At 38.3% G+C, this 141,127-nt stretch overlaps 8 protein-coding genes across 18 annotated transcripts; 2 read left to right on the top strand and 6 right to left on the bottom strand.

Moving 5' to 3' along the window:
- The first annotated feature begins 5,607 nt into the window (after positions 1–5,607).
- On the top strand, positions 5,608–23,711 carry LOC137962459 (gamma carbonic anhydrase-like 1, mitochondrial). Its single transcript, XM_068809332.1, has 2 exons — positions 5,608–6,096; positions 23,156–23,711. The coding sequence occupies exons 1-2, from the start codon at positions 5,703–5,705 to the stop codon at positions 23,530–23,532; spliced, it is 771 nt and encodes a 256-aa protein (XP_068665433.1). The 5' UTR covers positions 5,608–5,702; the 3' UTR covers positions 23,533–23,711.
- A 2,790-nt stretch (positions 23,712–26,501) lies between these two features.
- LOC137962745 (F-box/LRR-repeat protein At5g63520) lies at positions 26,502–49,679 on the bottom strand. 2 transcript variants are annotated; one of them, XM_068809786.1, is made up of 10 exons: positions 49,405–49,679; positions 49,201–49,308; positions 49,004–49,096; positions 48,792–48,932; positions 48,553–48,657; positions 48,398–48,437; positions 47,867–48,028; positions 46,534–46,721; positions 33,989–34,107; positions 26,502–27,128 (listed from the first exon to the last, which is right to left on the bottom strand). In XM_068809786.1, exons 1-10 carry the CDS (start codon positions 49,612–49,614, stop codon positions 26,675–26,677), a joined length of 1,620 nt encoding a protein of 539 aa, XP_068665887.1. In that variant the 5' UTR covers positions 49,615–49,679; the 3' UTR covers positions 26,502–26,674. The 2 variants fall into 2 exon arrangements, with proteins under 2 accessions (XP_068665887.1, XP_068665888.1); XM_068809787.1 differs by having other exon boundaries at positions 26,503–27,128; positions 33,989–34,104.
- Positions 49,680–53,841: 4,162 nt separating this feature from the next.
- On the bottom strand, positions 53,842–58,820 carry LOC137962886 (squamosa promoter-binding-like protein 16). Of its 2 annotated transcripts, XM_068810008.1 has the most exons (5): positions 58,664–58,820; positions 58,499–58,560; positions 57,091–57,656; positions 55,078–55,214; positions 53,842–54,748 (listed from the first exon to the last, which is right to left on the bottom strand). In XM_068810008.1, the coding sequence occupies exons 3-5, from the start codon at positions 57,495–57,497 to the stop codon at positions 54,144–54,146; spliced, it is 1,149 nt and encodes a 382-aa protein (XP_068666109.1). In that variant the 5' UTR covers positions 57,498–57,656; positions 58,499–58,560; positions 58,664–58,820; the 3' UTR covers positions 53,842–54,143. The 2 variants fall into 2 exon arrangements, with proteins under 2 accessions (XP_068666109.1, XP_068666110.1); XM_068810009.1 differs by lacking the exon at positions 58,664–58,820 and having other exon boundaries at positions 58,525–58,651.
- A 4,531-nt stretch (positions 58,821–63,351) lies between these two features.
- On the bottom strand, positions 63,352–89,707 carry LOC137962374 (probable DNA primase large subunit). Of its 3 annotated transcripts, XR_011115122.1 has the most exons (21): positions 89,535–89,707; positions 89,312–89,373; positions 89,111–89,214; positions 88,674–88,755; positions 88,531–88,590; positions 86,846–86,903; positions 82,971–82,990; positions 82,766–82,849; positions 82,278–82,342; positions 73,266–73,314; positions 73,130–73,177; positions 72,960–73,052; positions 72,808–72,867; positions 72,090–72,149; positions 65,246–65,320; positions 65,087–65,172; positions 64,432–64,525; positions 64,236–64,343; positions 64,085–64,149; positions 63,526–63,928; positions 63,352–63,400 (listed from the first exon to the last, which is right to left on the bottom strand). XR_011115122.1 is itself a non-coding variant. In XM_068809199.1 (20 exons), exons 1-19 carry the CDS (start codon positions 89,665–89,667, stop codon positions 64,132–64,134), a joined length of 1,359 nt encoding a protein of 452 aa, XP_068665300.1. In that variant the 5' UTR covers positions 89,668–89,707; the 3' UTR covers positions 63,407–63,928; positions 64,085–64,131. The 3 variants fall into 3 exon arrangements, 2 of the variants coding, with proteins under 2 accessions (XP_068665300.1, XP_068665301.1); XM_068809199.1 differs by lacking the exon at positions 63,352–63,400 and having other exon boundaries at positions 63,407–63,928; XM_068809200.1 differs by lacking the exon at positions 63,352–63,400 and having other exon boundaries at positions 63,407–63,928; positions 72,960–73,049.
- Positions 89,708–90,774: 1,067 nt separating this feature from the next.
- On the top strand, positions 90,775–96,646 carry LOC137963881 (cysteine--tRNA ligase, chloroplastic/mitochondrial-like). Of its 3 annotated transcripts, none has more exons than XM_068811104.1 (10): positions 90,775–91,323; positions 91,701–92,098; positions 92,878–92,941; positions 93,255–93,416; positions 93,645–93,815; positions 93,924–94,205; positions 94,390–94,515; positions 95,224–95,427; positions 95,572–95,679; positions 95,953–96,646. In XM_068811104.1, the coding sequence occupies exons 2-10, from the start codon at positions 91,929–91,931 to the stop codon at positions 96,250–96,252; spliced, it is 1,587 nt and encodes a 528-aa protein (XP_068667205.1). In that variant the 5' UTR covers positions 90,775–91,323; positions 91,701–91,928; the 3' UTR covers positions 96,253–96,646. The 3 variants fall into 3 exon arrangements, with proteins under 3 accessions (XP_068667205.1, XP_068667206.1, XP_068667207.1); XM_068811105.1 differs by having other exon boundaries at positions 90,776–91,323; positions 93,738–93,815; XM_068811106.1 differs by lacking the exons at positions 90,775–91,323; positions 92,878–92,941 and having other exon boundaries at positions 92,012–92,098.
- Positions 96,647–102,016: 5,370 nt separating this feature from the next.
- LOC137963879 (cysteine--tRNA ligase CPS1 homolog, chloroplastic/mitochondrial-like) lies at positions 102,017–107,483 on the bottom strand. 5 transcript variants are annotated; one of them, XM_068811099.1, is made up of 11 exons: positions 107,244–107,483; positions 107,026–107,113; positions 105,874–106,250; positions 105,022–105,085; positions 104,565–104,726; positions 104,155–104,325; positions 103,754–104,035; positions 103,451–103,576; positions 102,898–103,101; positions 102,618–102,725; positions 102,017–102,441 (listed from the first exon to the last, which is right to left on the bottom strand). In XM_068811099.1, the coding sequence occupies exons 3-11, from the start codon at positions 106,041–106,043 to the stop codon at positions 102,133–102,135; spliced, it is 1,596 nt and encodes a 531-aa protein (XP_068667200.1). In that variant the 5' UTR covers positions 106,044–106,250; positions 107,026–107,113; positions 107,244–107,483; the 3' UTR covers positions 102,017–102,132. The 5 variants fall into 5 exon arrangements, with proteins under 5 accessions (XP_068667200.1, XP_068667203.1, XP_068667204.1 ...); XM_068811102.1 differs by having other exon boundaries at positions 105,874–106,234; XM_068811103.1 differs by having other exon boundaries at positions 105,874–106,199.
- Positions 107,484–111,982: 4,499 nt separating this feature from the next.
- On the bottom strand, positions 111,983–121,981 carry LOC137963560 (uncharacterized). The gene is made up of 13 exons (XM_068810686.1): positions 121,746–121,981; positions 120,473–120,546; positions 120,120–120,194; positions 119,752–119,827; positions 118,064–118,137; positions 114,874–114,975; positions 114,071–114,160; positions 113,920–113,994; positions 113,689–113,721; positions 113,489–113,569; positions 113,109–113,171; positions 112,379–112,450; positions 111,983–112,304 (listed from the first exon to the last, which is right to left on the bottom strand). Exons 1-13 carry the CDS (start codon positions 121,786–121,788, stop codon positions 112,137–112,139), a joined length of 1,026 nt encoding a protein of 341 aa, XP_068666787.1. The 5' UTR covers positions 121,789–121,981; the 3' UTR covers positions 111,983–112,136.
- A 445-nt stretch (positions 121,982–122,426) lies between these two features.
- On the bottom strand, positions 122,427–130,965 carry LOC137962445 (cyclin-L1-1). The gene is made up of 9 exons (XM_068809312.1): positions 130,753–130,965; positions 126,525–126,711; positions 126,339–126,420; positions 126,002–126,142; positions 125,400–125,569; positions 123,718–123,985; positions 123,218–123,620; positions 123,087–123,122; positions 122,427–122,963 (listed from the first exon to the last, which is right to left on the bottom strand). The coding sequence occupies exons 2-9, from the start codon at positions 126,674–126,676 to the stop codon at positions 122,881–122,883; spliced, it is 1,335 nt and encodes a 444-aa protein (XP_068665413.1). The 5' UTR covers positions 126,677–126,711; positions 130,753–130,965; the 3' UTR covers positions 122,427–122,880.
- Positions 130,966–141,127: the final 10,162 nt, after the last annotated feature.

Genomic DNA, 141,127 nt, shown 5'->3' with positions numbered 1-141,127 from the left:
TGTCAAGCATTAAAGTGTCTTATTGGGAGAAAAAAACGAAAATTGGTAATTTTAGGGGGGACCTAACAGAGTTTACATATGTGCACTATATTTTGAAATCAAGTCATAAAGGCAAATTGAGTTGCTTCTCACATTGATTAGGCACATAGGACTGGGTGTATTTTCATTTGTGTTTTTATTGTAAAATTGACTTTCTTAAGATCCTTTATATGTGAGCCCAATTATGAGCAAGTAACCATTGCATTGTAATCGGCCAAGCCTTATATATGCAAAACAAAACCCTGAAGTAACATACATTGGGTGGCCTATGTGGCTAGGGATTAAGTTGCTAAAAATCCATTTGAGGGTCTAGTCTTATGTAACCTACTTAGATGTTGTAAAATCCCTTTGTGGATCTAGGTTGGTGTAACCTAGTTAAAACTATTGTAAGTCCCATTGTAATTGACTTTTGTAGCCTTTAATTGTAAGTATTGGTGCACTTTTGTTTTAGTGGATTCAATTCCTAAGTGTGGAGATAATGTGAGAGTGGATGTAGCAACCTGACTTTAGATTGTGGACCATTGTAAATTATGGTGTCTTAGTGTATTTTACATGTTTGCATTGAATTTTAGTTTTATATCAATTAGCAAACAAAATTATATATAGAGAAGGATCACACAAGCCTAAATTATAAATAATTGGCACTAGAGTATACAAACATATTCACCTTCCCTGCCCCACCATCTCTCTAGGTGTTTGCATTACAGGGCCTAACACTAGTCAATTCCAAAAGTACCTCCTAGAAATACCCACTCACTCATATATCGATGCCTAGGTTTACAATCATATATGGGACTTAGTTCCACCTCTGTCGATTTAGTGGATATTAAATGGGTTTTTGAATCAAATACAATCCTAATGGTTTGTTATACAACACCAAGATCAACTTGTTTCTCGTGATAATAAAAAAATTCACATTGATTTTGACCCAACCTTTAGTCTTGTAGTTAAACCTCATGCAACATTATTGCCATTTCACATGCTCTATCCTCAAGATGGCTTTTACATCAATTTGATTTGAACAATGCCTTCTTCAATGGTAATTATAACAAACACATATCCACTTACCCAACCATGTCTATGAAAACTATTAAAAACCATCTATGGCCTCAAACAAGCTCCACAAACTTCGCTTGACTATTTTAGTTCCTAGCATATGGCTTTCATCAAAATAAGGCCGATCCATCTCTATTCTCTTTTTTTTTCTTCCCAAAGTATGCTTTATTTACTGTTATATGTAGATGATATGCTTAGTCACATATTCTAACTCTACTTTATTTAGTTTCTTTACCAACACATTTGAATTAACTCAATTTTCTATTAAAACTTTGGCTTTTAAGACTACTTTCTTGCCATCTAAGTTCATGAGTCTTCTACTTCCATCCAAGAAATTGTAAACATTGTAATTCTCTTGGAACGTTGGAGAAGCTTTCCATAATTCAAATTGATGTTCCCTGTCACAGGGAACATTCGAGTTCATAAAAAATAAAAATAAAATCATGCCCAGAATATGCAAATTTCAACTTGCAACACAAGATACTTTCCTGCCTACGTTCATGGCAAAAGGAAGTCATGGGTCCCTCTCCCTTCATATTCCTCACACTTTATTCACAGATACTTTATTAACAGATCTTCATCATAGAAGAATAAAAACCTTTTAGAACCTCATAATCGCACTTTCACATGAATGTGGAATCAGGAAAAAGACAGAAAAAGAAAAAAGAGGACTCGTAAGTTTCAGAATATGTTTCCTTGCTACAGGGAACAAGATAAAGCACGGTTTCTAATGAATACCCCTTGCAGATATTATAAGATTCTGTAAGATAATATGATAAAGCTTGATCTTAAACTATTCTGATAATTAGTCATCGTCTCCTAAAGCTAAAAAAAGCTCAACCGAGAATCACCTGAGAGATCATATCAGGAAGAAAGAAACTCTTATTGATCAAAACAGCAGTTTACAAGTGGAAAATAGATAAATCTACCTCCGGATTTATACAAACCTACACGATAGATTTACACCTCACCCGTCTTTTCTTAACAAAATGAAACTAGTCTTCAAGGGCTTGGCATTCATGGAAGAAACTGGATATTTGAGGCTAGATTTTGCTTTGTTAATAAACAGACCTTGCTTGGATCTCTTCCAACTTGCTCCTATCAGAATTGACCCTTTCAAGCTTAAACCTCTCTTGAACATAAGAAATGTAGCTCGCTGCCTTCTTGTCAACACTGTCATCGCCATTTTCTGGAACGACAGTAGCCCCACGAACTTGGCCAACTGTGTCTCCACTTCCATCCATTTTCATGAACGCTGACTTCTGCTTCACCGGAGGAAAGGAGTACTCAACAGACGGCATCGGTGACGACCGGCTGGGATTGACCTTGCTACTGTATTGCATGGGGATGGAAGCCTTAGTCCCCCTGTGGAAGAACAGTGGCAGCTTGGACTTGAAGAACCCTCTTGGCTTGCGGTTTGCTTCCATTTTTGCTTCAATCAGGTTTCTTGCTGTTTGAATGGTGCTTGCAGTTGCAGTGCTTCTGTAACACTAGCAAGGTGGCTATTTATAGAATCTGAAACTGTTTATAATGCTGAACAGCCCAGATGAGATAAACACAAGAGTGGGCCATGACTCCTGAGCTTCATACTATTGATTACAGAACTTCTTTTCAGGGGAGACGTGCAAGTAATCCTGAGACAGCCAGATATATTCTAAGATACCCATTTAATAGGAGCTTGAAAAGATATGAAAGATTTGGATAATACAATGGGATACTTCACATGAAAAAGAAAAGATCTAGCTTTTAGTTATCCATAACTTAGCTTCTAGCCTTCGATTTACATATACAACATAGGGAGGGTTATTCCTGTTAAGCTTTTCCACAAAATTATGCAAATGAAGCTTCTTAAGTTCATTTCACAGATGAATATCTTAAAGATTGATAGGAATGAGTAGATAAGCACAAAGTCCCTTTCAAATCCTTACCAGCTTGTCAAGAATAACAAAAGAGACCACCTTATCTTCCCATTCAAATGGTTTCAATGACCGCAACATTGTGAACTGGGATCAACTCATGCAAATCTGTCTCTTGTTCCTCTGATGCCTGCCCCTGGTGTTCTGAAACGCAGTGTCTCTATTACTGCTGCAACTTGCCTGTGCTGCTTTACGGAGACATTTACCTGACACAAGGACAGATTGCTATTCCTGACGAAATTTGTTCACAGATAAGACTATTCTTTCTCATCAAAAAATGACTTGACGCATGGACAAGTGGGACTTTTGATTCTTTGAGGATTTCACGAAGCCACCTGATGATGGACTAGGAAGCATTTTAAAAGGATCTCTCCCTCCTTCATTGGATAAAAAGGTTGCATCTGCTTTCCTTTGGCAAACTTCTGGCTTCTGGGCTTGTGAGGTTGTGCCCTAATGATTTGATTAGCATCTGGTAATCTCATTTTATAATCACAACTTTTCTTTTTTTATTCTCTTTAAAGACCAATTATGGCCAACACCAAATGTTTAGCTCTGGTAATGTCTTTCTTACCATGAGATGTTCCTTGAGAGCTTCTTTCACCCTCACCCACAGGAAAAATCAAGAGTTTGTTATCGTTAGAAACTTAGGATATAATCAGAGCAGTTTGTGTGGGAACCAGAGAAAGGTTTCCATTGGATCAAAGGATTTGAAAAGCTAAAAGGGCTCCTATTTTGCTTCTTTATTTTTCTCATTTGCCTCATCCCAAACAAAGCTAATGTGTTCCAATGGTTCCATGAACCCCTCCCAAACCTATCCTATATCTTACAAAATATTTCAGACTAATTTTTAGATATAATCTCTCTTAGATTTCATATATTCTCGATATGATTATAGTCACATTGAAAGTAGAATAGATAGTCAATAAGCTTTTACGAAACCATTATTAAAAATAAAAAAATGTATAACACCTTTTTTGTTGAGAAACAAGATGGGAGCTCTTATCGGTCTTCCTCCCTGCTCTTTAGGAAGAAAGGGCACTCCGAGTTAGGAGGAAAGAAGAAGAGAAGAGAAGGCAACCTCCTCGTTGTCATGAATAAGAAGACAATGTCATCCTCCTCCATGAGGAAAGAGATATCTAAAGATGAAAAGAGAGGAGGGGAAAGTTTTTCCGACGACCAATGTCGCTCCACTTTATGTAGAAAGAGATGGGATGGTCCCCTCAAATAAGTTCAACTTATTGCCACCTCTATTCTTCTAATAAGATCATGTTTGTCTGCTAGATTCTAATTATTTGATTGTATTTTAAAATACGCTCTCTAAGTAGCAATATCTTCTAAGAGGATCAAACTTGAAAATTACCATTATTTTGTATATCCATATTATGGTACTAGCTAAAATATACGATCTGTTTGAGGTTCTTACGAAATTCCCTTGAACATTTAGGCTATAGATATTAAAATAGTTTTACAAGTTAATATATACTATAATGTTGCTTAATAACCTCCATGTGTTAGTACAAATTTTTTTTCTATGTTTCTTCATGATTTTCTTGTCTACAAGATTCATAATTTATTATTATTATTATAATTTTTATTTAAAATAATAGGTAAAAGTTTCCAAAAATAAAAATAAAAAGGTGGTAACAATTTAAGAAATTAAATTTCTAGATGCATTTTAAATCTAATCAAACTGCACAAAAAATTGTGGGAACTCAAAAAGGTTCCTTGGTATAGATATTGGTATGTGACAGTCGATGTTATCTTATTAGAAAATGAAATCAGGGTTATCCATTCATGTAGGTCTACATGAGAAGACAACCTAGGCAACTTTGATTCCTTCTCTTGTTTGAAACTCAGCTATGGAGGTATCAAAGATTACGTGGTTGGTGTATGTGAAATAGAATATGTTTTGTATAGTAATGGGCATATGGTAATACCAATAGAATAGGAAGGAGGCAAGAACCTATGGAGGTTAGTCTTTCCCTCTTCTAATAGACTTATTTATTTATTTTCTATTTTTTATTCTTTTGAAAGAATATTAATTTTGTCACATTTTCTTTTCTTATTTATTTATCTCTTAAATTGATTTTATTTATGAGGCCCGATCCAATACGAAATCGATTTCGTGCAAAAAAGAAGAAATCGGGTTTTTGGCCAACGGTGGAGCATCCTCCTCTTCGCCCTTTTTCTTTCTCCTGCCCGATCGAGATCCAAAGCCATGCTCCTTGAGAGTCGAGCAAGAGAGTGATAATATCGAATGGCCAAAACCCAATTTTGTATTTTTCGCATGAAATCGGGTTCGTATTGGATCAGGCCTCTTTATTTATTTATACTTAATATATTAATTATAGAATATGTGATATAATTATGTTATTATTTTTTACAAAAAATATTTAATTTTATTAATTATATTTTACTTACAATTGTTCTTTAAAATTTTATTATATACTAATTTATATATTTTAAAATTTTAAAATTTAATTTAATGTTATATACTTATTTTATTTTTGTTTTGTATAGTTAGGCCCAGATGGCAGCCCACTTTTCAATCACACGGATGCATGTACCCTCTTTTGTTCTGTTTTAGTGAGACGCAGAACGTCAGAGCTCTCGCTCAGACCCAGGTTCGATTTCTTGCTTCATTTTCATTTTACTTTCTCCCCCGAGGCAACCAAGCAAAAAAACTCAGAAATGGCAACTCTTGCTCGTTTGACCAGAAAAACCCTAGCTGTTCATCGAATGCTAAAGCCCTCTATTCCCTCTTCATCTGCCCTCCTCTCGCGCAACTACTCTGCCGAACCGGCAAAAGCAACAACTTCCCCACCCCCGACGACATCTGACCGTGTAAAATGGGACTACAGAGGGCAGAGGAGGATAATACCGCTTGGCCAGTGGGTCCCGAAAATCGCAGTCGATGCGTATGTGGCGCCCAATGTCGTCCTCGCCGGGCAGGTGAGGGTTTACGACAGGGCCTCCGTTTGGAATGGAGCTGTGCTTCGTGGAGATCTCAATAAGATTACAGTTGGATTCTGCTCCAGTGTGCAGGAGCGTTGTGTAATACACGCTGCCTGGTCTTCACCTACAGGTTAGAATTGTGTTCCTATGAAAATCTTGTTGATTTGGGGGCTATTGTGATCCGATAAATGATCTACTTGGAAAGAGAAAATAAAAACACATCGAAGGGATCTTAGCATCCTAAACGCATAGAACTTTAGGAACTTTTTGCATGTCCTCTACTTATAAATTACATATATACAAACACTAAAAGAGTAGTAGCTAAATCACTGGCAGTTAGCTTACACGTCCCGGTTAGTTGTAAAGAAATGGGAGTGCTGAATCAGAAGAAAGGAAATTAAAACTACTATAATAACCAAGAGGAGGCAATGTTGTATGAACCTCCCCTGCAATTGTGACAGGTTTCCTGTTTTAGACATGACGTCTCTGTGTAACTTCTAGTCAGCACATCCAAGACTACTTCTGAGTATGAAGGACACTTTCCACTTAAATCTCAGTGAAGTTTCTACCTCTGTTCAATGCAGAGTGTCTGGCAAAAGTTGCTTCTGGTTCAACATGTAGACATCCTTCTTCAGTAACCTGTCCCAACTTTTGCATTTAACAGGATGCCTGAAAGACAAGATGCCTATTAGCATCTGAAGGTAGTCCTGATTTGCAAGCTACTTTACCAACCTGATGCAGGATTCTGAGTGGACTGAAATAATGAGAGCTTTAAATGTTTTCAAGCTGCAATGCAGAGTTGACAGTAGGGGCATAATTTTAGGTAAACTCAATCACCTTCGTAAAATTCTTTATCCCTTCATTTTCAGTCTGAAAAGTCATCGGTGCAGGTTTGGCAACAATGAGATGTTCATTTAAAAGACAAAAAAATCATCTGTTGATCTTAAATAGCTGCAACTTTGGATGTTCCTTTCACTTAGGTGATAATGAAGGAGTAAATCTATGGTTTGCTTCAAAAGGTTACCTTTTAGTGATAACCTGTACTGTAAGATGTGGGTTTTCAGATCCTTTTTTTAGGGTAATTTCCAGGTAATCATCTCAACTAGTTTCTGCTGATCTCAAGATCAGTTTGATGATGTGCAAGTGAAATAACTCTTGCCAAAAACTACTAGAGAGATCTCAATCAAGGAAGTTCTCAAACATGATTGAGAAAATTTCTGCAACCTTTTATAGGTCTATGGGGATGAGATAGTGCAAGAAATGGGCATATTTTGTAAAGCTCTTCACATTAACTAGAATAACATCTTCCCTGTTGGAAATAGGAAGTCCTTTCGTAAAATCTGTAGCAGTTTCTGACCTGTGAAATTCATTTATTGGAAGAGGCTGTAGAAGACTAGTAGGATACTCATTCAGGGGTTTGACACAAAGTTAGTGTCTTTGCATTGTTCTAGCCTTCATGGTTCCCTATTGTACTCTTATGATTAACTTGCAGAACCTGGAAACATAGATGATAGTTGGGTGATTGGAAGGGTTGGTCATTGTGTAGTTTGTGACTAACACAATCTCTTGTTCCTGCTTGTAAGGTGTGGAATAGATCTTGATATTCTTAATCTTTCTTTGCCCTTGACATAAGGAACTAAACCATGCTGGACTATAAGAAGAAGTTGTCCGCAGACCAGGAGTTTCATCTTGACAAGATGAGGCATCTGCTGCCTCATTTTGTGCACCTTCATGTGCATTGTAAAATCATAACCAAGCAACTTTGAAGCTGTTTCTCCTGTGATGGACCAGTATCCCTTTGATAGAGTATTTCCATCTTTGTTGACTGGTCTTTGTTGGTCCCCAAGTCAACTCAAAGAGGGGGCATATTTTTTTTTTCATTTTTGTGAAAGGACAGAAATTTTATCAAAGAAAAGGAGAAACAGAGCTGAGGCTAGGCGTCAACAAGGCCATAAAAAAAAGGAATCAGGACGTGACAAACTGGTAACAATCTGTAAATCTGAAAGGTTATAACTGATTTAGCTAATCGATCACCTAGATCATTTGCTTCTCTTGGCACACGAGACCACATGACTCTGCAATCAAGAATTTCTTCAAATTGAAGACCTTGCAAATGATCTAGCTGAGTGTGACAAGGAACATAAGCAGGTAAAAGAAGGGCGAAGAAGGCAAGGATGCTGACGGAGGAAATGAAAGAGATGCAACCACAAGAAAACAAAAAGAGCAAGAAGGAAGACAACAACCTAGTCATTCCCAAGATGCAACCTTGAAGACCCCTCATCACCAAGACGAAGGACAAGGTTGGCAAGTTGTCCAACCAAAGCAGGCAGACAACGACACCGCATCAACAAACGAGATGAATCCCTCAATGGCTCCCTCTTTTTAGCTGGAAACACAACCTTCTCCAAACCTTCTCCATCCACAAAGCAACTGACAGTTCCAACCAACTAATCCAACTAAAAGCTAAAATCGCAGAGAAACGATCTTTCATCTCCATTCTTGCGGTAGCATGCTCAACTTTCGTCCAACAATTTGAGAAAGCTACATTTGGATGCAACATTGGAAGACGAACAAGAGAACTATGGACTGGAAGACTCGTCTTCTATCTCACCATTTTCCAATACAACCTCCTTACCAAATGCAAGATAACACAATGTCGAGAAGGCTCGATCATGTTGCGCATCTATATCCCGAAGCACCCCAACTCTGGCTTTGGATGGAATGCGGTCATTGATAGCATCTGCAAGCTCACCCCAACTGAACCTCTTGAGAAGTAGGCAACCCCAGTAAGGATAACAAGTTGTCCAACCAAAGCAGGCAGACAACGACACCGCATCAACAAACGAGATGAATCCCCCAGTGGCTCCCTCTTTCTAGCTGGAAACACAACCTTCTCCATCCACAAAGCAACTGACAGTTCCAACCAACTAATCCAACTAATAGCTAAAATTGGAGAGAAACGATCTTTCATCTCCATTTTTGCGGTAGCATGCTCAACTTTCGTCCAATAACTTGAGAAGCTACATTTGGATGCAACATTGGAAGAGGAACAAGAGAACTATGGACTGGAAGACTCGTCTTCTACCTCACCATTTTCCAAATACAACCTCCTTACCAAATGCAAGATAACACAATGTCGAGAAGGCTCGATATGTTGCGCATCTATATCCCGAAGCACCCCAACTCTGGCTTTGGATGGAATGCGGTCATTGATAGCATCTGCAAGCTCACCCCAACTGAACCTCTTGAGAAGTAGGCAACCCCAGTAAGGATAAGAAGTTGTCCAACCAAAGCAGGCAGGCAATGACACCGCATCAACAAACGAGATGAACCCCCCAGTGGCTCCCTCTTTCTAGTTGGAAACACAATCTTCTCCATCCACAAAGCAACTGACAGTTCCAGTCAACTAATCCAACTATTAGCTAAAATTGCAGAGAAACGATCTTTCATCTCCATTCTTGCGGTAGCATGCTCAACTTTCGTCCAACAACTTGAGAAAGCTACATTTGGATGCAACATTGGAAGACGAACAAGAAAACTATGGACTGGAAGACTTGTCTTCTACCTCATCATTTTCCAATACAACCTCATTACCAAATGCAAGATAACACAATGTCGAGAAGGCTCGATCATGTTGCACATCTATATCCCGAAGCACCCCAACTTTGGCTTTGGATGGAATGCGGTCATTGATAGCATCTGCAAGCTCACCCCAACTGAACCTCTTGAGAAGTAGGCAACCCCAGTAAGGATGACAAGTTGTCCAACCAAAGCAGGCAGACAACGACACCGCATCAACAAACGAGATGAATCCTCTAGTGGCTCCCTCTTTCTAGTTGGAAACACAACCTTCTCCATCCACAAAGCAACTGACAGTTCCAGCCAACTAATCCAACAAATAGCTAAAATCGGAAAGAAATGATCTTTCATCTCCATTCTAGCGGTAGCATGCTCAACTTTTGTCCAACAACTTGAGAAAGCTACATATGGATGCAACATTGGAAGACAAACAAGAGAACTATGGACTGGAAGACACGTCTTCTACCTCACCATGTTCCAATACAACCTCATTACCAAATGCAAGATAACACAATGTCGAGAAGGCTCGATCATGTTGCGCATCTATATCCCGAAGTGCCCCAACTCTGGCTTTGGATGGAATGCGGTCATTGATAGCATATGCAAACTCACCCCAACTGAACCTCTTGAGAAGTAGGCAACCCCAGTAAGGATGACAAGTTATCCAACCAAAGCAGGCAGACAACGACACCGCATTAACAAACGAGATGAATCCCCCAGTTGCTCCCACTTTCTAGTTGGAAACACAACCTTCTCCATCCACAAAGCAACTGACAGTTCCAACCAACTAATCCAACTAATAGCTAAAATTGGAGAGAAACGATCTTTCATCTCCATTCTTGCGGTAGCATGCTCAATTTTATTCCAACAACTTGAGAAAGCAACATTTGGTTGCAACATTGGAAGAGGAACAAGAGAACTATGGACTGGAAGACTCGTCTTCAACCTCACCATTTTCCAATACAACCTCATTACCAAATGCAGGATAACACAATGTCGAGAAGGCTCGATCATGTTGCGCATCTATATCTCGAAGCACCCCAACTCTGGCTTTGGATGGAATGCGGTCATTGATAGCATTTGCAAGCTCACCCCAACTGAACCTCTTGAGAAGTAGGCAACCCCAGTAAGGATGACAAGTTGTCGAACCAAAGTAGGCAGACAACGACACCGCATCAACAAATGAGATGAATCCCTCAGTGGCTCCCTCTTTCTAGTTGGAAACACAACCTTCTCCATCCACAAAGCAATTGACAGTTCCAGCCAACTAATCCAACTAATAGTTAAAATTGGAGAGAAACGATCTTTCATCTCCATTCTTGCGGTAGCATGCTCAACTTTCGTCCAACAACTTGAGAAGCTACATTTGGATGCAACATTGGAAGACGAACAAGAGAACTATGGACTGGAAGACTCGTCTTCTACCTCACCATTTTCCAATACAACCTCATTACCAAATGCAAGATAACACAATGTCGAGAAGGCTCGATATGTTGCGCATCTATATCCCGAAGCACCCCAACTCTGGCTTTGGATGGAATGCGGTCATTGATAGCATCTGCAAGCTCACCCCATCTGAACCTCTTGAGAAGTAGGCAACCCCAGTAAGGATAAGAAGTTGTCCAAACAAAGCAGGCAGACAACGACACCGCATCAACAAACGAGATGAATCCCCCAGTGGCTCCCTCTTTCTAGTTGGAAACACAACCTTCTCCATCCACAAAGCAACTGACAGTTCCAGTCAACTAATCCAACTAATAGCTAAAATTGCAGAGAAACGATCTTTCATCTCCATTCTTGCGGTAGCATGCTCAACTTTCGTCTAACAACTTGAGAAAGCTACATTTGGATGCAACATTGGAAGACGAACAAGAGAACTATGGACTAGAAGACTTGTCTTCTACCTCATCATTTTCCAATACTACCTCATTACCAAATGCAAGATAACACAATGTCGAGACGACTCGATCATGTTGCACATCTATATCCCGAAGCACCCCAACTTTGGCTTTGGATGGAATGCGGTCATTGATAGCATCTGCAAGCTCACACCAACTGAACCTCTTGAGAAGTAGGCAACCCCAGTAAGGATGACAAGCTGTCCAACCAAAGCAGGCAGACAACGACACCGCATCAACAAACGAGATGAATCCGCCAGTGGCTTCCTCTTTCTAGTTGGAAACACAACCTTCTCCATCCACAAAGCAACTGACAGTTCCAGCCAACTAATCCAACAAATAGCTAAAATTGGAGAGAAACGATCTTTCATCTCCATTCTAGCGGTAGCATGCTCAACTTTTGTCCAACAACTTGAGAAAGCTACATATGGATGCAACATTGGAAGACAAACAAGAGAACTATGGACTGGAAGACTCGTCTTCTACTTCACCATTTTCCAATACAACCTCATTACCAAATGCAAGGTAACACAATGTCGAGAAGGCTTGATCATGTTGCGCATCTATATCCCGAAGTGCCCCAACTCTGGCTTTGGATGGAATGCGGTCATTGATAGCATCTGCAAACTCACCCCAACTGAACCTCTTGAGAAGTAGGCAACCCTAGTAAGGATGACAAGTTGTCCAACCAAAGCAGGCAGACAACGACACCGCATCAACAAACGAGATGAATCCCCCAGTTGCTCCCTCTTTCTAGTTGGAAACACAACCTTCTCCATCCACAAAGCAACTGACAGTTCCAACCAACTAATCCCACTAATAGCTAAAATTGGAGAGAAACGATCCTTCATCTCCATTCTTGCGGTAGCATGCTCAATTTTATTCCAACAACTTGAGAAAGCTACATTTGGATGCAACATTAGAAGACGAACAAGAGAACTATGGAATGGAAGACTCGTCTTCTACCTCACCATTTTCCAATACAACCTCATTACCAAATGCAAGATAACACAATGTCGAGAAGGCTCGATCATGTTGCGCATCTATATCCCGAAGCACCCCAACTCTGGCTTTGGATGGAATGCGGTCATTGATAGCATTTGCAAGCTCACCCCAACTGAACCTTTTGAGAAGTAGGCAATCCCAGTAAGGATGACAAGTTGTCGAACTAAAGCAGGCAGACAACGACACCGCATCAACAAACGAGATGAATCCCTCAGTGGCTCCCTCTTTCTAGTTGGAAACACAACCTTCTCCATCCACAAAGCAACTGACAGTTCCAGCCAACTAATCCAACTAATAGTTAAAATTGGAGAGAAACGATCTTTCATCTCTATTCTTGCGGTAGCATGCTCAACTTTCTTCCAACAACTTGAGAAAGCCACATTTGGATGCAACATTGGAAGATGAACAAGAGAACTATGGACTGGAAGACTCGTCTTCTACCTCACCATTTTCCAATACAACCTTATTACCAAATGCAAGATAACACAATGTCGAGAAGGCTCGATCATGTTGCGCATCTATATCCCGAAGCACCCCTACTTTGGCTTTGGATGGAATGCGGTCATTGATAGCATTTGCGAGCTCACCCCAACTGAACTTCTTGAGAAGTAGGCAACCCCAGTAAGGATGACAAGTTGTCGAACCAAAGCAGGCAGACAATGACACCGTATCAACAAACGAGATGAATCCCCCAGTGGCTCCCTCTTTCTAGTTGGAAACACAACCTTCTCCATCCACAAAGCAACTGACAGTTCCAGCCAACTAATCCAACTAATAGTTAAAATTGGAGAGAAACGATCTTTCATCTCCATTCTTGCGGTAGCATGCTCAACTTTCTTCCAACAACTTGAGAAAGCCACATTTGGATGCAACATTGGAAGATGAAGAAGAGAACTATGGACTGGAAGACTCGTCTTCTACCTCACCATTTTCCAATACAACCTCATTACCAAATGCGAGATAACACAATGTCGAGAAGGCTCGATCATGTTGCGCATCTATATCCCGAAGCACCCCTACTTTGGCTTTGGATGGAATGCGGTCATTGATAGCATTTGCGAGCTCACCCCAATTGAACTTCTTGAGAAGTAGGCAACCCCAGTAAGGATGACAAGTTGTCGAACCAAAGCAGGCAGACAATGACACCGCATCAACAAACGAGATGAATCCCCCAGTTGCTCCCACTTTCTAGTTGGAAACACAATCTTCTCCATCCACAAAGCAACTGATAGTTCCAGCTAACTATTCCAACTAATAGCCAAAATTGGAGAGAAACGATCTTTCATCTCCATTCTTGCGGTAGCATGCTCAACTTTCGTCCAACAACTTGAGAAAGCTACATTTGGATGCAACATTGGAAGACGAACAAGAGAACTATGGACTGGAAGACTCGTCTTCTACCTCACCATTTTCCAATACAACCTCATTACCAAATGCGAGATAACACAATTTCGAGAAGGCTCGATCATGTTGCGCATCTATATCCCGAAGCACCCCAACTTTGGCTTTGGATGGAATGCGGTCATTGATAGCATCCGCAAGCTCACACCAACTGAACCTCTTGAGAAGTAGGCAATCCCAGTAAGGATGACAAGTTGTCCAACCAAAGCAGGTAGACAACGACACCGCATCAACAAACGAGATGAATCCCCCAGTGGCTCCCTCTTTCTAGTTGGAAACACAACCTTCTCAATCCACAAAGCAACTGATAGTTCCAGCCAACTAATCCAACTAATAGCTAAAATTAGAGAGAAACGATCTTTCATCTCCATTCTTGCGGTAGCATGCTCAACTTTCGTCCAACAACTTGAGAAAGCTACATTTGGATGCAACATTGGAAGACGAACAAGAGAACTATGTACTGGAAGACTCGTCTTCTACCTCACCATTTTCCAATACAACCTCATTACCAAATGCAAGATAACACAATGTCGAGAAGGCTCAATCATGTTGCGCATCTATATCCCGAAGCACCCCAACTTTGGCTTTGGATGGAATGCGGTCATTGATAGCATCTGCAAGCTCACCCCAACTGAACCTCTTGAGAAGTAGGCAACCCCAGTAAGGATGACAAGTTGTCCAACCAAAGCAGGCAGACAACGACACTGCATCAACAAACGAGATGAATCCCCCAGTGGCTCCCTCTTTCTTGTTGGAAACACAACCTTCTCCATCCACAAAGCAACTGATAGTTCCAGCCAACTAATCCAACTAATAGCTAAAATTGGAGAGAAACGATCTTCCATCTCCATTCTTGCAGTAGCATGCTCAACTTTCATCCAACAACTTGAGAAAGCTACATTTGGATGCAACATTGGGAGACGAACATGAGAACTATGGACTGGAAGACTCTGTCTTCTACCTCACCATTTTCCAATACAACCTCATTACCAAATGCAAGATAGCACAATGTCGAGAAGGCTCGATCATGTTGTGCATCTATATCCTGAAGCACCCCAACTCTGGCATTGGATGGAATGTGATCGTTGATAGCATCTGCATGCTCGCCCCAACTGAACCTCTTGAGAAGTAGGCAACCCCAGTAAGGATGGCAAGTTGTCCAACCAAAGCATGCAGACAAGGTTGGCAAGTTGTCCAACCAAAGCAAGCAGACAAGATAGGCAAGTTGTCCAACCAAAGCAAGCAGACAACGACATCGCATCAACAAATGAGATGAATCCCCCAGTGGCTCCCTCTTTCTCGTTGGAAACACAATCTTCTCTATCCACAAAGCAACTGACAGTTCCAGCCAACTAATCCAACTAATAGCTAAAATTGGAGAGAAACGATCTTTCATCTCCATTCTTGCGGTAGCATGCTCAGCTTTCGTCCAACAACTTGAGAAAGCTACATTTGGATGCAACATTGGAAGACTAACAACAGAACTATGGACTGGAAGACTCGTCTTCTACCCACCATTTTCCAATACAACCTTATTATCAAATGCAAGACAGCACAATGTCGAGAAGGCTCGATCATGTTGCGCATCTATATCCCGAAGCACCCCAACTCTGGCTTTGGATGGAATGCGGTCATTGATAGCATTTGCAAGCTCACCCCAACTGAACCTCTTGAGAAGTAGGCAACCCCAGTAACCACCCCCCATTTTCCCCCTCTGCCAATCTCAAGTCATGCCAACAAACCCACTCAAACAACCCCAATACCCCCCTTAGCCTCTCCTGCCTGAACCAATGATACCACAACTGATCCCATGCATCTTACCAACAACTTACCTGCCAAATTCTTAATTGAGGGAAGAGAAAACTATCTCTCTTCCTAATTATCACGGTTGACAACAACCTGGATGATGTTTCTTGCATTTCCACTTGGCTCTCTGAAGCTCTTTAGCTTGATCACAATCCCTTCCACTTCGATTTGGGCTCCCATTATTGGCTCTTCTACTTCCACATGATAAAAGAAAAAGAGGCCTCTGCCAAATTACCAGACTCAACAAGATTAAAGAAGTGACATCCATTGGCCCCAACCATCCCTTTGGTCAATGGCTAAACATACGGGGACTGCCTGCTGAGCTTTGGCATGACCAAACCTTCGTTCAAATCACCAAGACTTTTGGTAAACTGGAATGCCTTGATGAAATCACTGTGCAAAGAACCCGACGATTTTAATATTCATCATCCCGCGCAAACATTGACAAGGATCTACTGCTCTCAATATCACTGTTGGGGACACTTCTTCTACATCAAAATCATCTTCGAAGAGCTATTCTTCGAACAAAAGCAGTCCACCATTCATTTGGGAAGACAAAACTGAGTGCACTAGTCCTTTAGCGCTTTTCCTTGGTGCGAAGGGGTTGACTCAAACCACACTAATACCAACATACACATGGAGTGGCTCATCCACATCTCTCCTGCGTCCCAATCCATTTCAAATTCAAACTTCCACTTTTCAAATCTTCCACTACCCCTCCTGCCACCCTACCATAATTGGAGTGGTCTATAAACGCAAGCTCCCAGAAGTTAACGACGATTTGGGAGTACCAAAAGCAAAGAAGAAATGGTTTTGCTCTCATGGAACATTCAAGGAATTGGGTCTCAATGAAAAGGAGATGCCATGCAACATCTCCTGGCCTCCACTAATGCCTTCGTCATCATTATTCAAGACACCAAGACCCAATGCATGGATGACCTGATTGCCCATGACCTGTGGAATTGCTCAACCCTTGCCTAGGTAGCAGTCAATGCGATAGGCCATTCGGTAGGGATTCTTATTCTTTGGAACACAAACCATATTGATGTGCATGATGAACATATTGGCTCATACTCTATTGGCCTGAAAATTTGGGACTAAAGCACTGGTAACACATGAAGCTTAGCTGACATCTATGGACCAACACACTATAGGGGCTGGAGCAAATTTTGGGAGGATCTATCCAACCTATCCCAACAGTGGCAACTACCTTGGCTTTTGGCAAGTGATTTCAATGCAATTCGCTTCTACAGCGAGAAATCTCCTCCTTGCCGTTGTATCCCCTCTTCAATGCGGGAATTTACTGACTTCATCAAGGGATGTGAATTTGAGGAAATTGGCCTCTCTGGCAAGGCATGCACATGGTTTAGTGGGTAGCAGCATCAACCCATCCTCTCCAAGTTGGATCGCTTTCTTGCAAATAGCAACTAGCTCAACCTCTACCACCCAACAACTGGAAGAGTACTCAATCGTGCTAGCTCTGACCATTGGCCTATTCTCTTGGACACCAAAATTGGGCAATGGGGTCCTCAACCATTCCGATTTGAAAACTCATGGCTCCTTGAGAACCTCAACACCACTGACATTGTGGGATGGCGTTTTCCGCAAGGTTCAAGCTCATAAAAAAGGCCACCTCAAGTCATGGGCATTCAAGTGCTGAGCGTTTCCATTGTTGAGTAAGCTTCCCTCCTTGCTCAGATTGATGTTGTTGATGAGTTGGAAGAACAAGGACCACTTTCCCTTACTGAATTCCATGACCGAATCTCCCTTCAGAACAAATTCCAGACAATTACTCATAGTGAAAGATTTCATTGGAAATCGAGAGCTCGATTCAAGTGGTTAGCGGAAGGAGACGACAACACCAAGTTCCTTCACACGGTGGCTTGGGCTAGATGGAGGACTAATCAAATTATTTCGTTATGCATCAATAACGAAGTAACGTAGAATAAGACTTCTATTAAGTACGCTCTTCTCAGTTTTTTCACAGGTTTATACACGGAGGAATGTTCTGCCTGTCCTAAATTGCAGCATGTTCGTCTCTCAAGAACCCTGAACACTATTGCCTCCTTGCTTGAGTTGCTCTTCTCCATCAAAGAAATTGAGGCAGCTACCCTTGGTATGACCAATGACCGGGCACCTGGCCCCGATGATTTCAATGGCAAATTCTACAAGAGATGTTGGCTTACCATAAGGAGGATATCCTATCTATGTTCCACTCCTATCACTGTGGCATAACTTTCAAAAGCATTGGCACTTCCTTCATTGCTCTCATACCCAAGAATGAGATGGCAGAGAATCCTTGGGACTTTCGGCCCATAAGTCTCGTCTGGAGCCCTTACAAAGTCATTGCACGTCTACTTGCCCACAGACTCAAAGCCACAATGCCTATGATTATTCACAATGGTCAAGGTGCCTTCATTAAGGGCCGAACCATACATGACTTTGCCATGGCTGCCCATAAGATTCTTGATCATTTCAAGAGATCCGAGCGACAACATTTTGCTCTACAGCTTCTTGACCTTTTTTTTATGGAATGTGTGAATATTATAAAAAGAGGAAGAAATACAACCTATCTCTAAAGCTTGACCTTGGAAAAGGATTTTGATCGTGTCAACTGGAGCTCCTTGATGATCTTCTTGGGCAGATAGGATTTGGCAATCGTTGGAGATTCTAGATTAGGGGCTGCATATCATCAACATCCTACTCTCTCTTGCTCAATGGCACCGTGTGTGGGTGAAGCTACTACCCCTAATACATTAGCTACAACATCTGATTCTATTGATACATCCAAGGGACACACAGGGACTAGTAGAGGCAAAGGTAGAGATAATTCTGATATAGGACGAAGCCGAAGAGATGGTAAATCTGAGCTCAAGTGTGTTCACTGTGGACGCACCAGTCATTACTCAGATAGATGTTGGGTAAACTTTGGGAAGCCTACGTTGACAAATGCTATTACACATGAAGGTACAACATCAGGGTCTGAAACTACAATCCCATTTGGTGCTCCAGATGAATTACAGAAATTGATTCAACAACAACAACAAATCTCACTCCAGCAACAACAAATTTCTCAACGTATAGCACAATTGTCTATTCCCTCTGCATCCTTGGCACATATGGCTCTTCCTGCATGTATGTCTGCACTCTCAGTGTCTCATTCCTTATCTTGGGCTCTTGATTCCTGGTGCTCCCTTTAGATATCTCAAGATTCTTTGTGTAGCCTCTAGGTGAATCTTACATGGATGCTTCATGAAATAGCTCAGTGGAAATATGTTACTGAAATTTTTCAAGAATACAGTCTTCTGGGGGCTAAATCTGTGGAGGTAGCACTTGATCTTTATGATGATTAAAGTTCTGAAGTAAAAGATAAAACAATGTATTGAAGGCTAGTAGGCAAACTCATCTATGCTACAGTTCATTTGCAGTGAGTGTAGTGAGGCAATTCATGGAGCACCCACATAAGATTCACCTAGAGTTTGCACAAAGAATCTAGAGATATCTAAAGGGAGCACTGGGAAAAGGTCTCCTTTTCAAACCTAATAATCACTTGATTGAGACTTGCTCTATTGTTGACTATGCAGGCTCCAAGCTTGATAGAAAATCAACCACTGGATATTGTGTATTTCTGGGAGGAAATTTAGTCAGTTGGTAAAGTAAAACATAGAATGTTGTTGCTCAGTTTAGTGCAGAAGCTGAATATAGAGCAATGGCCCACACTGTCAATGAGCTAATGTGGATAAAATCTGTTGTCTAGGAATTTGGCCTCAATCAGAAGGATCCTATGACTACGTATTGTGATGACCCAGGCGGCAATCTTCATTGCTAATAATCCAATCTTTCATGAAAGAACAAAACATATAGAGGTAGATTGTCACTTCATCCGAGATGCAATAATGAGGAAAGTAGTAACTACTCCATATGTTCGGTCTGGTGATCAACTCGGTGATATCCTAACTAAAGCACTAGGAGAGCGTGAATTCCTGAACTTCTGTGGCAAGCATGGATTGTTCAACATATACTCTCCAACTCGAGGGAGAGTGTTGAAATACAAGAAAAGGGGTATTTTGGTCATTTTACATTGTCGTTATTTATATTTCTTGATGTAATCTTGTTCTACATGTCAAACCATGTCTATGGACCAAATTTCATGTAAAGGGGACACATAGAATAGGAGATATAGAGAATTAGGGTTTTTCATTTAAAGTAGGGGTAATATTGTAAGTTTTACTCAACCCACTCAACCCTAAGCTATAAATAAAAGCTTGGAGCGCCATTGCCTAGATGGGAGCCCTGTCGAAGTCTCCAATGATGCAGGAATGGCAGCTCCCTCGACAATCCTGGCTTGGCCGGATATGGCGTCTTTCATGATTCAGATGGTAATCAACTTTTGTCCTATTCTGCTCCTATGGGCATTTCTTACTCCATTGCTGCTGAGCTTCAAGCCCTCTTTAGAGGCTTCATCATCTTTCGTGAGCATTTCTCCGGGCCACTCCACATCGAGGGAGACTCTGCGGTGATTGTTGGATGGTTCTCCTCTCCCTGTTCCCCGCCATGGCGCCATTGGGATTTTATTACTCCATTATGGACATTCTTCCCCATATTACCTGTATTTGGTCTCGTGTTCCCAGATCTGCAAATTCTGTTGCAGATGGTTGTGCCAAGCAAGTGGCCTCTCTCCTTGCCCCTCTTGTAAAGGGGAGGCCTGCCTAATCTTTTTGCTTTGTTTCTGGTTTAATGAATTCATCACTTTCTATAAAAAAATAAAAAAATAAAAAATAGAAGTTGGGGGACGTGCAGGCCCCCCCATCTCAGTTTCTTTCTCAATCTTCAATCTTCTTTCCTCTTACTTTTTACAGAAGTCATTTGCAGAATCACCAGTTCCATTGCTGCTTGGTTGGGCACCCACAGAGAATTTGATAATTTTGTCGCCTCCTCTCTTTGTGACAATTGGTGCCTTGCCCAAATGTCTGCATGCAGACCTACAACCATGGTTGAATGGTCCCTTCACTTCCCAGGGTCATCAAGCAAAATTTTAATGGAAGTGCCTTGGGATGTCTTGGTGGTGGTGTGTTAGAAACCATGAGGGGGTTGTCCTTGCTTCCTACTCTGGCCCCACTGGACATGCTGATTCGACTACTGTTGAACTGATGGCACTTAAGCAAGATCTCCTCCTCTTTATTGAGAAACTTGGGTGGACAGCTTTGAGTCGAGGATGATTCCAAGGTGAGATTGAATGGTGCTCAACTCTATCTGACCCTGTGGAGGCATTAACAGACTTTTTATGAGATCCTTGATCTCTCCACTTCTGTCAATATTTCTTGGTTTCATGTTCCTTGTTCGGCCAACTATGTAGCTGACTATTATGCTAGGCACAGGGTCACCCTGCAATACCTCATTGTTTCAGGCTCTCACTTGCATAGGTTGTAATCTGTTTTGTTTGCTTGGTCTTTGCCTTTAATTAAATCTCACCTCTCTCTCTCTCTCAAAAAAAAAAAAAAAAAGAAAAAGAAAAAAAGATAAACAGTTAGCATAGATTTTCCTGTAAGTTGCCTGAAATGGACTAAAAAGAAAAACATTACAACATAAACTAAGAGTTGGCCATGTTCCATGAACTTCTTCTATGACCATAACACATAGTTTGAAGTGAACTTCAATTTGTTTGTTTCTGTTAATTTCTACTGTTTTCCTTTCCTGGCATTTATCTTACATGAGCAATCTATTAGTGCAATATGTCCTGTTCTTATCTGGTTAAAATTCTTAACATCACGTGTTTTTTCATTTTTTGCCAGAATAGGAGTTGTAGATTTAGGCCCCCTTTGTACCTTAGCGACGTGCCCAACTAACATTCATAATCGACTGAAAATGTATTAGTGCACATAGGAAGTTTGGGTTGGTGGAATTCACTTCACCTACATAATTCACATTACTGAACTCCAGCTTAAATGAGACAAAGTGAACTGACACATAGGTGGAGTTTTTTCTTTTCTTTGGATTAATGAGAATTTTAAGTCAACTTGAGATCACAACCTTAGATTTTATTTTAAAGATTTGTGGATCCTTATGTCTTTACCCCTAACTTAAGTACTTCTCATGAGATGTACACCACTCTGGAACTGAGATAATTTTCCCATTCCCTTGTTGATTTTTGTCTTGATACGGTAACGGCACCTTGGATTTAATCGCAAAAACTGTTTTTGAGTGGAATGCTCTGCAGTTTTCATTATGTTCTTCAGCAAATCTGGCTGCATTACTTATATGTTTTAGGCTTCTAAGTATTCTGGATCTTATTTCTGGTATAGCTGCACTTAGTTTTATGTTTCGACTTTTTCTCGTTTTTTGAACTTTGAAGCTGCACTTAGTTTTATGTTTCGACTTTTTCTCTTTTTTTGAACTATTAAGTACATCCTTTTTTGGTACCATGGAGGACATAGTTAAGAACAACCTGTACTTGTTAAACTTTTCACCCGGCATATTGAATAAGTGAGTGGTTGAGGGAAGTTTTTGCTCAGTTTTCTAGCTTTTTCATTTATAAATTGCCGATTTTCAAAGAGGAATTATGTTGATCACGTTTTGTGTGCAGAGTTGAAAATTTCTTACTTTCTAGTTTTGAACCATTTCAGTGAGGTCGGATATAAATTATATTTTAAACTTTTGCTGTATGAAATTTGCAGCTTGTGGATTTCTGAAATTCAGATGTTTCTCAATATGAAGTAGATTGGGGCGCTTAAAATTTATCAATTGAAGGTCTATGACGAGCATTCTTAGATATCTGCTCTAGAAAAAATTACAGATTGCCTACCTAATAAATAAATAACTTATAGAGTTTTCTTCTTTCTTTTTTAGGAATTAGTCAAATAGCATATATTCTTTTAATAAAATTACCTGCTTGAAGCTTCTGCATCATCTTCGAGAAGTTGCTTTCTGCTAACAGCGGGTTTGAATTTCTTATTGGAAGTCTGACCTAGACCAAGCCTCAATGTCAAGTACAATGGATTGAAAACTTTTTGTTCCTGGTAGCATTTTCTTTGATTTTGTGCTCAGTGCTTCAGTTGTTTTCTTCTTACCCTTTACTATTTTACAAATAAGAAAACTGTATTTATAGTTGTTGCTTCTTTAAAGGATATGCCCTTGATGTTAAACTATGGGCATTTAATGAGCTCTTTCTAGATGTAATATGGCTAGTATTTTTTTCTTTTTTCTTTTTTATTTTTCATGGAAGAACTTTTGTGTGAATTGTTAGTGGCACCTTTGCTGTCTCTAGAATGACGAGAGCAGTATGTACATAAGGAGAGAATTATCACCTTCATGGTTGCAGTGTTTTATCATATAACTGCTCTTGTTAACTTTGTAAAGTATCTGTATAATATATTGCCTTTTTCTGCGAATTCATTTTGGGGTGGATTCCATGAATTTTATCTAATGATGAATATTTTTAATCACTTGGTGGGAAGCAGGCAAAATTTGAATTAATGAATCGTGTTCTATTATATATGCCAGGACTGCCGGCTGAGACATCAATCGAGAGGTATGTGACTATTGGAGCTTACTCTCTATTGAGATCTTGCACGATTGAACCTGAGTGCATCATTGGACAGCACTCCATTCTTATGGAAGGTTCACTTGTGGAGACCCAGTCAATCCTTGAAGCAGGTTCTGTTGTCCCTCCTGGTAGGCGGATTCCAACCGGAGAGCTGTGGGCAGGAAACCCTGCGAGGTTTATCCGGACTCTAACCTATTCTGAGATCAAGGATATTCCGAAACTCGCCCTCGCAATAAATGACTTGAGTGGAAGCCATTTCTCAGAATTCCTGCCTTACTCCACGGTCTACCTGGAGGTAGAGAAATTGAAAAAGTCTATGGGAATACCTCTTTGAAGACCATTCTTCTGCTTTTCTTTTCTTTTCTTTTCATTTCCTTTTTTCTCCTGTATTAGTAGTGTCCCTGAAGATGGAAATAAAGACAAATCACACTTGCAAGTCAGTTGAATGAACTTGAGAACATAGCTGGTGTCTTTTCTTTTGTCAATGAGAGCAAGAGTTACCATTTACTTGAATTCTAATGCAGCATGTTCTATGTTTGGTGTGTTTAGAATTATGTTGTTGCCGTCTGTCTTTTGATGAAGATTGAAGAGGATATGTCAACAAATGCCTTTCCCTTCTATATTGAATCAGGTATAGATTTACCTTTCCTTTATTCAAATCTATTCAATTTAAACAGGTAAAAACTCTGATCTATATCCATTTTTGCCATCCTAATTATAAGATTATTCTTCAAGAAAATGCAGAAGATCTCCACTTGGCAGATCCACCCCTCTCCTCTCTTGTTGCTAAGGGAGACAAGGGGTGATAATTAAGAGCATTGAGAATGAAGCCCCATCTTTCCTCTCTTAAATTTTAAGTAGGTTACAAAGAGTGAAGCTCCCACAAAGTTCAAAATCTATGGTATATTACTTAAATTCACAACTATCCTCCCACTTTTGCAAGCTTATTAGACTCTCTAAGTAATTAAAAAAATATCCTAATGTCTCCAATGAGCTCTGAAAATCCAATGTGAGATGGAACCATCGTCTCCTATTCATATTTTATACGCAAACCTTTCATTCGACTCCTCAAGGCATGTGGTATCAACTGGAGTGCTTCTGGTAAAGCCGGAGTCTCGCTTGATAAAATTAGTGATGATAACAAATAATGAACACAATCACTAAGGCTACATTAGTGCCTCTGGTTGAAAATTTATGGCCCAAGAAAAACTAGAAATTTTTCCCCAGGATATACATTTTCAAGAAACCATTAGATAAAATCTTAGGAGAACAAGATGTGACAAAAAAACACGATGAATGAAAACAAGGCAATCAAAATTTTTTTTTCAAGCAACATAAGATTAAAATTTCTTGACCAAGGTTATTTGAAAAGTGGAGTTACAAACACCAACTTGAGAGAGAGTGTTAAAAGATACCCATGTATGTAGGGGTGGCATGACTAGTAAATAAGGAGAACTTTTATAGAGATGAAATAAAATTATAATTATACAAGTTGGTATATGTCCTCTTATGTCCTTTTTTTTTAAGCTTGTAGCCCTAAAGACATTGTAGTCATTGTAAATACCTTCTTACAACTAAAATACAACCTCAAGGCATAGGGTAGAATATTCAAGTTTCTTCCTCTTTGCTCAAATTCGTCCTTACACCTCTCTTTTCCTCTTTTTTCTTCTCCCTTGGTTTCTTCTCTCCTTTGACATCTTTTATGTTTATGTGTTGGCTCTAGAAATTAACACTTAACTAAAACTATCATGAACTGAGATTAAATGAGGAAAGGTCCAGATGTCTAAGTCTCACGTCTGCTCACCAAGACATGCATGCATGTAATGCTGTTCTGCTCCTCCTTCATAAGAATAAGTTGAAAGTTTCTGGATTCTATCGTTCCTACCATCCAGAACCTCTCGTCGATAAGACCTTGATTCAAGTTGAAGGATTTGTTTGAGAGGAGCTGGTGATCAGATAAAAGGATCACCTGTTTATAGAAATCGACAACAACAAAAACTGCAATTTGTCACCGTTGATGATTTCTGCTAGAGCAACGAGAATCTATTGCTCTGATCAGGCTATTTGCTCATCTGAAAGTTTTTCAGAAGCTCCCCTTCAATGAAGATGCAATTACATTCTGAAGCTCAGAACGTGGAAAATCCCAATCAGACTCAATCGGTAAGAGTTTGAATCTTTATCGCACTCATTCCTCCAGCGGGTTTCTTTACCTGATTCAGTAACAGGATTCAAGGTTGATTAAGAGCTAAGTAGGCACTCTTGTCTTGCTCTTACCTAGTTTCACAAAGGGACTTTTCAGTAACACTTGCCCACACAAGGACACGCAATTAGCAGTAACTAAGTAGACTTACCTAGACTCACAAAGGGACTTTCAAGCAACCCTAACATGAATTTACAGCTCACAATGACAAATAAGGTTTTCTAGCCTATACCGTCAGAGGAATTTCAGTAGCAAACTAAGTAACACAGCTTAGACTCACCAGGTTTTTATCAACAACTAATCTGATCTACCACAAACGCTTCTTTCGACAATTGGCAGAAAAGATGATTTTGCCTGCTCAAGGCTTGAAAGCAAGTGACCGTACATAGCCATCCATCCAAACTATTCTCAAATAAAAACCGAAGAAAAACTCACGAATGTACATGTTAAAAAAATAGAGTTAATTGGAATAAATAGTCAAAAGATTTTGAGTTTATTAGTTAAACAACAAGTTTCTGACTTTACTAGTTATTTTGAGATGAGCCTTAGACAACTTTTAAACTCTCCCTTCCCTCCTCTCTTTCTTTCTGGATCTTCCTCATTTCCTATTCCTCTCTTCCTCTTCCCCTCTCCTCTCCCTTTTTTTCTCTCGCCTTATTCCCCTTCCCTCTCTCCCTCCCTCTCGGGCATCCCCCAATTCCTCTCTCCTCTCTCTCTCTTCTCTCCTTTCTCTATTTCATCTACTCCTCTCCCATCATCCCCTCCTTTCCCCTCTTAGCCATCTCTCCTCCCCCTACCTCCTCCCGCCATTCCCTTCTCTCCCTTCTCTCCCTCTTTCTTCTTTCTTTCCCTCTCCCTCCCTCTCCCCTTGTTCATCTTGGAAAGAGATTTTCCAACTTTGCTAGTCATTTAGAACAAAATATTAAACATCCGCGTGCCACCTACGTATTAACCACACTAATTTCAGCAAGGCAACTATGTTAATTCAAACTTCTGTAGATTGAAATCACCCTTTTGGTTGGTAACGGCTAGTTGCTGAAACAGTTTTCTGGGTAGTGAACGATGCACCACGAGGGTGAATACGTTTTGATCAGCGACCACCTTTGAGACTCGCATTGCATTAGCGCAGAAAAATCTCAAGCTTGCCTGCCTAGGTTAATAGTACTATAATGAACAAGATTTGACATCAATACAATTCCACAAGCAGAAAGCAGCAAATTCCTGAACATGGACAAGCGAGAAAATAGCGTATAATAGCCAACAGACACCATATAATCTAATAATCCACTTCTTTGGGGGAATATGACATCAAGACATAAACAGCACTATAGACATGTAAAAAGATATTACCGGGATTTGATTCCAGACAATCTTCCGGTTTGGTTGAAGGCCCGCAACCAATCTCACCCGCACAGAATACTCCTGCCATTGGAGTATTGGGAAAATTCTCTAAAAAGACGGAGCTATCGACATTTTGTTTCCCATAAAAGGATTCTCCTCGCCCATAACACGTGAACATTAGCCCTCCAAACACTTGCTCCATCCTGTTAGCATTTTGAGGACCGCTAGCATCACCTGTGCTTTGTGCTCCACTTGTCTTCAGATGCTTGAGCTCTTCAAAAACAGTGTCACGAGACAATAATGCAGTTTCAACATTTGGAACATAGCAACGAAAGCGATCTCCTGTTCTGATTCCATCACCTTCAACAAAAAGATACTCCTCGTCCCCACTGTTTACAAACAAGAAAAACTAATGATAAAAACATAAAAGATTGATGCTTGACTAAAAGCTATGTCCCTAAAAAACTTTTCAAGATACATTTGAAACTATTACTGAGTTCAATTGAGAATTATATTGCACATGCACTTAATATCGAAAGTAAGAAAAAATGTTAGCGACATCATTTTCAAATTCTTTCTCACCACCTTAAAAGACAACCATTTTCATTCATAAGAAATTGGGGCCAACACCATCCAGTTGGCCCTTGGGTACTGGATCCCTGTCACTAAATACCATACAATGGATATCAGTAGACAAACATTTCCAGAGGAAATTCCTCAAAAAAATGTAGAAAATTGAAATAAGCCCTCATTTTGGTCAGCAGCAAGACTATGCCATTGAAGCTCATCTGTCTTCAATCTCGTCAATTGCCCTCAAAGGTAAACAAAGAGGGGCAGGATTCCTCCAGGCTCACGCAACTATTGTCTTCACATACCATTTGCTCAAGAGCAAGTAGCTAAAGCAAACCAAAGAAGTTCAATGATTTTTTCTTATGTCGAAACCTCAAATAGCCTGGTAAGACTTGAACCTTCGAGCTGGCATATTAAGAAACAAAATTTGTAACTTGTCAACCAAAACTCTATATGCACTTACAACAACCGCAGATCTACCATAACACTAAAATGCTAGCTCAATGCAAGGGGATGTAAGCTTAATTTCTAACCTCCACTTGAATAGAAACATTTGGGCACTGTAGCCAACCTTGTCTAGCTTCAAAGCTGGCATATTAAGTAACAAAATTTGTAACTTGCCAACCAAAACTCTATATGCACTTACAACAACCACAGATCTACGATAACACTAAAATGCTAGCTCAATGCAAGGGGATGTAAGCTTAATTTCTAACCTCCACTTGAATAGAAACATTTGGGCACAGTAGCCAACCTTGTCTAGCTTCAAAGCTGGCATATTAAGAAACAAAATTTGTAACTAGCTCTGAGATGAATCCAATATATTAAACACAACAAAGATGAAATCATGGAGGTTGATCAGCATTTGAGTAGATAAAGTTAACCATATCAGCAAACTCGATCACCATTACCCTTTCACATTTGGCACACTTGAACACTCGACAGTGTCAGTCCAGGTCATGAGCTCAATTTATTGTTTCTTACCCTATGCTAATGCTGAAAACTAGAGGCCTCTCTGGTTTCTCACTTTCACGCATTCATGCAGTCCTTAAGGATTCTGGAAGTAAACTCAAGAAACATCAACAACACTAAAGGATGTTCGTCAATCCTTTGACTTAGCTTATTCTATTCTGGCAGCAGTATACAAGGAGCAGAGGGCTCCCTATTTGAGGACTAAAAAAATCACAGTTTTACACATCTGGAGAAGACTGTTCTTTGGTTTAAAAGATAAGTTCTGATTCCTTTAGGCTCTCAAGCATACCTCCAAAAAATTGTTCCAAAATTCGATCCAACTTCGGGTGCTGATATAAGTGCATTTGAGGATTGATCACTCAAAATCACCTTCACTCAAAAACAGCTATTGCAAAGTGAAGCCCCTTCCCACAGCAAAGCGAGGAGAAAGAAAGAGTAACAAAGTGATAATTGATGGGCGTCTGCCCTTAATGATGCAAGGATAATAATCAACAGGTTGCAAACTGTTGCTAGCTTCCAAAGAAGCCAGCCAATATTCATGAAGAGATTAAGGATCATATAAGACCTTGCAAATCTAACAGAATCAGGCTTTCAGTGAGGCTACAATCTTTTTCCACAGACTAAATCAATGGAGTAGAAATTGTGAACCATCTACCTCACTAAGGTCCCCTTGAAGTAGCTCTTCACAGACAGTAAGCTTTTCTCATTATTCTGAAAAAGATGGAGACTTAATCTTTTTCTTTTTTGAAATAGTATGGTTTGAGATTAGAGGAAGAATGTACAAAGGCAAGCTTCCCACAGAAGAGGAGTGCAAGAAACATAGAAAATAAAAGAAACATTACAAATGGAGGTGGTCAATACAATGTCATCCCTTATGGCAAAGGGAAATGAAAGAATTAGATACAGGGGCTGTAAAAAGGAAGAAATTGAGGAAGAAAGAATGGAGAAAGAGAGAACACAGAGATGAGGGGAGAGAGTGCAAGTGACGCACTCCTTGGAGGCTCAAAAAGTCGACCTCCTCTTTCTGTTATTTCATTCAAGTCATTGTAAAGAGTAAAATTACAGCAATGACCCTCATAGTTTCTATACATATAACTTTATGTATTCACATCAGAATTTAACCAAAACTGAACCATAGGCTCCCATCCCTTGTGGCACAAGGAAAAGGAAAGGATTAGATATAGGGCTTGTAAAAAGGAAAAAAATTGAGGAAGAAAGAAGGGAGAAAAGAGAGATGAGGAAAGAGAGTGCATGTGACGCACTCTTACAGGCTCAAAAAGTCGACCTCCTCTTTCTCTTATTCACTTAAGTCATTTCAAGAGTAAAATTACAGCAATGCTTCTCAGAGCTTTTATACATAAAACTTCATTTATAAAGATCAGAATTTAACCAAAACTGAACCATAGGCCCTTCAATATATATATTTAATACTTTCCATCAAGCTGGAGCGTATATATCAAGAAGGATGTATATATTAACAGAGAAAATTACAAAGGGAAAGGGAGAAAATCCCTAAAAACAAGAGATTGAAGCTTTGCTCTCTGCTTGGCAAGCACATTTGTTGCTGAATTTGCAGATCTCGGAATATGAGACCAAGTACAAGAGAAGAGTGAGGCAATTTCTAGAATCTCTCAAAAAATGTCCCAATGGCGCTACGGGGAGAGGATGCACAATTGCACCAACCAATAACCACTTTCGAGACCCCTTCAATGTGAAGCGGGTCATTGCAATTGTCTCTGAAAAAGCAAAGCCCATTGAGGAGGCCATGGAGCTCAGCCGACGTTGAGTCAAAAATGCCTAATGGGCCAGCATACGAGAAACACTGATTACCAAAAGAATCCGAGATCTCTCCCAAAGCCAACAATCTCGAGATTACCAAGAGAAGAACCATCGCAATTCAACTTTTGGGAACCAGGCTCTAGAGGAGTCCATTCTTGCATGACTTGGACCTTGGTTCCAATCCGCATTTTAGCCATGATGCTCCAATTATCTCGGATAGAGGAACCCACGAAGGAGAAGAAGGGCTTCTTAGTAAGATGCCAAGTGGAGATTTGGCCCGACACACAATCAACGACTTTTACCGTGGATTCATATTAAGCATCAAAACGCTTACGGTTGTGTTCATTCCATAGTCCCATAGATCATCAGCTTTCCAAACTCAGGAAGGGGAGTACCAATGAGCGACTTGCTGAAATTGATCAAATTAGCCGACATACAGAATTGCAGCCCTGTCTTACAAAGGATGGAAGTCCACACATTCCACGAGAAACAACACTCTAGCAGCATGTGACTGGTGGTTTCGACCTCTGAATTGCAGAACGGGCAAAGGGGGATGGATGGCCTCTTCGTTTAAGCACATCTGCCGTGAGAATTTTTCTTTGGCAGGCACTCCACATGAATTTTTTTATCTTTGGAGGTGCACGGAGACGCCATGCAAAGTATATCTCATGCTCCCTTTGATTTAAATGTCAGTCATTGATGTATCTGTAAGCAAAGGACAAAGAGAAGATACCGCTTTTGTCAGGCCACCAAATGAGCTTGTCCACCGCTGAAGGTCTCAGTCTGAAAGAGTTCAAAGATTCCATCAACTTGCTTGCCTCCAAAGCCTCAGTATCGAAGAGACCCCTTTTGGGGTGTAGGCTCAAACAATCCCCCTCAAAAGCATCGGCTATGGATATCTCCCTTCGTGAAGAAAGGAGAAAAAGATTCTTGAACGAGGTTTGTAAAGTTTCATATCCCGCCCACCAATCCTCCCAGAATTTTAAGGATCTTCTGTTTCCAACATAAAATCTGCTGGCCAAGGAGAATTTAGGGAGAAGTAGATATAGTGATCTCCAAATTGGGGATAGACATATCTGGTTACTTCCTGAAGTCCACTATGGAGCAAGACAACCAAGCTTAACAAGAACCATTTCCTTCCAAAGATTGGAAGAAATGGTGTTGAACTTCTAGATCCATTTTAAGAGCAGAGCTTGGTTCATTTCCTTTGATTTCCGAATCCCCAAACCTCCCATCCGCTTTGGCAAACAATCTTCCTCCCATATGACCAAATGATATTTAAAAGTATCGCTCGATGCCCTCCAGAAAAATTTTCTTTTAACTTATCCATGATTTTGTATATGAAGGTGGGACAAGGCATAAAGGACAATGCATAGTTCGGGATGCCCACAATAAAAGACTTTAGGAGGATGAACCTTCCTGATTTGTTGAGAAAACGACCCTTCCAGGTTGCAAGTCGGGTCTCAATCTTTTCCACCACAGGATTCCATAGACTTTGGTTGATGCGACCGTTGAAGAGGGGGAGTCCAAAGTAAGTGGTCGGGATGTTAGTTGTTGTATAGCCAAAGAGATTTGCCATCTCAGCTAGGAGCTCAAGGCTGATGTAAAAACCCATGTTTTTGCCCTGAGGCTAATTCAAGGAGCCCCAAGACCGATTTGATCTTTCTAGCTTCTTATATTTCTAATCCCAAAAATGATAGTATCATCCGCATACTGGAGGATGGGGACATTAAAAGCCTGCTGGAGACTAGTAGGGGGAAGCCATCCAAGATTATCAATCGAGCAAAAAATAGAGGAGAGGAATTCCACTACAATGTTGAACAGAAACGGAGAGAGTGGGTCACCCTGTCTGATCCCCCTAGTCCCTTTGAAATACCCGCAAACCGAGCCATTGAGAATGAGTGAGTAGGAAGCCGAGCCCACGTAGCTTCTAATCCAAAATCTCCATTTTTTTAAGGGGAATAGGAGGCCGAGCCCACGCAGAGTCCCAACAATCAAAAGATGTTGCTACTTCTCTTCATCTAGAAGGGGGAAACTCGCACACCAAAGAAGCCGGTGACTACTTCTTGTGTAGGATGAATAAGCAATTTGATCTTTTGTTGGGTGCACACATCTACAAAAGTGTGGAGCCATAGGACAATGGATGACAAAAAAGCACCACCACTCACAATTGAACCTCGAGAACGAAGTTCTTGAAGGGGAATAGGAACTTAGGGGTAAAATAGTCTTTATCATTGTATTTAATGACTTTGGGATATTTTAATGTAAAACAAAAAAGTAATTAGTAATTAGGAGAGAAAGTAGGGCTTGACTTGGATGTGGGGTCGTCCTAATCTATGTAAGAGTTATATAGTAGTCAAAATTAGAGTTTGAATGAAAGTAGAAGTTAGAATTACAGTCAAGTAGGACTTAGAGCTAAGAGCAAGATTGCTCAAAGTGGAATCTTTGTTACATAAAACTTTGAATTTATAAATTGAAGAAATCACAAGGGGAGGAATGTGCTTAACCCTAAACCTGCTAAGAGCAAGATTGCTCAAAGTGGAATCTTTGTTACATAAAACTTTGAATTTATAAATTGAAGAAATCACAAGGGGAGCCCTAAAGCTGTTTTGTTCTATTTTTTCTATGTGCATCTCTCACTTTTTTCCACTCAAGGACAGGTTCCTAACATCCTCAATGGGCAATCTCTTTATGTAAAATATTACTCAATCCAGGTGATTTGTAGGCGAAGATTTCAAGATAATAATATCATGGGCCAAAGATGACTCCATCCCAGTGGCGGTATGAACATCGATCCCCATGCATTATGGACATCTCAAGCTATCTCTCAATCTCATGGTCTCATGTGCTCCCATCAGCAAATTTCGTTGCCAATTAACTGGCTAAGGATATTTGTTCATGTCAGCGTATTGTTGTAAGTAGCTGAGCTGCCTATTAGAAAACTTCTCTTGTATTGCCTTGCTTTTCTGAATCAAGTTTTACCATCATTCAAAGAATAAAATAAAAATAACTTTTCAATAAAGAGAGTAAAGTGTATGTCTTTTGATGTCATACAGCTAATATTGCTACTTAACCATAGTGTATTTTTTTTTTTTTGAAAAATGATAACCACTCTGTTTCCATACTGAGAATTGCTTCCCCTTGATTGGTCAGCAAGCCTAGAACTAAGCTAAAAAATTGATACCATTGCTAGTAAATTATAACAGATAAAAAACTAAGTCGTTCCCTTAGTCATGTGCAAACCATCATATATTACCAGTATGATTGTGAATTCTTTTCTCATGAAATTATAAAACCCACTTCACCAAATTTAACTACCAATTTAAATCCAGAGGCATAAAATCATTAAGAACTGTAAACGAATCCAGAGGATCAAAATTACTTCAAAATAAAGAGAGAGCTCATTCTGTCTTTAGTAAGTGATGAGAATTTTAAGAACGGCACTAAATGTTTTCAGATTTTTGTGTTGAAAGAAGAATCTTTTTAAAACCGATTACATAAAGAGATATATAGCAATATAGACTACAGAACTTATTTCAACAAAATATGTTATGTAAATTTCTTCAAATTTATAAAAACTGTAAACTACCCAAATGATGAGATTCTATCTGCAGGAATAGACAGACATCTGTCTAATGAATTAATAATGTACACTACAAAACTTGTTTTCAAAAAGTTGAGATCAAACCAGTGAGAACCTTTCTATGTCAATTTTAATTATTGGAAAAACTACCTAGAAGAAATTGTGTCAAACTCCATAGATCGTTCTATCAATTCCTCCCTTTTTTTCTTTAAATGGTACAGTTCCTTTTTACATAATAATAAAGATGATATATAAAAGGGAACCCCCCGTTTAATGCAAAATGAAGCATAAAGTAGAAAATAGAAAAGACTGAGAGTAGAAGAGAGTAAAGTGTTCATTACTTACCCATTAACTGCATGAAACGCAAAGGCTGAACAAAAACTTTTTCTCCTTGATGTCGCACTGCACTTTCTCCGCTTCAGCACTCCAATGTAAACATCCGCCCCATCACCATTTGCCATCTGCTAAGAATTATTTTGTACAAAGGAAAAAATAAACACAAATAAAATTGTAACTACAGAGTTGACTCAAACACATTTTCCGTTCTTGTCATAGGCAAAAGAGTGATTGAAAAATTAAGAGAAACAATGAATGGCAGGAGGGCAAATGAGACCAAGAGAGAGAGGGAGAAACAGGACGGCGAGAGGGAGAATTAGGAGAGCAGGTAGCCGCCAGCGAGAGTTGGAGAGATGGCGAGAGCAATGGCAGAGACAGCATTTCGAGGCGAACCAAGACCAGGGAAGACACCAGAAAAATGAACTCCAGAAGTTTGCCTCAAGACCTGACGATGAGCATCAATGGGAGCATGATGGTGTCACTGATACCATCTTCCATCAGCAGAAAGGAAAGGAAGTCATCTCCTCTGATTCCGTAGATGACATCCATGCAGCAGGGAGTTCTAATGCTCATATTTCAGTAACCAACTTTTGTTAAATTGGGTCCAAGGCCTTATCCCAAAATGACTAGTCAACTTAGGAAACCTCTTTCCCAACTAATAAACTCAAGATCTTTGTACTTACTAATCCATGTGGGACTATTCTTTAACACTCCCCCTCATGTGTAGACCATCTTTTGTGACTCTACAAGTGGATAATTTAGGAGTAGGTAGTTTAGGTATAGGCCCTCTTTTGTGGCTCTACAAATGGATAATTTTAGGTGTAGGCCCTCTTTTGTGGCTCTACAAGTAGATAGTTTTTAGGTGTAGGCCCACATATGAGTACCTGCTCTGATACCATGTTAAATTGGGTCCAAGGCCCTATCCCAATATGACTAGTTAACTTAGGAAACCTCTTTCCCAACTAATAAACTCAAGATCTTTGTACTCACTAATCCATGTGGGACTATTCCTTAACAACTTTCCTTTAAAGGACAGTCTCGTTGTTGCCAGACGGAGCTTCTGCAGTGAACCTTGGGAGGCCCACTTCCCTTTGCCTGCCTTATTCCCTTCCCCCTTCTGATGTAGACATGTCAGATTGAATGACACCTTGTTCTCAAGGTGGAAAGAAGGGAATCGGGACATGATAGTAGCATAGGGCTCCCATGTTGCTTCAAAGTTGGGGGAGCTCTTTCCATTGGATTAACACATCATAGGCGCCATCTTGCAGTTGCCAGGTATGGAGGATGTTGGCTGGCTGGAAATGTGACGGTGAGTTGGTTTTTTTAGTTGACTGATATGGAAAACGGGGTGGATGCGGGAATATGGGGGTAGGTTGAGCCGATAGGCCACTTCACCAATCTTGACCAAAACCTTGAAGGTCCGTAGAAACAGGGGCTGAATTTTTCATTGAGTTTGCGAGCCAAGGACCAGAGTTGATAGGGCTGTAATTTCGAGATCACTTACTTGGAAGTGCAATTCCTTGCATTTGCCATCAGCATAGGCCTTCACCCAGGCTTGAGCTTTGTCTAGATTGGGCTTGAGTTCTTCCAGAATAGCATTATGGTCCTAAAATTGCTGATTGACTTCGTCTACTGGAGGCACCAATGGAGTACCGAAAGAGTGACGGTGGATCCCTCCCATAAAGAGCCCGCAAGGGAGTCATGGCAGCAACACGATGCTAGGTGGTGTTGTACCAGAATTCAACACAAGCTGTCCAATTGGGCCAGTGGCGAGGGTGGCTGCTCACAAAACAACATAGATAGGTGATCAAGCATATGTTGACTACTTCAGCCTGTCCATCAGTCTGTGGGTGATAGGCTGAGCTCATGCGGAGTTCGAGTACCCGATTGCTTAAAGAGCTCCTTCCAAAAAGTGTTAATGAAGATCAGGTCTCGATCGGACACTATGGAACGAGGAAACCCATGCAAGCGGATGATCTCATGATGAACGTGGATGCAACCAGAGTGGTAGTATAGGGGTGAATGAGGAGGAAATGGCTATACTTGGTCAACCTGTAATGACCACCAAAATTGTGTTGAACCCTTGGGCCCTGTGGAGACCTCCGAGGAAATCAAGGGAGATATCCTCCCATACCTGATTGGGGATGGGAGTGGTTGGAGCAGTCCTACTGGTGTAAGGGCATTATATTTGTTCTACTGGCAGACCTCGCAGGTTGCTACAAAGCGTTGCACGTCTCATTTGAGGCTTGTCCAATACATCGTGTTGGCAATGCACCTGTAGGAGCGATAGTACCTTGAATGTCCTCTGGAAGGGGTAGAGTGGAATTTCTTGAGGAGGCGGGGAATACAAGCAGCAATAGATGAAAGCAATAAGCGGTTTTTGTACATCAAACAGCTTTTGACAATGTGGTAGTGAGGGTGGCTTGTGCTGTCTACCAGCAACTCTTGCTGAATTTTGTAAAGGCCGTCGTCCTTGTGGATCTCTTGCTCAAGTTCTTCGAGATCGGAAAAACATACAAAGGAGAGAGCTGATATGTCCACGAATTCTTCCTTGTGCGATAGTGCATCGACAACCTTGTGTTATGGTTCTGGATTAAGTAGCTATGTCTTCCGCTCCTAACAGGCCGGTATTTTGGGTAGTATTGGCTACGTGTTTAACATTTGGTATCAGAGCAGGGTAGCCCGGCGGAGAGAAGCACCAATGAATACTTTGAATTGCTTGAAAGAAAATTTGATACAATCCTAGAGAGGTTCTCCAAAATTGATATCGATATGGAGACCTTGAAGGGAAGGATGGATAGCATGGAGACTGGTCTGACTACTGGCAAGAAATTTGCTGCATTGGAGGAGAAGTTCACTCTTAGTTTGGAAAGCTTGAAAGGAAGGATGGATAGCATGAAGATTGATCTGAGCACTGGCAAGAACCCAATTCTGGGGGACCATTCGCAGATCAGAGGGGGAGATGAGTTTACTAGACACAAGAGTTTCTCGGGTCAGTAAGGACCCTTCATTCCGGGGGGGACACCTCAACCAGGGGGGAGGTAGTGTACCTCTCATTCCAGATCAAAGAGGAGGGGACCATCCGTATAATAGAGGGGAAGATGAATTTCCTAGGCGCACGAGTTTCTTGGGACAGCAAGGACCCCTCATTCCAGGGGGACACTTCTACCAGGGGGAGGCATTGTTCCGAGGTATACTAAAATGGAATTCCATACTTATAATGGGTCAGAAGACCCTTTGATATGGTTGTATCGATGCAAAAAAAATTTTAGCCATCAGCGAATCCCAGCCTATGACCGAGTCAACGTGGTTGTTTTCCACTTACTAGGGGAAGCACAACTTTGGTACTAGCTAGTTGAGGTTGATAGCGACGTGGTAGATTGGGATGAATTTAAGCGACTGTGCTTTCTCTGTTTTGTTCTTCCGACTTACAACAACCCTTTGGGAGATTTGGTTTTGTTACGCCAAACTGGGGCCGTGGAGCAATATCAAAAACTGTTCTAGGAAAAATTAGAACGAGCTAGCAGTATGGTACCAGTGGATCAGCAAGTTGTGCTATTTACAGCAGGACTGACTGAGGCGTTAAAGCTTAAGGTGGAGCTCTATGCACCTGTTAATTTATCCAGCACTATGAATATAGCTCGTGCTTTAGAACTGGGACAGAAGGCACAACACAAACTACCTCCATGGTCAGGGGAGCGGAGCGCTCCATCCACGGGGCAAGGGGAGCGCATTCCTCCAAGAAACAACCCAGGTATTACTTTGACAGGCGATCCGAGATCTAGTCATCCTACACCTCCTTATATAAAAAAATTGATAAGTGCTGAAATGCGGAACGGCGGGCTAAGAATCTGTGTTACAACTATGATGAACCATATCGGGTTGGGCATCAGTGCAAAAGATTGTTTTTGATCGATAAGGTTGAAGATGAGGATATCGAGGTGACAAAGGATATGATAGAGGAAGAACCACCGAACATCTCCCTGCATGCCATTACTGGGCAGCAATCGGCCACAACTACGCAGCATGGGAGCAGCTCGACAACTTCCACCAGGTCTACCCAGCTTCCGAGTTTGAGGACAAGCTCGATCTCCAAGGGGGGGGGGGGAAATGTTATGGACTCAATAACACTGAGTCATCTACTTTACTTTTATTATTTATGTTGCTTTTAATTTCGAATTTTATTGATTTGTAATAAGACTTAAAAGGTAGGGGTAGAATTGGGTTTTATAACCCTAACTTATGTTGATGTTAATGACCCTATTTAAGGGGTAAGGATGGAGAAATAAAGCAAGTTCGGAATTAGCACAAACTAGGGTCATTTAGGTTCTTGCTAGGCTCCCTATTCTAGGGTTCTTGGCGTGAACTCTCTTGGTGGTTTGCTGCATCCATTGGGGAGTCTTTGAGGAGATCTTGGAAGGAAAAGGAAGAGGAATCACCCTTCTCTTCCAAGCTGCAAGAGCAATCTACCTCTGCCACGAACCAGCAGCAAGAGGGGGAGGTTTGTGTGAGCCTTTTCATCAAAGGAAGAGGCTTTTGAGTTGCTGGTTGGAGGAGATCTTCAAGAGGTATTTTTGATTACCTTTTCCGTGTTTGGGAAGGTCTTCTCTGGTCTCTTTTACGTTTAAGAAGTAGATGCATGGTTTTAGGGATTTATACCTGTTGATGTGAGTTATAAAATAGGGGTTTCATATATGAGTGGTTAAACATTCCTTTAACTTGCTGGTTGCATCTATAATTGAGAAAAGGAAACTCCTTTTCAATCCTAACGTAAGCGGAGAAGTAGAAGAGAGTTTTTTTCACAAAAACATGTTAAGAAACCCTCAAACAGTATTGGATCCTTATTCAACTCGCCGAGTTACTAGATCCATGGCTAGGGACCATAACACCTTGTTATCTGCACCTGGTTTGTAATGGATCACAAAATCAAACCCGTGAGTTTTGTAACCCATTTTTGTTGTTCCTCTCCTATCAAACGTTGATCCATAAGGAAACATAAACTCTTTTGATTAGTGCGCATGATAAAGTGTCAGCCAAGAAGATAGTACCACCACTTTTGGGCAACGAAGATGACGGCCATAAGTTCACGCTCTTAGACGAAATTCAAGCAGGCCCTGGGTGACAGGGCTTGACTTAAGTATGCCAAAGGGCGCCCTTCTTACATGAATACAACTCTAATACATGTGCCGGAGGCATCGGTCTCCAAGATGAATTGTTTAGAGAAGTCCAACATGGCAAGCACCAACACTGTATTAGAAGGCATGTTGGGTGGTGTTTAGAAGGCATCTTTTTTTAGCAATTGGGTGAGGGGTTCTGCAATTTTACCATAGCCTTCTACAAACTCGACGATACTATAGAGTAAGGCCCAGGAAGCTGCGGAGGCCCTTGACATCTGGTGGGGAGTTTCCATTGCAGCATGGCCATGATTTTGGAAGGGTCAACCGAGCCATCTTCTGTCGAGATCAAATGATCCAGGTAATTCAATTGGTGCTTGCCAAAGGAGCATTTCTTGGAAGTCACAACTAGGTGATTGTCTCCTAATAGTTGGAGAATGATCCTTAAAAGGGGACAAGTGTGCAACATGGTCAGGACTGCAAATCAAAATATCGTCAAATAAGACCAATATGAACTTAAGGAGGTGTCGTTGGAAGATCTGATTCATCAAGGCTTGAAAAGTGGAGGGTGCATTTGTGAGACCGAATGACATCACAAAAAACTCGTAGTGCCCCTCATGAGTGCGGAATGCTGTTTTGGGGTATCCTCATCCTTCTCTCAAATCTGGTGACATCCTGATTTTAGGTCCAGCTTTGTAAAGATTTGTGCTACTCCCAATTCAATGCAGGAGTTCCTCAATGGTTGGGACAGGGAATTTGTCTAGTAAGGTAATTTTGTTGAAGGCTCTGTAATCAACACAATATCGCCATCCCTCGTCTTTTTTTCACCAAAAACACTGGACTAGAAAAAGGGTTGTTGCTAGGGTGATAATCCCTTTAGCTTACATTTCTTGTACAATCCTCTCAATCTCAGTCTTCTGATAGAAGAGGTACAGTAGAGTCGGATGTTTGGTAGTGTTTCTCCTACCCTCAATGGAATGGAGTGGTCGAAGAGTCATGGTGGTGGCTAATCCAACTATGGATTCACACACCTATGGGAATTCAGTGAGAAGCCTAGCGATCTCAGGTGAAACCTCCTCTGATAGGCCTTCGTGCCCCCCGAATGACCCATGAAATTCTAGGAGGCATCCCTGCACTTCAGTCTCCAAAATTCTGGTCATCACCTTCCATAACACTTCAACATTAGCTAATGTCGGTTCCCCTTGAAACCACACCTTCCTCCCCTAGAATTCAAATCTCATGGAACGGTTTCTCTACTTCAAGCAAACATCGCCTACTAGTCGGAGTCAGGCCACCCCGAGGACCACGTCAGCTACTTCCATGGCAAAGAGATGGAAATGTCACTTGATCTGGACGCATACCTTCGCCTTTGATACAGTAACAATCAACGACTGTAACACCGAAGGGTTGACTGCGCACTACTAGGAGAAGCAGCTTGTGGACGAGGTCTATATTGATGAAGTTAGGTGAGGTGCCGCTATCAATGACGACAATGTCGCGCTAACTAATGGAGCCCTATAATTTGAGAGTGTTCCTCGAGGTGACCCCTCCACAAAGAGGGTTCAAAGACATAATGATGAGGTCGTGCATGAGGGGCTCCATTTCTAAGGTTGAGGCATTGTTGTTGTCTTGCGGCGCATCCTCTTTGTCGAAGAAGAACATGACGTGCATCTGGTGCAGCCGGCAGTGATGCCCGCGGAAAAATTTCTCGTCGCGGCAGAAGCACAACCCCTTTTCCCGTTTCACCTGACCTTCTGCTTCGGAGAGGCAATTGTACACAAAATTGCGTCTCACCGTCATTGCTAATGGTTGGTTCAGTGGTGGTCGATGTCACAGAGGTTTCGGTGGGGGGAACAGGAGAAGGAAGTCTGATTTCTGTGTTGGGTGTGATCCATGATGAAGACCTCTCTTTCGGTCCTGCGGTCCACCTCGACCCCACCATTTTGGATCCATGCCACTTAAAACCACGTGTGTGGCCTAGGACCAAGTTACACTCATTGATTTGGTGAATAGCTTCCATGAGGACAAGTGACTCCGGCAGGTCGACTCACAGCTCAACTCAGACATCATCTCAAACGCCATTATTAAAATCCTCCATCAGCAGCTCGTTTGAGGCGGGTCGACTAGCGGTGCTAAGAGGAGCTCAAACTACTATTGGTATGCAATGATGATGTCATCTTGCTAGAGTGCGAGGAGGACCTCGTATAGACCTTCCGTCTAAGAGGGATTGAACCACCGGAGGAGCACCCCCCGGAAGTGCGAGCAGGTACGCATCAGAGCTCTCTACTCCACCATATGGAACCAATTTAGAGCCTTCCCTTTTAAACAAACCACCGCTAGCAGAACTTTGTCCTCCTCGACTCTGTTCACAGTGAAGTAAAGATCGGCATGGTATAGCCACTTGTATGGGTCTTCTCAAGAGAAAACCAGTATATCCAATCTCCTCCCCCTCTGTTCATGCTTTGTTCCCCAGTTTGCGCTACCCCATAACATCTTCCGGTTTGAGTTGCCGACATTTCTTCGATCGACGATTTTCCTTAAATTCCAGTGTGCATCTCTTCTCGGACCTCTATTAGAAGCTCTCAAATCTATATCATGTCGGATTTGAGTTCTACCCCGTTCTTCAATCCCGAAATTTCCTTCTCCACTGAGTCCATTATGACTTCCATTTTCAATTTCACCATATGCAGTCTGAACTACTCTGATACCAAAATGATGGAAACCGGATGGTTGAAGAGCTCGTACTTGTTATAGTAGACAAACCAAGACCAGAACTCATAATTGCTATTGTGCCCAAATCCTCCTCCAGACTTCTAGGGTCTAGAACCTCTAGCTATCTTCTTCATTCCTGCCTTTTCCCTCCCTACTATCCCCTTTTATTCATATTTCAGAAACTATCCTTTAAAGGACAGTCTCATTGTTGCCAGGTGGAGCTTCTGTAGTGGGCCTTTGGTTGCCCCACTTCCCTTTGTTTGCCTTATTCCCCTTCCCCCTTTTGCTATAGACATTTCGGATTAGGGGTCTATCAACCTCCAACCAGGAGACTGCTCCAGGGTGAATCTAATAATCCAACCCAACACCTTGTCGACCCAGTGACTAGCCGAATCATCTCCACCCTCAGAGAGAACTTCAGGAATTAATTACTGAGCTGCAATTGGAATGCCACAAGTATGACGAAGAGGCATGCAAATGATGAGATTAGCTGAAATCATGGAGGCCATCTCTCAGGAGCCTCCCACCAACATGAGATCTAACTCAGGAGTCCAGCAAGCAAAGAAGAAAAAATGACCATTCTCTCTTGGAATATTCATAGAATTGACACTCAATAGAAGAGAGTTGTCTGTGACCTCCTTGCCTCCTCTAAGGCCTTTGTTATCTTTCTCCAAGAGACTAAAGCCTAGTGTATGGATGATCAAACTGCCCATGACCTCTTGTGATGTTTGTCCCTTGCTTGGACTACTTTGGACGCTATTGGCCAGTCTGGTGGGATCTTTACTCTCCGGAATTCCAGTCTCATTGGCATCCTCGATGAATGCATCAGCACCTTCTCTATTAGCTTGAAAATTTGAGACCGCTCCTTGGGTAGCATTTGGGGCCTTGCTGGTGTATATGGCCCAACTCAGTACATGAGCGCCGCCAGTTCTAGGTTGAGTTCTCCTCCCTTTCCGAGAGATGGCAGCTGGTGTGCTCTTCACTAGTGATTTCAATGCGATACGTATTGCAATGACAAGTCCCCCCTACTCTAGAATCACCTCCTCCATGCATAATTTTGTTGACTTCATTGGTGGCTGTGAAATGGAAGAAATTCCATTATCTAGGAAAAATTATACTCAGTCGAATAACCAACAACAGTGCCCCATTCTTTCCAAGCTTGATCGCATCTTCTCCAATGATGATTGGCTCCAACTTTACAAGCAAGCCACCGGAAAAGGTTTTTAACCGCATCTATTCTGTTCACTGGTCGATCCTTCTTGACACCAAGCTCGGTTAATGGGGCCCCAAACCCTTTCGGTTTGCGAATTCGCGGTTGCTGGATGATAATTTTGATGGCCTCATCTCCAGCCAATGGACCAGCTTAACCAACAAAAGTGTTGTGAAATGATGCCTTCCCCAAAAGCTCAAATTGTTGAAAGGTCATCTCAAGTGTTGGACTGCAAATGGTTGTGCATCTGTCACTGCTAAAAAATGCAGACATTCATGTTAAAATCTCTGAATTGGATGAGATTGAAGAACAGTGACCTCTCTCCCAAACAGAATCCAGTGACCGGCTCTCACTCCAATCTCAAATCCTATCTACGGCCCATTTGGAGAGAACTCATTGGAAATAATGCATCTATTTCAAATGGTTCTCAAAGGGGGACAGAAATAGAAGATTTTTCCATGCAATTGCTTCAGCCAGACGAAAGGCCAACTATATCACTTCTCTATGCCTCAATGATGAAGTGACCTCATAGTAAGCGATTATTACTAACACTTTTCTTAGCTTTCTTATAGGGCTCTACAAGGAGGGGTGCTTCCGCCTTCCTAAGCTTCAGAACAACCACCTCTCTAAAATCCCCTTTTCAATTGCTGCTCTGAGGTTGAGTGGGCTACACTTAGCATTCCTTCTAATCATGCTCCAGGCCCAGATGAATACAATGGTGAATTCTACAAAAGATGTTGGCCTGTTATTAAAGGAGACATCCTTGCCATGGTCGGCTCATTTTACTATCAAGGGAACATCTTCAAGAGTTTGGGAGTGTCATTCATTGCTCTTATTCCAAATAAGGAGACGGCTGAGCATCCCAATGTCTTTCAGTTGATCAGCTTAGTATTCGACCCGTATAAAATCATTCCCACATCTTGGCCGCTGCTCTACCCATGGTGATTCATCCGGGCCAATGCGCTTTTATTAAAGGCTGAACCATCCTCAACACCGCCATGGCCGCTCACGAGATCTTGACCACTTCAAGAGATCAGACCATCCTTGCTTTGAACTCAAAATTGACTTGGAGAAGACTTTTGATCGCGTGAACTGTTGCTTACTAGATGACCTCCTTAGCAGAATGGGCTTCGATGATAGATAAAAAATTTGGAAAAGTAGTTGCGTCTCATCCCTCTCGTCCCTCTTGTTGAATGGCACAATGTGTGGCTATTTCAAAAGCACCCGAGATATTCAGGAAGGGGACCCATTGTCGCCCCTCCTCTTCAACATCATTGTTGAATACCTCTCTGCACAGGTTTATTCAACAAAAGGAATTGGCTGGTTTTCACCTATCTCACCTCATTCGGAGTTTGGTATTCCTCTCATGAAATTTGCCAATGATACCATCTTCTTTGACGTTGGCATGATGGATCAGGTCAAACAACTTAAGGCACTCCTTGGCCTCTTTGAGCTGGCCTCGTGTCAAAAGGTGGATTGGAAGAAAACCATGATATTAGGTACCATATTAAGATCAGGTTGTTGCAATCCATCCTATTATCTGGGTTGTGAGATCAGTACCTTGCCTACACTTATCTAGGCCCCCCTCTCTTTGATTGTCGACCTCATAAGCACCTCTGGGATCCAGTAATCGAGAAGCTCAAGCGGTGCCTTGCAACCTAGAGAGGTCGACTTCTATCAAAAGTAGGGCATCTTACTCTCCTAAATTCATGTATTGCTAGAATTCCCAACTCTTTTCTCTCATTCCTGCATTGCCCTATTGCTATTTGCCATCATATTAACACCCTCAAGCGCAGCTTCCTTTGGCATGGCTCAAGTGAATGTTTCAAGTACACCTGGTGAATTGGATTGATGTGTGCAAACCCAGATGTAGAGGGATCTTGGTATTCATCTTACTGGTTACATGAACCAAGCATTCCTCCTCAAGTGGTTCTGAAAATTCAACACCACACCTATGTCAATTTGGAGGCCTATGATTGCTGCCAAACTGAACTGGTATGATACTTGGTGGACTTTGGGTGGTCGGTCCGAACCTCTCCCCTCTGTGGCGATCATTTTTCCCTCTTCTCAGCTTCTTTGAGAAAGGTTTGTGCTTATTCACAGGGAATGGTATCTCCTTGAGCTTCTTGTTTGATTGGTGATGTGACCAGGGCCCACTTTGCACTGCCTACTCGTCCCTGCTCCCAATAGCACTCAACACCGTATCTTGGTTGTTGATTCCTAGTCCCCCACCCCGCTTGTTGGAACTTCAATTTCTGTCAGGCCAGCTTGTTTTAGCACTCATTGTGGATCTTCAGCAAATTCATATTTGTCAGCACATGAAAGATAAGATTCATCTGCCGACATGAGGAAAATGACCAATTTTTTGTCACTTCCACCCATAATCTTATTAATGGTGGGGTTGTTTCCTCTCTCCCCCACAACGCTGCCATTGTCTAGAGTTTGTCGACACCTCTCAAAGTCAAATTCTTCTTCTGGTGCACCATGCTTTATAAAATCCTAACAGCTACTAATCTTCGGAAGAGAGGGAACTCAGCCCCCAACATCTTATACCCGTTTTGCAATGTTGATGAGGAAACAATTTCCCACCTATTTCATTGCCACTTCACATGGAAGGTTTTGACTAGCACTTTGAGCTAGATCGGTCTACAATTTTGCCTTCCCAGCAACCTTCTTGACACTTGCAAACTCCTCTTGGGCACCTCACTGCCTAAGTTAGGGAAAATTCTGTTATCTACGTATCTTGGCCATATTCCTTAGTCTCTTTGGAACGAGAGTACTAGTAGATGATTCGAATTCAAGATCAGCAATGCCGATCAAGTGACCAGCATCACCATTGACCAGGTTTCCGCTTGGCTACGCACAAATAAAGAATTTGCAAGCCTGATTGACACTTCCCTCCACACCAACTGGAGGGCTCTAGCAGCATGTCTGCCCCCACCTGTCCACCCACTACTCTTGCCTGGGAGCCCCCTCAGTCAGGCATCCTTAAACTTATCTTTAATGGCAGTGCCCATGGTATCCCAGGCATTGCTGGTGTATTCCATGATGCTGATGGGCAACCCCTCATCACTTACTCTAGTCCGATGGGTATTGCTGACTCCACATTGGATAAGCTTTTTCCGCTCCTTTAGGGTTTCATCATTTGGTGTTCCTCCTCTTCCCCTTCCCCCCCCCCCCCCCCAAGAGACACTGGGACTTCTTTCACCAAATTTCTGAAATTGTATCCCTCTTACATTGTTATTGGACTCATGCACCGAGATAAGCTAATTCTCTAGCTGACTCTCTTGCTAAGGATGAAGCCTCCCTCCAATCCCTTGTTGTAAAGGGAGTGCTCCTTTAGCAAGTTTGTATATTTCTCTCCTCTGAATAAAATTATCATTTCATTCAAAAAAAAAAAAAAAAAAAAAAAGTAAGAGTGATTGAGAACATGCAGTACAAAAGAAGCTATTTGACAATGCTCTTTTGCAAGTAAAAGCAAAGAAATTCAAAAATCGACATGTAAAATAGCCACACACCTCATTCTCAAGATCAGCAATAATTCTTTGACCATCAAGCCTCTCTAAAGACCCTTCTCTTGTGGCAGTAAGCCATGTGAAACATGTCATCGAATCGTCAGAAACTCTAACAGAAGCAGCCTTGTATGTTGGACCCACAGGTGATATCCCACTTGACAACAAAAGATTGAAATGTATCTCCCCAATATCTTGATTAAAATCCAAAGAGAAAAAATTAGAAAAACTAACAAAAATATAATAAATAATAAGTTAACATCAATGCATTTCAAAGTCTATTTTAAAAAAGAGCATTTTAAAGTCATTTAGCACCTTACTTCGACATGCCCAAGACTGTCAATGACGAATAGGAAGGGCCATTGCACAAAAACCGAGCAAACTACCCAAACATCCATATTCATCTTATCAAATCCAAAGATTATGTTAGGGGTAATTTACCTGTTCAACTATTCTATATGTACATATATAAATGGATATCAAACATAAATCTGTACTAGTGTATGAAGAAGTCATTATGAAGGGGTTTTGATTTGTACAAAAATATATCAAACTTGGAATAAGATATAGCAATTAAAAATGCTTCTTTATCTTTTGGTTGGTTTTGTTGGATATATTACTCAAGATGTTTGGTATGCACCTAAACTCTAAGAAAAAGTTGGACCACTTCTTATTGGGAATGATTCTGGTCGAGCTCATTCTAAGACTGTCAACAGATCTGGATATTATCCAGATCCAATTCAGATTCAAATCCGAAATCTCAGATATTATCCAAAACAGAGTTCTCACAAAAGTCAATCAGACATCTAACAAGGGTTTTGACACATATCTGGAATGGAACTAGAATCGTAAGATCTGGATCTGATAAATATCTGATCCAAAATCTCCTGGTTCTCTAAACCATCTTTCCCTCTTCCCAAAAATCTCTCTCCCCACTCTATCGCCCCCTCTCTCTCAGCACCCTAATCGGTTGTACCCTCTCTCTCAATGCGCCACTTTGTCGTCGCCCCCCCCCAGTGCTCCACTCTCAACACTTCTCTTTCTAAGCCCTTCTCTCTTGGCCCCTATCTCTCTCTCCATCTCTCATCCCCTTTCTCTCACTTCTTTGCATCTCTTCATTTCTTTGTCTCACTCTCTCTGTCTCTCTCCATCTCACATCCCCTTTATCTTTTCTTTGTATTTCATATTTTTGGTTTTTCTCAAATGGCAGTAAGGAGCCATCCCCTTCTGCATGAACCATTCTGACAACTTGATGATGATTCATTTAATCAACATTGGAAGAAAACAACATTGAGCAGTAAATTTTCAAGAATTTCAGATGCAAGCAATAATGAAGTACCATGAGATTTTCCTCTATCTGTAGCAAATACAAGGCCAACAGCATCAAAATCTTCATGGTTGTGTTCACTCCCACCCGCATTTGTGAAGCCTTCTCCACCGCTGAATAAGAAGCATCCTCTCTCATCACCTGCTATAATGGTATCTCTACCTAGGGCTTCATCTGTTACATACAGAAGAGGAAGGAAAAATTACCACTTAGCAGCCATAAGCTCGTTCAGTAATATCCTCCCTCCAATTTGTTAAAAGCCACTACATATAACAATGCACAATAGCATGTATAGCACAGTTAGCTCAAATGCACAAGTGATATGTACATGATATTAAGGAATAAATACAGAAGCTAACATTTTCTGAATCTACTGGATACACTTGGAATTGTCTCAAGCAACTACTTCACACACCTCACGACAAAGATATCCTCTTTATTCCAACAACAGTAAAACCTCTTGATTCAGCTATTGACTTAATTTTTGTTTTTTATGATCAAATACACTCCACAGCTAAATAACAAGTTAGGAAAAATTCTCACCCATCTTCCCGACAACATATCTCATGTCAGAATCATTGTCCTGAAAATTTCCCATTACAAGAATCAGATACCACAGGGCAGCAGTCATAAAAACAAAAACCCCAAATTTTAACACCAATCCAAATTATTCAAAACCAAAGGCAAAACTTTCTCACCGAGAAAAGCAAAATTCCTAAGGGAGAAGTGGAACCAGACGCTGAACTAGTGAAACTCTTTATCTCAGACAAGAACGACTCCACCAGAGCTCCCCTTTCAGATCTCTAGCAAAATCGATTAACTACTTGAGTTAAATAACTGTCGAATTTTTTGTTCAATAAACAATAAATAAAAAAAAATAATGTAAATTATTTTGAACCACATCAAATTTGCAATAAAAATCAAATTCGAATCCGACCTTTTTCGCTCTCTTCAATGGTACGGCATCAACTTTCAGACCAGGAACAAACCCAACAATCAAGAGAATCCCACGATAGATATTTCTCGATGAATTGTACGCCTTTCCATTTTCCCTCGAGTCATCCGGATCCCATTGAACCTGAACAATGGGATAGCTACATAAAATAAACGAAGGAAAATTATCTTTGCCAAGAGATGGGAAACAAATACCTCAACGAATTCCCCTGTGATCACCTCCTTTCCAATAATTCCGCGAGCAAGACATGTAACAACAGGAATTCCATCTCCGAGTCTCGCTTGAATCTGCAGGAAGGTAAAACCAAATAAAAGAAAAAGAAAAAATCAGATAAATGAAAAACATACAACACGTGTACACAAAAAATGTCCAAACCAGAGGCGAATGATACAAGTTTGTGCGCCTTGCTCAAATTGAATTTCCGTCCAATGCAAGCGATGACAAAATGTGGTCGAATAGGCTCGGAGAGAACCTTCTCAAAAGCCTCCTCTACAGCATCCTAAATTAACAAAAGCGACAGCAAACAAAGATGAAGAAATGCGTGAGAGAGACTGAAGAGGTCGTACACGTCTAGGGTTAAGGTTATCCATTTCACCTGCAGCAGGGTATTCAAGGAAAGTGCAGAGAGTAGCTTGGGGCGATTGAGAACACGGGTGCAGATTTTGCGGAAGGTGCGGCACGTCGCGGCAGCGCGAGAAAAGGATACGGCCGGTAGTCTCGAGAGTATGTTGTGGAGGAGGTCGACCCCCAGGGCCAAAATCCGCCCGTCGCCGGTGCCTTCATGAACCAACTTTCTGGGTTCCATGACACGAGGCCGGGCGAGAGCTGACGCCTGACTGTGAAATCGCTCCCCTTTGGGCCTTGGGCGGCGTTTGATTTGGCTTGCGGCACATTGCCGGGTACCAATAGGTAAATAAATACAAATGAGGAGTTTAAATTAAATACAAATAGGTAAATACATTTTTTTAAAGATCTTGAAACAATGTTACTGGAATTGTAAATTAAATTCAAATTATAAGGTTGAATTTGAAAATACTGCATCTTATGGGTTATGTTAAATAATATAGCAACTAAGAGGGTCATATTTGAAAATTATCCTAAATATATATATATATATATATCCAAATACATACCTTATAAGCATAAGTTTATCTAATAACTTCATATTTATACCTTCCAATTTAGAGTTTAATTTGACCTTTAGTTTCAAATATTAATTAAAAATCCAAAGATGGCATTGATTCCCATCCACGACAATAAAATTTGGAGTATGTTTTAGTATGTTTTACAGATTTTTTTGTTGGTTGTAACACTAACAACATGTTTATAGTGTATGAAGACAGTAAAAAATCATATAACAACATACATAACAATGTCCCCCTACATAAGTATATAAGGAAATTACAATAATATCCTTACATAATTGATAAATGGGTAGATGGGTGTGCAATAGGTATTATCCATTTTTGTCCGTCTAATAAGCAATAAATCGGTAGATGGGTAAAACATTTATAGGTAAGATTTTTTGTTCCATTTTTGTTTGGTTTAATAAACGACAAAGATGGAAAAGGGTAATCGAATAAAATTGACATCCATATCTATAGTTTGCTATAGTAATCAATAACTTTTTGGCCACCTTTTTTTCAGACTAAATAATTTGGCATATAATTCATAAATTTTGGTCAAGTTACTCTCCTAGACAATGATGGGCTCAAGAGATATCCAAATTTTCATTCTTGTTTCGCAATTCATAATTTAACACCTAAGTTTGGAACTCATGCTATTAGGTAGCTAAATCATCGCCTAACTATCTTTTGCTTAATTCATCGTTTACTGGAACAAGAGATCATCTCTTATGTATTTAATCTTCCTATCTTTTGCTTAATTCATCATTTACTAGAACAAAAGATCATCTCTTATGTATTTAATCTTCCTCTTGGCTTTCAAATAGATTCAGGGGGGGTTAGTGCACATGACTTAGGACATGATCTTCATGTGCATTACGCAATTCATGTCCTGATGTCTTTAGGGGGCGCCGAAATTCATGTCATGTACATGAATATACATGAATCAAGAGTTCATGTCTCAAGAGTAACGGGCGGAAAGTGCTTTCCGCCCGATTTTGAGAATCATCCACTTGATTCTCTCGCGCGGGCTCTCTCTGGCTCGACCGTCTCTGTTTTTTTTTTTCATTTCGCTTGTTTCGTTCCCGCAGCCCTCTGTCGTCTTCGTGAAGCCCGAGCTCTCTGCTCGCTCTCTCGTCTCCGCTGTCCCTCTCCGATCTCCCTCTCTACTACCTCTGTCTCTCGCTGCGAGCGTCCTTCCGACATCCTTCTCCATCTCGAACTCGTTCTCCCTCTGAACCTCTCACTCGTTTCTCCCTCTCTCTTATCCCTCTCGGCCTCCCTCTCTTCTCTCTGTCTCTTCTCCCTCTTTTCCCCCTTGCGGCATCTCACTCCCTTCTCCCTCTCGCTCATATATTTTCTCCCAAAATTCCCTCTGATTTCCTGCGATTTCCCCTAATTCAGTTTTGGTTTTCTTCGATTTTGACATTGGGCTTCGATTTCTAAATTTCTACTTCGATTCAACATCGATTTTCCCAGTTCGGCTTTGATTTCAGAAGGTATGACTAAACCCTAATTTTTTTCTGATTAAATGAGTGTTGTATTTGATTTAATTTTAGTTACAGTGTCTAATTTGGGGTTATTTGTGCATAATTGTGGGATTTAGTCTTACGGATTAGGGTCTAAATTTTTAATTAGGGTTAGGGTTTAGTGTTTTTAGGGTTTGGTGCTTTGTATTTAGGGGTTAAGTTTTTAGGGTTAAGGATTTATGGTATTGTTAGGGTTTAGGTTCTGGAATTAGGGTTTAGGTTTTTTTTTCAATTTTTTTCAGCTAAGGTTTAATGGGTGATAGGGTTTAGGGTTTAGGGTTTGGGGCTTTTAGGGTTGTTAAGATCTAGGGTTTTTTGTTTAACTTCTGGAATTAGGGTTTGGGGTATAGGGTTTAGGAGGTTTTGGAGTTATGGGGTCTAGGGTTAGGGTTTAGGAGGTTTTGGAGCTATGGGGTCTAGGGTTAGGGTTTAGGGTCTACGACTTGAAGTAGTATAGACAACAAGGTTGCCCCCTTTACGTCAAATTGGCTATTGTAGTCAGAAATACAAGAGCTGTAGGGAATGGTAGTATAACTCCTATAGATCTGCGTGATGAAATTATCCTTGATGAGTCGGCTCCTATCCCGATGGATGAGCTCGACAATGTTGACATAGTTATGGGAACTCCACCGCAATTCAATAGTGGAAATGATTCGACAGCGGATCAATCTTGTGGAACTAAAGGGCCATCTTCGTCGTCGTAGAAAGAGAAGCGAATTGCCCACTGAAGACAATAGACAATTAATTGATGTAGTTGGCCAGATCGCTGAAGCTATGAAATGTGTTATGGAGTATAAAGAACGCGATGTCGAAGAACCTTAGGTCAATGCCCTCATGAAAATTCTGGACCTGTCAGATGCACTGAAGTATGACGCTCCTGAATGGATAAATACGCCTAGTAAGAAGACCATGTTTTTAAAAATGACAGTGGCGGAGCGGGTTAAGTGGCTTAATTATTGTGCAAACAAGTAATTGTAATGCGTTTTAAGTACAATATCTTTTTTGAGAAGATTATTATGTATTAAAGACGATGTTTGAATTATAACATTGCTAGACTTATCAGTATGGTTAAGGTTTCTATTTTATATGTTTGTTGTCTTAATATATTATGTGGATAATATGGTGGATGAGTATTGATGTGAATATGATTATTGAGTTTGGATGAATTGGTTATGATTAAAGATTAGCTATTATATTTGTTTATGACTATATCAATTCAACTTCTTAGTAGTAATTATAATTGTATCTATCTCATTTGAATTCACTCTCTTTCTAGTTGGTGTAAGAACTTCACCAAATTCAACCATATCTAATCCAAACAGTTATGTCACAAAAACACCAAGTTGCGAGAAGATCCAAAAATAAAAAATACATAGGACAAATCAATTAGGGCAGCGAGAAATTTCAACTCAAGTACAAATGTCCAATTCAGGAAGCAGAAGATCCGATTCTAATAAAAAAAAATTGGACAAAAAGAGGATGATGTCTCCATCTAGATAAATGATCTAGACAATAAGCACATATATAAAGGGTTGTGTAGGCAAAAATTAGAATAAACCATAGTAGAATCCTTTAGGGGCACAAATCTTCACATAGGAATACTCTAATTAGTGATAGAAACCAACAACTCTAAGGTTACGATAGTAGTAAAAGAAGAAAAATCAAACCTTTAACTTTAGTCAGACAAAATTCTAAAAATCCCCTTTCCTGAAGTAGATGAAACCTTTAAAGAGAGGAAAAATGAACAATAAAAAGCTCTATAAAGGGATCTCACGGCTAAAAATTCGAGCCCCCTTTCTCTATGAAAAACCAGTTAAGTGAAAATAAGATAAGATTATAATAATGCCCTTTACAGCTTAAATCATCATTACTCATTCAATATTATTCAAAACTTGACCTAACTTCTAACATGATTCATAGCCTATTGCCATCTCAAGATTTGTATATCAAGAAGGGGCATGACTAAAATACCCTTGTATAGATTCTAACACTTACATTACCTAAATGTCATATAAAATAATTATTTAACTTAAATATAATTTTTTAAAAAGTGGAGAAGTGGACCTTAGGGTGGACATGCATAGGAAGGCAATTTTTTGAAAACTTTGGAACTTGACAAGCAAAACCAACCTTGAAACTCATCCCCATGACAACCAATGTGGGGGGTGGCAATCAACTCTATTCTCATCCCATTCTCCAACTCCCCTCCAACTCTCAAACCCCATCCTTGCCCTATCCTCACATCCACAACCCATCCCTACATTGTCCCATAATCTATTCTATCTTTAGCATAACCTTGTAATTTTTTTTAAAAGGTGAACAAAACTTGCAATTGCATATCATTCAAGGTAAAGGATAATTTATAATAATTCACCAAAGGGCAAGGGTTGGAGACATGCAAGTCTAGATTGGAAACCCATCCATGCTCCACACATGCACAAGGGTATATCCCATTAGAACACCAAAGTATACCTACATTTCCCAGACAAATCCCATTAGAACACGAGACCACAGAAAGGCTGCCTCATGAATGAAGATGGCACACAACATTTCTCACAGTTTTCACAAAAAAACCTGACGGTAAAAGAAAAAACAGTGTTGAAACATGTGAATCACTTGATAGCCAGTGGCACTCTGCTATTCTACAACAAAGACCAGCAGCTGCACTTTCTTCTAACATATCAGCCATGCCAAAATATGGGAAGTGTTGAGGAGGCCACATTTCCAGGAGGTCCCACATCGCCTCCTACTTGAAAGATCTGTTCACCGTGGAGATTACCATCCCCTCCATCTGAAACCAAAGCAGCAGTTCCCACCTGTTCTTCATCCATGGTTGAACAGGAAAACCCCGTCGAGGAAACATCGTTGGAAGCTTGGGAGCAAGAGTACCGGCCCAAACTCTGGTTATTGTTGTTGCTAAAATGTATGCTCGGGATCAAGGGCTGTGCCATTGGTATCCGATCAGCTTGAACCATGTGTGCCAGGCCTAAGGCCGAAGTTTGATTTGGTGATGACAGAAGAGAGAGAGCACAATCATTGCTGGAAGTGGTGAGTGTGTTGTAGAGAGGTTGGCAAACAGATGTTGCTTCGAGAGGGTTAAATCCAAAGTTTTTGCCAGCTTTGTAGCTGCGAGAAAAGGAGACAGGGAAGTGATTTTGACGGTCAAGGAAGTGCAGAGGTGTATGCCGGGCATAGAGGGCATCATCCTCAATTTTGATGGTGGCAGGCCAAGAGGGTTCTGGCAGGGTGGTTGACATTATCTGTTGATAGGAAGAGAACCTGCTACCTGTGGATAGGAAACCATATTTCATTGCATGAAGATGCAAGGAAATTCAACAATGGCGCCAATGATGATAAAATATGTTGACAGCACATGGCAGATCCAATGGAAACTGGTTTCCAAGCAGCCTTGCCCACCACAGAAACATAAACTTTGATAAGCAAAGCATTTTCATGGTGGGAGTTAGCAGAAATTAGTCCACATGGTGGGAGCTACTAATTTATTCAGATCATTGCATCATGATTCTCACCATATTGCCACATGCCAAGTCTCTCTACAGTGTATAAAGTAAATTTCATCTGTCTTTTTACTGAATGCCTGCATTAGGTACAAACCTTGATGATTAGTAAACAATGCGGGAGAGTTTGTAGAAAGAGAATCTGGCTGAGGCTTCCTTCTGCGGCGGTTGTGTCCATCAAGACGCTTCCTACAACTCCGTTTCACTTCATCAAACTCGTCCAAGGAATGGAATCTTCAAAGGATTGACAACGGCAGTTAATTTTTAGATTGACAGTTAAAACAACTCAAATTCAACCAGAAAGTGCTGCATCTCCTTGAGAAGAAACATCAATGACGTGTCTCTATCAGTGGTTCACCAACTGCTGTGTTATGAGAATTTTTCAATTTCTCATGTCAAGTAGGTTCTTTTCCAGTAGAGAATAAAGTAGAAATGTAATAGGTTTACAAATCAATCGGCTGTGTAGAAAACCTAAGCAAGATCAGTACAGCAAAGCTAGGAAGGTAACAGTTATTCCTCTGCAAATTTCAGATATCTCACATGCACATCTATCAAAACTCCGTAAATGTAGAAATTGCATTACAGTTAAACAGGAAGTGGATGAGATCCTACTGCCATTAGGCCAAGTGCATTACTTCTTTCATTTGATTAACCGCAGCTTTCACTGGTGTGATCTTTGTATACAAGCACAAACAAGTATGACTGACCACTACAAGCCAACATAGAATACAGATTCGGAAATCATGAACCTCGAAAGAGAAAATTGATGATAGCAAGCAAGTAATGAACAACCCAATATCATGCAGATGACAAACAACATAATCAACTAAATTAATCAGATACTATCAGATACGAACGAATCTAGATGTAGTGATTAAGGTATTGTGTTCCAAGCTAGATTTGAGGTTACTTAGACATGCTTTAAAGTCAAAATTCCTGGACCCTTCTTCGAGGCACAGATTTCAGCAGAAAAATAAATAAATTTTACCAACATATCAGCATAATTTTCTTTAACTAATGTATAAATAACACACAGACATTCTGCAGTTCTGTAATGGACATATAATACAGATAAAAAGGAACATGGGCAGTCAGATGTGATTTCATATGTTCAACCTAAAGGTAAGGCTCCATAATGAGGTACCATAACAAAATCAGAAAAGGACGCCAAAAAGAGACAGAATTTTTTTTTTTTTTTTCAGAAGAAACTAAGCTGTTGACAGTGAAGAACATTAATAAATAGTGGTTGGAACACAATAAACACCTTAAATTGAGGTGGATAGGCAAAACTTTGAAGGCATTAAACCTACATATTGATATTATCAACGAATCACACAATCAGTAATAAATATCTTTAAATACTAAATACAAGGATAAACAAAGTTAGAAAGTCAACAAACAAAGAATTAGATCAATTGGTAAAACATACATTTGTATTAAATTATATTACTTAATTCACTTTTTTCAATTGGTTTTGAGTGGATCATCATCATCATCATCATCGAGAGAGAGAGAACATTTCATGATAATTGTAGTATATTATCAAACACAAAAAGTATGGATGAAGAAAACAAAAAAAAGTGAAATTTAATAGATAGTTATTCATTCACTAAGCCATCTTAAGGAACTTAATAAAGCTTGTGTAAGAAAACTTCAGTTACATTAGGATGAAACCTTTTTCTTTTTTTTCTTTTTTTTAAAAATAGTGCGTAATCAAGTCCAAGACCAACCCAGAAGCAGAATCAATTTCAGTTTCCCACATTAGTTATTGAGGCTGTAGTGTTTCAGCCAATTAGTAGCTAAAGCATTTTAATGTCCATATACTTCAAACAAAGAGATCCACACTGAATCAGTTCCATAACCATAGAATTGATGACAAAAGGGACAAAGACTTCCAAACAACTATTAGCCTCTCTGTGACAGGCAAAACTCTTCTGGAAACAAACATACCAGCCAGAAAAATAGAGCAAAGTTAATGTAAGAATATCTATCAACCAGGCAAGTTAGAAACCAGAAAAGAATTGCTGCAGATGAAAGCGAAAAGAGTTCAAAACAAGTTAATGGAAACAATTTCATAAGTGAAAACTATAAGGAGCCTCCACTTCTTTACCGGCTACATTGCTGGCAGAACCTTTGCTGCCGGCCACCCACCATCACTGTTGGAGTCTTGGCATGAACTTCACAAACTTTGTGCCTTTTATGATACTCGCGGCAATTACTTAGATCTGATTTGCACCCATCAACCAAACAAGAAACAGTTTGGTTGCCATTACTTGTTCCTCGTGCACGCTTAGATGAACCAGAAGGTGAGACAGCTGCAGGAGCCCTGGAGTCTTTCCATCTGTCCAACAACCCATCACCAAAGTCACCTAACCTTCCAAGCTTTAAGTCTACCGAGCAATCTCCTGTACTTTTCTGTCCTAAACTTGTCAAGCTCACCACTGAACCGATGCTGGGTTCTGCATCTCGCTCCAATTCAGCAAAGTCCCAAGAAGATGTTTTCAAGTCCCACTCCATAAAAATCTTCCCCACGACCTTTTCTCCTTTTTTTTTTTTTTTTTTCCTCCCTTTGAAATAAATGCCTTCTTTTTCTCCTCTTCTAACTCTTTCTCCAAAAGTCACTCGATGTATCTCACGTTTTTCTGGGCCATTCCATCACATAAACACCATCACCACCTATCTCAATTGCCACAGATGATGATCACCAAGGAAAAGTATAAGAAATCAGCAGAAGCGAAAAAGCAAGGGATTACAGAGAAAGAATGAAAGGAAGAATCAGAATCTAGTTCCCTAAATCTTGTGATAGAAAGAAGGGAAACAACGAAGCTCAGTAAAATGTACGGGAGACAAAAAACATCCAGAAGCCAATTCATTGAACTAAGTTCACGTGATCTGCATACGGTCATCTTGAAGATAAAATCAATCAGAGGAAAAAGGAAAACCCAAAAACCCAAAATATCCGGATTTCAACAACCAAGTAATACGCAAAATTCCAACTTAGTCACTTCGAAGCTGTAAATACGCGACAACCCCGAAATTGGTAATAAAGAAAAGGTACTCAAGGAACAAGCAGAAAAGAGTAATAAATAACAAACAAGGACCAGATAGGAATGCCGCAAATTTTCTAACTAGCTAAATTGCAGAAGACAAGAACGACGAAGACCTTGGAGTAAAGGGGATTAAAAGGAAAAACCAACACTCATCCAGTTGAACCTAGGGAGAACAAAAAGAAAATAGAAATGAACCTCCCCATTTCAATTCTTATGTACTACTTTTTAAAGGGAAATGCAGCAAATATGAAGAAGAAAACGGAAACGGAAACCAAATATACGACGAAATTGAAACGAAAACCAATAGAAAGGACTGATAGCTCAGAAACCCACAAAATAAAACGGCATAGGTCCTACGAACTTCCATACAAAGAAATCTCACAAAAAGAAGGGAGTCAAACAAAAACTGAAAGAAAAGGGATAAAAGAAACAGAAACGTTAAAAGAAAACAAGGAACAAAGTACTCACAGACAACAGTAGCATCAGATGATGACCTGAAGACCGATTTGGGCTTTCCTGCCATTCATTCCCTGACAGTGATACCATGCAGGACAACAAAGGAGAAGCGTAAAGAGAAAAGAGAGGCGCGAGCTGAGAAGGAAAACAGAGCAAGAAAGAAAAAACTGCAACTACCTTTGTGAGAGAATCATTGGGGTGAGCAAACATAAAAAGACAATGGATAATGTATTAAACTGATGAGAGAGAGAAAGAGAGTGAGAACTCCTCCAGACACAGAGAGCTAGCCACTGATGTGAGAGAACTGCAGCTTGAGTATCAAAAACTCAGATTTGCTCTGTTTTTCCCCTTGTCACTTATTTTTATTGTGCTCTTCACAGATTTTCATTGGTGTAAATCAAAAAATGATTTTTCATTTTCAAATTGAGTGGCAAAGAAAGTGACAGGGTGTTGTTGCTTTCAACTTTTGAAGAGAGAGAAGCCAGAGAAAAAGTACAAAAGGGGGTGAATGTTAAGGCATGGGCTGTTATGTTTCACATTTAATGACATGTTTTTTCATCTCTTGCTTTTTTCCTCAGTCGTCTTTATCTTTCCCCTGGTTTTCCTTTTTTCCCATTTGCTGCACTCCATTGCTGTACCCAGTCCTCAAAACACTTTCAGTCTTGTCCACACTCTTGCATCAGCAACACCCATTTCAAGCTTAAACTGAAAACCCTCCTTATTCAAAACATCACTACCCTTCAAATTTTCAGTACCAAACTCTACAATTTTATTGATGCAAAGTGACAGAACCCAGCAGAGAGAATTAATTCATTAAGCTCCAATTGAATGCCAGAGTTTGAATCTTATAGGGTCCCCTGTCCCCCATTTTAACTTCTTAACTAGCATATGATGTCACTACCATCAACTCTTCATCAAATGGAATTTTGTATTCAGATTGGGGTTCTCCCATCACCTAATCCCCTCTTTGGATCATGTTTTTTTTTTTTTTTTTTTTGAAATAAGGAGGGAGGCCACACCCCACAAACCACCAAACTCTATCTTGGATTATTAAGCTGTTGACTCACTCCTCACCTGTAGGGAACCCCCTCCCAAATAAATAAAATTATGAGAATACCCTTCAACCAAACCTGTCCACATGTGATTCACACACAGAGAGACACAAAGAGGTGGTCTTCTTTTCTCTAGTGAAATGTAATTTTCAAAGTTGACAGAGGATGAAAGCTGTCAATTGTTTGGGTCCATTCATTTGCTGTCTGTGAGAGAGTGTCAATTATTGATGGTCCTTCAGGATCCATAAGTGCTCAATTGGTGGTTTGCTTCCTCCTTTCAAAGTCTTCCATTGAGGAACATAAATGGAAAGAGACCTCATACCTTAACATTATATACATGTATTGGATAAGTTATTTGACTTATGATCACAATTTTCATCTATTTTTTTATTTTTAATTAAAAACACTTAAAAAAAGTCTTTATTGAAAGACTATTTTCATAGTTAAAAAATAATACAATATTTTTAATTAACATTTTAACCTTTTTAATTAAATATAAAAAATATAACTTTTTTATATTTTTTTAATTAATAATAATAATAATAATTAAAATACAAGTATCGAACGATTACCAATTCGTCCACCCCGAGTTGTGCCATGCAATATGGTCGAAGAGTTACGTTTTATCAATGTCAAAATTGGATCTATCGATCCCTATATAATCACCGGATACTATTAGAACTCCGAAGTTAAGGGCACATATGAGAGACTTAGTCCTAATAAGGGTAAATAGTTTCTTTAAATAAGGAGAAAATGGGTAAAAAATTAAAAATATATATTTTTACTGAGGAAGTCAACCGACAAAAGGCAGTGCATCTATGGTGGGTCTCACCGAATCTGCGGTTATTTTGTTTAAATAACAGGGGTATTTACGTCACGTAATTAAAAACAAATCCAGGAGTAAAATAAGAGTGGCGCTAGTGGACGAAAAAAACTCTGGAGCTGTTCGTACTTCGTGGCCTTTTCTCGACGGCTAAAGCGGTCTGAAGAAGGCAGATTTCGACCGTTGGATCTCCGGACTCCGGATCTAGCGTATCAGGAGCCAGCGGCTCAGATCGCTAATGCAGAGGGGGGAATATTCTCTCAAATCATTGGTTACACGTCCAAGAATGTTTCGTGTCTCCGATCTACAGTATTTATTTCCGTGTCGACTCAGGGACTGAGTTCTGGTCATAATAGCATTTTAATGGGACACTACATATAATTAATTAGATTATAATATCACACTCTTAAATTACAAATTATATTAATAAAAATCATATTTGGTATTGACACATCTAAAATTTAAGCCCCATTTGTTGTTGTAGAAGGTTTATTTTTTTGGAATAGAAATTGAGGGTGTCGTTGTGCCAATAGGAAAATATCGAAAAAACGATCAAAAGTTTTTACTTTTTCGGAATAGATATTGAGTGTGTCGTTGTACTAATAGGAAAATATCGAAAAAACGATCAAAACTTTCTAGTATAGAAGGTTTACTTTTCCGGAATAGATATTGAGGGTGTCGTTGTGCCAATAGGAAAATATCGGAAGAAACGATCAAAACTTTTTAGGTTAGAAGGTTTACATTCTTTTTTTTTTTTTTGCTATATATTTTTTTGGAATAATTCTAAGGGTGTGGTTGTGCCAATAGGAAAATATCGGAAAAACGATAAAAACTTTCTAGTGTTTATGCTATTTTGTAGTCTTAATAGGAGTGAGTAATGTGACACATTGTTTCATTTGGTGCATATTTTATGTGTTGGGTACATAACAAATGACCATGATTTTCCAATGGTGAATTGTATGATTACAATAATAATAAGAACCATTAACAAGGTACTCTAATGTGTGTCTTGGTACTTGAACAATTAACAAGGTTTAATTCCCTTACTTAAAGTTTTAACATTGAATATGTAATAATAATGCATTGTCACATGATCATACTTCCTCAACAAATGTAGCCTCATGATATTGTACTATTAGTCAATCAGGGTTTTTATGTTGCTTTAATTTATAAAAAAAATTGTTCTAATGAGACATTTAAGCATTTTATATTTGATTTTGTTAACGAAAAAAAGACTCGAAGAAGGTTAATGGTACTACATGAATTCCTTAGGGCTGCCCTCCTCTCTTGCATGGTACTTGTCTTGAAAGTCGACTCGAAGAAGGTTAATGGTACTACACGAATTTCTTAGGGCTGCCCTCCTCTCTTGCATGGTACTAGTGTTAAAGGTCCTGCCTTACCCTCCCCTTGTTTCGATAAGAAGGACACATCTTTTCCCTTTTGTCGAACCAGAGTAGGTGAGAAGATCTCTTGGACCTTGTCTCCCAACTTTTGAAGGAAAAGAGGAGAGAATGTGGACTCCTCTCTTTATAATTGAGTTGTTAATTTAAAAATAAATTAAAAACCTAATAATTTACAAGGATTAGGGTAATTTAAACGTTAACAATAAGTTATTTAATTAATGCTTACATAAATATGTAGACATTCCATGCTTTCTTACGAACCTTCCCAAGTAAAATTTGTTCTTCATAGTTAGAAAACTTGGAAAGAGAAATGTATATATATTTATGGTCACATGAGCATGTGAGGTGGGCTCCTCCACAAGAGCGACTGCTCTCTTGGTTTGAATTGAAAAGCATAGACAGGTCTGGGCCAGTCTTGGGATAAGGCGAGTGAAAACAAAAGCTGTAAGAGCACAGACCCTTCTCAGCCACTGAGGTGGAGAAAAGATTCAAAAAGGGTGGTGGCGAGATCTATTAGCAGATCTGAAGAACCAATACGTTTGATTTATTCCGTGCTTTCTGTGAGAGAAAGGGCTTCGAAGTAGATTTTGCCACAAAAGTGGGATTCTAGCTGTTCTTGGATTGTATGTAAAGCCACTTGAGGGAGAGTCCCACAAGCCTGGCTTTTAAAAGGCCTTGTCAATGTCTTTTAAAGACCCAGTCGCTGCCATCCAAAGAAACTACTTTGGGTTATTCATGTCCCCATCCTAGGATTTTTCTCTTTTGCTTTCTCCTACAAAGCAACCATGTTTTACTGATTTATTAAATTATTACACAAATTGTGGTTAAGGGGAGATGGTGGACCACAGCCGTGTACTTTCTGCACTTCATGGATAAGTGGGAGCATTTGCTCCCTGCTTTCAAAGTCATTATCTCATGTACCAGAAATTCAACAACCTTATTTAGTGAGAAACTGTCCAGCTTTCCCTATCTTTGTGAAGTAGATCCATCCAACTAAGAGCATTCAATTCTTCACCAGTACTCTCATTGTTGTACCCACAACACGGAAGATTTTCAGCTTCTTGGATGCATGTGGTATAAGTTAAATTGTAAAACCTAATCAATGCTTTAAATTAAATCAGTGTATAAATTGACCTTTACAATAAAATCGCTGTATTAGAACACCACTATTAGTGTTTGATTATTAAAAAAAAGGATCTTGAGTTACAACCCGAGAGAGGTTAGAAAAAAATACTTATAAATGTGTATAATTTCTCTTATAAACTATTTCATCTTTATAGTAGATTATTGTAACAACAAAAGACAAGATATAATCTCACCTTGAAACAAACCTATATAAATCTTATGATCTTTCTTAGTGCTTACATTTTTTCTTTTTTTCACAATTATTATTATTATTCTTATTAATTTAAAATTAGAACGTCTCAAGACTGTTTCTTTACTGAACCTCTGAGCTGCGAGAGAAGAGATTCACTAAAAAAGTATCAGTGATCCAGTGAAGGGGACCACCCACACCGGTGGAATGGGAGGCCAGTGTACTTTCAAAGAAGACCAAACTCCTGTGTAAGGAGATAACATACCTTTGAAGTACTGCTTAGGCAGAAAATATCCCCATGCAGTGGTGGGTCGTTTTCACCTGGAAACGATTAGAGTTGAAGACAATTTATTTACTAAACTATACAGAAAAATAAAATAAAAAAATTAACCACTACAGGAGTTCTGAAACAAGTTAAGCTTTTCAGTTGTACTTCAGTAAAATACCACCACATGCATTGACAACTTGGTCGATATAAAGGACCATCAAGCGATGGCCGTTCGCAGCCTGGTGAATGGACGTTTACGTGGATTGCACTTGGTGGAGGCTTTCACATGATCCAGCGCATTGATATTCTCCAATATTTGTTTGCTCTGTAGCGAAAGCTGTCAGTTACTGGAACCCTGAACCTTTATCACTTTTACATTTACGATTACATTACAGTCATGTCCAAGCATCGTGCTACAAAGAATAATGATATTAATAATAATATCAAGGACAAGTTTTTCTAAAATTGGAAACCTCTAGATGAACAAAATCCAAGTTGCGTTCTTCCTTTCAACTGTAATCAAGCTTGTCATGGTTATGAGAACCCCCTCCATTTCTAGCCAGATCCTGCCTCGGTAATTCCTAATATGGCAATGGTGAACCAGTAACAAAATGTCAGTAATGCTGTGAGGGCAAAACCATAGCTTAGCAACTGGATGTAAACCAGGATAAATTGGTCTGATTTTTTTGGTTGTTGTAGCGAGAATTCTCTAGTAACCAGATATAGATGAAATTCACCTTAGGTGTAAAGAGATCGACTCCACAGGCCTCAAATATTTGGCTATTTATGTTGTGGTCTGGGTCTGCGTAAGAAGTTATTTCGTACACTTGTCAGACCAGAAATCTGCCAATATCGAAGAGATCCTAACGAATATCTATCTATCTATACCTTTGACTGCAGGACTTTCTGGCTTTCACTGAAATACTGGTTTGGATGATTGATCCCACTATCACATGATGTTGCATGAACAGCCTCAAATGTCAAAGTGCACGCTAACTGAATTTTTGCCATAGAATAAGACATTAAATATGCTTAATTCTGAACCACGACAAAAGCAAAAGAAACAAGGATAAGAAATAAATACTTGATAGTGCCGATTTCGGGCTTTGTCTATTATGTCATCCACTGCACGACCACCAACTCCCATTTTCCCAAGGGCAGCTCGCAAATTATCCTCACTTTCAATTAACAACAAGATATGTCAAACATCTGTCAGCCTCCATATGCATTTCAGAAGCGACAAAATGATCAAATTATTGTCAACTAATTCCTTGTACATGGCAAGTCCGGAGTTTTGTGAGGGCTATAGGAAATTGGGGCAGTTTCTCCCAAATGACTAGCCAAATCAATGTGAGACTATTCTCATATTAGAGCTCAATCAGACACCTGGCCTAAACTGTGGAACATCCACAGAATTGTAAGACTTTCCCCACCAACAAGGGTTATCACCAAGTAACTTTGGGGATTGGGTGTAACTGGTAGCCATTACTTAATTTAGTGAGTTACATGACTGAACTCACTGACAGCTCTATCTTAATGTCATTAAGAAACTAAGCTCCTACAGACAATTTTAGGATAACAAACAGGTAGTAACCCTTTAAAAAACTTTCTTACATTTCATTTAGGCTTATTACTAGGAAAAATTAGGGTCTTCTTGAGTGTATATGGAGGATGATACGTCTGATCTTCCCTAGTTAAAAATGCTTGAACAGGAAGCCTAGCTGGGTTAAAAATTTGACCTGAAATGCCGGTAGGGACAACCATGGTGATCCCCCGCACCAGGAGTTGATGAGATAATCTTTTGACAGGAATAAGGTGTATAGTCCTGATGCATCAAAAGAAGTAATGTCACTATCAGAATACAATTTACAACAACCAGAAGTGGAATGGTTCCTTACAGTTCTCTTCCCCTCTTTTCCATAATTATGGCGTATGTTATATGCATACTCCTTGTCAAACCTCTCTGCTCCAGCCTACAAGAAAATGATAGTAACAGTAATGATGATATTTACCTTTTTAAGAAGATAATAGCAGTATTCATTATAAACAGATGACTAGTAGATAGTCTGTCAAATGTCGGAATAAAGAGGTTAAGAAATAGAAAGAAACAGAAGACTTTTTATTTTCTGAATGAATTAGAGTAGATTTATTAGGTCCTATGTAATACAGAAACAACAATAAAATTCGATTAACAGTGCTAAAAGAAATATTGGCAGAGTATGGTCTGCTGTCTGACCAATGGAGGACTTGGATGCAGCTAATGGCATCCACTATGGAAACTCCTTAATATTCAAAGCTCTGTGCGCCAGACTAAGAAGATGATATGCAATCACAATAACCTTTTTGAATTACATTGTAGAAAAATTAAGGACAAAAATGACAATAAATATTATTCTTAGTTTTGAAATAAAGTTTATCTTTCTCAAAAAATTATAACAATATTTATAAGAAATAGATATGCACTCCAAAAAAGGAACATAACTGGTTCAGTAAGGAGACAAAATATATCATATTCTCCAAAGCAATAACAACAATCAATTGAAAAATAATGAAAAGGGAGCGGAGCATGGTCTTCATTCCAGCCAACAGTTAGCTGTAACCTAACTGGTTAAAGAAACTGAAAATTAACAAAATTGCCACCTCTATTATACTTACTATATTATATCGAACACATGACCATTAAATCTACTTAATCCTTTAATGTTTAGTAAATAAAAAATGGAATCTTGAAATCAACATAAACAGCGGAAGAGAGGGGTTAGGAATACAGAAGTGAGAGTAAGAACTCAAACCAAAGCCATTGGAAAGTGTCTGATAATCTTAGTTATATGGTCTAACAAGTCTGCATCTGAACTATGACTACAACATGTGTGACAAAAAATTACTTTTGACTCGAAGCAATCATCACAGTGAAGAAATAAATCATGAGTAGTGCTTTTACCCGTGCACAGCCAAAATTGTCAGAAAGTGATTGTATGCAAGATCATCAAGTTCTTTTCCCTGTTGGCTGTATTTGGGTTCACAAATCATTTTCCTCCTTCCTGCTGACTCATATGGCAGGTTTACTAAGGACACCCTTAGTAAGTTTTTCCCACGATACCCCTCTTCATTTTCAATCTTCCCCTTCAAACACTAATAAAATCCCCTTAATTGAGCACCATTTGGTCTAAGGAAACCATATACTTGGACTATTTTAAATCTCTCTTATAGAATCATCTACTGATGTCTACTGTTGAATTTGTTGTATTTTAGCTGTATTTGTTGCCTACCTTAATGAAATTCCCATCATTTTCAAAAAATTAAACCTACTGATGTCATTCTTAGATTTTCTCTGACAATTACATTTCTGGCTTTGACTTCTTAGTTGGATGCAGTGTGTACACTGAACATACCCAAACATCTCAAATGGTCTCTTAATCGTAATGGATCTCATTATTTTTAGATCTAATTTGGCTTACCAAGCTTGTTAGTATATCCATGTTAGCATATTCTGATTTCTGCCCCACTAATCCTCTGCAAAAATGCTACTTTTTTACTTCCCACCACAACTGAATATGTCAGTATCTGGAAAATGATACTCTTGCATACCAGACCTCAAAGGCTAGGTTTTATGACCTGCAAACCTGCTTGGTGGCACATATCCAAATACAGTGGTTTTTTTCTGCTTTCATTTGTCACATGCATCAAATAGTAAATTTTCCTTCTTTTAAACAGCGTAGAAAAATGAAGAGCAATATTGATGTTTCCATGGAAGATGCTTCGTATTTAGTAAACCTTTCTATAGACTGAAACAATCTCCAGATGTATTTTTAGCTAATAGTTATGGCATGATATTTAACTTATTGTTATTATCTATACCATGCAGTTGAGTACATTTCACTGTATCAATGAAATGTATAGTTCACAAGTTGCATACGCAGAGCATAGCTGTTCTCAGACAACATAAAATAGAATCATAGACCAAACAAATACTAATTGAAGGAGTAAAAAATCTGAAATAACTTTGCCCAAAATTCAAAATAATTTGGGTGGGGACACCAGAATCCCCATCGGGCCCCAATTGCTGGGGAGACAACTATACCCATAGGGCCCCAGTGGACCCACCAATTATGGTTGAAATCATTTTTTATAATTTTTTTATTTTATTTTATTTTTAGTTTATCTTTCTTGATTTTACTGGATTTGATCAGATATTTTCTCTATTTTCAATTTTAAATTTCAATTTTACTTATTTATAGGTTGTAACAGGATGTTGAATTCAGTTTTAAAGATGAATTAGTAAAATCCTTGCTTATTTTTGTGTGCCTGCATACCTGTGTGCTTTCAATTCTTATTGTTAATTTTGAAGCTTGGCCAATCGGTGCAATCTACTTCACTGCTTTAGTGTCATTCTTTCATTTACCTTATTAGTCCGTACATTCTTGTCTTACATCTTTGTTGATTTGAATTTTGGCTTAGTCACAAAACGAGCCATTAACAAATTTAACAAACATAGAGTTTGTTTGGGCTTACTTGCAGGAACTCAATAGTACATGCATTTACATAGTGCTCGCATTATGTTGAGAAATGCATCATCCTCCATTATAGAAACCAAAGATAATACCCTCAAACACATTTTGAAACAACTCGGCACCATTAATGATAGGCTCATTGCCCTAGAAATTCAGTCAACCAAGGGAAAAGCCTTGTAGAAGCTAGGTCTCCTAGGGGTTATGATATCGAAGAGGATGACTTCCCTCATGCTCCTCCTCACATATTCCCTCTCATGCATCCTACCTCCAGCGCCATGAGGGACCCGAAGACAATTTGAAACACATAAAAGTCGAGGCCTCTGCATTTTATGGTCGTTTGGATCCATGGGTATTTTCCACATGGGTTTCGTGAGATTGACCGTTTTTTCGAGTGGTACGAACTATCTGAGGATAGGAAGGTTAGGTTTGCCAAAATGAAGTTAACTGCCACTATTCGCTAGAAGGCGCGAACCTCCTATTACACATTGGGAAGAAATAAAGCTCAAATTACAGACTAAATACCTTTGCTACTCCTATTGAAGCACTCTCTTAGATTAGTGGCACAGTCTTAAGCAGGGAAATAAGTTTGTCGCCGAATACATCACTTAATTTGATGAGTTTCAGATGCGTTGTTCCGTCATCGAGGATGAGGTGATCACTTTGAGTCGATTTAGAAAAGGCCTCAATGATGATCTTAGGCGTGAAATGCTACTTCAAGGTGTCGTAACGATGGAGGATACTTATGCACTTGCACATAATTACGAGTTAGCTCCAAGTTCCCGCCTACACGTAAGATTGACACCCATTTGACGCCTTTTAGGTCCTCCACCATCAATTTGCAAGTCCTAGGAAGTCCATATTAGGAGCACCCCTTCCGAGAGTGAATCACATTTTGGAACCCCCTATATCTGGAATAGGGAAAGACGTATCCAAATATAATTCTAGAATTTTGTGTCACAAATGCCAAGGATTTGGTCACATTGCATCCAATTGTAGTACTCGGGCCCTTCTCATTGAGGATCAAGAGTCACCATAGAATGATAAGGAGAATATGGAGTACAAGCCTGACCTTGCTGATTTTGATATGCTAGAAGAAATAAATGAGGACAATTCTGCCAATCTAAGTTGTATCAGGTCTACCACCACTTCCATTCCCAGAACGAATGTTGGCCGGTGCGTGTCGACTCAGCCCAAAGAGTATAATGACTTGCATTGGATTACTATATTCCATACTTACATTAAGTGTGGTGAAAAGGGCTGTAAAGTCATCAAGGATAGCGGCAATAGCATCAATGCAATATCGTCCAACACTGTTACCCACCTAGGCCTTGAGACCGTTCCACACCCCAAACTTTATCGAGTTTCATGGGTCGATGACACTTCTATTTTAGTTGAAGGATGATGTCTGCCCCCCATTCAATTCCTTGAGTACAAGGAAAATATCTGGTGTGATGTGATCACCATAGATGTGGGCCATATTATTCTAGGCCGATCGTGGCTTTACGATTTGGACGTCATCATTTATGGGCGCTAGAACATTTGCTCTTTTGTGTTTAAAGGGAAAACTATCCACCTCAAGCAACTGCCACCTAAGCCCGTCATATAGGGTAAGGGACAAGTGAATTCTCAAAAATATAAAAAATACACTTCAGTAGTCCCAAGGATTTGGAGCAAGAAATCCTGCATGAATATCCAGTTTTTGTTGTGGTAGCTTGCGAGGCACCTGTGCATTTCTCTGAAGATCCTCCACCAGAGGTGGAGTCCATTTTACACAACTTCCAAGATATTTTCCCCAAGATCTTCCAAATGCGCAGCCTCCTATGCATGATATCCAATATGCTATCAATTTGGTTCCATGAGCCACATTGCCGAACCTATCACATTATTGAATGAATCCCTTTGAACATGGTGAGCTACAACGACAGGTAAATGAGCTTCTACAAAAGGGATTTATCAGGGAAAGCCTCAGCCTTTGTGTTGTGCCAGCCTTACTCACACTAAAAAAGGATGTCACCTGGAGAATATGTGTGAATAGAAGGACCATCAACAAAATCACTGTGAAGTACCACTTCCGGATTCCCCAATTAGATGATATGACAGACATGTTGATGGGAGCCATTATCTTTTCCAAGATTGCCCTCAAAAGCGGTTACCATCAAATTCGGATCCGCCCGGGTGACGAATGGAAGACAACCTTCAAACCAAAAGATGGACTATATGAGTAGAGATGGTCATGCCATTTAGACTGTCGAATGCACCCATTATGACACAAATTCTTCGACTATTCCTTGGCAAGTTTTTAGTAGTCTATTTTGATGATATCCTTATCTATAGTCAAACTAAAGACCAACATCTCAACCATCTCCGTCAAGTTTGCCACACACTATGAAAGGAGAAACTTTATACTAATCTTCAGAAACGCTACTTTTTACAGATAAAGTGGTGTCTTGGGTTTTGTCGCCACTCTTGCTGGTATCACTGCAGATCCCTCAAAAGTAAAAGCAATTGTTGAGTGGCTGGAACCTTCTACCATTCATGAGTTTCATAGCTTTCATGGCTTAGCCACTTTTTATCGATGATTTATCAAGGGGTTCAGTTCCATCATGGCAACCATCACAGATTGCATGAAGAAAGGAGAGTTCTCGTGGTTTAAAGTTGCCTCTCACGCTATCCAAGAAATTAAGAAATGTATGACAAAGGCACTTGTTATGAGATTACCTGATTTTTCTAAGGTTTTTGAAGTTGAATGCGATGCATCAAGTATCGGAATAGGTGGAGTAATGAGTAAGGAACGACATCCAATCACGTATTTTAGTGAAAAACTTAACAACGCCAAACAAAAGTACTCGACTTATGATAAGGAATTCTGTATGGTTGTACAAGCTTTACGTTATTGGCATCACAATCTCCTTCCACATGAATTTGTCTTATACACTGATCACAAAGCCTTCCAATATCTCAATTCTCAAAAGAAACTTAATTCTAGGCATGGGCAATGGGTTGAGTACCTATAAGCATACTCTTTTGTCTTGAAGCACCAATCCGAAAGTGTGAATAAAGTGGCGGATGCCCTCCGTTGCAAGATTAGCTTGCTGTTTGTTGTGAGTGTGCAAGTTACCGGTTTTGAGAAGATCATAGATGACTATGCTTCCTGCCCTAACTTTGTTAAAGTATACACTGAATTGCGAGAGGGACAACAACGCCTTATCGATGACTTTTACCTCTAGGATGACTGTTTATTTCGAGCAGATAAGCTATGCGTTCCCTGTACATCAATGTGAGACTTTTTGGTTTGGGAACTCCGTGCGGAAGGACTCGAGGGACATTTTGGGCGAAATAAAACGATTGAGGAGGTGGAAAGTCAATTTTATTGGCCGAGTTTAAAAGGGATGTCGCAAAACTGGTTGGATAGTGTAGGACATGTCAATTAGGTAAACATAAGAAAAAAAAAACACTAGGTTATATACACCCCTACCAATCCCTTCATGGCCCTGGCAAGACCTCAACATCGACTTTGTCTTAGGTCTACCACAGACCTTTAGGAAAAATGACTCTATCTTTGTTGTGGTAGATCGTTTTTCCATGACGGTTCATTTTTTTTATTTTTTAAGAAAAAATGACTCAACGTATAGGATTTTATTTTAATTTTTTTATTTAATTTAATTTTTAGTTTATCTTTCCTAAATTTACTAGTTTTGATCTAACAGTGATCTTATTTATTATGAATTTTAAATTTCAATTTTATTTTTAGTTTATCTTTCTTGCTTTTATTGGATTTGATAAGATAGTTGTCTTCTCTATTTTGAATTTTAAATTTCAATTTTAGTTATTTATAGGTTGTAACAGGATGTATTCGTTTGCTTTTCTTCGTTATAAAATCAACACCATTTAAAAAAGAAAAGAAAAAAGAGGATGTTGAATTCAGTTTTGAAGATGAATTAATAAAATCCCTATTTTTGGTCTCTCCCTCTCTCCCTCCCTCCCTCCCCTTGCTTCTTCTTCCCCTTCTTCTTTCTTCTCTATTCTTCTATTTCTCATCCCAAACTCTCCTTTCTTCCTCTCTATTTTCTTCCTTTCTCTTTCTAATTCCAGCAATTAACCGACATTCGGATATGACAATTAAAATCGCACTTTGTTCCGCATCACATTTATATGCAAAATTGTCAGAAAAGATACGATGGAACATTAAAAGTTAAGTACAATAACTAGCTAACATCAAATTTTGGCATACCTTCTTAGAGAATTCTGCTTTCCAAAATGCAAGAGCATCTTCCAACTTCAAACCAACACCCTATATACAAAAAGAAACAACAATCTTATGCCAAACCAAATTCACATCATACCATATGTAAAGAAAGCATATTCACTGATAATGCACACATGGTTTCTATGACCAACTTAAATAACTCAATCATCTGAGTGGTATGAAAATAGGCCATGAAGCCTCTGAATGACACATTGAGGCTATTGTAAGTGCCATAGCTTTTCACTGTGTGCAATTTAACCATTTCTTTTTTCCAACTTTACGGTATGTCCTCATCATTTAAAAAAAAAAAAAACTTTAAGGTCTTAAATCCCCAACATTGTAGAGCTCACAAGTGATCAGCTTGTAGAATTCACAAATTTGAAGCTTGAAGTTGGATCAATTGTACATATTACTCTTCACTTTCCTTAAAACTTTGACACAATGCACTTACAACCATTGCGTTTCAATTAGTTTACCTTGTGTTCGACAGTATCATCATAATCTAATTACAAACAATTTTTGGAATGTAAATCAGAAGCAAGACATGCACTAGGGAACAACAAATAACTGGCAGTCTTAAGTGTAATAGCTATATAAGTAATATCCACAACTATGACTTGATATGTATATTTTTTTTAAAAGAACTAGGGTTTAATAAATTGGAAAGGAAGTTGAAGGAGAACAGGTGATTCAGGAATGTTGCCTTGAGAAAAAGACCCAATTGCATCCTTCCCCCATGCTTCAAGTGGTGGTCCTCTCTTAGCTGCACACATAGATAGCAAGTTAAAGAATAACAAGTAAGAGAAATTGCCATAACTTGGTATTGTGAGCAAAGCTGATACTCAAGCCTCATACCCTCTCAAACAAGTGTCTCATGCAAAGTGGGAAAGAGCTATTAGCTACTTGATTGATTTCCTCTAGTGATATCTCAGCAAACTCCTTTGCCTGCTGCATGTAAATAATTACACAAGCAATGGATACTGGGAAAATGACACAGTTAGAATTCTTTGAACTTAAGGAGATACCTGAGTATAGTCAGGACCAAGATAAATTGTGCTCAGTGATTCAACGATCTATCGGGGAAGAAACAATAAATGGTTACAATGACACGGACATAATATTTTATTACAACATCCACTAGAGTTTTGATTCAAAACTTACAGGAGTCAACCTATCCTTTTCTTGTGTTTGGATTGTGAACATCCACTTTCTGCAAAAGAATATGACAATACATGAAGAATTGATATGTGAGACCACATTTTTCTTTGCTCCAATAGCAAATTTTTAGATGCAACAATAAATTCTGGTATGAACTAATTGCACGCTTTATGAAACAATCAACGATTGGGTCCAATTACAGGTCACAAACAAGGATACACTTACAGAGAACATAGAGATCAGGTTTCCCTTCTTACAAGACAGATAACTCTTAAGATCTTGAGTATCTTGTAAAAACACAAACTATTCATATGCAAGCAAAATGGTAATAAGGAGGTCTTCAAATCTAAGCATTCAAGACAATTGTTGTTAAGAAATGAGCAGCGGGGTATTTTGGTAAATTTACATTGTTGGAGGTCTCATGTCTCATATTTTCATATCATCTTTTTCAACACATTGAATTGTATCTATGGTTTAATTGTCATGTATTTAGAGTATGTATTGTAGGAGGTATAAAGAGTTAAGTGGGTTTAAGTATAGAGGGGTATTTTTTTAATTAACATCATTTGGGCATAGCCCCCAAGGAGGCTGATTTGACATCTCCATCTCAGCCCTGTCTCTTCTTTCTTCACTCTCTTCTTAATTCCTCGCTTCCTCTTATTCAATTTTTAGGTTTTGCATGGTATCAGAGCACTAATCTTGGTTGGAAGCCTTCAATCTTCATCCTTCTTCATCTATTAAAGTCAGCGACTTCTCCAAAAGGGGGATTTTTTGGAGGTTTGTATCCGTGGTGAAAAAAAGTTGACTCTTTCTTCTCTTTTCTGCCACATCCTCCTAGGTTGATGGCCTCTACTGCCTATTGAGCAGTCTGCATGATTGATTACTGCCTTAGAAGGTTTCTGCCTTAGACGGATTTGATCCAACTACCCTGCGCACAGCCTCAACACTGTGGTTTTCGGACTGCATCACCCTTTGAAAGCTGACATCAGCCCTATTCTTGATGATTTGAGTCTTGATTTGACTTGTTTTGATTGAAATTGAATTGTTGGGTGATTATTGGCTGGTGCATATTACTGTTTACCCTAACCCTAATCTGTTAGAAGAGGGGCCTACCTTCCTTGTGATCTAGAATTGTTGATAGATGAGTTAATTGCTGGGTTGTGTATTTTTTGAGGTATTTATGGAAGATTCCGGTGAAGTTTATACACCCTTAAGGGAATCAATGAACATTGAGGGAAAGGAATCCATTGTGATTACTATTGAGAAATTGTGTAGACAAAATTATCTCAGTTGGTCAAAGCTTGTACTTGTGTATCTGAAAGCTAGAAAGAAATTGAAATTTATAAGAGATGATCCTCCAATGCCTCCAAATGAAGATTGGGAAGCAGAGGATAGTCAAGTTATGACTTGGCTAATGAACAGTGTTGAGGAATCAAATTATGAACTGTGGGATTGTTAAAGAAATGTGGTTGTCTCTTGAATCATTGTATGCACATGAGAGTAATTTGTCTTGTGTCTACGAGTTGCATGCCAAATTTTTTAGTCTTAAGTGATAGACCAATCACAGAGCACTACAATGCTTTCTAGGGTTATGGCAGGAGATAAATGTGTATCACCCTTTTACTACTGATGAGGATGAACTAAGAAAATAGTATGGTTAGTTACTTGTGGCCAGATTTTTTAAAGGTCTAGGGTCTGAATTTGATGCATTAAGGGCAAAGGGCTTGCTTTTGATGATGTGTTTCTTCTTTCCACTACTTTTAATCGATAATGTGTGCTGAAAATGTTGTGGTCTCCAAAGGACGAAATACTATTAAATCTACTGATGCTTTTGCATCTAATATTGTTAGCTATTCAAAATCTTATAGAGGAAGAGGCGTTGGTGGTAGAGGGAGAGAACAAGATGGCATAGGTAGGGATCGAGGCAGGAATGATGGTAAGTCTGAAAAGAAATGCAATCACTGTGGTCAATCCAACCATTTTTCAGATAAGTGTTGGGCTAAATTTGGTAAGCCCACATGGGCACTCTATTGTTCATGAGGGTGTTGAGAATTCTATTGTACAAGGGGTGCTTGATGAGATGCAACAACTTGCTTAGCATATAGCTCAGTTGACAGTTGCATATACATCAGCATCCATAGCTCAGCCTTCTAGTCCCACAACTACCTTGGTTGATTCAGGTACATTTCCCTTTTATGTGCACCCTTCATCCACCTGGGTCCTAAACTCAGGGGCCAGTACACATACATCAGGTATGTCTTCTTTGTTTTCAGATTTAAAACAGTCTTCATCCATTAAACATGTTACCTTAGTTGATGGGTCATTATCCTCAGTTCAAGGAATTGGCACCTTATGGGGGGGGGGGGGGGGGAGGGGGGTGGTTATTCAATATGAATCAGGAGATGAAGTTTACTTAGGTCATTCAAAGAAACCGTTAGTGGTGCACAAGTGCCAGTTTCATCTGAAAGACGTAGGTTATCAGGATGAAGCCTCTCCAGGCTTAAAACGTGGAATTAGGAATCTGCCCATATTTGCGAGTCATCCAATTGAAGCCATTGGGACGCTCGAATTTTTTTTTCTCGAGAGAGAGAAGAATGGCTCCCGCTTTGTGCAAGGTTTCTCAATTGTCCTTTCTAGTGGTTCAACCTTCCAACCAGTGCCGTCCAACCCGGGCGCTGTCGGTTATGAACCTTCCAACGTGTTTAGGCATACATGTTCTATTTTAAGTATATTATTACAAGTTATTCCTTCTCTTGTTTTGGTTGTATTTCTCATTTTGGGGCACTAACACTAGAAATTGTCTTCCAGTGTACTTGAACTCGTCCATACTAACACCCAACTTAAAGTTGAAGTTGAATTAGATCATTCAAGTGAATTTGAATTTGAATTTGAAGTTGAAGTAGTTGTAAATGTTGACTAATTCCCCCTTAGTTCCATCTTCTTTCCTATCTCCACAACAAGTTTTGTTTGTTCCTAAATTTCCTATGAAGCTATTGTCTATTAGTCAACTTACCAAGTCTATGAATTGTTCCTTAACTTTCTATCCTTCACATTGTGTCTTTCAGGATTTCATGACAAGGAACATGATTGCTTCCATGAGTGAGAAGAGTGGATTGTACTATCTGGAGGGTGACTTGCAATAGAATAAATTACAAGCCTTGAATACTACAATATCACCTCTACGGTGGCACCACCAGTTAGGTCATCCTTCTCCAACCAAACTAATTCAACTATTTCTAAAATCTCCTTTTATCCTTTCTATTCGGTGTGAGTCTTGCCGGTTGGGCAAGCATCATCAGACACTATTTCCTTCAAATCAGTCCAAGAGTAGTCGAGTATTTGATATTATTCACTCAGATGTGTGGGGTCCATGTCCAATCACTATATTTAGTTATAAATATTTACTTTCATTCATTAATGACTTTAGTAGATGTACTGTGGTCTATCTCCTACAGGAGAAATCAGATTTTTTTATGTATTCCAACAATTTTATGCTGAAATAAACAATTAGTTTGATGTCTCAATTCGTGTGCTTCGTGTTGATAATGGCTTGGAATTCATGAATCACAAATATGATTTATTCTGTCAAAGTAAGGGGATCACCGATCAATCATCCTGTGTATTTACTCCACAACAAAATGGCGTTGTTGAGTGTAAAAATCGTCATTTGTTAAAGGTAACTTGTACCATACTTTTGCATATGAATGTCCCTAAACCATACTGAGGTGATGTAGGTCTTTACTACATTTTTCTCATTAAAAGGATGTCTTCACCTGTCTTGTCGAGGATGTTCCTGGTCTATCTTTTGGTACTTTTGTTAAGAAACCACTGCAAGTATATCAGAAACGATGAGCAACTCCAACACAATCCACTCCTTCACTCGTACTAGACCATGAACCTCCTTCGTCTTGTGATCCAGAGGTAAGTGACCTAAACCTTCCTATTGCTCTTCGAAAAGGTGTTCGTAAAGGTACTCGATATCCTCTATCGAATTTTGTTTCTTTTGATTCTCTATTTGAAAGTACAAACAATTTGCCTTGTTATTGTCTTCTTGAACCATTCCTTCTTCTATGCAGGATGCCCTTTCATCTCCTCTATGGAAGTAAGCTATGGATGTTAAGACGGAAGCACTGTTGGACAAAGGCACATGGAAGTAATGTGAATTACCCCCTAGTGCTATAGTTGTTGGATGTAGATGGATCTACATGGTGAAATATAAGGCAAATGGGTCAGTTGAGCATTACAAACTTTGGCTTTTAGCCAAGAGCTACACACAGACTTAAGTGTTGATGTCTTCGAGGCTCTCCTATAAGTCAGTTGTCATCTGTCCAGATTTTGATTTCTATAGCAGTTAATCAAGGGTGGAAGTTGTATCAACTGGATATTAAAAACGCATTCTTGTATGGAGATCTCGATAAAGAGGTGCATATGGAACAACCTCCTGGATCTATTGCTCAAGAGGAGACTGACAAAATATGTGGACTAAAGAAAGCTATGTATGGTCTCAAACAAAGCCCTCGAGTACGGTTTAAGAAGTTTAATCAAGTAGTCATGTCTATTGGTTTTTCTAGAAGTCATTGTGACCACTCTTTTTGTAATGAAAAGATCTTCTGGTATTATCGTGCTTCTTGTGTATGTTGATGATATCATCCTATTTGATAGTGATGTTGCTAGTATTGAGGAGGTAAAGACACATTTGGGAAAATATTTTCAAAATAAAGACCTTGGTTCTTTAAGATACTTTATGGACATTAAAGTAGCTAGATGCAAGACAGGTCTTATATTGACATTTTGGCTAGTCATTTTGGGATGGGCCTTGGACCTAACTTCACATGGTATCAGAGCGGGTACCCATAAAAAGAAGGCCTACACCTTAAATTATCAACTTGTAGAGCCACAAAAGAGGGTCTACACCTAAATTATCCACTTGTAGAGCCACAAAAGCGTGAGGGGGAGTGTTAAGGAATAGTCCTACATGGATTAGTGAGAACAAAGCTCATGAGTTTATTAGTTGGGAAAGAGGTTTCCTAAGTTGGCTAGTCATTTTGGGATGGGCCTTGGACCCAACTTCACATGTCACACGTGCTGAAGGAGTATGGGTTGTAAGGTGCTAAACTTGTTGATACTCCGATGGAGATAGGACTTGATCACCATGATGGTCAAAGCGATGAACTTAATGATAAGACTGTTTATCGCAAGTTAGTTGGTAAACTTATTTATGCTACTGTTACTCATTCTGACATATCATTTGCTATCAGTGTGGTAAGCCAATTTATGGATTGTCCTCGAAAGAGTCATTTCGAGGTAGCAAAGAGAATCCTCAGATATTTGAAATGTCACCTAGTAAGATTGAAGCATTTTCTTATGCAAATTAATTAGGCTCCAAACTTGATAGGAAATCTACCACAGACTACTGTCTTTTTGGAAGGAAACTTGATAACTTGGAAGAGCAAGAAGTAGAATTTGTAGCTAGATCAAGTTCTGAAGTTGAGTATCGAGCCATAGCTCATACTGTTAGCGAGCTGATGTGGGTAAGGTTTGTGGTAAGAGAATTAGGGTTGGGCAAGGATAAACCCATGACTATGTATTGCGATAATCAGACAACTATCTTCATTGCAGGAATCATATATGACATATTGAAGTGGACTATCACTTCAATCGAGATGCTGTCACTAGGGAGCAAATTAGAGATGTCTTTACCAAATCTCTTGGTAAAAGAGAATTTAAAGTCTTTAGTAACAAGTTGGGTCTAATGAATATATATGTCTTGGCTTGAGGGGGGGGGGTTATGAAATGAGTAGAAGGGTATTTTGGTAATTTTACATTGTTAGAGGTCTCATGTCTCAAATTTTGTTCAGCACATTGCATAGTATTTATGGTTTAATTTTCATGTATTTTGAGTATGTATTGTAGAAGGTGAAAGGTGTTAAATGGTTTTTAAGTATAGAGGGGCATTTAGCTAATACTTGGGCTAAATTAGGTGTTTCACTCCAACACCTTGTTGTGGAGGAAAACCTTATTTAGCTAGGTATTGTACTCTTTACTCATTTAATAACTTATACATCTTCATTCAAAAAAAAAGTATAGAAGGGCCTTTTTGTAATTATCATCATTATCACTTAATAAATATTGGGGTTCGAGCATGACCCCCAAGGAGGCTGATTTGACATATTCTATGCTGAAAATGGTAGATCGCTCAAGTTTTGGGACGACTTGTGGATAGGGCCGGAACCCCTGCAGACTGCATTCAGAAGTCTTTTCCTTCTCACGACTCACAGAGAAATATCAGTAGCAGAAGCTTTTGAGGGGGGAGGGATGAGCCTCCATCCTAGAAGGGGTCTCTCAGAGAGTGAAGCATTGGAAGCTAGCCGATTGTTGGATCTAGTCGCTTCGTTTAAAATTCGTCCTTGGGAGGCTGACAAGCTCATTTGGTGGCCGGATAAAAAGGGTTCTTTCACGGTCTCATCGGCATACGGATTTTTAAACGGTAGTAATTTGGCTTGGAGGGAGAATGGGATCAATTTCGTATGGCGTTTATGTGCCCCTCCAAAGGTAAAATTCTTCATGTGGAGTGCCTGTCTAGGTAAAATCCTCTCGGCAGACGTATTGCAAAGAAGAGGCCACCCCTCTGTTGATCCCTTATGTCCTTTCTGTAACTCTGAGAATGAAACTATCAAACACATTCTACTACACTGCAATTTCTCTTGGAAGGTGTGGATAAGCATCCTTGGTAAGTTTGGGCTTCAATTCTGCATGGCGGCGGATTTCCTCATTTTTAGTAAAATCACTCTTGGGTACCTCTATGCCGCGTCTTAGAAAGATGATGCTCTCTGCCTGTTCCAGTTTCATCCTGTGGGGGCTTTGGAATGAGCGAAATAGAAGACGATTTGATGCAAAAAGTGAATCTGTAGACCGGGTTGCGGACAGAGTGGTGGGTCACATATCTACTTGGCTTTTAACAAGGAAAGCATTTTCTCCCTATTTGGGTTTCTCCATTCGTGAAAATTGGAGAAACTTGGCTTTGATACACATTGGAAAAAAGCCTCCGGTCATGCAAGAATGGACTCCTCCAACTCTTGGTTATCTCAAGCTAAATTTTGATGGTTCATCTCTTGGCAATCCTAGTATTTCTGGTTATGGTGGAGTAATTTCAGATCATTCCGGTAATCAGCTCTTCACGTATGCGGGCCCCCCTGGTATTTCTGACTCTACAAATGTAGAGTTACAGGCTCTCCTCTATGGTCTTCGTGTTTTCAAAGAAAGATGCAGTGGGCCCCTCCAAGTTGAAGGGGATTCTAAAGTGGTGATTGGATGGTGTGAGAGAGTGTCTTCTCCTCCGTGGAGACATTGGGATACATTTAAGGAAATTTTAAATATTACCTCAATTGTTTCTTGTTGTTGGACTCACATTCCGAGATCCACAAATTCAGCAGCAGATGTTCTTGCTAGGTAGGGAGCTAACCTACAATCACTGGTTGTAAGGGAAATGCTCCCTCAAACTTTGTAATTTTCTTCTGTTTTATTAATACATCTTTTTTTTTTTTAAAAAAAGGAGGCTGATTTGACGTCTCCATCTCAGCCCTTCCTCTTCTCTCTTCTCAATTCTTCTTTCCTCTTATTCAATTTTTAGATTTTTTAATGACATATCCATGATTCAAGCCAAGTATTCGGCATTTACATGTCTAGTACATGCAATATTCCCAATAAAGTTGGGTACAAGTGCTAGGAATTAGACACCCTAATTCCAAACTAGCGAGAACAATAATAATAAATGTAGAAGAAGAAAAACAAGCACGAAGAAAGACACAAGATTTATAAAGGTTCGCTTCAAGGTGAGACTACGTCCTGTCTTCCACCGCTGCAATAATTCACTATGAAGATGAAATAGTTTATAGGAGAAATCGCTTCTCTAACCTCTCAAAGTTGCAACTGATGATCATTCTCAGTGATGAATAATAAACCCTAATAGCAACGCCCCAAATATAAGAGAAAACTAGGGCAACCGCAATACAAGAGTAAAATTCCCAAACTGTCCTTAATGAAACAGCAGTTAATATATTGTGGACCTAGCGGGGGCTCCGCCCCTGGACCCCCGGGGAGGGGAGCTCCCCACCTCCCTTCCAACCCCCACAACGACCTTACCGCGAAGGTCGATCCGCATACCAACTCAACGTAAGGCGTTAATTAGGCTCTACAACTAAACAACAAGTTCATCCAAAAATTACTACCTGAAGTTTGGAGACCTTTTTCGTAAATAATAATTACAGGATTTTCTTGACTTTAACCTATGTGGATTATTTCCACCAACATTCTCCCTCATATTCAGGTCTCAACAAAGATGCATGGGCCTAAGACATGGACAACATAATTAGGATCCAAACTAAATGAGGGCATGCACTAGGCCTTACAGAATAAACGCCCTACCTTAATACCATGTTAAAGAAGTGTCTAGGTCCATTCCAAAATGCCAAGCCAAACTTAAGGAAGACTTTTCCCAACTGATAACTACAAAAAATTTCTGATTAATGTTTTTCCGATTATTCCTACTAACAACTGGGATAAAAATTCAGAAGACAAATAAGCAAATTGGTGCATAGCATTCCAATTGCATAAACCAAGCTCAGGCAATTGGTGTGCAATAAATATTGCAGTCATGCAATGGGGTACTAGCAGGTGGACTTAAACCATGCTAGCATTAGAGATTGTTTGCACTGGATTCAGGCCCCCCCAAGTCAGATCAGACAGCGATGACAAAGCAATTGGAGTTAAATAGAGGACATTTCCCCAACAAGGTTTAGCCAGGCCCCAAGAGAAGTTGGACAATTGATTTCCTGAACACATATTAAGACCCGTATAGGAAACAAATAATGACTCTTTACTACTTCAACAATGCACTGATTTACTGAGTTCAAGTATATGAAGCAAATGGTCCAAGTTTCTACTTTCAAATCATTTCATAATGCAGACAAACAAATACATGATCTAAGTGGAGATATGACAAAGCTCCGAAATTACCTGTTTGTTAGAACCAGAGCTTTAGAAAGATGGCTGCGAAATTGTGTCACAACAAGGGATACAACCTGAAACAATGAAAACGATTAAGAAATAGTGATAACAAAAGAAGAAATTTGTAAAGTAAATAGATTGAAGAAGACCTAAGGAGAAAAGAGAAGAAATAAGAGGAAGAGAGGTCAGCAATGTACAGCCTACTTGATCGGGAAGAACAAGTCGACCCCCAATCTCTTTATTAATCTCACTTAAGTGATAATTTACAACTGGACAGAAATGCACCTCAGAAGTGGACTTATACATCAATGAATAAAAAGGAATAAAGCAAAGAGGAAATTACAATTTAAACCACACAAACCATAGACCAATATTTGGACAATCTTAACTGCAATATTACAGATCTATCAACACATAAAATTACCGAAACGACTTGTAACAAAGTTAAAAAGGCAACATTAGTAATAAAATCACTGAGCAAATTAACCGTTGCTTACCTGGTTCATGGCAACATATGCATAACCTTTAAGCAGGAATACACGACGACCTGCGACAAGTTCTGAGACTTCCTCGAATGGCACCTTTATACAAGTAGAACCCGGGGAGATAAGCAAACCTCACAACTAACTCGTTTGTGAAAATCTTCTGTAAATAATCAGAAGTTGCAAAGCAACACCTAATGAAAAATAACGAAAGACGGACCTTGAAAAAGATGGCGTCACCTGCAAAAGACAGAAGTCTTTAACAGTCATATATGTAGACCAATAACAAGAGTTTGAGAATGTTGTCATTATTGAAATGGCAATTCTACTAATATTTTCCACTCAAATGCTCTTGTTTAGCTCAGTCTTTTTCCTAAATGAACAGATCCATCAAAAGATCAAGTTAACGCACTAGTAACAGAAATAGGAAACACAGTGACAAATTTATTGCTTAAAAATTAAGAAACAGATGGGGAACATTGTGAAACTTCTATGAGGAACTGAGCAAATATATAAAAAACAATTTAGGAATTTTGTAGGAAGTAGACAAAAATCGAACCAGAAACATTCCTATATGCTCTACGAAAATGGACAAAATAGTTAATTCTAATTCTTATTGACAAAATTATATAAGAAAGTTAAAATTTTAATTGGTTATAGTAGATTTTACTTAATTAAACAATTTATTTGAATCCAACACTTTAATTGTTTCGTTTTTAAACACTTAGTTTTGGGACACATATATGGTCTGTAATTTTCTTATGAAGTTTCAAGTAGTTTCTGATGAAAATTAATGCAAGTTTCCTGTGAGAGTTTAGGAAGCATTTAAGAAAAGTTTGTAAAACTTTTCCCTTAAAATTTAAGATAAGTTTCACTTTGGATTCTGAAATGAATTTCTGGGAAAAATGAGTTTCCTATCCTCACGAAGAGTTCATATCAACTAGTAACAATGGTTCTCACTAATATGATTGTTAGTTACCCATCAAACATACCAAAAGCTCCAAAGTTAATGGAATGTGGAAGGCTAAACTCTTAAACCTATTACATATTAGGTTAACCCAACTCGAACACCCATGACTTAGATTAGGTTTATCATAGTAATGCACCATGCATTTGTGCTAAACACTATTATAAAACCTAGAGTGGACTGGCTGGTTGATCCAGGTTCAACCAGACCAGATGCCTTGTCCAGGTTGCATGTTTGCAAAACCCAAGGGGAAGCTGAAATCCAGCTGACCCGGTAAGGTCAAACCCCTATGACCCAGCAAGCTAGTTGAATCAACCTTAATAAAAATAAAAATCGATAAAGATCGAGATTTGAGACAGAAGGGGGTTGATTTAGTTCCCTCACTTTCCCTTTCACTCCCCTCTCTAGACTTTGGAAGCATTGTGAGCAAATTCTTCTCTAAATCGCTACAACAGAAGAGCTTCAAGTTTCCCATCTGGAAGTAATCTTAGCCCAGCTCCATCAGCCCTTTCCACATCTCCAGGTTGGTGATCTCGATGCGGAATCCCCAATAACCGTGCAGTGTCACGCCCATGGTTGAGGAAGGATTATTTACAACAACCCTTGATTATCGATCCTTTGTAAATATATACAGTGTAGACATAGTCATCCTTCTGAAATCCAGAAAAATAGTTAAAAAGTTGCCTATTTTACATATAGATGCTCTAAGACAATATTAAATCACTTTACTTGTAATGCACTTCACTATCCTTGTTCAATAGTGTTATTAGTTGAGGTATGCGTGTAATTTACTTCTTGCATCATAAATGAAGAAAACTGGATTCATGTAGATCGAAACTCGACAAACATCTTATGGTGCTCTTCCATCTCTCCACTTCTCTTCTCCTCTCTCTTTCTTCTTCTTTCTCATAGAAGACTTACGGTTTCCATATCTTTCTCACGCCTTTCTACCTCTATTTCTAGCCTAGATATGAAGCCCAAGATGTGTCATGTTTAACACTTTAAAGACATAAAACTTTATGACAGAGGGGGACCCACATTTTTTTAAGGGGATAGATAGAAAGATGATTTTTTATTTTATTTATTTTTTTGGAATGTTGATTACACAGACACTCCCCTCCCCAATCTTTGGTGAGACTTGAACCTATGACCTCTCACTATAAACACCCTCATATGACCATTAAGCCAAAGGCCCAAGTCACAATAGAAAGATGTAGTTAATAAGGTGTTGGTCAAAACAAACTGTTGGAAGAACCAATTTTGGTAATTGTCTGAGCAAAACTCATCTCATCATGGAGTAACTGCCAGCTAACAAAGAGAGTGACAAAGGTCTTGGGCCTTATTAAGTAAGTCTCTAGCATCACAAATGCAAAAGCCAACATCTGCCATATAATGACAGAGGAGTTCTTTCAATAACTAGAAGGCCTGAGAGGCGTCTATAAATGTTTTAACTTCAACAGTGCAACAAGATCTGGTTTGAATGAATAATAGCAAAAGTCCTGAGTAAATGACCATTATCTCGCCTTTATTTACAAAGATAAAACACCTCATAACCAGTTGGCCCAGGATTATTCATACAGATGCCATCAATTAAGTTTATAGGATGCAACAGGAATCAGTTGAGAGGGTGATGTAGCCTTAGATGGTGATTCAAGAGAAGAACAGTATGATCCAACAGAAGAAGAATAAGAGTCACCCCATGCAAAATAATTTAGAAAATTTGCTAAGATAGCAAAAAAAGCAAATGGGATAGAAAACATAATTCTTATAATCTATAAGGTTTCATAATTAATTTTTTTATTCTTAAAATTTTCCTAGTTTTTGAAAGTTGTCTTTTTTTATTAAGTGTTTTCTAATTAAGAAAGTGTCTTTCCTAGGAAGTTTATTCTTTGATTTTTAGCTTTAAATGTTTCCTGATTCACTTTGATAAGAAATTTTCTATTTTGTAATAGATTTTCTTGTTGTGTGTTTCCTAGTTTTATACTAACACTTTCAGTTATTGGGAGCTTTTACTTTCAGTTATTAGACTCTAGAAGAGGTTAGTTGTTGTACCTGTCTAATATAGATAAATAAAATCCTAAAAGCATGTAGAGGTCTAGTTTTAGTAAGTTTCTATGTAAAATTTCCACATGAAGAGGCTATAAAGAAACCCTCTCCATCCCTTGGACAAAACATCTTATTTTGGTCAAAACATCTTATTTTGGTTTAACTTGTAAAAGCTTTTGCTAATCCTTTAAAAGGTCAAGTGACAAGCCTAGCACCAAACAGATTCATAACTTATTCATGAATACTTTTTAGTGCAATTTTGGCACTACTGTTTTTCATACTTCCTATGGCTACAGTGCAAGTAAAACTTTGTCACATTTTGGACCAGAAACCAAACCCGGCAATTACTTCATCACCAAACTGGGGTCTGAGTGAATATCTGCATGAATACTTGCCCAAAAGAGAGTTTCAAATGTTCGCTAAGAGTACCAAATAAAACTTGTTAAAGGAGATGGTGGCATTATATGTAAGTAAGTGAGTGAGTGGCATAAGATGTAATTATGTAATAACTTAAATTCCTTTCTTTACTCATGTATTAGGTGTTTTTACCCTCACAAACTATAAATAAGAGGTAAGGGGGAGAGCTCTATACGTGTTCTTGATTCCCCTTGAAAAACCCTAACTTCTTGCTACATTCATCCCCTCTCTTCTCCTCTCTGTGCTCTTTTCGCTCTCCTTTCTCTCTTCTCCGGTCTTCTCCTCCTTCAATCTAGACCTTCTAGTGATGGAACCTTAGAACCTAAAAACTCTTCTAAATTGACTTTCCAATTGATGTCACACAAATGAACTTCTATTTAACATTGCAGGACAATAAAAAAAGAAAAGCACAAAAATCAAGATGAAGACACTGACTTTTTTATTTCATATTTTTTAAGCCAATATTGTGATAGTCAGGCCCATGCTTCTCAAGGAATGGACAACATCATCACAGGTTGATCCCAGTATGACACAAATAATGCACAACGAGGAAATAACTACATGCATGCCTACAAGTTACATTTCTTCTTTTAGGTAAGATAAACACAAGGGAGAAGAAAAAGAGTGAAAGCACCCATTCAACACATATTTTAAAGAGTACTTACTATTGGGGATAGGCTGCCCAATGGAATGTGCAACTTGGACTAATTTTTCCCTCACACTCTGCATAGAAGAATTAGTAATTAGCCCAAAAAATCATCAATGAAAGTTAAACTAGACCTTGGGTACAAGACTGAGAAAGGAAAAACTATTATTTTTGTTAAAGAATAGTCTAGTGAGTACAAAAATCTTGGGTCTATTAGTTGATAAAGAGATTTCCTAACTTGACTAGTCATTTTAGGATGAGCATCCCAACCTCAAATGATATCAAAGTAGGTGCTCAGATGTGGGCTTCGTCCTAAACAGCCCATGTGTAGGAACCACAAAAAATGACTTACAAATGAGGGAGAATGTTAAAGAATAGCGCAACATGGATTAGTGAGTACAAAGATTTTGGGTTTATTAGTTGAGAAAGAGGTTTTCTAACTTAACTGGTCATTTTGGGATGGGATTTGGTTCCAAACTTCACAATTTTTAAATGGCATACATTTATTACTTGAGATATTCTGCAACAGTTTCTTTTCCTTAGAAGGTAATAGCATTGTATTCGAAAGATAACATTGTACACAAAACATCATTTAAAAGATAATAGGAAGTGTTGGATGCAAGGATTAAAAAATCGAGCATCTTAACTGATAAAAAATCAATCTATGTTCTTTTTTATACTACTATACATAGTAATCTCAGAAAAGAAATGGAGATCAACATGGAAGATTTGGAAGTATGGACCTTCATTTTATTTTTATTTTTTGAAGAAATAAGAGTCTGCACCTAAAGCTCATTATTCTCATCATTAAAAAAAAGAAATCTGAGCCCAAAGCTCATACTGATGAAAATGGACACTTGAGTAACAGAATAGCAATCACCTTTTCCATAATAGACAGATTCTACAGCATTTTTAGCTGCTAGGGGGATAATAAAGTGCATTCTGTTTTGGCAGAGTCACAGATAATGGGCAAGATGGGGGAACCCAGAAGCTAGTTGTAAGTACTTGCAGTTCGTAAGTGGCCCTTTGAACTGGCTTTTCAACAAGGGAGCATTGCCAATAAGCAAAAACTAGAGTAGCTTAATAATAAGAAACCCGAAATCTAATATATGCTGCTAGAAATTGTAATTCTCATTTAGTAAGGAAAGAAAGGGTGGTCAGTTACACTCACCCACTTGAAAAATTCTGCATCATTCCCACCCCTGATATATTAATAATTACACTCCCCTGCCAATTTCAAATTTTCATTAAACTGATCCCCTTCCACACTTTTTTGGTAAAAAGCACTCTTAACTCAATCTGAAAAAAAAAATAGTAAAAGAGGAAATCCCACTGCTTCCCTCCCTCTCCATTTGCCAAATCATTGCTAGTAAGCCTTGTTATTAGATATTTGTGTTTCTAGGACTTTTGAGCATGATTCAAGTCTCCATTTGGGGAGACAACCATCCATATCTTAAGACTTGCATATCAAGTACTCAATTCTCAATGAATCTTCCAATTGGTAACACCATTTTCATGTCTATAAAATTGATAAAACAAGCTAAAAGAGGAATGGGCTTAGGATACGATAGATTGGAGCAAACGAAACAGGTTCATCTATCTAACACCAACAAAGACGGGATAAGCTACAATGATGACAGAGACGACAACGGTAATGATGGCGAAGATGGTGATGGTAATTTTACAATGTCAAGATGCACTCACCTCAAATTCTGCACGACTTAAAGCTTTGTATGAGAGGTTGAATTCACTCATCAACACCCGCTGCCAAAAAATAACCAAATAAGAAAATCAAAGAGAAGAATTTGTGAGAAGCAACAAATTCTGTTCAAGATATCTGAACATACTTGAGCATCATGATTCTCAACCCGAAAACGGTATCGGAAGAGTGTAGTCTCCATGGAAAGAAACCATTTCCTCAGATCCTCCCTGCGGTTTTAAAGGAGACAAAGACTGAAAAAGTGAATCCACAGCAGGGAAAGAAGGACAACAAGCATCATCAGAAACTCATAAGATTTTATGTACTATCGCTTCAAAAAGCTCATAGATCCATAGCAGATACCCATTGGCATTCGTGCCAATTAGAGGAATAGAATTGGAGAACGAGGAATTCAGATCATCTTAGGGATCGCAGCACCTTGAGCATCACTTAATCTTGGTTTTGGTGCATATCGTTGATGCATGGTTAGTATTATAGACGGAACACATTATCTTAATCATACAAAATAGCAGAAAAAAGGTATCACCGTGATAAAAAAAAACGAAGCGACAAGCAAAACCTTACGTTCTGCAGTACACAAGACGGAGAACAAAATGCGAGATTATGTCCTTATTAAGTGCCTGAGAGTTGTTCTGAAGCCTCATATGTGTTCTCCATAGCTCGTTCACCTCATCAGAGAAAAACATCGAGTACCTTAGGAGACAAAACACAACCAAAAGTACAGAAAACTAAAATTTAGTGCATCTTTTGAGATAAGAAGCTTACCAACTTTTCCATTTCCTTCGGATTTTTGCCACGGGATAATCCATCCGAGATCCCCTTAAGAACTGCATCGTATTGATAAAACAAGAAATATCACTAGAGGACCAGAATTTTTCCGAAATCTCAACATTAAGAGGCCGTTACTCTCAAATCAGTAAGCTTTCCGGTCCAGGAATGATCATAAACCTCAAATTGCATTAGAAATGTTGAATGAGATGGATCGTACCTCGGAGACGATCAATGGCATAAAGCTCGAAATCGTCAAGTCTTACTTCTAGCTGCGGGGCGGAACGGTAGAGTGAGAGAGTCGGGACGATCTCCGGCGCCGCGATTTTCCTGTGAGAAGGAATAAACTCCATTTCATCCGAGTCCCGAGGATAGCAAGGAAACTAGCGAGATTTCATCCTTCGGTATAGTTATGGACACGGAAGGGAACTTTTGGCGGGAAAACATGTTGTCTGCCGCAAGTGGGCCAGGTGAGCGAAGAAGATCAAAAGTCACGATCTCATCTGAATTGTGTATCCACTATCGAACGGACGAGATGTCAGCTAATCATTGGCAAAGCAGAGGCGTCTCATTGATCATTATCTCCTTCTATGAATTCGCTTGCCGTGCTGTGCTGGACTTATCAAGCATGAGATTTGGATTCTCTTCAAAATGCTATCGTTCTCCTGCCTCCGTCGGGAACCGTTTAATAGTAGTTAGCAAGCGCGCAGAGAAACCCTTTGTTTTCTTGTTAGTTTTAAATCCTGGCGATCTCTCGCGTCTCGGCTTCTCGTCGTGTAAAGAAGATTTTATAATATACCAGATAAGTTATTATCTAATAAATAATTTAATGTAATAATAAAATATATTAATATAATAATTAATTGAATAAAAAATTTTATTAATAAATTAAGATAGATTATACTTTAGTTTAAATTAATACAATAATTACGTATGAAAATTAACTGGTATACTGATTAATTATAAAAATAGATAAATAAAAGCAAACAAAAATAATATTAATTAATATAATAATAAATATATTTAATAACAAAGATAGATTTTTATGCTCGTTTAAATTAATTATATATTTTCACAAGATAAAAAATTATTAGTTTAATTAATTATAATAATTAAACAAAAATATTTGATCAAATACTTATTTTAACAATATTTTAATTATCACTCTCAAATCACTAATTTAATATAGTAATAAAAGTAACCATAAACTCTAAACACATAACCCCTAATTTCAATTAATCCTAAACCCTAAACACGTAAACCCTAAATCCTCAATCCAAAAGCCCTGAAAAACCTAAACCCGAAATTATACCCTAAACCCTAAATCCATAAATTATGCCCTAAACCTTAAACACTCAAAAACCCTAATTTCAATTAACCCAAAATTATACAGAAATTAAACAATCAAAACCGGTAAATCACACAAAAATTAAATAAAAAAAAGTTATTGAACGGGTTACAAAGCAAAACCGAACGGGGAAATCGAAGAAAGAGAAGGAAATCGAAGCCGAAAGAAAGAAATCAAAGAAATAGGGAAATCAAAGCCGAAATAGGGAAGAACAAGAGGATTTGAGATGACTTTTTGTTTCAGTGAGAGGATTTGGCGTCAAGAGCGCAACAACACGGTGAAACGGAGAGCCGGCAGAGAGAAAGAGACGAGAGGGATAAGGGTTGGGAAGCAGAGAAGGTCGAAAGCGCGAGAGGATGAGCCGGGCGAGAGGGAGAGGTAATAGAGATTAGGGTTAGGAAGCAAAGAGGGCAGAGAGAGTAAAAATGAATGAACTAGTTTATTGACTCTCACTTTCCATCGAGTGAACTTATTCCGTTTCACTTTCCATTCACTTTGAAAATACAGTAAACTTTTTCCATATAACAACAACCTACGGGCTACGACGGTTGAGATCCAAACCGTCCTCTCTTCCTTTCTGCTCAAATGTCTTCCCTTTTTCTTTTCTACTCGAATTCCATCATCCACCTCTAGATCCTTTCCTCCTAACCACCAGCGAAAGGTACGAAATCTCTCTCACTCTCTCTCTCTCTCTCTCTGTATACATATATTATATTTGCTCTTCGTTCTTTTGTCTCTCTCACTTCTTCAAAGGAAATCTCTTTATGTACGAAATTTCTTTTTATCTTTGGGTTTTACTTTCTTCACTGCTTAAACGTATCTTTCTTGATGCCCGTCCATTGAACAGGCTGATCAATGCCGGTGTTAATGTCGTAGCAATTCCAAAGCAAAAAAGAAAAATTGTTTGTAATTTTCTGATTTCCTAAGGTTGACCATATAAATTTTTTACTCAATTTAAGTCATTATCTTTTAGATCTTCTATAGAATCAAGGCATTTAACACCCGCTAACAATCTGTATTGCTGCCTTCTTTCTTCAGTTTCGAACCGTCAGACTCTAGACCTTTTTGTTGGCAGCTTATTGAGGAAGCATTAACTTCGTTTCCACGCAGTCGTTACGTGAGTAGCTCTCTCCTCCTCTTTTACCTCCGCCGTTGGACACTCCGCTCTTGCGTACGCGTACTAGCATAAATCAATCCTCTACAGCCGCCCCTTCGCGCTTTCCCTTCCCCTGCGAACCCGTGCGTAGGGTTTTTGAAGTTGCAGAGATGGGGGGGAAGCCGCAGTTCCGGATCTACAACACCATGACGAAGCAAAAGGACGTTTTTAAACCTAGGGTAGCCGGGAAAGTAGGTATGTACGTCTGTGGAGTCACAGCGTATGATTATAGTCATGTAGGCCACGCTCGTGCTTACGTCGCATTTGACGTTCTCTACAGGTGAGTTATGTCCTTATTTGTATGTTCTTTTTTTTTATATGAATTTTGTTTTGCTTGATGGTTGTTGGATTGGTGTTACGTTTATTTTGAGTAGATGGTTTATTTTTTATTTTTTTGTATTTGGATATTGAAGTAGTCGTGGTTCGACGTTGCATAGTAACTGTCTGTGGTCATTTCAGTTTGCACGTTGTGTTTATATTGGCTGAATTATGAATTCGGCAAGACGTTTTGCTTAGCAGGCATCCAAAGTTATATTATTGGCATATTAGAACCCTGCAATTTTTTTTTGTTCTGCTTTGCTCATAATTTATTAATCATATAGTTTTTGTTACCCATAATTTGCACTTGTCAAAGAAAAAAAGCAAAATTTAAATTGAACGAACATATACATAGTGGAGAATGAAGTACCGGCCTGTATGCTACGGCAACTGTGTATTAGCAATTAAATTGTCCCAATGTGTTTCTGGTTTTTTTCTTTTCTTGGATAATGAAACTTATAGTTGTTAGTAGCCGAGTCTTTGGAGTCTTAAGCCATATGTGTTCTTAACATATAACTTGTATAGGCATCTGCAGCTTGGTTCTCTAAAGCACTTTGTTTTTTTATCTAATGGGATGGTACTACATGGTAGTTTGTTTACCTGTAGGAACTCCCTTTTTCTGCCCAATTTTTCTGCCTGTCTGATTTTGATAGTAAGGAAGTACATGATTTTCAGTAGTTATGAATCAGGTTTTCATGGATCCTAATTTGTTTGTTTTCTTCTACTTTCTTGTGTATACAGATACTTGGTACACTTGGGATATGAAGTAACTTATATACGAAACTTCACAGATGTTGATGATAAGGTAAACAACATCTATATAGATAGCAGGGGCATGCTCAGTTTTTGGATTTTCTATGACAATTTGTGAAGGAGGAGCAATTAAAGAACAAAAAAGATGGACAGATGTTCTTGTATTATAAGTTCAAGCCTTATAAGTCCATCATGGATTCTGTGGTTCTTATAGATAGCAGTGCATGTAAACGTTTTTCATCTTCAGTTGTTCTATTTGTTTATTTGCTTTTTAAGCCGTCTAGTCTAGTAATATGGTATCTCTGTTTGTACTTTTAGATGACTTCTGCAATGCCTTCCTTGATATTATATCATTGTTGTTGCAGATAATTAATAAAGCAAATGAATTGAATAAAGATCCATTGAGTTTGAGTAATAGATTTTGTGAAGAATTTCATATTGATATGGCCGACCTTCAGTGTTTGCCTCCTACAAAAGAACCACGTGTTTCTACCCACATGGATCAGATCAAGGATATGATTGCTCAGGTGTGATACTTTGTATTTATTTTTCTGTAATTAATACTTCATTGTGAACTCTCTTTTTTTTTTTTTTCTATTGTAAGTAACCACCACCTTATAATTAGTTTTTGTGTTGTTATCTTGGAAGACAGTGCATATAAGATGTGTTGAAAGAATACCATAGCTCTCTTGTAGTCTATATACTTCTTTTGAAAACTCAATCCTAATTGTTTTGATCTGGATATTAATTTGCAGATTGTTAAAAATGACTGTGCTTATGTGCTTGATGGAGATGTTTACTTTTCTGTTGATTGTTTTCCTGAGTATGGTCGTTTATCTGGTCAGAAGTTGGAAGACAACCGAGCAGGGGAACGGGTTGCAGTAGATTCAAGAAAGAGACATCCTGCTGATTTTGCATTATGGAAAGTAAGTGACTATTGTGACACCTTAATTTTATGTATCTGTTTGCAACATTGTTGTGAATAACTTTTGATGTTGATGTTCAACTTGATCATGATTCTTTGATCCTTGCAGTCTGCAAAACCGGGAGAACCTTGCTGGGAGAGCCCATGGGGCCCAGGAAGACCTGGATGGCATATTGAGTGCAGTGCCATGAGTGCTCAACATCTAGGTCCTGCTTTTGATATTCATGGTGGAGGCCAGGATCTGGTATTTCCCCATCATGAAAATGAGCTGGCTCAGAGTTGTGCTGCTTGCTCAGAGGCTGGAGTGAAATATTGGTTGCACAATGGCTTTGTGAATATTAACAATGAAAAAATGTCCAAGTCACTGGGAAATTTTTTCACCATTCGTGAGGTAATTGCAGAAATACAATTTTTTTTCCAATAGAATGCCAATTGAAAAAGAAAGAATTTTTTAATACAAGTTGTTTAAATATCAGCTGTGTTCTCATTCTCCTAAAAGTTTCTCCTACTTTTAATACCTCAAAAAGGTATAGTTGTCTTGGTTCATCAAACTGACAAAGGATGATTGCATGTAGATATCTGCTAAGTACCATCCCTTGGCTTTGAGAATGTGTTTGATGCGGACACACTACCGGTCTCCATTTAACTACTCTATTGATCAAGTTGAAGATGCGTCAGATACTCTTTTCTACATCTATAAGGTAAACGGAGCTGTCATCATACAGAGGAGCACCATTAACATGTGTACTACTGAAAACAATGGTGTGACTTTTATGCAGTACTTTTGGCTTTTTGTAGGATGTGCATTACATTTTCTAACTGTTAGAAAATACATCCATGGTATTTTTGTCATTTTACCCTCTAATGGTATTTTGATCATTTTGCCACTTCTGTGGTTAATTTTTTATCTATGTAATCTTATTTTGCATGTTGAATTATGTCAGTGGTTAAATTTTCATGCACATAGGATGTGTAGTTAGGGAGATATAAGAAGACTAAGGTTTATTAAGTGTATAATTTTTTTTTGTAATTTTTACTTCAAGACAGTTATTTAAGATGTCTGGAAATTCGTGCACAATTCCCAATGAAGCCTTTTCAGGCTCTCCAGAAAAATCTTCTTCTCCTTTCTTTTTTTCTCTCAATTTTCTCCTCTTCCTTCACCCAAATCTTGATTTTTACACTAACTACGTTCTACTAAAGTTTTACACACAGATCACATTTGGCCTGTAAACCATTAATTGGTTACTGAGAATTGTAGGTTGTCGTGACTTGTTGTTGTAGGAGATATTTATGTTGGCCAGTTTTCCTGTTTATATGTTTTTACTTGTCACTACTCAACTTGAATAAGGCATTATCTGATACTCGGAATCAGTAGTGGATGCAATCATGTTGTGTCTCGCTTTTTGTAGACTCTTCATGACTGTGAGGAGGCTTTATCACTACATCGAGAAGAAAACCTGAAGGATAAAATCACATCAGTTGCTCAAAGCTGCATCAATAACTTCCGAAGTGATTTTCAGTCAGCTATGTCAGATGACCTGCACACAAATGTTGTTCTAACTGCTTTGTCAGAACCATTAAGAACTATCAACAGTATTCTTAAGTCATTAAAGGTATCTTTGTTCTCAGCTCATGTTTTCTAAGCTCTCATTTTTCCTGCATGATGATTTTTCTACATTGCTCTACTGGGTCTCAAACCCAATTTCTAGCCCTGCACCTATGTTTGCATTTGATGGTCTTTCTATTGCTCTATTCAGGGGAAAAAACAGCAGCAGGCATTGAATATTCAGTCCCTCGTTGCTTTAGAGAAAGAAGTCAAAAACGTTTTGAGTGTTCTGGGGCTCATGGCTTCTTCAACTTACAAGGTCTGACAAAAAAAAAAAAAAAACTGGGACTGCCCTGCCATTGGTTTAGTCAATTTCAGCTATCTTGTTAACCTTGCACTCTCAGAAAGGCGCTAGTTTAATCAATCAGAAGATTGCATGGCCTCTCAAACCTTCAGTGGTTTCTTAAATTTCGTGGCTGTGCCTGGAAGTCCGACTAATTAAAAGTGGAACTGTATGCATATGGCAGTGAAAACATGTTATGCAGGATTTACTTTTGGTTTATTTATTGTTCTTTCAATTCTTACTATGCAGGTCATGCAGGAATTGAAGGACAAAGCTTTGAATAGGGCTGACATGATTAAGGAGGAAGTCATGCGGCTAATCAGAGAAAGGGATTTTGCAAGAAAAAATAAAGATTATGAGAAACCTGATCAAATCAGGAAAAGGTTGGAGGAGTTGGGAATAGGTCTAATGGATGAAGCTAAGGGAACACTTTGGAAACCTTGTATGCCCCCTAAATACAAACAACAAGAGCAAGAAGAGCAACCACTAGTAAAAAAACGTGGACCAGAACACCAACAGCAACATGATCAACAACAAAGCAAGCAATAACAGGAATATAACAACAATAAGAACAACAACAGAAAAGCATTAACAGGAATAAACCTGTACCTGTGGATCTATTTCTGGTAGATGGACAGCAAATGAGGCAGTGATGAATTCTTCCTAGTAATGTCTTCATCTCACAAATATAATAACCTTAAAATTATGTAACCTATTTTTTGAAGTGTATTTTGAACTGTTATAATTGCTGAAAGTTCTCAAGAGCTGCTAATCAGCATAGTAAGTTTTTTTGAAACGGAGCATGGTAAGTTATTTATTTGATTTGATAACTTAACATAGCTGGATCATGGCTCAAAAGATCCTTCTGCAACTCTCTGGGCAACATCATTTGAATGTGATCTAATTTCGTTCGAATGATCTTCTTTCTTCAGCTGCTTCTATTCTGTCGTCTTCAATTGAATTACCTGACTTCATTTGAATGAAATATTTCCAGAGATCTTTTGTTTCATTTTGTTTGAACGTTTTGGATGTGTCATTTGAATGCTAGGGACTTTTGGTTGCCTTTTGTTGCAAAACACCATTTGAATGATCTAGGGCTTTAAACCAGTTTTTTGTCTTTTGCTTTGAGATTCATACAAATGGGTCTGCTTCATTCAAATGAATTGTTTTCGTTGCATCTCTGTTCCTCTTTCTGTCTTCAAGCATTTTAATGAACCTGAGCTGCTTGGGTATGTTTAGTCTAAGGCACTTTTAAGCCATTTCAATGATTCAATATCATTCAAATGTTGAAAACTGTTGTGGCATGAATGCAACTTCTTGGACTTTTTCAAACTTGCTCAACACATGATTAGTTCCTTATGTTTGTTATCATCGAAATTATCTAGAATGTAGATGTTGAGACATGCTCTATCTAACATTCTCCTCTTTTTTTTTTTATGATGATAAACATATTTAAAAAGCTCAGCACAAGCTGCATTCAAAAACCTCCCCTAAGTCCAAGCCTCATTGAACATTTGGCATTTCTTCACTTTTGACAGATTTCAGCAAGTTTGTTTCATGGCTCTCCCTCTTCTTTACAAATAGAAAATGCAGAGTTTCTATAAATTGGAAACATTTATTGATCATCCATGACTTTCTTTAACCTCTTCATTTCCTCCACTAAGGCACCCAAAAGCTCTGTTTGAGATGTCATGTTGATACACATTCAAAATAAGCATTCTTGAATTAGGGAAGAGTTGATGACCTACCCAGAAGATCTTTTAATGAAGAATCTAGGTTTGGGATCTTTATCAAGTCCCATGACCAAGACTGAGCCCATTTCTTCTTACCAGTGGCAGATGATAGACTGAAGGAGAATAGTTCTTTCTATATCACTCTTAAAGTTAGAGAATAAGCATGACCTCATGCATCAAAATAATAAATTAGCCACTTTAAAATCTAGTAGATGTCATTTTGAACCATAAGATGGGACAATTTAACATTAGCCACTTCAATTTTCAAGTTCAGGGAAGAACCTAATGCACATTTAACTATAACAAATAGTTCTCAAAGTTCATTTTCATCCATATGCCAAATTTCAACTTATGCAATTTACACTCAAAGCAAATAAGCCTTCACCATCTGGTTAGTTGTGAGTTGGAATAGACACAAGAAATTAAAAAATAGAAATGGAAAATTTTATTTGATAATTTTTTTTTTGCATTTGTATCAAATATAGCAGATGACGGAATCTTTGCCTAGTCTTCTAATCCTACAAAAAGTTAGTAGAAAAATGAGTTTCCTATCGCCCCAATAAGAAACAATGAGAAAAACAAATCAAGAAGAGACAAAAATAACAAAATCAGTTAAAGCAAATTTAATTTAGGTCAAAGGAAAAATAAATTTCATATGTTCATTTTTCTATGACAACATTAATGGTCTCTTAAATGTAACCATTCTAGTTAAGATTTTTTTCAATCGCCAAAACCAAGTAAGGCAATGGGTCATACCAGCTTGCAAGTTGCTTAATCGACATAGTTTTGGCAAGGCTTGGCTCATATATGTTGATTTTCAGGACTCCATAGAATTAGCTCATGGAGAAAAGGAGAAAAAGACTTATTGGGAGAAAACAAGAGGAAGATAGGTTATGGTCTTATTGTCCTAACTCTCCCCCTAACTTCAATTTATAGATTAATCAAACTTTAATATTATAATTATGCTCCTCAAACTTTACCTAATTACATCAATGTCATCTCTATGAAAAGACTCTTTATTTACCATCCTACCATTATTGTATGGACCTGTAGGCTTTCTCCTTGGTCTATGGTCTTGAGCCCATCTTCCACGTCTCTTGGATGTGTGGGCCTTCTTTGGACTTATGGGTTTGGGCTCATCTTCCAACACACTTGATATGTGGACTTTCCTTGGTTGTGTAGGCTTGGGCCCATCTTTTAACAATATCTACTTTGAGCTCAAGTATAAAGTTAACTTTGAAAGTGGCTAGTTTTGCTTTCCAACCTATAAATAAGGGTCTTTGGCACATCCCTAGTGTAAGACTTACTTGCAAATACTTAATATTTAGAAGGAAAAGCTTTTTGAGTGTAATTTTGTAGGAGAGAAATTTTTGAATCATTTTCTTAAAACTTTTCGAACTTCCTCATTACTTTTTTATTCCCATTCTATTCAAAGCACCAAAATTATTTTTCTAGCTCATATATAAAGGATTGAAAGATTTGGAATCTCCTCAAGGAATAGATCAACTATCTCTCGGTATAGTTGCAAGTTTTATTTTCCATTCTTGTTTTTTTATTTTTTCCTTGTAAAGATTTTCTAAGATCATGGAAAGTCAAACTCAAAGGGGGACTGAAATAAGGAATCTGGGTAATTACCAACTACACTGAATTGATTTTAAAAAGAAGAAGGTTGAGAGATTGTGTTCTTTTTTCACCCAAATTCACACCCAAAGGTGGTTTGCTCTTGAGAGCTTCTTGGTCACTATGGCATGCTCCATTGGTGATTTAAGGTGGAAAATTGACCTATAAACAACTACCTAATGTTCTAAAATGTAGTAGTTAGATTTTGAAATGGACCTTTTATCTTCTTATAAATCCAGGAAATTGATGATAAAAAATTATAAGTAAATATTTAATTTAATTTTTTTAGTAGCTAATCATGATGGCATGTCACTTACATGATTTTGTGACTTAACATATCCACATCGAAGCTCAAAAGATCCTTATTCAACATCATTCCAATGATCTTCTTTCTTCTACTGATTTATTCTGCCATCTTCATTCAAATGAGATATTTCTGGAGGCCTTTTGTTTCTTTCCTTTTGAACATTCGGGAGAGTGTCATTATTGATTAGGGTATTTGTTTAACTCATAAAAGTCACACAAAAATTTAGTAATAGAATTTAAAAAGTGAAAATTTGCTAAAGAAGGATGACCTAGTCTATAATGCCAATGTAATGCAAGTTGATTTGAATTAACTACTAGTGAAATCATCTAATTGTCTCGATAATAGAGACTTCTCACTCATGGCTTCCACTAAACTCATGTTTGATTTGGATGTCTTGAAAAACGTAATGTGGGAAAAAATATTACCAAACAATAAAGTTTATTAGTCAAGTGACTCACTTAAATTTGATTTAGAGGAAATGAAGGACAAATAGAACATAAAAGAGGTAAAGATGGAGAGGAAGATCCAATGCCTTGAACCATTACTTTGAGAGCTATCGACAATTGACATAAAAAAAAATCGATGGGACAAGGAGATAGTGAAGATAACATAGCAATTTTTCCAATAAGATGTTCAAAAGCTCTTGAATCAATAATCCAAGGAGAAAAATTTGAACATGAAAGAAAGAGTATATACATATAGTGGCAATAGTAGGAATACAAGTAGTAAGGTAGAGTCAACATACTCTAGAGTTTCAACAAGACAACATTATCTTCTTATGTAACTATCTTGCCTTTAGAAGAATCAAATGGCCCCGTTGCTTTAGATTGAGTCATGACAATTGCTTGATTTTACATGAGGAAATTTGGTTTTCCATGCAGTTTACAACCCTTCTCTGCTATATGATTCGACAAATCACAATAGGCACATCCTTGAATCTTTGGAGAATCACTTACTTTTTTGCCTCTACCACAACTTTTATCACCTTGACCTCCACCTTGTCCATTGTTACCGCTTACTCTGTTGGCAAGACTTGAGACTCAAATGTCTTTATTGGAATTCTATGCATAGTAACACAAATATTATTAATGAAGGGTTTGGAGGTTGAATTAAGAATTTGAAACTGCCATGTCAAAGTATGACTTTGAGTTGGCAAGATAGATGACTACTTTTGTTTGTCGTTTTTGAATAACTATGTTTGTAGAATAAGGATGGACAAGCTTTCATTCTAGTTACAGACCTAAAAAATTAGCAAAGTACGCATTTTGGTTAGCACCCTATTTAGTTGTGTATATCTCCTGAAGACAAGCTTTTGTAGGTTGTTTGGGGTGGAATATAACTTAACACAAATTTTCCAAATAATTTTTGTAACATTCAAGTAGACAACATTATTTGTGATTGATTCTTCTATGTTATTTATCAACTAGTTGGACAATAATTGTGTCCACTTTTAACCACTTTTGGTAAGTGGCATCTTCTATAGTGGAAGATTGAGGACCAACAAGATCACTAGGAGCTAAGTATTGTCTAATTGATTGCAACCATGAAAGATAATTGGATGTACCCTTGAGAGGAATAGTTTAGGGTTTAGGGATAAGGCCTTGGTAGTAGTTAATAAAATCTAATCTAGTAGGATCTTATCTTATCAAGAAAATAATTGTGTCCACTTTTGGTAAGTGGCATCTTCTTGATAAGATAAAATCCTACTAGATTAGATTTTTTCCAAAATCTCTCTTGCCTCTCTTTCCCCTCTCAAATTCGTATCCTAACACCTCTACTCTCCTTTTCCTCTCCTCTTCTCTTTTTTCTTTCTAGCACTCACTCTATCTCCCTTTCTTCTTCCACTTTATTTCTTTCTTCTTCTCTTATCTTCTCTCTTATTCCAACCCTTTTAACCTCTCTTTCAATTCTCCCTTGCACTTTTAAGAAAAGATAAGGACCTTCCTCAAATAGGGTTCTTTTCATCAACTCATGTAGTTCTTAAATTTTCTACCATATTTGTCAGGATAAGAAAAAAACTTATAGTTGAATAAAAAAAGTAATCTTTGATTGAAAAACGAGCAATAAGAAAAACATTATATGCAAGCAAGGGGACCAGGACGTGTTAGAATTGCAAGGTTTAGGCAATCTTTCCAGGCAAAAGGGAATAAAAGAATTAAACTTTCAAAGAGTGAACAACTGATGGCAAGTGTAGATAATTTTTTTTTCTACAAAAAAAAAGCCAACAACGAACTTAGTCTTGTACGTGCATGAAGAGAAATAACAACCAACAACGAATTTAGTATCGATGAGAAATTTGGCACTATCTTTTTTGTTATTTGCAATTAGATTATCCTCATAAGGGACCTTCGAACCCTAATCGTGTGTTCGAGCTGATTATATATGTGATTCTTGATTGTTTAAGCAAAAGTGTTTTTTCATTTTGTTTGTGTAGTTTCTGAAATGGACCATATGAAGTGTTTTTTAGCCAAGAAACATACATGTCGAAGAAAATCTGAAATGATAAGGTTATTTTATGTAATTTCACTTTAAAAGGGGTATTTTAGTGAATTTAAAATTAAAATAAATATTACAATTGAACCATACGAAAAGACTACTACTTAGGTATTTTTAAATTTTAAATTAAATTAAATATTATATTATAATTAGACCATTGAAGCATTGAGATGAAGACATTACAGGAAGAATCAGATACATTTTCTGTCGATCTACAATAAATAGATCCACAACCAGTTGGGAAAGAGAAGTCATTGTACACGTTTATTCCTGCTATTGCTTGTTCGGTTGTTGTTCTTGTTGTTCTTGTTGCTGTTGGGGTTCTACTTCACCTTGTTTTCCTAGTGGTTCCTGTTCTTGCTCTCGTTGTTTGTATTTAGGAGGCACACAAGGTTTCCAAACGGTTCCCTTAGCTTCATCCATTAGACCTATTCCCACCTCCTCCAACCTTTTCCTGATTTGATCAGGTTTTTCATAATCTTTGTTTTTTCTTGCTAAATCCCTTTCTCCGATTAGCTGTATCACCTCCTCCTCAGTCATGTCAGCCCTACTCAAAGCTTTGTCCTTCAATTCCTTCAAGACCTGCAATGAAAGTGTAGATGCCATTGAAGTTTTGAGAGGTCAATCCCTGCAATCTTCTCCATGGTTTGATAGATTATTTTAAGAGTGCAAGGTTAACAAGGTAGCAAATGTATTGGGTTGAAATTGACAAAACCAATAGCAGAGCAGTCCCAGTTGTTTTTTTGTTGGAATCCTACCTCGTAAGATGAAGAAGCCATAAGCCCCAGAACACTCAAAACGCTTTTGATTTCTTTCTCTAAGGCCACGAGGGACTGAATATTCAATGCCTGCTGCTGTTTCTTCCCCTGATTAAGAATGATCATCAAATCATAAAATTTGGTACAGGTTTAGAAACTGAGTGTGACACCATCAAATCACAAAATTGGTGCAGGGATGGAAATTGAGTTTGAGATCCAAAAGAGGAATGTAGGAAAAATCTAACTTCAAACACAAGTGGAGCTGAGGAGAAAAAGATACCTTCAATGACTTGAGAATAGTGTTGATAGTCTTTAATGGTTCTGATAAAGCGGGTAGAACTACATTTGTGTGCAGGTCATCTGACATAGCTGACTGGAAATCACTTTGGAACTTATTGATGCAGCTTTGGGCAACTGATGTGATTTTATCCTTCAGGTTTTCTTCTCGATGTGGTGATAAAGCTTCCTCACAGTCATGAAGAGTCTACAAAAAAAAAAAAAAAAAAGCAGACATAATATGAGTTCAAGTGACAAGGTAAGTAAAAACATATAAACAGGAAAACTCGCCAACACAAATTTCTCCCCAAGTGACAGATCACAGTTACCTCCAATTTTCAGTAATTTGAAAAAATCTACACATCCAATCCAATCAATGGTTTATAGGCCAATTTGGGTAAAACTTCAGATGACTATAGTACATGGTTGGGAAGTATAATAACATATCCTATAAAAGCCACAAGTACCGCATGCCTGTCACACTGATTGCACACACCTATGTTATCAGTAGTATGCATGTTAATGAGGCTCCTTTGAGATGACAAAACTCTGCTTACCTTATAGATGTAAAAAAGGGTATCTGATGCTTCTTCAACTTGGTCGATAGAGTAGTTGAATGGAGATCGGTAGTGAGTCCGCATCAAACACATTCTCAAAGCCAATGGATGGTACTTAGCAGATACCTACATGCAATTGTTGGTCCCTCTGTCAATTTGGTGAACCCAGACTACTGATACCTTTTTGACATATTAAAAGTAGGAGAAATTATTAGGTCAATGAGAACAGTGCTGATACTTGAACAACTACTGTTGATGGCATTTTATTGGAAAAAAAATGTAGTGATTTATTTATGCAATAACCTCACGAATAGTGAAAAAATTTCCAAGTGATTTGGACATTTTTTCATTGTTAATATTGACAAAACCATTGTGCACCCAATATTTCACTCCAGCCTCTGAACAAGCAGCACAACTCTGAGCCAGCTCATTTTCATGATGGGGAAATATCAAATCCTGGCCGCCACCATGAATATCAAAAGTAGGACCTAGATGTTGAGCACTCATGGCACTGCACTCAATATGCCAACCAGGTCTTCCAGGACCCCATGGGCTCTCCCAGCTAGGTTCTCCCGGTTTTGCAGACTGCAAGCATCAAAGAATCATGATCAAGTTGAAAAACACACTCCCAAATAAAGCATGAACAACATAACTGCAATGCTGCAAGCAAATACATAAATTAAAGTGTGACACTGGTTGCTTACTTTCCATAATGCAAAGTCAGCAGGATGTCTCTTTCTTGAATCTACTGCAACACGTTCTCCTGCCCGGTTATCTTCCAATTTCCGACCAGATAAACGACCATACTCAGGGAAATGGTCAACAGAAAAGTAAACATCTCCATCAAGCACATAAGCACAGTCATTTTTAATAATCTGCAAATTAATAGCCAGACTCAACAATAACGATTGATTTTCAAAAGAAGTACACAGACTACAAGAGAGACCTCTTGTCTTCTGTCAGCACATCCCGTATGCACCATCATTCAAGATAAATACTAAAACCAAGAAGGAAAAAAAAACTAAAATATTTAATGTTAAGGTGGTGGTTACCTTTAGTAGAAAAAAAAAACAGTGTTCACAAGAAATATTAACTAATTAATGCAAAGCATCACCTGAGCAATCATATCCTTGATCTGATCCATGTGGGTAGAAACTCGTGGTTCTTTAGTAGGAGGCAAGCAGTTAAGGTCAGCCACATCAATATGAAACTCATCACAAAATCTATTACTCAAACTCAAAGGATCTTCCTTCAATTCATTCGCTTTATTAATTATCTGCAACAACAATATAAAGAGGAAGGTATTGCAAAAGTTATCCGAAAGTACCAACACAGATACCAGACATGACTTGACTAGAAGGCTTAAAAAGCAAATAAACAAATACAGCAACTGAAGAGGAATAAATTTACATGCACTTCTATCAACAAGAACATGGACTTATAAGGCCCAAATTTATAGAACAAAAACATACATCAATCTTCTTGGTTCTTTAAGTGCTCCTCCATCACATATTGTGATAAAAAATCTAAGAACTGAAGCATGCTCCTCATATCTATATAGATGGGTTTACCTTATCATCAACATCTGTAAAGTTACGGATGTAGGTTACTTCATATCCCAAGTATACCAAGTATCTGTATATGCAAGAAAGTTGAAGAACATAACTTAATTAGTATCCATGAAAACCCTGATTCATAACTACTGTAAGTTCATGTGCTTCCTTACCATCAAAATCAAACAGGCAGAAAATTGGGTATAAAAGGAAGTTCCTATGAGTATACAAACTGCCATCTAGTACAATCTCATTAAAAAAAAACACATGCTTTAGAGAACCAAGCAACAGATGCCTATGCAAGTTTCATGTTAAGAACATGGACGGCTTAACTCCCAAGACTCAGCCGCTGACAGCTAAGAGTTTCATTATCCAATGACATGGTACATTACCTATGAAGAAAAAAAGGAAAAAAACCAGAAACACCTTAGGACAACTTGCCAATACACAAGTAGACAATAGCATATGGTCCAGGACTCCATTATCCAGTATGTATATGTTCGATCAATTGTTTTGATTTTTTTGGACAAGTGAAAACTATGAGTAATAGAAGCTATATGATTTAGTGAAACTTCAAACAAGCTGTGAGCAAAAAAAATAAAAAAAATATTGCATGGTTCTAATATGCCTTTAATCTGGGCTACCTGCTAATAAAAAAAATCCTGCTGATAGTTCAGTCAACATAAACTCAACATGCAAACCAAATTGATCACAAACAGTTAGTATGCAATGAGGAACCACAACTACTTCACTGTCAAAGAAAAAATACAAAAATTCATCTAGTAAAAAAATGTAACACCAATCTTTCACCAAACAAGTAAAACAAAATTCATATTAAAGAAGAACATACAAATGAGAACACACAGTCACCTGTAGAGAACATCAAAAGCAACGTAGGCACGAGCATGGCCTATATGACTATAATCATATGCCGTGACTCCACAGATGTACATACCCACTTTGCCAGCAACCCTAGGTTCAAAAACCTCCTTTTGCTTCATCATGGTGTTGTATATCTGGAACTGCAGATTCCTCCCCATCTCTGCAACTACAAAAACCCTAACCACAGGTTGGCAGAGGCAAGGGGAAGCAAGAAGGGCACCTCTAGAGGATTGATTATGCTAGTCCTTGTGCACGAGAGGCAGAGTATCCAGTGGCGGAGGGAAAAGAGGAGGAGAGAGGTGCTCGCATGCCAACTGCTTGGAAATAAAGTTATTGGTTTCTTGATAAACTGGTGAGGAAGGGTTCTGAGTCAAGGGATTGAAATTGAAGTAAAGTTACCACTTTAATGGAGAAAGAAAGCAGCAATGCAGCATAGTTATTAATGGGTGTTAAATGCGTAGATTCTTTAGACAATCTAAAACATAATGGTTTAAACTGAGATGAAATTCTATACATTCACCCTCAAGAAATCAGAAAATTACACACTTTTTTTCTCTAAAATCGCTATGAGTCTATGACATATTCGCATTGACCAATCTAGTAGCAAATCCCATCCAATGAACAGGCCATAATGAAAGATAAATCTAAGTAATGAAGAAAGTAAAACTCAAGATAGAAGAAACTTAGCAAGTTTTTGAAATGGTGGAAAGAGATTCATATAGAGATGGGAGCAGGCACCAAAATATGTTAAGGGAAGAACATAACAGATAGGAAATAGAGGTGAACACAAGTTCGAGATGAATTGATGACTTTCCAGGGATCACAATATGAGCATGACCTGTACCAGTTCACCCTCTCTTTTTCCATTCTCAGTTTTAGACCAATAAAATTCAGTTAAAAGACAGCAAGCTGCACAAAGTCTGCATGTTCTATTCAGTGTTTGGACAAAAAATAATATAAATTTCCAAAAAAAGTAAGAATTTATGAATATAAACTTCAATAAGAACGTCTCAAAGGCCGGTCCCAGAAGTTAAGGTAAAGCCCAACAGAAAAAAAAGTCTCAAAATCCTTCCTGTGATCCTCAAGTCTAAAAAAGTACAATAATAAAAAAAAAAGTACACAAAAAATAATTACCATTACCTGCTGAGCTCTAATTCTCCCTTGCCCCTCAACAGCCAATGTCTCTAAACGAATCCTTGAGAGAAATCTCCTACTCTCAAATTTAAGGCTTAAAAATAAGAAATAATTAATGAACGCAGGATATTAAAACATAAGCAAAACCGATAGGATGCAATATAAAATAAACTAAAATTTAAAAAAATTGTGGATTCCGCAGGGAAAGAATCAGCAAGAGCTACCGGATTTCAGGGGAAGGGGGGGTCGCCGACGAAAAGTTTCCAAACACAGCGAGACAGCACACCGAAAAACACGTGAGAAGAGGGTTTACAATAACGGAAAATTTCAAAGAGAATAATGCGACGGTGGAGGAAACATAAAGCGTTACAGCAAGACGGAGTGGAGGTGAGAGCGGCGAGTGGCAGAGACGATAGGAGAACTCCCAATTTTATTCGCTGCTTCTCTAATGGGAACCATCTTACCCAAAGCAATTGGAGCCTCAGTTAGCCTCAATGATCAATAAATTTATTGATTATGTCTCCACATAATGTCTATGTTTAGTATATTTGTCAATTGTGAACATATAATTAATATATTTTCTAAATAATTAACAACCTAATATCAATTTAATTAATTCATATATTAGTATGTTTTACTCACATATTTATGATCAATAAGGCTCCTAAATTTCTACATAATATAAAATAAATAATAAAAATAGGAAAAAATAATCAATAAATTTCATAAATAATAAATTATAAAACAAACTAATAAATATAAAAACATTAAATAATTAATAATAATTTTAATATAACACTAATATTTTTATTAATAATAATAGTAAGGTTTTTAATTATTAAAATACTATTACCAACTATAAAAAATTATTTATTAATAATATTTAAAATTAAAAGATTAAAAAATTAATTATTATCAATCAATAAGTAACATGTATAATAATTAATAATAATAAAAATAGCACTATTTATTTAATAGGAAATGATAATGTATAAATTTAGTATGTAGGCTTTTTTATGATTGAATGTGATGTTGAATTATTCAAAATAATTGTATGTGAATGTGTGGATGTGGTGCGAATTTGATTCCACCCATTTAAGATATTGTTTTGGGTTTGTATTTTATTGAAATGATTTAATCACATACAATTATACTTGTTGAATGTTGGTAATTGTGAACTTCAAGTGGTTGTTGAAATTTCGATACACTCTCCCCACAAGTCGGGATAATTTTTTCGATCGAGTCAGGTAGAGGATTGGAAGAGTCGGATTCAAAATCATTGGAGGCCAAGTCAAGACTTGGGATTGTTGGACAATCTCGAGTTTGGCTTGTTATATTAACGATTCTTATTTCAAGTTTGAGCTCAAGTAAAAATTCAATTGAGCCGAGTTTTTTTTAGCTAAGTTTGAACAAGTTGCGAGCCAATTTGGTTTGGTGCCACCCTACATGCAATAGTGAAAAGGCTAACGATGATGTCACCATGGTTGCATAGATACTAATAATGTTGACATTGGTTAGGAAGTTGAAGTTCAAGAATTGGAGTCTGGTGGTATTGATGCAAATGAGATAGCTCAAGATGCCATCGAGAATGTGGTAGCAGTAGAAACTAGTGCTGCAAATAACCACAAGAAGAACTTGGTGGGGGAAAAAAAGTCCAAGAATAATGACATCCAGGGAGAAGATGAAAAAACTTCAAAACTAAGTTCCAACGAGTATCATTTGAAAGTCTTTTGACCCCTAGTTCCTATGTCAAATCCTACACGAAGTGCAATGTACATGTGCTGAAACAATTGATAATGCTTTACTTGGTCTGACAAAACGTGAAGGCCTAGTAAAATGTACTCAGCTTTGTAGTCAGCTTGTTGATAGGTTAATAAAACTCTCATAAGGAAATCAAATCCTGAAAAATATTCTTGGCCTGATTGTTTTGCACACAATTATTTTGCACTTGTTCTGACATTCAAGTAAATGGTTTAGTAGGGTTTCTTGGAGCAGTTATAATTAATAAATAAAAGGAATAAATGACAAAATTGTCATTAGAACCATTATAGTGATTCTGTTGTTGTCTATAATAGATCTTGACACGAAGGATATGCATTATAGATGAAAAAGAGATGGAATTGATTATTTTTGTTATTTATAGAAGTATTTATCCTTGAAACATAATTGGTGTATAGTGATAAAAGAACTAAGTTGATGATAGTGATTCAACAATAGACATTTTTTTACTATTGATTACCTCTGGGTCTTTTAGTAACTAGTTATCAGTTGTTGTGTCGGATTGTTGTAGTACTTTTGTTTTGCTTATGTTCAACACATGGTGTTAGGTTCTTGTTCTTGTTCTTCTTTTGCTTCAAGTTCATGTGTTGTCCCACTAATTTCATGTTACATTTTCTTGAACTTCTCTCACTAATCTTTTCTTGAGAGATAAAGAAACAGTGGTGAACAATGAACCTGTCAAGAGGCAGAGACGATGGAACTCAGAAACTCTCAAATTTTCTGAATCGCAAAGCTCGAGTTAGACCCCTTCAAGTACACCTCATGATACATTTCCACCTAAGCTTACATTTAATCGGTTCGACTCCATAAAAGGCAGAGATACCCCTAAGGAGAGTATCGGTAAGTAAGTTTAGTATTTTATTTGTTTCAATTCATGTGTAATTAATATCCAAACAAGTATTTTTTTTTCAGAATGTTTTCTATTATTTTTTGAAGGTTTTGATTTCTTGGTGTATACTCATGATGTTATTCCATTTTTATTTATTTTTACCTTGCACTTCCACCATCGTAGAAGCCAACAACAAATTCTTTGAGAATCGGTCATTTTCTGCGTCCATTTACTCTGAAAGTTGTTCAAGAGCTTCTTGAGAAGATTGGGACTATGATTGACTTTTGGATGGACCATTTTAAGACTCGCTGCTTTGTAATAATATGATTCTTGCTTTTCTATTATTTTGACTTCTTTAGTGAGATCCCTACAATAGTCCACATAGGTTTGAAAAGGCAAGAGCAGTTAGATGAATTTTGATAATGTTACCTTATTGTTTATGAATGTTGTTTTTTATTGATTTTTTTCGCCTTTTGTAGTATTCATCATTTGAAGAAGCAATAGATGCCCGAAATGCCCTATACAATGACCACTAAATGGAAGACATTTGCTTATGGTTGTATTTGTGGATGTTCAAGAAGTAAAATCTCGTCAGGAAGCTCCTCCACCATCTCCAACACATGTAAGCACTCTCACAACACCATCAACGCTGGTGGCCCCGGTCCAAACTTCTCATTAGAATGCTCTCAGGTAGCACCTACTGTCGCCACCTCCTCTTCCACCACCACCACCACCACCATCGATATTGGAGTCCCCCCTAGCCATAGAGAAAAGGTTACTCTGCCACCTCCAAAGAAACTAGATTTGCTTATTGTTACACTTGATGATGTCTTCAAGAAAACAAAGGCTACCTCAATAATCTATTACTTGCCTCTATCCAAAGAACAAGTTGCAGCAAAGTGTGTAGCACAAGGCATCTGAACCATTTGTGACGAGATTAACTTAAACTATAATTGTTATATTTATGTTTTTCTTAGTTTTGAGAAATCGATGACTGCTGTATGGTTGCAATCTGCTTTATGTGATGCTTTAACTTTTAAAACGTGGTAACAGTAGAAAGATAAAACCCCCATTTCTAGTCTGAGGGTTGTCTTTCTATAATCGTGTGAATTTGTAGGGAAGAAAGCCTCGCAGAAGAACAAATTTGATAGAATAAAAGAAAACTAGCTTCATAAAGAGGAAGCTTAAACAAAAAAATTCATAATGAATAAAATAAGAGGGCATGTTATGTCTATGGAAAACTTGGTCATTTTGCTAAACAATGTAGGCACAAGAATAATAAAGGGCAAGGTGATAGTACGACCATAGGCGAACATGATAACCGGAACTAGTTCAGCTAAAACCGATGGCGGGTTAATAACAACTAACTTGAAAATAAATCTGACATTTAATCCAACCGATTGGTGGATTGACATAAGAGTAACTGTCCATATTTGTTATGATATTTCTACTTTTTTTTTCCTACCAGGAAGTCAAAGGAAGAACTATGACAATGGACAATTCCACTGTTGCTCAAGTGATAGGTAAAGGAGAAATAGAGTTAAAGTTCACATTTGGGACCACTCTCTCTCTTCACAATGTGTGGTACTTGTCAGACGTACAGAAAAATCTTGTTAGCAGTTTCCTTCAAAGTCAGCTAAGCTACAAATTAGTGTTTGAATTGAATAAGGTTGTCATTACCAAGGGTGGGTCTTTTTTAAGGAAAGGTTATGTTTCAAATGGTTTATTCAAATTAGATTGTAATTTCTACCAAAAATATCAATGAGAATAAAGTTTCATCTTATGTCATGCTTGTTAACTCCTTTAACTTGTGACACAATAGATTTGGACATATAAATATGAACACTCTAAAAAGAATGATGGATCTAAATTTAATACCTAAAAATAACATAGAGTTACAAAATAAATATAAGATTTATGTCCAATCAAAACAAACTAGAAAGTCATTTAAGTCAACAAGTAAATGCTCTGGCCTTGTAAAACTTATTATACATATTGATATTTGCGAGATGAATGGTATTTTGACCAGAAGAGGGAAAAACATTTTATTACCTTTATAGATGAGATGTGAAAATATTGTTATGTATCTAATTAGAACTATGGACGAAGTATTATAAAATTTTAAAATTTATGAATTAGAAGTAGAAAATCAAACCCAAAAAAATAATAAAAAGACTTAGGTGAGATAAAGGAGGAGAATATAGTTCTATAGAATTTGAAAATTTTGGTGAAGAACATGGTATCATACGATCGCATTTCAAGGCCACTCAAAAAACACCATATAAGTTATGGTGAGGTAGAAGACCTAGTATTAAATATTTAAAAGTACAGGGTTGTATGGATATATTGAAGATCTATGGATCTACAAAATTCTTTCTATGGTATGTGTTCCAATTTGCAAAGCATTCCAACCTCGAGGGAATACTTGGTACGCAAAAAATTGGAATATACCGGATTGTGAAGATGAACTCCTATTCAAAATAGCTTGTAGCATGGTTTGGTTTGTAGGCTACTTGAAGGAATATGTTGCACTGTGAGTTCTTGAAAGGAATGGCGCACCCAGCTTCCACCCAAATATACCGGATCTTGAAGTGCTGCACGGTTCTTCTGCAACAGGGCTATCACTTGAAGCTCCAGAATCAATAGACACGGGTATATTAGATATTCCTTGTAGCTCCTGAAGCAGATTGAATGGAGTTGATGGATAGCACATGGAGAGAGGAGATGTAACTAATAATGGAATTTCCTAACCTTGAGGCCTGATGACGGTGTAACCTTTGGAGATAGCTCTGGCGCTTCCAAAGCCGGTGGCAAAGATACAGTCTGTAATGGAGGACAAAAAAAAAAAAAAACTCAGCAAATAAGATAAAAATATATATATATATATAGAGGGCTTATCCAATACGAAAAACCATGTGATGCGAAACATGCAAAACGATTATCTCAGCCATCTGATCATGATCAACGGCTATCTCAACCGTCTGATCAAACAGATATCTCAACCTCCGATCAACAGCTACCTCAGCCATCCGATCATGATTGGACAGCTGAGATAACCATTTCGCACCAAATGGTTTTTCGTATTGGATCAGTCGCGTATATATCTATATATATATATATATATGATAAAATAAGTGGAAAAGGAATTGAGACAAAGGAAAACAAAAATAACACCGAAATTTATATATGGTTTGGCTATTTATCCCAATCCATAGGATGAGAAGAAAAAAGGGGAGATTTCACTACTCCAATGTTACAAGTACTTCGAATCCATGTAGGCAAGAGAAAGATTTGGCTCTTGTCCGGATCCACAATTATCTCAATAAGATAGATTGAGAGAAATAAGTGGAAGATACCAAAAAAATTCTTTAATCTAATTTAAGCACATTTTATAACATTATACATTTTTATATCATTATACGTTTCATTCTTTTGATTCTTCTAACAACACAGCAGTGAAACACAGTTAATGAAGCCTCACCCGAGATGTGGATCTCACACTTGGAAGCTCAAGAAGTGGTCTTGACGAGGTAGAAGGAGATGCCTGCAAAGATTGAAAGAAAAGATGGAGAAATATAGATACTCAGTAAATATTCATAACAACAGTAAATTCTAAGAGTTTCTTCACAGCTTCCAAAATTCAAATTTGCTCTAAAGAAGATTGAAATCTGATGATATTCAGTAAGCATTCACTTGACCTGCACTTAATATTTAGCATTTTGTGATTTACACAGATGCAGAACTAGTGAATTTCAAATTACTATAAGATAGTCACAAAAGCAATAACAAACAAATGAACTTCTCTTTGATTGTTTACCTTAGTTAATAAGTAAACAGTTCAGAGATTAGGTTATGGTTTACCTGAATACCCACAGGTTTTCTGTTCTCCTCCATCGAATTTACAAAGTTGACCAACCGAAAAACTCCTTGGTTAGTAACATCCTGAGATAGCAGACAAACATTTTTAATATTCAGATTCCTTTAAGTTTGTGCTTATGCCCTTGAACTACTTGAGATTATAACACCTCAGAGTTCAATCCTTCAGAGAACTACAAAATTACCTGTTTCCCTTCTATTCGGCCAATTTTTGTCTCCTGAGAGCAGGAAAAAGAGGACAAGTTATCAGTTCCTTTAGTCAGCGCATATTTAACAAGGCCAAAATAGGCTCATCATTTCCAGGGTCCCATCATGGACAGCAAATGTCCAACCACCACTGGAATTAGATACCTTTTTGCCACCACCGTTGGTGATTCAGGAAAGAACAAATCTATAGGTCAAATTTCTTAAATTACCAGGTCCTGAACTACACGTTGAACGGATTCCACATCCACGCCAAAGTTTTTCACATCTCCTCTTAATTCAGCAACCTGTGAACAAGGTCATCAGAATACAAACTTCACGTACATATTCACCAGATTATTTCAGCAAGAAAGCTTCTCTAACCTCATCCCGAGTAGCAGTATTGATTGCAGTACACTGGTCTAAGTTATGATCCACAGTCTCAATTTTGGCAGACAAATCCCTTCGAGTAGCCTGAGAAAGCAAAAGATTCAACCTAAAGCAAAAGATTCAACCTTGTGTGATATTCAAGAATATAGCAGAACAAAACAAAGACCTTTCACAGTATTCATTATCTGTAATAAACTTCAAAAATATTAATCTGTTTCTCCAAATTTCCTCATAGGCCTCTCTCTCTCTCTCTCTCTCTCTCTCTCTCCCTCTTGTGTGATATTCAAGAATATAGCAGTACAAAACAAAGACCTTTCACAGTATTCGTTATCTGTAATAAATTTCAAAAATATTAATCTGTTTCTCCAAATTTCCTCATAGGTCTCTCTCTCTCTCTCTCTCTCTCTCTCTCTCTACAGATACATTAATATTGATTTTTATATATAAAGAGAGAAAGATATGAAACAGAATTGGATAAATTATTCAATACAAATGTTTCTTTTATCACAACAGTATCAACATGTCTTGGCAAAGATATGAAACAACTTTCACAGTTAAATAAAAAAATTGATTTTTCTAAGAAAAAAATGTAATCATATATAAGTTGTTCCCACCAAGGAGGAACTTATTCTTGGATATTTATTTCTGCTTGTTGATTACAGGCACACTACACCCCATACCCCCTGGTGAGATTTGAACCCAAGATCTCATGCTAGAAAACCTCCCATGTGAACATGAAGCCAAAGGCCCAATCCACAAGTTATACTTGGATATGGCAGAAGAGAAAACTGACTTACTGATACAGAGGACCAAACTTGTTCAAGCTGTTTCCCAACAGTATTGCAAGCATCAGATAAACTACGGCGTGTGGCAAACATCATGTCAGAAATCTTCCAGCCCTACAACAAAAGAACAGAAAAGCCTTGATTTGAGAAAATCAAATCCATGAAACAGTTAAGGCAGTAGAAGATCTGAGCCATGATAATGCAAACCCACAAGCAGTCAAAGTGAATGATAGAATCTGAGCTTAATAAGTACGAATGCTATAAAAGTGACATGCAGACACTCCCTAACCATAAGTACAAAAGAGAGTTATAAATAGATAGTGCATCAGCAAGCAAACAAATTCTACACACTTCACTAAAACAAAAAGGTAGAATGAGATGTTTTCCCTGTTAAGTTGTGGAGCTTAATTAACGCCTTATGTTGAGTTGGTCACGGATCGACCTTCACGGTAAGGTCGCCATGGCTCCCAGGGGTGCAGGGGTAGAGCCCCCGTCCAATCCACGATATATTGATTGTTGTTTCATTAAGGGCAATTTGAGAATTTTACTCTTGTATCGCGGTTGCCCAAATTTTCTCTTTATAATTGTATGGCACCGCTATTAGGGTTTTATCATCTTAATCCGAGGAGCGTTACAAGTTGTAACCCGAGAGTTTAAAGAGATCCACCTGTAAGTGTGCGATTTCTTTTGTAAACTATTTCGTCTTCGTAATGGATTACTGCAACGGCGGAAGATAGAATGTAGTCTCACCTTGAGGCGAACCTGTATAAATCTCGTTGTCTTTATTTAGTGCTTGTTTTTCCCTTCTTCCGCATTTATTATTATTGTTCTCATTAGTTTAGAGTTAGGGTGTCTAATTCCTAACATTCCCTAGAAGTCATATGTAATTAGGGATTTCTCATATGTGCCATGAATGATACTGCATCAACACAAACTATAAGTTTGAGCTGTTTCTGGCTGGGCTGCAATGTGAGACTGGAGTTCATAGTTTGAATTTTGATGTGGATATCATGGCTTTGTGTGCTGCACATGAAGTGGGTAGGGTGTATTTCTGGGACGCTTGGGGCCATCCAGAAATGGGTATTGATATGGATGGCTGGCAACAAATTCTACACCTGCAAAACGGGAGATCTTTGCAGCCCATTAAGAGCAGACTCATTGGCAAGCTCAAAGTTGACTGCTTGACAGCTGACATTCAGGCTTCATATTCTTTAAATTCCTATTTGAAAAAGGGCAGAAAATTTTAATTTTCAATCTGATCCTATGTATATTTGAAAATAATAGTAAAGTCAATTATGTAAATTTGTTAGCAAGAAAATATACAAATTCTAGTGAAACAGAAACTATGAGTCTCAGTATGGAGTATAAATTACACATTATACCAAGTTAACCATTTTACAGAATAGCTGCTCTCCACATTATGGCTGACCCATTGTAATTCTTTCATTTGTTCACAAAAATTTCATCACTTCCTTACAAACAAAAGAGCAAGACAACATAATCTTACCTTTAAAAACAATAGGTCTCACTAAAGTCTTAAACATTCACCTCGAAATCATGAAATTTGTAATAACTAAATCATTGTTTTTCATATTCTAAGCCTCTAATATAGTAGGTTCTTTCCAGAATTAGCAAACTAGAATGGCAACTTGCACATAAATCAGCAATTCATAGACAGTTTTAAAGAATTTTAAGTTTATCCATCATCAAATTTGAGGTCAATGAAACACGTCCCAAGCATTATGTTTAGTGCCATCTTAAGCATTTTCCTCCAAACCAAGAAGACTACTAAATGAATCATTACTTCTTATATCCTAATCCTCTAACTTATCTGAATCATTACTCACACCCCCTTGACAAATTGCAAATTATTCTCAACCCCTGAATTTCAAAAGTTAGTAGTGTCGCTCCCATAGAAACAATTTAGGGCCAAAATGCTTTTACCTAATTTTAAAGTTTCACAAATACCATCTGTTCATTTTACAGTACCAGTAAGTAATGAAGGGGACTCAGCATTAATCATCAATTGGTTGCCAAAAAAGAACCCACTTTCTTCGAGATTAAAGCATGTATTTGATGAAACTCTGGATATTAGTGAAGCTTTTCATGTAATTGCTGCTAGTAATGTATCAGATGAACTTGCAAAGTTGGGGTCACTGGTCCTACTCTTGTTACCAGGGACTCTTTCCCTCTGCCTATGCCCAGCTGAGGCTCTGCCTATATGTTGTATTTTGAAAATTCTTTATTTTTTTAATGAATCACTCCAAATGTTCAAAAAATTATTATTAACTTATACTTAAAAAAAAAAAAAAAAAACTGACGGAGAGATGGACCAACCTCCTCCCTTCTCTCCTCATATCAGGAGGAAGGGAGGTATAGGGAACTTCCCTCTCCTGTGCCTCACCCCTCATGCATGGAGATGTGCTGGTGCACAGGAGGGCAGAAAGGCCCACCTTCCCCCACTTTCCCCCTTCTCTGATTCTATAATTAGAGAAGGGGGAGGGAGGGCCCTCTCCCAGCTCCTGCAGTGCAGTAGGGAACTCACTGCCCTGCAGGGTGGGGAAGGTTTGCCCCTCCCAGTCTCCCTCTTTTTGAGAACCACGGGAACATAAGAACCTCCCTGCAACCTGCACTTATAAGAGAGGCTCTTGCCCCTCCCAGCTCTGATAGAGGGAGATTGGGAGGGCAAATCATTCCCCATCCCACAGGGCAGTGTGAGGTCCACCGCCATGCAGAAACAAGGGGAGGGCACGGCTCATGCTGGCATGGCACTGTCGTGCGTGGAGTGGGGACCTTTCACCTTTGGGGATGTACCAATCACCAGAGCAAAGGAGAACCTACCTTCCCTTTTCCTCCCCTTCCCTCCCTTCCCTACCACCCAGCACTAAGAGGAGCAAAGGAGAACCTACCTTCCCTTTCCCCCCCCTTCCCCCCCTTCCCTCCCTTCCCTACCACCCAGCACTAAGAGGAGGTAGGCCCCTCCCTCTTTTTTTTTCCTTAAAAAATATAAAAAATTATAAATCTAATTATAAATTTTGAAAGTTAAATTTTATTGAAGAAAAAAACACAAATGCAAAATTAAGGGTAGAAGTGCCAATTTTTACCTTAATTCTATCTTAAGGGGATGAGGATGATAAGAGTGTGAATAATTTTTACATTATGCAGGGAGATAAGTGTATTTAACCTCATAAAACAATATTACCTTCCACCATATATAACCATATCCAACAATTCCACCTGTTATGAAAATAACTGGCATGCCAAAGGAGTTGTTCCCTGCACAATATGACACAGAAGAACATTAAGAGACTCAAATGGCACAGAGATTAACAAATTTCCACCTTCCACAAAGACTTAATTGTATCCTTTGTATCTTTGTATCTTCTGCCATTTGCCTTCATAAGTTAAAAGGCATAGAGATATAGAAAAAATGGTAGCAAAAAAACCATTGCTACAAGTAGTTCCTTTCTTTCTCCAACAATTTCAGGTGTATTATAATAATAACACAACTGTGTACAAAAAAAGCAAGAAGTACAACTGGCAGGAAGAATAGGAAGAAAAATCAGTGCAAATTCAACTACACATTCTGAACCAAAATATAACAAAATTTGAGGAACTTCATGAACAAAAACTTTTAACTAACATTTGTAACTGACACATTATCAGGGAGGTGATGAAACTTTGTTAAGAAAGTGCCTGATACCTCACTTAGAACCCGTCCATGAAACTCAGTGATCAAACAGTTTTAGGAAACTTCAAACTCGCTTCAACAAATTTAAACAATAACGATTGATCCTCAGTGCTGAGCTACTATTGGTCAAGCAACAGCTTTTGCACTCAGAGAACTATCTCCAAACAAGCATTTGACAGCTGTTTGTAGTTTCTCCCAAGTGAAGCTCTCGAGTGCGAAAAGTTCATCCACTAGACAATTCGAAAGCCAACTTTTGACTTCATGATAGTCCCATGGAGATCCTAACGTAAGGCAAAAACCTACACCTAGGATAACTAAATTCTGTTGGATTTAGGATCCCATGATAATACCATAGATAATCAGCACAAGAGAGAGAGGAAGCCGAAGGTGAGGTGAAAGGGAGAAGAGTGAGAGAGAAGAGGAAACCAAAGTTGAGAGAGAGTTTAAGAGAGGAAGGAAGGAGGATTAGGTTAAGTGATGTGCCTAATCCTCCCCCTCAATGTATTTATAATAATGAGAAACTCAATAATTACATCATTACCCTTTACCCTAAGAAGGGAGGAAAAGGGACAAAAATCAAAGACAATTTACATCATGCCACTATACTTTGACCTAATCTTCCAACAAATTCCACTAGTGTAGCAAACTGTCACAACTGTATAAGAAGATTAGAACATTCTTATGTGCCTCTGAGTAAAAGGTTCTGCCCGTATGCACTGTTCTTCAAAAAGTATGTCCTGGTTCTGTTTTCTTCGCCTATTTGGAGAGACATGAGAACTTGCAGCACAGTTATACTTCTAAGTTTCAGGTCAATGAGTGGCTTGTAGGTTTTTTTTGGCATTCTACATCTCCTATTGGCAGTGTTTGATTGTCTGTCAACAGCCATTAGGCATTGTTTAATACCTTAAAGATATAGAGAAGCCACCAACCACAAGATCTAAAATAGTAAAGAAATTAGTGCTCTTTTTTATGAAGATAATTCTTTAATTACTACTTGCCATTTGAACTACTCATGTTCCATAAATTTCACCTATTAGTGGATTTCACCTTTGGTTCAGTTGCTACATTATTTGGAGAGCCATTTGGTAAATATCAAGTAAAAAGCAAGTGATGTATTAGCACATGCCAGTTTTCAAGTCAACAAAATAAATGACTTAGCATGTGCAAAATCTAAATATAAGTTACATTATATCACAAACCTGATCCCCTTCCAGTGACAATTGTCACAGATCTTGATGAAGCCAACATTTGCAACTCCTGTCGTAGATTGCCAACCTGTATCATGAAATATTTCCCTTTAAAATAATCCAAAATTACTTACCGAGCTCTGAAACATAGAATCATTAAAAAAAAATCATAGACAAGGAAAGCAACCAAGATAAGTAATATCGGTAAGAATTGTCATGATGAATATATATTGGAGTCTGTCATTAATGAGATACCAAATCTACATCAGAGAAAATCAGATATTTTATGTAAGAACATTGAACAATAGTATGACTACCATCTCACCAAAAAAAAAGACCAGACGAAATTAAAAGAAAAATCATGACAAGGCAATAGACACCTGAGCCAACAGAGAGTCATTTAGTTGCTGGCTACCTCCTTGTGAATCATCTTGTTTAATGTGCTTGAAAACAATCTAAAAGTAAAAGAAAATTATTAGTAAACCTCAAATATCAATACTGCAGCGAATAATTATGACTAATTCCAAAAAAGACAAAGAAAGAAAACAAAGTGAAGCAACCATCAGCAAATACAATCACACTCTATACGGAAGCACATGAAACATTTTTCGATAGCAACTTTCAAATCATACCCACAATAAACGAATACACACAACCATGAAAATTTTAGAGAAATTTGACACATGTTGCTACAAAATCAAACTGTAGCACTCATTAGCTGAAGGATTAATACCTTGAAAGCACCAGTAACAAAATCAGAGACCTTTGAGGCACGCCCTTCCTGAGTTAGCACAGATCCAAGTAAACCTAGCAGACAAGTAAAATGCCCCTTAGATTTCCTTAAAAAAAAGTAAAATGCACCTTAGTTGCTTCTCCTGACATCACTCATAATAAAGGTTAGCTTACAATATCTACCTTCTAAGCAGCAGCTAAACTTTCAAAACAAAAAAATACATTCACTGGGTAAAAGGAGACTACATGAAAACCCTTTTTTGCAAAAGGCATAAAAGGCATAATTAGCACAATAGGGACTGCCTACAGGTTGAGCCAATCAAATTTAGGACAAGAAGTAGATTCTTCGAGATTCTAGTTTACCATGCCAAATATGTATATATACTCACAGACATACATATGCATATACTAGCCAATCACCGTGAAAAGACCTTTCATATAACAAGGAACCACTGACTAAAGGTTACTATCTTGTTTGGGAGACTCCTTAAACATGTGTTGGTGCGAATTGATTTGCATGTTCCTCCATTTTTATGGAATTGACTCAAAACTTGGTAATCGTTTTAATTGACTCCCAAGGCATTCTGGATGGATAGATAAGAATGTAAAGTCACTAAAACAAGGAAAAGCAAGGAAATTTGTGGTTTCTGTTTAGAAAAGTGATTCTCACGGGCACAATGGTTATATTTAGGACGCAGTTCCAATTATTCTATAAGACACCAAGACATAAAAGGCCACGTCATTATATCACTGCACCATGAGATACAGCATTCTACCAATCACAGGATCAGGAAAGTTATTTTTTGGAAAATTGAGATTGCCGTTCTTTGGTGGCTGCCGTGCCTATCTCATTCATAGAAAACAGATGCCAGGAAATGAACAACCCTTCTAGATACAGTTCCGCTGAAAGAGAAAATTCCAATTTCTACCCTGTACATGAAAACATAAGTTAAGAAGCTCCGTCTCCAACTCCCGACTCGAATTAATACGCACCAATGTACCTAGCGAGTGTACTCGAATAACCATCCTAGATACAGCTCTAACTCATAATTTTATAGCCTTGTATAGTTTAAACACTAATTGCCACTTCCAATCCAACAAAAAAAAAAAAAAAAACAGAATCATTCTCGTTTCTGACCGAACTGAACTCTATGAAATAAATTAGAATAATTAGGCCGACAGCCAGAAAATATTAGCCGCTGATCACTACAAACGGAACGGATAAAGAATAAAACTCAAACACGAGAAGAGAGAGAAAGAGATTCACAAAAGACCTGCTCCGACGAGGATGGTGAGCTTCCCAAGCGGAAGTGCCATGGCCAGTGAAATATGTCACGACTAAAGGAGCTAGTCGACCATCGGTCGGCCCTCTCGTCGTCTCTACGTGGAATCGAAACTTCGGAACGTTAGGCGAAAAGCTGAAAACCAAGCTCCGAATTTATGCGGGACGCCGTGCCTGATAGTTTTTCCCTAGTCTCGGCTGAATAGGGGAATAGTCGGAGATGCTCCCGTGAGATTCATGAGGTCTGGTGATGATGACCTTTCTTTTAACCACCAAGGCCAGTTTAGTCATTTCATCCTACGAGAATTTGTCGGGCCTTCCAGGTTAGAAATTGATCGATTTTAATAGTCCGAGTCCGAAGACTCCAAGCCGAATAATAAGAATTGAGAGGCCCCTTCTATTCTGGTCAAGTCTCTGTGGCCTCACTCCAGTCGAAACTTGAGATCTTAATCACAAAAGGGCTAATTTATAACACTTTTAGAAGAGCTTGGAAAAATGCCAAATGATAATGTTCTTCTACCTTATGATAATGATTAATTGTTTAGATTTTTTAAATAAATCAACTATGTTGATGTCTATTTTGGTTAAAGTCTTTCTTCATTTTCTTGCTCAAAAGAACACGTTTGTTTAATACTAATCCTCTAGATAGGAAAAAAAAATCGGTCAATTGGGTTAGTCTCATTTCAATAATGAAGACAAGAAAGTAGAAAATCACAAAAAAATTACATGGAAATCCACCTTTTATAATCATAAAGAAAAACACAAATTAGCCATTACTAAATACAAATGCCCCTACAAATTACGATAACCTACAAAATCATAGGATTCTTATAAATCTGGTGCGATACTTCCTGTTGATAGCAAGAGTTTCCTCCTCTACAGCTTCCCTCTCTCCATGGCCTTCGTTCCTCTTGACCTCTCAAAGAAGCGCTTCCAGTGGCTACTGAACTGGTTATCAGTTTCATATCTTTCATGAATCAGAAAACTGACCCAAAATTCTTTAGCTTCCACAAGAACAGAATGAGAATCGCCTCTTCCTACTCACTCTTGTACAAGTAAATTATTACACAGCTTTAATGCCATAGATAGAGTCTCAAAAGGCACCGGAGCTTCAGCTATAGATGGTATCACGCATAAGGGTGGTGATGTCTGTGCCGATCCTTTTCGCGAGATGAATATGATGATGCACTATGGTAGTCACTGCCACGATCTGCAACAAAACACATCCAAGACACAGGGAAATATTTCAATAAAGCAAGTAACGGGAATAGAGCAGATTTCCATGGAGGGATAAAATATCAGAAAAGAAATCTAAAGAGTTTGAGCTACCAACCTCTTGATAGATGATGTCTTGATTTTACAGAATGTCCTGGATCCAAAAAATGGATCAGCAACAATCACATTAAAGATGATAGCATAGTAACAGACAGTTACAGACATTTTGAGATGGATTAAAAAGCATACCTGATTCTTTACCCTTGTCCTTGGGACGGTGGCTTCTCTCTTTGAGCTTTTCCTTGTCCCTCTCTTGTTCCTTTTCACGTTCCCTATCTCTGTCCAAGTCCCTGCCCCGATCCCGATCCCGATCTCGATCTCGATCTCGATCCCGTACTTTAAGCCTCTCTTTCTCCCTGTCCCTACTCCGTTCTCCACTCATTTCAAGTCTATTATCAGATTTTTGTTTAGAGGTGGTGTCTTCTTTTGTTTCTTCGGCAGGCACACCTTTTGTATCATCATCAGTTTTCTTTGAAAATTTTAATTTGTCCAGAGCAGCTTTTATCAACATATCCTTTGACCCTGCTGCATCCAGATGGACTGCTTCTTTGGGAGTACTTGTATCATTAACTGTGGCATTCATTGAACTTTCCTGTATAAGAAAGCATCTTAGTTCACAAGCCAAGCAACAAAATTGCATATGAACGATGCAACAGAATTTAAATCAAGAGGTCAGAAATACAGTTTACCTTTGGAGCACCTTGACTGTCTGATGTCTTATTTGTTGTTGCAAAAGAGTGTCCATCTTTACATACAGGAATGCACTGTGCCTTCGGAAGACTGTACAAGTGGGCAAGAACTCTGCAAACTTCATCAATTCCAGATTTCTCTGCATCAAAAGCTTTCCACCATGGTGGGTTTTCCGGAAGGGGCACCTGGAACCTACGGGCTGCTGCATAGACCACTCCACAGGCCACAACTTCACTTTTAAATCGAACACATAAGGTCGTCCGCAAACTATAGATGAAAAGAAACGTACATCACACACATGAACAGAAGAAGCATAAGGAACATAAACAAGCAATTGAACTAGGATCTGCCAAGAACATGCCTTCACAGTTTCCCTTGTAAGGGCAGAATGACCCTGTCAAAGTTGACAGTGACAAATCTGTCCAAGCAATGTCATGAGAGGACATGCCATATTTTTGTTTTCTTGACTAGTGATTACACACAAAGAGCACTCCTTCCCTTGGTTGAAACTTTTTTACCCAAGAACTCACAGTCAACACCCCCCATGTGGCCATTGAGCCAACGACCCAATCCACATTTATCAACTATAGAATACATCCAAAGCATAGATATTTACCTTACATTACACAGCAGAAAGCCCGGACAAGTCGAAGAAAGTATGAATCAAAAGACTAGAAAAAGGGTGAAGAGCAACCGAATCAAGATGACGAAGTAGCAGCTACCAAATGTATGCTGCTACCCAAGATCATTTGAGCCACTTTCAGAAGACTTTTTTTTGTGACATTAAGAATTTCTGTATAGTCTCATCTAATAGCGAAGATGGGAATGCAGTATCATGAATCTACGGAGATTATTGCTATTATTTTTGAAAGTTGAAGTCACCCCATTCCCCCCACCCCCACCATGTGACCATTGAACCAAAGGCCCCATATATGGAGATTATTGGCTGTTTTCTATTTCTAATTGACAAGAACCATCTCTACGTAGGAAGAGAGAGAGAGATGGATATATATATATATATATATATATATAGAGAGAGAGAGAGAGAGAGAGCATTTTGAAAAGAAAAATGGTGTAAGGTATAAAGCAGAATGTATTACAAGGTAAAGATATATTTTCAAATTCAGACAATTCGCTATGAAGCAACTTGTCCAAGAAACGCAACCCTCATTTAGCTGTCTCAAAAACCTTTGAACTCAGCAGGTAATGAAGAGATTGACAGTCACCCACTTGCACCAATATTGCATTTACAGCTTAACAATGCCATTGATAGGAGCATGAAATGCATTGGTGCATGAAGTTGCAGTATATTTGCTCTATATTATCCGATAAGTTTTTTCAATGAGAACCAGTTGAAGGGGACCAGTGAACATTCTACTTGAAGGGTAGAAAAGGTCCACCAGTCTATAGAGGTTCATCAATGGGGTGCAAAAAGCCAGCTGAAACAGCAGCTATGGCTCCACTCCAGAGAGTGTTGATCAATTTTTTTATAACCAATGCATATAGATCACATAGTCCCCTGATCCGACCTGGACCCATTTGCAGCCCTAAGCATAATCCTCTTATACTGTTTACCACCAATTGAGAACAAAGTTTTCATAGTAAGATAAAAAAATAAACACTAAAAGCATCAGGAAACAGTAGGTTATCAATGCAAAAGAGGTCATATACAAAATATTACCTGTCATTTGCTAAGTTCCATGCTTCCTGTCTAAGCTCTGGGGGAGCTTCAAGAGTGCGGAGATAATTAGATATAAACTTATGTGGATGTTCTACATGACAGATGAAACCCATCTCTTTAAGTATATGGCGTTCCGTGTTATTCAGAACTGTCTTTAAGTCTGCATATTTCTGTTACAAGAAAAAAATGCAATTAAACAGCCTTTTCTAAGGCCAAAATTTTGATGAGGACAAATGATAATTGTGTCAGGAGTCAATGCCACAGCTTTAAAGAAAATCAATGAGGATGGAAAGAGGATGGGACAAATAACCTAGAAACTTTTCAAATAACAAGAGGGAAGTCTCAGTTCCAACTGAATTGTACAGCACTTGCCTAACTTTCTCACAGATCCAAAAATATTATCGAGCACAGCTAGAAATTTACAAAGCAACATCCAGTTCAGAACATAAATATCGTTGTGTCTTACTGCTTTTTACACACACACACACATCCCACCCTCCAAAAAAAAGGTCAAATGACATATCTAATCACTGAAATATAAAAGGGTGTGCTCTACACGTCACTGGAGAGCCCAAAAAGAACGATTTTTAAAAGACACTTACCTTTGAGAAAGTATCCAAAAACTCCACTGGTAGATTTTCTCTCCGGCATTCCATTCTATGAAACACAATGAGGACCTGCCTTGCTTTTCTAGGGCTTTCTTCCAGTTTTGAGGCCAGCCAAACACAACTTGAAGCAACTATCTACAAAAAGTACAAAAAAGTTTAAGTGGTATTAAAGAGAAGAAAAAAGATATTATTGAGTGAAAAGGGTTCATACAAGCAATTTAAACAATTTTCTCTGCCTACTATGGACCAGGTAAATCATGTATATCTCAAAGACATTTGCTACCAACAAAAACATCACAAGCTAAACTACAGAAAGTGAAGAGAATGATACCTTCACATCAAAGCGTGCAAAAGACTTCTTGCAATAGAATCGATGAAAAAGAACCTGGCCAGTGGCCATCACAGCTTGTGGTCTTTTGGAGTTAATAAATCATTGAAGTAACAACAATGGAAAAAGAAGATAAAAAACCTTAAAAATAAAAAAATAAAAATTCAAAATAGAACAAAAAAAGGATACAATCGGAGCAAGATGCCACTTTCCTGGATGAGATCGCAGCCATAGATTCGAAGGGTTGTCTCTGTATCTTCATCAATGCCATCTTTCCTAGAGGGTGAGTTCTTCAGTTGCTCATCCGTCAAGTAGAATGTGTCAATTGCAGTGTAGATCATATCGAAGAGGATGTAATACAATTACAGTCTAATCACTGCACAAGAAATAATAAAATTCAGGAAAATAAAAATTACATTTCAGATAAGAAGAAGTAAAACATCAAAGCAAAGTCCACTTGAATAACAAATCCAATTTGAAAAGGAAAATAATATCCAAACAACAAAACCAAGTAAACCTTTATCAGTAGGTCTGCAATTAGATGGCTAGTGAGTTTTAAAGGAAACAAGAAAGAAGAACAAGAGATTTGTTATTTTAGCTGAAAAATCTTTAAAGGTTGCATTATTGTCATCTACCATCATATTTGACATCCCAAGTTATTTAAGACACACCAACACAGAGTCTAATACTGTACAAAAAATTTTATTCACACAGCCAATAGAGAAATGTTTGTAGACAAGTGGCCATGTTTGCAATTAGGCTAAATTTTGTGTTATAAATTAGAAGCATAGACTAACATGTATAGTGGCACTTCTACCATATAATTAGCAGTAACATGACTAAGAAAATCATTTTATTGTATAGGAACAGGGAACAGAGATTTTCAAGGAAATTCCCCCTGCTCCTATTGGTTAATTTTTTTGACACGAAAGACTCAGGAGGAACAGCTAAATTTTGGTGATAGTGGGGCCAAGGACAACTGGATTTTGTTGAACCACAAAAGTTTACAAAAACCAGAGCTTGAATCTTGTAAAACCAGATCAATCTAACACGCTCTGAAAAAATATCTTTAGCTAAAAGATTTAGCAAATTGAAGAAATCCATCCAAATAGAAGTGGTATATGCCACTGCATTTTTGAAGGAGTGAAAGCACACTCTTTTTTCATAGGCAGCAGAAAGATATTTTTCATCAACTCACATATGCTTCCTTTATATACATACTTATTAGTAGGACTCTGGAGGCTTTTTAGGCACTTCAACCTTCCAAGCCCCTCTTTTCTCTCCTCTATTCATTCTATGAAGTGAGCAGCCATCTATTGTTACACGTCCTCAGTTTTCATCTCTATTCTGTTTTAAGAAAGTATCCTTCCGATGAAGTACCTCTTTTAGTTCCAGAAGTTTCCAAAGAGTGAAAGTTGGGTAAGTGTAAGACAGAGGGACCATGGTTTAAAACATTGGCAGCTTCATCAATGGACATCTAAAATTGAGGGGGCCCACAACCCACACACCCCAAGATGTAGCACTGGCCTTGGCATTTGTGAGTCATACATGTGCTACTTGACATACAAAACAAGCTCTACAGGAATCATATTCAGGTGAAATTTGGAAGACTGTATGGTTTTTAAAATTCAGATTGAAACAGAAGCTCCCTATTCCACTATATGGAAATTGGCTTCTAGAGAAGTTTGGTGGAGTGAGTCCTATATTCCTTAATTAATATACAGTTCTCTCTCTCTCTCTCTCTCTCTCTCTCTCTCTCTCTCTCTCCAGCTCACGAAAAAGAGAAACCTGATCCAAATGGGTATAGCAATATCTGCAAAATTGTTATGAAAGTGTCAGCATTCGGGTTTAACAGAACTAAGTTCTGCGCAGATATAATCATAGACTAAATGATAACGACAGTACTGCTTTGAGTAGAGATTTTGGGGGTTAGTGATCATGTAACTTTATCAGATCAAAATGAATTAAAACAAAAAATGGCTATCTTTATCAAGAAATATTTCTTTTTCATTTGGTGTGCCCTAAAGGGGAAAATCCTCTCCCTGACAACCTCAGCCACAGAGCCCACAAATGGGATAACCATATCTGCAAACTCTGCAACACTATTGATGAGTTATCCTCTGCAACTTTAGCCTTCAATGTTGTCTCCCTTCAATCCTCTCTAAAGCCTCTGACAATTCTTCAATTGGCAATCGGCAACTCTTGGCAAAATCTTGTAGTGTCTCTCGTTTTCAATTACCATTTGGGAAATTTGGAAACAGAGGAACTCCAGAACTTTTGACAGTTGTTCCCATTGTGAGGTAGTAATTGAAGTCTCCATTCACCATACTCTCTTTTCGGCTTGTAAGATTCCCAACTTCAATCATCTACCTAGCGTGATCATCAATAAAAATTTGAGACAGGTTATAGCTTTTTCTCACGAGCTTGATCACAGTCTATGAGTGGTTTCCTTCCCCTTCTTCCCACCTAAAGGTCAAATTCAATGATAGCTCTAGCAGAAATTCAGTGCCAGCTCTTGGTGGTGGTGCAATTTGTGATCACCTGGGAAGATCAAACTTGTATAATCTGCTCCCTTCAACATTACAAACTCGACGAAGTTGAGATTCAGGCCTTGGTTCAAAACCTGAGACTATTTCAGGATCGGTGGACGATAACTCATTGATTGTCAACAGTTGGGTTCTCAGTGCCTTTCTAACGTCTTCACTAGTTCTTCATGAGATTATAGACAGTGCTTCTTAGATTGACATCTCATGAGTGCACAACCCCTGTGAGGCCAATCAGGTGTCTGACGCCCTTGCTTGTTGTTGGGAACATTTTCCCTCTCAAGGACACATAATCATGTTGCTTTTCTGCTTTTTTATGTATTTCCTTGTGCATCTTCTTTCTAGTTTTTCCAGTTATTTTTATTTTTAATTGATCTTATTTTGAGCCCTTTATACTTGCCGTTAGGAGCCCTGCTTGTACATTCTCCTCTCTTAATAAAGCTTCTCATTATTATTAAAAAACATATTTCTTTTTCAAAAAAATTTAGAGCCTCCTGGGTTATGTTTTAGAGAATAGAACTCCCTTGCACTTAGTCCGGACATATTTCTTCTTCATAAAAGTTTAGAGCCTCATGGGTTCTGTTTTAGAGAAATTGAATTTCCTTGCACTTAGTCCAAGTTAACAACCAGTTAAATAAATAGGAACTTCAAATTCTTGGCAAAACAATCTCAATTCATAACGGCTTCTTCACATGCCAACTTGATAAACTATTGAAGCTTCTTTAAACAGATAAAGAAGAAACCTCGAGATCAACTATGCCATTTCTAGCTTGTAATGATCAGAAAACGCAGATTGGTTCAAACTCCTACCATGAATAAGTTAGCACATTTAATCTAAGAAAAAGGGGAAAAAAACTAAGTATCTCCTACATAGAAGATAAAACTTAATCTATAGGGTCACAATTGTTCTTTTGCTAAGGTGATGGCAATCTTCAAATAAACAGGTAAAAAATAAAAGCATGGTCTTATCCCTAACGGCTCTGTTTTCACCAGGAGAGCACTATCCTTTATTGGCTCTATATTGTTATAACAGTAGGGTTCCAAGTGATGAGTACCCACTCAAACTACGAGTCAGAAAATACAAGCTATAGCCAAACAACAAATTTGACTGTATAGTCTTGGTTAAACTGAAACAGAGAAAGCGAAAATAGTCAGAGTTTAAAAAATTTCCAAATTCAATTTCCTAGTACCAATTGACGTTTTATTTTGTTCCAAGTCCTGGCTAGTAGGGGAAATAATCAGTACACAAGAAGATCCTAAAGGGAACATGTTGCGCGCCACAATTCCATATTTTAATAAATATTTTGATGTTAAAAATGATAAAGAAACTTCAACAACATACGTCTTTATTTTAGAAAATTATATCGAAATCTATTAGCAAATGATAGAAACAATGATCATAAAATAAATAAAAAATTAGCATAGAAAGAAGAAGGGTTTAGAAGAAGACATAATTGTTAGAGGAATTTGATGCAGATTGGGGCTCGCAAATAGCCGGTTAATAAAATGAAGAAGCAGAATGGCCACACGGGGGCTCTCTAGTGTGATGTCTAGGGTTCAAATATCACCGGGGAATTGGTTGTAGTTTGCGCGTGTAATCCTCATTCAAAATGAAAGGGAAAGAAGCTGAAGATTGCCTAATCATGCTTCTCATGGAAGAGATAAATTGAGCAGGGGGAATAAATACACAAGAAAAAAAAAAAAAAAAGAGGAGGCATTGACAGCAGCACGGCCTGCGCAGAAAGTAGAGAACGAAGAAGAGTAATCCTAGGAGAGTGGAAAATCAGAGCATATAAGGACAAGAGTAAAGCAGATAGCAGAAGAGGAAGAGTCGAACCAGATCGAGGGTTAAGGGTTTTGAGAGAGGGGCATACCTGTAAGCCGTTTAAGAATCTCTACCCGCTTCTCGGTAGCGGCAAGAATACGGTAGCCGTGGGGATCGGAACTAAGCTCACCGAAGGTAGAGAGAGAAGAGGAAGTCCGATCTCGAAAGAAAACTCTTCTCTTCCTCGTCGACGAAGGCCATGAGGAAAAGCTTGAGGGAGTTGAGAGCGTCTGAAGAGCCCGATAAGATTTTCCGTCCTCCCCTCTTTTCTTTTCTTCCGTAGTCTGCAAGGGGGTTTAATCTTTACAAATTTACACCAGCAACGGCAGTTTTGGCTAGGAGATTTCTTCTCTAGCTAGTGTATTTTTTTATCTCAAGGTATTCTAACACCACTTAGAGACTAACCAAGGGCTATTAGAAGATAAAATGGATGAATCTATAAAAAATGTAGCTTCAATTAAATCTAGTGAAAGTTTAGATAGTAGAGATTCTCACTCTATTTAGATTACTTTTGTTCAATTAACTGGACATAATTATGTGAATTGGTCCAGATTAGTACTTATGTTTGTGAAAGCAAAGAGAAAGAAAATATTTTAGGGATGATCCTCTAGATACTATTATTAAGGACCAAGAGGTGGACGATAATCAAAAAATGACTTGGTTAATCAATAGTATGGAACCGAGGTTTAGTCATCAGATCATGAGTTGCAGGACTTGCATGTATTCTCTCTAATAAAGTAATTTGTTTAACGTGTATGAATTATATGTGAAGTATGTTAGCATGTAGAAGATTAACTAACTATTTTAATGAAATACAAGGTATTCTGCAAGAAATTAGCTTTTTCACCTATTTAATACTAATTTCGATGAACTTTGTAAAGAGAATAATCAAATTAAGTGTCCTGGTTTCTTGATGGTCTTAGACCTGAGTATGATGCTTGTCTAGCCCAACTATTGGTGAATGATTATGTCTCTGCTCTTGAACATGTTTTTCTATTGTGTAGTCCATGCTGACGATGTAGTGGCCACTAAAAGCGAAAAAGACCCTCAATCTTAAATCTACTTCAAATAAGTATGAAGCTTCATAAGGTCATGGTAGAGGTTGTGGTTGAGACTTTTCTACTAGAGGACATAGATGAGGTGATAGAAGTGATAGAAAATGCATCAATTAGAGTAGAACCAATCATTTTTGGGAGAAGTTTGTTTGTGAAACTAGCATGGGCTAATTCTACTTTGATTGGAAAATAGACTATAACATATGTTGGTCAACAAGAAGTTCAACAATTCCTCCAGTGACTTGGTCAATTGATTACCACTAGTCCTCTATCTCCTCTACTCCTAAAGATCTAGATTCGTCAACCAATGAGAGTGCCACCATGGTAGCAGCAAGTATACAAGTGATGAATGTGTCTCATTCTCCTTCATGAATTATTGATTCATGAGTATCTAAACATATGTCAGGTATGCCAACCGTATTTCAATGTATGACCCCTTCTCCATCCTATTGCTTTGTTATATTTGTAGATGGATCTACCTCCCCATCAAGAGGGCACTATTCATACTACATTGCTTATGATCTTGAGTTATGTTTTATTTTTTCCTAACTTTCTTCTAAATGTTTTATCAATTACGAATATCACAAAATCTTTAAATTATTCTATAACATTTTCCCCTACTATATGTGTGTTTTCTAGGTTTTGTAGATGAAGAGGACAATTGGTTCCAGGTTCTACTGCCTGTATGATGTATCTATTCCAAAGGCAATGAACTCTTGCAACAAATAACTCTTCATACCTATAGTATATGTGTTTGGGACATCCATCACCAACTAAGCTTCATCAATCTTTTCCTTCTTAACAGGCACAAATTCTCTTTAGAGCTTTATACTTGTTTACTTCATACTTTTTCTTCTTAAGGTCAATTGGGAAAGCACCATAGAGCCAGTTTTCTAGAAAGTCCTTGTTGTAGTTCTCGAGTATTTGGCTTAGTTCTTTCTGATGTATGGGATTTGTGTTGAGTTTCTAGTCTATTTGGTTTTTGTTTCTTTGTTTCCTTTATTGAAACTCTTTTAGCATAGTTAATTAGTTGTATCTCATGAAGAAGAAATCAAAGGCCTTTGATGTATTTCTGAAAATTTTCATCAAATAAAAAACCACTTTGGTGCTTCTATTCATAACTTTCAAACGGATAAAGGTCTTGAATTTTTTAGTATGATCTTCATGGTGTTATTCACCAAATCTCTTCTGTGTATACCCCTTAGCAGAATAGGGTTGTAGAAAGGAAAAATAAGCATTTGCATGAAGTTAAATATTATTGTTTCAAATGCATGTTCTTATCTTTTTGGGTTGATACAAGCAAATGCCATCTTTTGTCTTGCAAGTGGGGATGACATCGAGCCGAGCCGAGCCCGAACGTGCTTATGTTCGAGCCGAGTTTGATTTAAATATTTCGAACTCGAGCTCGATCCGAGCCTAGGCTCGAGCTTAAAATTGTTATCAAGCTCAAGCCTAATAATTTTAACCGAGTTCGAGCCGAGCTTGAGCTTCAACATTCATTTAAATTTTTTCAAAAAATACAAGTCTCGAGTTCCTGCTCTAACATTTATTTAAAACTTTTCAAAAAATGCATGTCAAATGAATTGTATATAAAATTATGCATACATTTTACATAAAATTTGGAATGACCTCTACTTAAAATTGGGCATAAGGGTGGCATCGAATCTAGTTGAGTCTGAACCTTGTTCAAGCCTAGCTTGATTTAAATATTTTGAACTCGAGCTCAGCCGACCCTAAACTAGAACCTAAAATTGTAATCGAACTTGAGCCTAATAATTTTAACCGAGTTTGAGCTCGAGCTCTAGCTGAGTTCGAGTTTGAGCTTAACCTACATTTAATACTCTATATAAAATTATGCATACATTTAAAAAAAAATGATAGTGGAAGTTTAGGATTGAATTTCAATAATGGATTAGAATGCACCAATATTAATCTTTTTTACTCCAAATGTTGTCTAACTTATTCTATTATTTTTGAATCTGGCCATAAATTTACTATGACCTCCTTAGTGCCCCTAGTTGAAAATTTATATTGTAGGAAAAACTAGAAATGTTTTTCCTATGATACATATTTCCAAAAAACCATTTAAATAAAATCCTATTACTATTAGTGACTTATTAGAAAATTACAAGAAATATTTTAAAATTTTCTTAGGAAAGTTAAATGGATCTCTTATTACCTCTTTTAGGGAAATAAATAAAAATTAATAATCAATCTAATATATTACTATACTTATTGATAAAATTTTAATCAAATAAAAAGACAAACACAAAATTGCTATGAAAATTGCCTCATGCTGAAAGTATTACAACATCAACTGTCAAATACTTATTCAAAAAATTTCTATACGGTTTTCTTGCCCATCTTGGCAGGAAAATCTTATTTAAAAAATTATATGATTTTTTTAATAAGAATTTTCAATTAGAAAAATGTTTACAAAAAATGAGACACTAATAGTCCCTAAACACATATTTCTACTAAAATATATTTTCAATTTCTTCAAGAGCCATGAGGAAGGAGAGTTTAAGAAAAAGATTTTCTTTTGAGGGGGAGGGGGAAGGGGGGCGATCTAAACAAAGGCGAAGGCAGACGAGGGGGAAGAAATCGAGCGGCGGCCATAGAATCAACGGCGACGGAAAGGCAGAAGGCAGCTATCGATGGCTACAGAGGCAGCCGGAGGGGCTCAGCGATGACGAGGGGAGGAAGAATTTTTTCCCCTCGCTCTCGCTCCCGCTCCCTGGTCCTCACTCCCCCAAATCCCTCAAATCACGCGTTGCTCATTAAATTAACGAGCCGACTCATGAGCTTTCGAGTCGAACCTTGATTCGGTCGAGTTCGACTCGTTAATTTAAACTTGCCGATCCTAGATATCAAACTTGGATCATGATTCGGGTATACTGAATCGAACCGAGCCGGAATCGAGCCGAGCTCGAGCCGCTCGCAAGCCGGCTAGGTTTAAAGTCACCCCTACTTGCCAACAAAACTGTATCCACAATATTATCCTAATACTTTCAAAAAATTATATTTTCACATGTATAAACTGACATATTTCTTGATCATATTTGTATCACATTTGTATGATCAAATTTAATACAAAAGGTTTTCAGAAACAATTTTTAACCGAAGCTCTGTCTCTAATAGCCTTGCGCACACAGTGGAAGAGGACCTAGGGATGAGGGCAGCGGAACTAGACTCCTAGGGGTTTCTACCTGCCAGTTTAGCTACAGGCAGCAGAAAACATCGATGACTCACACAATACTATTCCTACAGTTACATTTCGACAGTCCTATCATTTCACTATCATATCACTCTCTTGCTTCCTACCACATGTCACTGCTATATACTCATTTGTGTCTATTTCATAGCTATCTAGTAGGCCCAATATGACTTCTGTTGCTACTTAGAACTTCTTCGGGGTTTGACCCTATTCCTGCCGGCTTACCACCATGTGGGCAATTCCGTCGATGCGGTCCTCACGGTCTCCAGAGGGCCCCAAGCCGTTCCTATTAACCGTTGCGGCTCCATGGCTGCTTCAGCAGGGTAGAGCACAACTCCGTTTCGTTTTCTACCTCGGAGCGTAGCCGAATAATTCCAAGTCTCTAGCTTCTGTCCTATTTGGCACTATTTCGATACTATTTCTTTTTGACGAGTGAACAGTAAACATGAATAGTAATCATGAATAGTAACCATGAACCGTACTTGTGAACAGTAACTTTGGAATAGTAAAAACAAACACTGTGGAGATCATATATATGGATGTGGAATATGAACAGTAATAACAACTACTGTGGAGATCATATTTATATATGTGGAACATGAACAGTAATAACAAATACTGTACGAATCACAATATTACAAACATGCGGAAAATATGCGAAAAATATAAAAACATAAATACATACCCTTAGAAAAAAAAGGAAAAAGAAAAACTACTTAGCTATATAACTCCCAAAGTTACCAATCGTGGCACCGATCGGTTCCCTCTTTTCTACTCAGCCATTACGGTAGTTTAAGCACATACCGTGCTTGAGGAACTTGTCGAAGAAAGATCGCCGAAAATCGCCTTCGTCGAGTCGCTCCAACTTCGAATTGCTTCAATTTCGAATTTAGAGTTTCCGTTTTCGAATGTCTCAACCTCTAGAGGAGCGTCGTATTTATAGCTGAAGATCTTTCATCTCTTCCACTTTTACCCTTGATTGAAAGGTGTGTGTTTAAAGACAAAGGGTAACTTTTGTCTTTTTGGCATGTCATTTTTGCCCTTGCATTATTACCTTTCGGCACCGAAAGCAGGGGTAGAAATGTCTTTTTTGCTTGTGACATCATGATGATGACGTGCAAGAATCTTTTTAGCCATCTTTGTTGACTTGGTGTAGCCGTCATTGATGATATTTGAAGCCGCCTTTGTGAACTTTTTAGCCGCCTTTGATTTCGTCGTGGGCCTTAACGGCTGCTGACGTGGCTGCTGACTGTTCATTCGGACAACTGCCTTTCTGTGCACAGTTTACAGGTGTGCTCCTTCGAAAAGGTCTTCTGGGCCATCTGGCAGAAGTTTTCCTTTGTTGTTTTGCTGAAGGGGATATTTCCTCCAAGGAGTTTCTTCAGCGTAGCTTCGAGACTGGTCTGGACGGATGTCAGAGTCTCTTTATAGCTTTTCGAGACGATCGTCAGTGGGACGGAGGTCTTGTAGACAAAGCTTCTCTTTTTCTGAATCAGCTGTTGTATGAGCTGTAACAGGTTCTTGAGCTCCCGGATACGCCTGGTTGACCAGACTATTTTTGGGCAAGGCTTGGCTTTTGGAACATGTCTGGGATCATATTCCATCTTCGCGTCACCTTCTTTGATGCCTTCAAGTGTCACGACAGAAATGCTTGGAAACATCTTTGTGTCACTAACAATTTCAGCAATACAGGAAACGAAATGAAGTTGAATTCCTTATCTTTGTTATGGAGATGAAACTTTTGCAAGCCTCCATAATTTCCTTTGGCATTTTCTCCAATACTGATAAGTCGGTGGAGTACCATCTGTTTTATGAATCCATATGCATAAAGCATGGATGCATATTTTGAGTTTATTTCATGACTTAGCTTCACTTGATTCCAACTGTTGTTGGGCTCAGTGGTGAAGAAGGGAGTGTTCATCCCTTGTCCAATTTGTTCATTCCATCTCGGGAATTGAACAGTATGATCGGATTCGATCTTTGAACGAACGTTGCCCACCTTTTGAGGGCGTAGCGAGGGTTTCTCAAACATAATGTCCGAAAATTTTAAAGGTTTAAATTTCTTTAAAAAATCAAACTCATTAAAACTAGTTTTATCTGGTTTATTTAGGCTTTTCAACCTTGTAAACTCAGATGGGGTAACCAATTTTGTCTTGAAAGATTTCTCATTACTAGACAAGTCCGTTTCCATCTGGGATAGATCCGTTAAGACTTCCTTTTCAGCTCGAGACTGATAGGTAGAAGTCCCTGATTCCGATTTCAACGAAATCGTTAAGGTTTCCTTTCCAGCTCTAGACTGGCAGGTAGAAATCCCTGATTCCCCTATCTTCAGCGAAGATTGGGTTATGATTTCCTTCTCATGCCTGGCATGACATGTAGAAATCCCGGGTTGACCTGTGTTTATCAAAACACTAATGTCATCCGTCTGCTGATTAGCTGAAGTTGTGGCTTCCTTTTCTCGTGATGGAGATCCGGTAGAAGTCCCGGAGGACCTTGGCATTTCATGCCGTTGAGTGAGTTCTTTTAACTCTTTGGTTAACTCTTTAACCTTGAGTTGTAAGGCTTCTCCACTTAACCTGTAACGGGCACAATTCTCATGTATGTCTCCTCGTTCTGAGAGAACTAAAAGACTATTGAATAGTGACTGTAGGGTTGAGAGCAATACCGTGAGTGTGGCAATTGTTGCTGCTAGGTCCGTCAGGGTGCTGCTGGGGATCCATTTTACCTGTCTGTAACACAAGAAAGAAAATTCTTCGAGTGGTATGAGTATCAGGTTAATTATAAAGTTCTCTATAATGCATGATGCAGTAGCAGAGAAAGTGTTTATGACAATCGTGGGACATAAATCACCACGTGGGCTGCCATGTGTATTTCAGGAAGGCAAAAGCATAACCGAATATAAGAAACCTATTAGGCAAAGGTTGTGCCTGAAGAGTCACTCATATTTTCTGAGTTTTCCGAGGAGGAAGACTCAATTTCTAGATGAAGTTCATATACTTCATCTTCTGACTGGATGTCATCATAATGAATGATTTCCAATCCATTTTCTTCGGCTAGTAACATGTAAGTATTGTACTGCCGTTGTTGTTTATCATTTGGACAATCTTTTGCAAAATGTCCTTCTTTCTGGCATATCCAGCATTTGCATTTGCTTGGGGTTTTCCCCTTTGGGCAGTATGCATTTGACCCTTTACTGGATGTGGTAGGGCCAGGATTTGTTCTTTTCTTAAAGTATCTCTTTTTAGGAGTATACCTGGTTGTAGAACTTTTTTGCATCCGAAATTTTTTCTGTTGAAATTTCTTAGGATATTTTCGTTCCTTATGGGAGGTGGTTTTGCAACCATAAGCTCCTACATTTTTGTTCTGGTTTGAACAACATAATGTTTGTTTATTTGCCTTACTACTTTTCTTTTGTAGTTTTTGGTCTTCACAAAGATTTGCCAACATGTCTTGTACAAACCGATGTCTTCTTCCTAAAGTATCAATGTTTAGGAAATTATCCATGGTTAAAGTACCATGTTCTGGATTGTTTTGCCAATATTTTGTAATGTAGTCTTTTTCAGCTACATGTGCAAATGGTTCTGGCAATTTTGCATAAAAGATAGACAGATAAGGTTTCTGATCTTCTTTTTACAGTTTATAGAAGTAACTTGCAAACTCGCAGTAATACTTCTCATAAAAACAAATGTTACAAATTTGTAACTTGTTTAATTTCTGAAGAGTTTCTAAACGTTTTCTTTGTTTACTACTCTCATTGTAGGCTTCTAGGGTTGGATGTATTCCTAGAAATTTCTTTGATATCTTAGCCACTACTCCTTTCAAGATATTGGCTATCGATATTGAGGTATTAGCTCGTTTTTGGTCTTCGGGAAGGTTGTCCCACCAATGAGCTACATTACCCTGTAAAGCATGGGTAAAGAAATTAAATGCTGATTCTTGGTTCCAAGATTCATGCATATTTGAGCATTGCTCATGCTTTTTTCCCAATCTTTTAGGACCTTTTCTCCATCCTTGGGGCAATCCAAGTTGAGATAAAATCCAAAAGGGTTTATGCTATCTATGGTTTGGTGTCCCTTAGTAGCATTTGAGGGATCGACATTTGTGTATTTTGTCGAATACCTTTGTCCTCCCAGGGATATCGTGGAGTGGGAGAAACTTTCTCGTTCTTGCGGGTGAACCGTAGTACGATTTTGGAAGTTATCTTGAAAGCTATCTTCCATGTGGGTGTATCGTACCCTTGAAGTTTCTGCTTCAAAATGGTCGCTACCACGAAGCATTCGAAATCTTTTACTAAGATCATCTGCCTTTTTGTCTTTAGCAGAGGAGTCTGTTTTCTTGATATTTTCTTCTGCAACTTCATCAGATTCTCAGGCTTCTGGTTTACTGTCGTGTTGCTCTTCTTGTTGTTTACTAGAGGAAGGTTTTTCCTCTTGAACATAATAAATCGGTTGGCGACCGAAGGTATTATATTCTGCGTAAACTTCATCATCGGTGGAGGATGATGCTTTTGAAACGATCCTAAAAGCAGGTGGTGCTGGATCCTTTTTTCTTCAAGGTGCTATGCAAGGTGTTGCAAGGTACACTAGGTTTTTAAGCCATCCGGTGATGTCAGGAAGGCCTAATGGTAATGGAGTTTCCATGTCCATTAAATAGAAAAACTTTGTCATAGAGCTAATTCTTGAAGCTTTCGTTGAACCTTTTTTATCAGATACTGTAGTAGAATTTCTCTACGGGTTAATCTCCACCATTCATTCAGATATGTTTGATAAGCTATATCGGTTTCATTTACTGGTGTGAGAGTTTCTCTGGATTGCCAATTTTGGGCTTGCATTGACCGTACCAGACGAAGTTGATCTAGTAGTCTTGTTCTACAGATCATTTTACAAAGCTAAAAGGTTTAGCTTTCTTTTAATTTTCTTGATCTTGCATCTAAGGTTGTAGATGCGATCAGAATATCTTTCCCAAAAATAGTAATACCATACCATTGCTGGGATTGAATTATCTTCTGGCTAAAGAGTATTTCTTTGGAGTAAAGCGAGGTCAAGGCTTTCTCTTTTTAATTTTAAACGATCTAAAAGTTTCTTTTTATAGATCATTTTGGTGTCCAAGGTGTAAAAGGTGTTTTATACCTTGATGGACCTGGAGAACCTAGACGTTCTTTTGAACCTAGATGTTCTTTTAATGCTAAGACTTCTGTCAAAAGTTCATGCATTTTATCTTTGTTTAGATTATCTAAACTTTGTTTAAGTTCTGTTAACTCTTTGAAGAAAACAGGACTATTTCCATGGTCAATCTTTTCTAGAATATTTTGACACTTTATTATTTCTTTATGTTTATCTATCTTCTGTTGGAGGTTGTCAACAGTTTGTTCTAACCTATTAAGGGTCTTACTAAAAGACTCTAAGGTTTGATTGAAATTGGTGACGATGTCACTATTTCCTATAGGTGGACCTAAGGCTTTGTATGGATTATGTGCCATCATTTATGTGAAGAGGAACATAAGCATTGAGCCTTGGATTTCCTATTCCTTCGAACCGGGAACTGTTTGAGGTTCTACTTGTTGAGGTAGAGGGTCGGTACTGTTAGATGGAAAAACTGGATCTAGTGTTTGTGATCACTAGTTTTCCTTCTATCTCCTTTATGGTTTTTCAAGAGAGGGGAAGGTGTCTGGGTGCCAAAGGTTGGACTACCCATTCTGTTGGCCATGTTAACTCTCTAGGGTCGAGTTCTTTTATGGTCAAGTTTTCAGAATAACCAATGTTTTTGGCTAATTCAGTGAGTTTCTTTGAATCTTTAACAAGAACCTTTCCAGTGTTGATTCCTCGGGCTACTATGCATACAAGTATGCGCATAACTCTTCTTCCTGGTCGAATTCTATTTTTCGACCAGTTGTCTGTATAGATTTTTAGGGACAAAGTATCTTGGATGTGCTTGTCTTCTAAATCTATTTATAGATTGGGCCATGTTGTAAAGGATACTGGGCATAATCCTAAGTTTGCTCTAACTCCTCCGAGTAGGGCTTTTTCAAAATTATTCTTCACAGAGTTATCTACTATAGCTGCTATGAAGGGTAAATTCTGATTGATTCGTATTAAGGGGTCTAATCCTATACGAACTAGTCCATAATGGACATATTTGAATCTTTTTAGCTT

Source organism: Aristolochia californica, unplaced genomic scaffold (genome assembly GCF_029961685.1).
Source record: "Aristolochia californica isolate CCGP_79_NKW_82.1479 unplaced genomic scaffold, dmAriCali1.0.hap1 SCAF_4, whole genome shotgun sequence".
Classification (NCBI taxonomy): Eukaryota; Viridiplantae; Streptophyta; class Magnoliopsida; order Piperales; family Aristolochiaceae; genus Aristolochia; species Aristolochia californica.
The sequence above is the reverse complement of the archived record's forward strand: the minus strand, read 5'-3'. Positions and strand labels throughout refer to the sequence as shown.

Coding starts and splice junctions, on each gene's coding strand:
- LOC137962886 (XM_068810008.1), bottom strand. CDS start 57,497: ATGGAGTGGGACTTGAAAACATCTTCTTGGGACTTTGCTGAATTGGAG. Junction 55,215..57,090: donor TTCTGCCAGCAATGTAGCCG/GTAAAGAAGTGG, acceptor AATCCTTTGAAG/ATTCCATTCCTTGGACGAGT. Junction 54,749..55,077: donor ATTGTTTACTAATCATCAAG/GTTTGTACCTAA, acceptor TCCTATCCACAG/GTAGCAGGTTCTCTTCCTAT.
- LOC137963881 (XM_068811104.1), top strand. CDS start 91,929: ATGGGGGGGAAGCCGCAGTTCCGGATCTACAACACCATGACGAAGCAA. Junction 92,942..93,254: donor TCACAGATGTTGATGATAAG/GTAAACAACATC, acceptor TTGTTGTTGCAG/ATAATTAATAAAGCAAATGA. Junction 95,680..95,952: donor TGGCTTCTTCAACTTACAAG/GTCTGACAAAAA, acceptor CTTACTATGCAG/GTCATGCAGGAATTGAAGGA.
- LOC137963879 (XM_068811100.1), bottom strand. CDS start 106,043: ATGGGGAGGAATCTGCAGTTCCAGATATACAACACCATGATGAAGCAA. Junction 105,086..105,873: donor GCTTTTGATGTTCTCTACAG/GTGACTGTGTGT, acceptor TTGCATATACAG/ATACTTGGTATACTTGGGAT. Junction 102,726..102,897: donor CTATTCTCAAGTCATTGAAG/GTATCTTTTTCT, acceptor ATTCTTAATCAG/GGGAAGAAACAGCAGCAGGC.
- LOC137962374 (XM_068809199.1), bottom strand. CDS start 89,667: ATGGAGTTTATTCCTTCTCACAGGAAAATCGCGGCGCCGGAGATCGTC. Junction 88,756..89,110: donor CGTCTTGTGTACTGCAGAAC/GTAAGGTTTTGC, acceptor TTAAAACCGCAG/GGAGGATCTGAGGAAATGGT. Junction 82,343..82,765: donor CATATGTTGCCATGAACCAG/GTAAGCAACGGT, acceptor TCATTGTTTCAG/GTTGTATCCCTTGTTGTGAC.
- LOC137963560 (XM_068810686.1), bottom strand. CDS start 121,788: ATGGCACTTCCGCTTGGGAAGCTCACCATCCTCGTCGGAGCAG. Junction 118,138..119,751: donor TGTCACTGGAAGGGGATCAG/GTTTGTGATATA, acceptor CATATTGTGCAG/GGAACAACTCCTTTGGCATG. Junction 112,305..112,378: donor CACCGTCATCAGGCCTCAAG/GTTAGGAAATTC, acceptor AATCTGCTTCAG/GAGCTACAAGGAATATCTAA.
- LOC137962445 (XM_068809312.1), bottom strand. CDS start 126,676: ATGATCTACACTGCAATTGACACATTCTACTTGACGGATGAGCAACTG. Junction 126,421..126,524: donor AGTGGCATCTTGCTCCGATT/GTATCCTTTTTT, acceptor TAACTCCAAAAG/ACCACAAGCTGTGATGGCCA. Junction 123,986..125,399: donor TGGAACTTAGCAAATGACAG/GTAATATTTTGT, acceptor TTTCATCTATAG/TTTGCGGACGACCTTATGTG.
- LOC137962459 (XM_068809332.1), top strand. CDS start 5,703: ATGGCAACTCTTGCTCGTTTGACCAGAAAAACCCTAGCTGTTCATCGA. Junction 6,097..23,155: donor TGCCTGGTCTTCACCTACAG/GTTAGAATTGTG, acceptor TATATATGCCAG/GACTGCCGGCTGAGACATCA.
- LOC137962745 (XM_068809786.1), bottom strand. CDS start 49,614: ATGGAACCCAGAAAGTTGGTTCATGAAGGCACCGGCGACGGGCGGATT. Junction 48,658..48,791: donor CATTGAAGAGAGCGAAAAAG/GTCGGATTCGAA, acceptor CGATTTTGCTAG/AGATCTGAAAGGGGAGCTCT. Junction 46,722..47,866: donor AGATAGAGGAAAATCTCATG/GTACTTCATTAT, acceptor ATTTTAATCAAG/ATATTGGGGAGATACATTTC.